This window comes from Cyprinus carpio, unplaced genomic scaffold (assembly GCF_018340385.1).
Source record: "Cyprinus carpio isolate SPL01 unplaced genomic scaffold, ASM1834038v1 S000006603, whole genome shotgun sequence".
NCBI classification, from domain to species: domain Eukaryota; kingdom Metazoa; phylum Chordata; class Actinopteri; order Cypriniformes; family Cyprinidae; genus Cyprinus; species Cyprinus carpio.
Window position 1 is genome coordinate 110,718 of NW_024879248.1, and position 139,508 is coordinate 250,225.

Below are 139,508 nucleotides of genomic sequence, written 5' to 3' on the forward strand. Positions count from 1 at the left end.
GTATGATAGTCATAGCCTGGTAGGTTAAGTTGTAATGGTGCCAGGTTTGAACAGTCCTTGTTATAAGGAAACACCTCTACTTTGGATTTTGTGGTGCGATTGGTATCCCCCAAGACTGAGAGCAAACTTTCCGCCTTAGTTTAGATATTTCTACAGATCGGATGTGTACATTAGGTTGCCAGCGGACACTGAATCACGTCCAGTCAGGCATCAACCACAGAATGCGGCGCGTCTGTCCTCCAGCAGATTCATGCTATTACAATCACATGATCCAAACAGTTCCACCCAGACCCTCTCTGTTACCTGAATCGCTGCACGCCAACAAGACCCACCTTACGGCTTCCTAAGGAATGTGCTACCCGATATTTAAGCCCTATCTCGCTCTGGAAAAACAAGTGGAGCCGTGCCCCATCCCGGATCAATGATGGGGGGGGGGATCTGGTTTTTCCCAACCATTGTGATAGCTTCATGGATAAAAGCAATTAGGAGCATTAAATGCTTTATAGGGCATCGCGTTCCCCCCATTCTAGACAGCAGGTAGTTTCCAAAATATTCCCCTGCAAGACAGAAAAGTGCTGAGATAACATTCTTCCTAGTACACTAAATACAAGAGCTAATACTTATCAAATATCATAAACTTTGCACGATTTTATAAATTATATTTTTTTTTTTTTGGAATGACACAGTTGTGCTGTTATTTTGTCTCTCACTCTTGATGTGTCTAAACCATTTAAAATTTGGAGTTAAATATGTCCATGATTGCCTTTGCCTCTTGAACCATTTCCCAAGCAGGAATTCAAACTACATCTCTCATTTCAGTACCGCATTTAACTATTCCTTCAAATGCATTGCTTGCTTCAAGCCATGCGCATTTTTTTCCCACATATCTTTTAAATGGCCATGCATTCATCAGCAAAGGTGCAATCATCAAAAATGCTGTGCCCTATTTTGTGGGAGCTTTTCGAGGAAACGTATCAAATTGTATCTTACCATATAATAATACAGCCTATTTCCCACAATGTCTTCTATAGGCCACAACAGTTTCACACTTCCTTGACCAAACAAAAAAAAAAAACATCCCAACACTACACTTATCTTGACTAGTTCCCAGTATCGGATCGTTTATTTCATTGTCCAGTTCTTGCACATCCATGTAATAGCATGCCAACAAGTTACAGAATCTAATTTGTTCTCGAGCCTGCGATGATTAAGACGTCCACACAAAGCCAGATCTATTGGCACTTTTCCTCAAAACCTGTTCTTAATCATGGGGCAAAACAAACTAGCTAGCCAAAATATTTTAAATATCCCAGTCACATTGCAGGCTATGAGTTATATATTTAACTATTAGAAACGATTTGTTATTCCTAATACTATTCTTTTCAAATCCACGTTTTTTTGTAAAGCATGGCCATAATTTTCTTAAATATGTTTGTGGACCTTAATAATTACCTGATTTAGTGTTCATTCGAGCTACCCATGTATCATCTGGTGTGATAAACATTAATGCCCACTAACCAACCAACTTTAAACAAAGCCACAGTTTCAATAACAGGTGATTGAACTGCTTACTTGTCTAATGATTATCTGTGTACACAGTTGAGGCAGACAGATTCCATACACACATCCGTCTTTAACAAACCCCCAAATGGATACGAAAGGGGCTGTATCATGTGGGAATGGGCTGCTGGAATTGCCACAGAGCAAGATGCAACAACATACAAATTATAACCAAAGATAAATCACCATGTAAGGGTAAACAAATACTGATATTTAACCAGCATATTCAGTAGCTGTAGATGGAGTGTAACCAGTTGTTATCAGTGCATCTTGCCCACCAGTAATCGTTTATACCCACATCCATGAAGGGTTTGCGAAGGTTGTGTTTCTGTAGCAGATTGGCATGATTTATGGGCGCTACTGTCACCCATTAAAGCGCCATTCTCTACAGTAATCGGCACATCATGTGGGTACTATGAGATCGCTGCACAATCCTCTGGATAAACGTCTATGCAAAAAACCCAAAAATATATTGTTTTACTACTTAGAATACATGTCCTCCAATCGTTTTGCACTATACGACAAGGCACGTTATCACAGTACTGTTGTACAATGACATCATTTACCTGTTGATATACAGTTATTTTTATAAGGTGATTTTTGTCACCAGTGTGCAAAATATATTTTGATCATAGTTTGATCTAAATCAGTCCTGTAAAGCACCACGAGTTTTGTAATAAACTGTATGTAGATAAAAATTACATCATGACATAACGTTGAAAGAACAATTCATTGGGACAATATATTGACAAAATAAAAGATTGTTCAGCGGTATTCGCACCCTTGCCCACATTCAAATAGGCTTTGGAATTTAAAGGAGTTTGGAAAAAAAGTTTAAAGGAAGGCTTATTTTCAAAATGTTTTGGCACATACTGTAACTGTCTAAGGTGAACAGCTCCCAACAACTCACCTTCTCGCGACCCAGTCTAGCCAGTGAAGAAGAGCTCTTATATGGCAGACTGCTCACGGACAGGGCACCCTTCACCCTTCACCTGTGATTGCTGTTAAGACGCTGAGGAAAGACAACCAATGAGAGAGAGTAAGAATGAGATAGTACGAATACAGAAGAACAGAAAATTAACAGTAATGCAACTGACTGTCCTTAGTGGGTGCACATTCCATGAGGCTGCAGAACGTAAAGTTGTTGTGCTGCTGTGTAACTTCACCTAAGATTCTTCTGTGTCAGACTTGGCAGATGCTTTGGAGGTTCTCAGGAGGTCAGGCTGATTAGGATCAGAGTCTATATACATAAACAAAAAAAAATATGGTTAAGTTTCAACATAGCGGTGTGTGTCTTTTTATCATATTTGTCCACTTTGTATTAAATCTCAACACCCCAAATCATAGAAAAATACACTACTTCACCACCTGTGATGATTTATTATTTTCCTATCCCATGGTGTTTCCACACTTCAACCATTTGCCTTTCTCATGGCTTGTCAAGATTACTCCTCTCCTGCTCCACGGCGCCAATATGTTCAATCCTTCTCTTTGTGTCTCTGTTCTGAACTTACGATGATTTCATCATATTATTAAGCATAAATTTAAACCTTCAGTTACATCAACGTATGAGAGCCATGCAGCGTGCAACGACATCCTAGGTGCTGTCGCTATGAGAGTAGGAATTGTGTTGCCTACAGAGCTCTACGCAGGATCGTGACCCCCCTGGAGTGGCCAATATAGGATTCGCTATTAGCTCAAACTGTGATCCAGAACATCACTGACCGGACCAATGTCCCAAACTTGCATTATTTGACCCAGAACTAGTTGCCGCATCCTAATCGATATCCACCTTCATGTTGTCTTGCATACATTAATCAACTTTCCTTTAAACTGTTTCAAAATCCAAACACCGCAACTTTTAATTTCCAAGATCTCAATCCGTGACCGCACCGCCCTGAAAATTTTTTTTTATTATTATCTCGGTGGACCAACATCACCTGAACCATAACATTTTGTGTCAATTACATTTGGTGCCCTAAACCCAGTGGGGCGTCTGAGTGTTGTTCATCAGTGTCTCCGGTTGCAACTAAACTATTCATAGTGATCGTGTCGATATTTTAGCGCGTCCACCTTTACAATATTGCTATCTTGGCACCTTTTTAGCACCGTCGGAAATGTGTCGACTCGCGCCCTGCTACCTTATATATCACTGGTATTTCCAGTCAATGAATTTCATGCCCTGTCACCCCCCTATTGTTTGTTTGTCTGTTGGCAATTTTTTGTTGCAGATCACTATTTAAAACTGCAAATCTCTTACTGCTGAAGTGTCCTCTGTATAAACTTACCAGGATTTGACCAAAGGGTCCGTGTTGCCACTACAAGTCACAGTGGTGAAGCGGCACAGCATCCAGGTCTGGGAGGCACAGAGCCAGTGTCGATGAGCATTACGCACTAAACAGCCCGGAAAACAGCAGCAGCAACCTGGCTGTGTCTGGAGATCTGCCCCCACCACCCCGAGTCTCCACTGTTTCTAGATGGGTCCCCCTCTCTGTAAGGCTCTTCCTCCAGAGCGCGGCGACAGGGCTGAGCTGTTACATGGACTCTCCCAGTGGACGGCTGGTGTCAAAGCAAGCATGGGATGATGATTGTGAATGTAGGTCTTCTGCGGACGCAGATGAAGGTTCTGCTGCGGATTTCCTGTAGCCTGCTTCCGTGTGTCATTCACTTGCTTTTTCTTATCCACTTCCCTCCTCTCCCTCTTCTAGCCCGGATCTCCACCTGCAGGGTTCCACCACAGTATCTGCTCGATGTCAGACCTCGTGACCCCATCTAAACATAAGAACACATCATTTTAATGTGCTAAAAATTTTACTGGCCTTGGTAAAGAAGTTTTTGAAATCACCTATTAGACAATCTACAAAACTGCAATGTATAAAATGACAGTGGCCAAAACGCAAATATTCTCAAAGCCCTGTTACACTGTGCTAAAGAGACGCCTGCTGGACGTGTCGCAGGCGGGGATAGCAGCTATAGCCGTGGTCTCTGTCTGTGGTGAAGCAGGGCTGGAGGGATTGTTTGTGCCGTTTCTAACTTTCAGTCAGCGGGGCTGAGCAGATATACCCCTGTTTCTGACAAACCTTTTGCTGATTTCCTCTCACATAGTCGCGACAGCTGAACCCGCTTGGGGGGGCTGGACCTGGCCTTAAAGCTTGGAAACATTAATGTAAAATTTTAGTTAGAAAACAAACAACAAGAACTGATTAGAAACACATTCCGCTCTTACCTAACGTCTACAACAAAAACTGCTAACAATGGTACATTACTGTAATGTGAAATCTTTTTTTGTTTATAAGAATAGAGTTTTGATAGAAAATAATAGACACGTTTCGTTATCCCCAGAATTTATTTGTAAGAGACATCCTTTGTAACATTTAAATGACTTTATTGTAAACTTTGGATCAATTTATCCTACATCCTTGACTAAAATAAAGCATTAATTTTTCAAAATCTTATTCAACAGTAGTGTATAGTTTACAAAATGCTTACTAAGGATATCGCGATAAAGTACTTTACAGATGGTAGCCAACCAAAATGTGTACTACCGTAAGCCGCGCGTACACCGCTGCCGCATGGCCGCGGCGTTAACTGCAAGTCAGTCGCGTGTTAAATAAGCTTCGCGAAAACTACCGCCAGGGTGGCGCAAAGGGACTGATTGCGAACTGAATGTAATTGTAAATGAAGTGATAAAGGATGGAGGTAAACAACATAACATTATGATATCACATTGTAACATCTTTAAAAAAAAACATTAAAAAATGTACATGTTGAGTTCATTTCACAAATGTAAGGATACGTCTTAGGCTACAGCTCTACTCATCAAGCAATTAAAAGCGAGACCGTTTACACAAGGCTGTATCGTATGCTTGCTATTGTTATTAAACAGACCCCAGGTTCATTAAATATTAAATATATAAGATTTAAAAAAGCTAAATGTTTTTCAATTTCGGTTCATTCACTTGGTTTAAACAAAAAACAATCCTTCAGGTTCCATTTTTTGCAGATCGAAATGAGAACGGTGGCCTAGTCCAGCATTTTTAGCAATATATTATTATTAATTCTGGTTATTATTCTTGATTTTTCAAACTGCTAAACACTTTGCATTTTTTGAATTATGCCGTTACTGTGTGACCAAAAATTGAATGATTTTCAGTGTTTCAAGCTGTTATGATCCGTTGCTGGTGCGATGGGTTTCACGCGCACATTCCATTGGAAACAGTATCGCCGTTCACATGAATCAAATTGTGCCGCGCGCAATAGCGGCAGCGGTGTCCACTTTGGCATATTTTTGCTAATTATTAATTTTTTTTTTTTTTTTTTTTTTCGTTGATTACTGAAACATGCTAGTGAACTACAAAGCCTATTTATACCTAATGAATAATAGTTAAGCTTGAAATAGGCAACATCACGAATATGGAAACGTTTTGGATTTCTCCCCGATAATGAGAGCCCAACCTTACCTGTATGGTTCGCCTTAAATTATTATTCATTTATTTTTTTGTTTGTTTTATAGCTAAGCCTATATTATTAGTATACTGCAATTTTATTTTATCCATTAGAAGTAAATATTTTTAATTCTTGTTCTGTTCTGATAAATTTGTTAATTTTAAAGGATTTGTTTGTAAAGTCACTGAAGGGAACTAAAAATCCTCCTTTGTGGCACAATTATAACATTATGTAGGCCAGCCGATTATTATTTCTGAATGTAATAAATTATACACTTACTTACATATTTTTTTTTTTTTTCCCTCTCAGAAACTTAATTTTATATTTTTGCAAGCCCTGTTACAAATAAATAAACTAAATAAAATAATGCAGCAGACAGCCAACGAAAAAATACGGGCATTAATCGCGGTTAAAATTTTGTTACTCGTGCGGGTTAACAGTAATTATAATGCTTATATATCATTAGGAACAGAGTCTGGGCCTAATCTAGGCTATCCAGGGTTTTTTTATTTTTTTATTTTCATTGCATCTGAAAATGACTTTGTGCAGCAGCACATTCACATTCGCACACGCTCAACCTGCCTCGCCGCGCGTTGCTCAGCAGCTGTGGACGATTTCAAAAAATGTTTTAATATAAAAGGTTGATGTCCCATTTTTATGCCAGGAATTGTTCATTTAAAAAAAAAAAAAAAAAAATCGAATTATATTGTTAAGTCTAAATGTGAACTTGTTATCAATATAATTAGAACTATTTAACATGCACTGTTGACATTTTTAAACCCTTTTTACTTATAGAAACTCCTTGAGGCGGCGGTACGAGCGGCGGTAGAAGCATACGTTGTTGAGTGTCCACCTACTGTATATCAAGTTTTCTTTAATTTATTCACGGGGTCTGGCTTCACCTATTATAAAAAATAACTGTAATTTCCCAAAAGGAAAACGCAGAAAGGTGCATGTTCCCAAACCACCCCGCCATCACCACAACCTTTAGCTGGGCATCTCCCACAAAGCACCCCCATGCTCGGCTACCTTCACGGGTCACTTCAAGGGTGAGAGAGCGGATTAACAGATGAGACTAAACAAAAAGACTTGTGAAGCCCAATAATGCTCTCTCTCCTTTTCCTTTCTCTTGTGCTGGGATCGCCCTCGATAACTTCTGTGCCCTGGGCCCACACCCTGTGAGTACGACACCATCAAATAGGGTCAACAAATATAAAAAAGCTACACGTACATCACTATGACAGCAATACACCTATAGACCAAAAGTGCTGACAAGTTGTGTTTTTAATGTTTACCCCAGGATTCTGCTGACCCCTTGAGGCACTGTGTTGTTTCCTCTTTGGATGAGTCCCAGGGTTGGTTTCCCCTCCTGAAGAGGTCCATCATGGGGCAGAAGGCGATATGCCCATGGAGTAACTGTCTTTCACCCTATACAATACATTTACAGAGATGAAGACAAGAGAACGGATATTAGTGTAAAAGGCTGAAATCTATACAGGTTTTATATTTAAATGTTTCTACCAGTTCAAAATGAATATCGCATCGATCCATAAAGCACTATTCATTCTAATTTGTAGAAATTGTTACAGACTGTTTGAAGTTTACCCTAGCAGGAGTGTTTTTGGGCACACTCTCCAACTCTTTTACGATGTTGATGTCCAGCAGTTCAAAAGACTAGTAAGTCCTAAATAAATACAACAAGAGAGAGTTTGGAACAGTCCTGACAGTGTCGTCAAATCTTTGTTCTATGAAACACGACAAACATGAATGGGTTTGTGTCATATGCTACTAACCTGAGCTGTGAGTACGACGTCCACAGATGGAATGTAGAATTCTTGATCAACAGTCCTGGTTTTTACAGACAAAAGTAGCTGTTCCCTTGAGGCCCGGCATTTCTCCTTGCCCTCTCAAGAGTGCGGGAAGACTTCCTCCTGAAAGTGCCAGAACAAGGGTGAAACACTGGCCACAAAGAAAAAAAAAAAAAAAAGCGAAAAACCAAAAATACAATAGTCCTAATAAAACTCTATACTGACCAAAAAACCTAGAAACATATCTATAAGTTTGGGCCCCAGACTAATGCCCCCCCCACCCCACCCCTTTATACTGTTAAATTGGTGGTATTTTCAATTAGTTTCACATCCGCATTATATATAGTTTTCTAGTTTCACGTTTTATAGGTTTTTAATGTTAGGTTTTAGTAATTCTCAGGGCCTATGAAAGTTAATGCACTAACTGGTATCATTTAAAAATGTTTACCAGCATTTTTTTCCCCATGGTTTAATGGCAGGTGGGCTGTAAACGATCTTGGCAAACAATGTTGTAAGTGTTGTTGGTATAATGTACCTGCAATCAAAAGCTAAAAAAAATAAACTACACATAAAATTGTGCATGTTGTTAGTTTTAGTTTTCTAATCATGAATGTCTTTTTATTACAGTTTTCTGTGTTTTAAAACTTTTTTTCTTCCGTCTAACTGTTTGTTTTATTATGTACACACCCCAAAGTCCGCTGGTGGGGGAACGTGGGGATGCTATGGTTTTTAAACACACTCTCCCTTAAAATACAGACAGTTTTCTGTCGAGTGTCACTTTCTCATTCACTTGAGGCTACAGTGTGTGGCATAACAGTCTACCTCTTCCATACTCTTCTGTGCACTCATGACAGCGTCTTTCACAAGTAATTTTTTCTGTCTTAATTTTTAACTTCTTTTGTTTCGCTGTAGGGATCCTGGGTTTGTCTTAACCTTTGTGGGGTGGACACAGGGTCGACACCAGTAACCCATCAGCACAGATGGCTGTCGGATGCATGTGGATCCACGACGATGCCTGTCAACCAAACACGCGGTTGTTCCAAACTGCTCTCCTCTGTGTGCTAGACTCCACTTCGCGATGTATACGTGGCCCTCTAACTTGTCGGAGCACAAAGTGCCACACTGATGTGCTCAATGTCATACCCACCTGAACGCTGGCTGTAGTGTGGGTAACTGCTGCACCCTATCCTTCAGGCTGCCGCCACATCTTTCAACGCGGAGCCCACGCTGCAAGGTCGCCCCCCACATGAACTTTACACACTGGGCCGAAATGGGACATCAATCAGAGGTTCAGATTTTTTTATTTGTGGATGTGTGTATACAGATATGTGTGTCTGTTTAGATAGTCAAAGCGTACCTTGGTCTCAGAGATCCCAGCACACTCTGCCACTGTTTTCCTTCAATGACTTACCAGTATTATCGATGAACTGGGTCCCCAGGACGCAAAACGTGATCCATCAGGCCAGGTTTTCAATCCCGGAGTAGAGCTGTCATAGCTCGGCACCAGCCAATGGGCATGGAGACGTCTTTAGTGACGTACTGTGCGCACAGGACGACTGCAACCAATGCAAACAATAAAATGTTGTTTTTAATTTTTATTTTAAATATAAATGTAAAATTTATGGTGTAAATTTATGTTGTTTGCTAGATTAAATTATTACATCGCTATATTACACTTAAAACTATGGCTCGACGCCAGTCATAATGGGGTAAATAAGGCGAAGTTAAAATACTCACATTCAGACATGAGCTGTTGAATAAATGGCTAGAAATTTTCCAATGTTGGGTGACCTATCTCCGATTAATTATGCCTACTATCCTCAGGAGGTAAGGGGTGTAAGCTCTTACTCTGGGCGTGTTTTGCACTGTGCGGCGCGTCGGCTGGCAGCAGGACGTGGTGAAGAGCTCGTACCCTTCAAATCTCCAGCAGTGGCTCCACTGTGCCCCTCCTCTTCCGCTCCATCCTCAGCTGCTTCCTGGATCTCCCTTCCACCTCGCGCCTTGAGCTTGGGCTTTCTCCGCCTTTAAGACGCTGCTTCTCGGCCTTAACGAAGCTCCGGTCACCCCTTCTGGTAGAACCTTCAGTAGACGAGAGAGAGAAGCAAAATATGTTTAAAACACATTTCTGAACCTATAACAGCACCAAGACATGCCAAAGCAGAGGACAAATGCCCACGCTGCTGTGATCTTGTGCTGGGGAGTTCCGTGCTCAGGACTGCAGACAGGGGATTTCTTGGCTCTTCACAAGGTATGTTGGCTTGGATCGATGACTGAGAAGCTGCTAGGCTCACGACAGAAGTGGCAGGAGGGTTACACACACTGTGCGAAAGAAACCAAACACAAAGAAACACAAAAAATAAAGGCACCCCTTACCAGAGCATCCTGTTCATCACATTAGATTTCTCGATACAATCATAAATATGTGTTTCCTTTATTGTGGACAATGTATCCATAGAAGCAATTATGTTTATCATACAAGATCCGGATACAGACATTCCGCCCTCATCAGAGCGTCTATCTCTAACCTGCATTGGTATCCGCGACCGCCTGCGGTCTGGCCCTGACCAGCTGCTGCAGGCTGGAGCTGGACTTGGGCCCCAGGGAGAGTGGATGAGGTGACCTCATGAAAACCTGTGGCTCTGCCCCTCCCACTGGCTTATGGATGTCAGCACTGTCCAGAGAACTCCCTACTAAATCTTTCTCTACAGCCGTCCCTAACCACCTGGTCCTTAAACTGTGCAGCAGTTATCACATGAAGAGAGAAAAATAGAGACACACATGTTTTTCTTATCAATATTAGGGTTTAGTCCTCCATTGCTAAAAATATCAGAATGAAAACTTAAAGGGGTCATCCGGATGTGACCATGCATTTTACCCAGTTTGGTTTTTCAGCCCAAAATGAAATTTCTGTCATTATTTTACTCCACCTTCATGTTGTTCCCAAACATCTATGATTTCTGGTCCCCACTGAGTTTGTCCATAGTATTTTATTTTCCATACTATGGAAGTGAGCTGAGGACCAGCAATCGGTTTTTGGTTATCCACTTCTTTAAAATATTTCTCGTTATGTTCACACAGAAGAAAAAACAACCTCATCACAGGTTTCCGGAAAACTTGAGGGTGAGTAACTGATGCAGAATTTTTATTTTTATTTGTATATTTTTTGGAACAGGACAACGATTTTTTCAGGTTCTCAAAATGTTTCAATGAAATGGAAATATCCAACATCTCTTTTTATTTACAGACAGCTTGATGTACGCATAGGCGCTGGACCTGGGGTGCTGCAGGGTGCTGTCAGCACCCCCTGTTTGTTTTCTGTGGGCAACCGTTTTAACTGTCTAAAACTGTCCTATTTTGGCAGTACCTATTTTGCCAAAAAGTTGTCAACATAGCGATGGTTATTGTTGGCAGCTTGTGAGTTATACTAGTCAACATTACAAACGACTGCCGTCAACCGTCAGATTCAGTGGGTGTAGATGGGTAAAGCATGTATCATCTTATGGCTTTTGACGCGATGCGTCGACCTGGGTTCGAATCTGCCTTTTGGTGATCGTTTTTTTTTTTTATTCCTGTGTCTTCCAAAATTTCAAATCACATCAGAAAAGCCTTAACTTTATTTTTTAATAAAATTTAAGGAAATAATAAAAAAAGTGAAAATAAAGTATTCGGGTAGGGTTAGGGTAGGTGTACGGAGGGCTTTTATGTCCCAATAAGGTGGCATCCATTTTAATCATTTGAATTCAAATTTCAAAACTCAAGAAGTTATTGCATTCTGTTTAATAATGGTATTACAATGCTGAGGTGCATATAATTACCAATATTGGCAATAAGTTTATTAGCAAAATATCCTAGCTTTTTTAACATAGCATAAATACTAATTGAGCTATTTTGCAGTGTAAATAGCCATATTACCAAAAATAACTGCTATTTTCATTTGAGTGTATTTTCACTTAGTGTAAAATAGTCTGTTTCGCGTGGCGTACAGCACCCCCAACCTAAAACATCTTCTTTCCCAACCGATGTGGGACCGGACCTGCTCTCTCTTGTGAGGCCAACACAGAATGTGTCTTAAACTGTAAATCGTCAACTGGCCACTGAGGCTGGGCTCCAAAAGGAGTCAATCTCCATAGACTCCCCATGTTAAAAGCGCCCCCAATTTTACAGCAGAAAAAAACATTTACATCCTGGTTCAAAAATGATTTCTGGTCTCTATATACTATTTTTGCCCTTCATGAGGGGGGGTGAATTTTTTTATAACTCATCCGTTTAAATTATATTAAGCCTTAAAGTTTCTGCATAATTAAGGGCGGGGCCACTGAGTGACAGGTGGATTTCCGTCCGCTGCTGTCGTCCACCGTCGAGATAGGTGGGCATGGTTTCAGCAACCAGCTCCCGCCTTTAGATGCATTTTTTTCGATTTATCCAGTAGTGACGCGCAGTTGACGACGGTTCGGCTACGCCTACTTTAGGCTTCAAAAACGCTCTTCAGAAACCTACAGGTGATGTTCACTCACGACTACGTCCCTGTTTTTTACAGTCTATGGATGTACATTTTAGAGTGAAACTTCTATCCATGGGGCTGTGTTGAATGGTATGGAGGCAGCTTTGAATACAAACTTGCAGTCAACGTAGGTTTATTGCAGAACAAAATGATTGGTGAAGTCCGGCATGTTGAAACCACACAAAACTCTGCCCATTGCCCACCGCAAGATCAAGTTGTGACTTTTTAATAAAAATTGTGATTTCAAAACAAACATATTATAAAAAAATAAATAAATCTGCACATTCCTTCAGAAACCATTCAAGTATATGCTGATTTGGGTGCTCAAACATTAATAAACAGGTGTGCGCGACAAGGATCAATAACATGCTTTTAAAAACGATAGGGTGGATTTTCATTCCATATTGATTTTTAATGTCTTGTTTCTCATACCTTTCCATGTATGATAGTAAACCAAGCAGGAGGGGGTCTTATCTTCTGCCTTCCCACCTTTGACTTCATTTACAATTACCTTTAATACAAAAGCAGGATATAAAAATTTGTCAAAAATGTGGACGTACCCCGTTCACTTTACATGGTGGAAATTGGAATAACCCCTTTTCGAATGTATATATTACATTTCATGCAAACTACAATAAAACTGTAATCCAGAATTAGGTTACATTATTTGGTTTACCCATCAGACAACATGAAGGGTTTTTATCACATTAGATTATTAATAATATTATAATGCATCATTCCAAATAAAATTGCAGCCTACAATTGATACAACGATAGTGGAACAACTGTGGCTACTCTGTGATTGTGCAAATTCATTGGGTTATTAAAATCTTACCAATCCTTCCTCTGGGACTGCAGCCTGAACTTTGCGACTCACCACTTGTGCCCAAAGTAGGGCAGTGCTGAGAAGGTCGAATCCCTTCTTGGGTTCTCCAGCAGTACTGGGTTTTTACCTGGGCCAAGCCCGACCCCCTGACCCTGGTGGTGGGCCCGGTCCCGGCGACCTGTGGCTCTACTGCCCCTCGTCTTTACATAGAGTTACACATTCATTTCCCCCCCCCCCCCCCGGAGTCTATTGTTCCCTTGTCGTGCGCAAGCAATCTACAATTACAAACAACAACACAGTGCATCAATGTAGGGCACTTTCCTTTTTGGACCATTTGATTGCGAAACAATGGGTTTAATAGAGTCACAATAATAGGCTGACTACTCCAAAAATTGGTTCTCAACCTTTTTGACTCCAAGACACCGCCTTTTGGTCCTAAACACAATATCAAAAGCCCTACTATCTTAGCTGTTTTTGTTACTCTGGGTAAAGTTCTGTTATAATCAGTATGTAGGATTTCACGAAATTATGGTTGGTTTATTGTTGTACATGTTTACATCTTTATTATTTGTATTTTGTTATTGCTTTAGGACTGTTAATTAAGTTGAGGTTTGGACATGCTCTAATCGCGCAATGTACTATGCAGTAAACATTAAGCAACATTTTTTGTTTTTTTTTTTTTACCTCAGGCCGGAGGGCTTCCGGGCTTCGTGCTCATATTCACACGAAAAAATAAACATGACTCCAATCAATGCTACAAACATTTATTTGTGTGCTGTGATGTACATAATTGCACGTTTTTACGTGTAGACACACCAATTACAGACATTTTACTTACATTGCTGTTCGTAGACGATGATACCTGTGAACGCTGGCACATTACAGCAAACATTATTCTAATTATTAATGTACTTATACCGATAATAATAATTTTTGTACCTATCGTAGGGTCTCGTGTTTTCATTGAAAAAAGCAATTTACAAAACAGTAGCCATGCAAGCAAAACGTCACAAATATTTAATTCTTCATTCCTCACCTCTTCATTTCTCCTCATCGAAATATGTCAGTTGTAAAATTGCACAGAGCCAAAAGACCGCTTCACCCGAAGACAATACTAAGGACGGTGCCCAATATCTATAGAATACATAAAAGGTCGACGTCTTGCCAAGCTACTGTTTTGGCCGACAAAACTGTTTTATGAAATCGTATTTTCTAAAATAATATCTGACCATACTAACGTTTGGAATAATGAACGCGTTACTATCAACCTGTCGGAACATCTCATCGCCACCTCCGCGGCTGCAACCGGTTTCTCCGCCTCCGCGGTCTCCACCAAGTAAGGGAATGGGAGGCAAACTTCACATCAAACGTATTCATACTTAGTAACCAGGCTTTATGTGGTACGTAGCCTTGTAATAAAGTGGATAATGTACAGTCGTTTTTTTCAAAATACACCACTATAGGGTTAGTATTTTAAGACCCCTGCCTGGCCTATGTGCTGAGCTCCAACTGCTGAATGAACGTTATTCCGAACGGACACGATTTAACCGACGATTTGAAGCAGGCCCCCCAAATGCACTTCGCTTGAAAACAGATTTGACTAGGTTAATGTGTCTCAACCTGTGCGTCTACCCGACAGTGAACGACGCACTTGGGCATACCTACGAGCCTATGCGGTGTCTGTGGTAGTAGACGACCGTGTATTTTAGGTGTTACGATACGAGAACACCCGTTGGCGCGCGTGACACGGTCGCAGTGTACTTCAAACTAGGAGCTTAGAACTGGGATTCTACAGAAAGTGACAGGTTCCTTTCTCACACCCTTCTCTCAGCAGTGGTGCCAAACCCCCGCGTTTGAAATTTCTGCTAGCAGTCGATCCTCGAGCGAATCTGTCGCCCGGCAGATAGCGATATTTACACACAAACGGGGTTTGAACTACTCTTAGATGGTCAAATATTGTGGCTCTACATCATCTAAACGTCGTGGTCGCGACGGCTTGCGGATCAAAAAATGGTCGCATTGCATCCCCTTCTTTCTAAATGAGTAAGCGCCTTTACGCATTCCAGCTCGTCGAAGCAGAACACCTGGACGTGAGGTCAACCAAATGTCGCACTTGGTAGTGAATGTCACCACACGTCTTGTAACACTAATCGCATGAGGCGGACATCGGATGACTCGGGGTGAAAGGTTTTGCGGCATCAAGGTGAGTGCTGCTTCAATGGCCGCAATAGACTCCCAGCTATTGGCTCCGAGCAGACAGCAAGAAACTCTTTTCCGCATCTCCCTCGGAAATTCACCTTCAGATTGGGGGATATAGAAGTCCATTCTCTCGAGTACACACCTACAGTGCTCTAAGCGCGCCAGGACATTCAGCCATCTAGATGTAACACCAGAAACTGATCCGCTTTGCACCTTGAGTTAACTGGGATGGCACCGCTCTGGCCGTGTCTATGATAACAGGTCGCGCGATCAGAACTGCGTCCTTATCTGTACATCCATAGCGCGACGTAAAACACACTCCTCTTGCATTAAGATGACAGGAATAATTGCCTGGCGGCTCAATCGCAAAGCGAACGACTCCACTGGGCAGGAGTTGCAGTGTGCTTCTCATCATGCCCGATTGATGCGTGAATGCGTGATACTCCACTCAAAGGAGCAACACTCTGGCCAGTCAGAGCGCTTCGCGTAAAAGCCCCCTATCAGACCTGTCTACAAGACACATTATCCTACCTGGTTTCACGCGAGGCAACCAGCATTAAGGTGCTCTAACAACAACTAGCCAATCGCCATCTGTTAGTTCCTCGCTGCCTAGAGGTTGTCTGGTCCACCTGGGCCAGACTGGCAACCGCGTCTCAAGAAGCCTCAACCTTGGCATCCGCAGTACCACTCCAGGTTCCGATACCGGATCAGAAAAAAAAGGTGGGTAGACGGTCCCCTGCCAGCTAGTCGCATGTGCCCGAGACACGCGAGTGAGTGCCTCGCTTGGGCCATTGCAGGTCGCTCGAAAATACGCCCCCTGGTCTCAGACATCACAGTTTGCCGAGACCTGGAGTAGGGTGAACCTTGGAATTATTGTGTGGTGAGGTATAAATAGCCTTTATCTATTCAACCAGCAACTGAACTGGATGCACTTTTGCTGTTCCCAGCGCGAAACGTAGTGTCTGATTGGTCAACACAGCACCGGCCGTCGATATGTAATCACAGCTATGACGTCAAGCGCTCCACAGTAGATGTTGGTTGGGGTTTTGTTTGCATAGCACCGTTTCTGTTACGTCAAAGAATAGAAATGTTCTCTTAATGAATTTGCTACTGCATGCCAGCGGTGTTTGTTTTTGTTTTGGATTTATTTAAAGATGATGGGTGCTAGGCTGAGTAGGAAGCTAGATTCTTTCGACTTTCTGTCATCAAAAGTTTGTCTTCCAAGTTATGTGCGTTTTATTTACTTTGATTGTTTTTACTCTATGCGGATGACAATTAACTCCAGGGCCGGTGTTCTGTCGATGTGTCCTAAACCCTGTAAGATTTTCCTACCTCCCAATAAAACAGTGGGTAGTTACCAATTCGCCAACGAAGGGAAAATGAACTAACCGTAAAGTTATGGTTTATTAATGGTCTAAACCTACCACAACCCTAAACCTACCCTGACAGTAATGCAAAACCGTAATTATGTGTTATATTCGCGGTTGGTAGCTAGAAGGGATACAGCACAGGAAACCAACATAATTTTTGTTTCGTACCAATTAGATTGGGTTTTTATTAAAGGTCGACACATAACCCCAACCCTAAACCTGTATCGTACAGTAATGCATAGCCATTAAAAATCATGTTTAGCATGAGCGAAAAAACGGGCCTCGATATTGCTGTCGCGCATGCGCAGTGAAACCCTGGGAGGGAAAAGGTCTCGACACGGGTAGCACAAAATGTGCAGGAACTCTCTGGCCCAAGGACTTTATGGGGCCACCTAATCATAATTTTTCATGGTTGGCCCCCATTGCCACCATTACGACAGAGTATGGTCCAATGTTGGATTATTTCACGCACTAAAAAGACTAAAGCAGGGGTATCCCCGAGGTGCCCCGAGAGAGTGAGCCCCACCTGGGCCAATAAATCTACATATTGTCAATTATTTGTTGCCGCGGTGTTGTCAGAAATTATATTTACTTTTACACTTCTACGATTTTTATGGTAACAGGAGCAATTACCCACAAATATGTGGTCCGAGGTTTATTTGCGCTTTCACATTCCAAAAGTCTTACAGTTATAATTGGGAATCTTTAATGGGGTGTACTGAAAAAGTAGCTTAAATAATCCAGCAGACCATTCATTGACGGAAAAGAAATGTTATTCTAAACAACCATAAAGTATATCAAAACACTCTAAAAAACAACAATTCTTAATCTATAGCTAATTGAGGTGTAATGATATGGGAATATAGAAAAGACCCAACGGGTTTGCGAAGGTAAATAATGTCTAAGCTGTTTAGTCACTTTAGTTTACATGAAACAGAAGCTTGTTTTTTATTACAAAAAAAATATATACCCAGAAAAGTTATTTTTGCACAGAAGACAAAACTTCAATCCTTAAATCCAGCTAAGTAAAATAGTATATATATTAAGATGTCATGGCTATGACGTATGTTTAATCAAACGTGAACTTTCCCTAACACAAGAAGTATCCACCTAAGTAGGCGATGCCTAAGGAAATTGGGCTGGCACTGAGCCAGAGGAACACACACTCAGTGCTATTCATATATCCAATGTTATTTTTGGGTTTCCGACATTTAAATAGCATTCCAATCAAGTACTTGGGAAAAAAAATAGTTTTTAAATACACACGATGTTTCTAGGGAAAGGGCAGTAATAATAATCCTTTCAATTTAAATTTGAATTTGAAACACATGTTTTATTACACATCAAATACACATAGGGAACCATGAAAAGTTTATCTCTGTTTTCTTATAAGTTTCATGGCCACTTACTTCATCTATCTTTTTGCGGGAGAAATGGGTGAATACACATGAGGTTAATCTGACAGATGTCCACACTGTGAAGCATCACATCTGTGTTCTATGTTAAGATGTCAACTTAAACATGGTCATTAAGGTTGTTTAAATGACAACAAGAAAAAAAAAAAAAATTAAGCGTCGTTAATGGACAATCATAATAGAGATGATTATTGTATAAGCCTTATTTGATTTTATAAAAGCTGATACGTTCGGGTCCTTGATGTCTGAATTGGGTTGAGTGCCAAGTTCAAAGCTGATTTGTAAATTACTCTACGAAACATAACATCTTTGTTTACATCTGTGTATTGCTCGGCAACCACTTTGTTGGAACCACAACCGTTTCTGAGGATCTAAAGGAACCATTGTGTTGTGGGGGCGGAAGTTTGAATTAATATTATTAACAATTTATTTCTCTGTTTTATTTTGTGCAAAACCTTACTACTTATATGGAATAACCGTTTATATAAAGTATGAAGCCCGTGAAGCCAATGGTTTACAGTGGGAATTTATAACTGCTAAGGGGATTGTAGGGCACTCCGCTTCGTGCCTAACAATTTAAGGCCTTAAAAAATTAATAAATTCACTGTAAACCGAACAGCTCCTGGGGCTTCTTATATTATCCATTGACATAATATGTCACAAATAAATAATAATGATAATAATGAAAGAAAAATGAAAATAAAGCTGTTCATTTCGTGGAATCTCGGAGGGACCCTTAGTCACTAGTCCTTGAGCCAACTCTGCTCAAGACTCTACCTCGCATTCCAACTGGATAATCCGACGTTAGCAGCTCGATTCTCAGCTTGTTCTAACAGACTTTCACATCAAGAAGATCAGGCCCTTGCTTTCAAAAACATGCTTCACAAATCATTGTTCAAGAGCTTGTTCGAGTCCAGGCTGGATCTATTTGCAATGCTCTCTGGGCAGGTCTCCAAGCCCGTTCTATCAAACCTTGTAACAATTCAATCCAGCAACCGTAGTCAGGCAGCAAGATTAATTGTTTAATGAGCCTAAAACGAAATGCAAGTCCACACCTCGTGTTTATCAATTTGCACTGACTAGAATAGCTGCCTCGCACTAAAATTAAAGGCATTGATGTTTGCCTACAAAACCACCACGGCTATGCACACCCTACCTTACTTAATAAACTCAGACTTATGTGCCTCTATCTTGCGTTCTGCAAGTAAAAGGTCGCGGGTGATACCCATCCCAAAGAAGCACAAATCACCACTGTTCACTGACGTTAGAAATGAAATGTTCCCTCCTGGCGGAATCGGACCTGCCCAACTCAAGTCCCAGCTTCTCAAAGAAATCTTGTGCCCTAAAAACGTCTCTTCATCTTTATTTGGACCCATCTAACTCTAGGCACTCTCTCTTACTAATTTTATTCTTTAAAAAAACACTTGCCCCGTTAAACATGTACTCTAATTCATTTACTAACTTGTTTTCTTTATAAAAAGTAAATAGCTCTCTAAATCTTTTTGTATTCTTTTGTGTTCCGTTAATCTAATGTATACAAATAACAAAAGCAAAAAACACTAGCTGCTCTATTCTTTTTGTTATCTAGATCGTTTTCGGTTTGTTATTATGTTATACATATTAAAAAAAACTGTTTGTGTTGAAACTTAACTGAGACTTGTATAGCACTTGCGTCTCTCTTGCTCTCTTGGTTGATTGTGGTGGACTCCAATTGTTATCCTTTGTAAGTCGCAGATTGGATAAGAGCTCTCTGCTTAGAAATGACTAAATGTAATGTAAATGTGTGCAAACTCTGCTCATGATTGGATGAAGTTTGCTGCTTGTATCAAGAAATGTAAAGCAATATATAACAGTCAGTGTTACATCTCAAGCCGAGTCTATACATCCCCTGCGCTGTACCTTTGTTCTAGACCAATTTTACGTAGGCAACTTGTAACTATGTTACTGCCTGAACGAAATTCTGCATTTCTTAACGAACAGTCCAGAGCAGGTTGCATGTTTTAAATATTTCCATAATGTTTAATCCAACAACACTCCCCCAAAATGCTAGTTTTTTAATTTGTGCACAAACTTCCTCGGTATTCTGCATAGGTTGAGGGGGTTTATCTTGGGCGGGGGGGGGAACACTTTACTTCATGTTAGTTCACTGCAACTCAGGTTACAATCCTCATTTGGGGAAACAACGTAACTTGTTATTTATCCTTCTTTTTAACATGTCAATTAAAAATTTTCACTGAAAATATATGTCTGTCGTTTTCTCGGCAGTGCCTAGCGATCTTGTTATATTTATTTATTGGATTTTATGTTACTAGTAAATTTTGCATTGTAAATTTTTTTATTCATAAAACCAAATTTTTTCGACAGGGTTAGGTAGATTTGTGTGTCTTATTTTGCAGAGATTTGGATAGGTGCTGTTAGGTCGAAAGGCAAATTAAACATCCTTCTAGTGAGGAAGGACATGGTCTGAGTTGTTGCACCACTCTATGCAGTTTGTCGTGTTTTTATCAAGCATCACGCAGAAAAGTTTTTGCTCTTCAATTCACTCTCGTTAGTAAAATATATTTTGCAAAAAAAGTCTTTGGGATAATGTCAGCAGTTTATCATATTCGTCTTTTAAAACATACTGCGTGCAATGTATCACTGTGATGATCCCCACTGATCAGTTGGGATGATTTATTTATCTATATATCCGAGGTCAAATAGTATGGTGTCTATATGTTGATTTTCATTTGTGTTTATTTAACGTGTACTGAGGAAAAAAAAAATCTTTTTTTTCCCAAGTCACATCCATGGCAACCAAAACATTTTGTGACCAACAGGGTGGCACACAATGGCAATAAAATTTGTTTAATAAAACACTCCCCACTCTTTTGTACATCCCCTGGGATGGGGAGGCCATTGCCAAAAAGAGTTGACACAATGAGGTATGTTTAAACATGAAAGTTAAACAACAATTGTCATGATGAATTCAGACGGCGAGACTCGAGCCAGCTCAACACAAAGACAATCTCCAGCGTAACACGCAGAAACATTCTTGCCAGTTCAAATGTGCAGCACGGACTCGGGATGTTGATTTTACCCTTCAAGTCTGCCCTGCCACAGGTGGGCAGTATTGGGGCTTCCTATAAAAAAAAAAAAAACACATTATCCTGAGACATTAGAGTAGGGAGTTTAATTGAATCTGCGAACCAAAAGACCAGATTCCATAAGAACTTTTGCATGCTGGAATTTTAATGTCACTGTTGACCACTATTCAATTAATAATACAAAAACAGATTCTATATTTCAAGTCCCTACCTTGATTAAGTGTCCCTTTTATGGTAAAACAAAATATTGTTTCCTGAATCATAATCTTTAGCTATAATTGTAAATATAAATAGTGTATAATATTAACAAACATAGCTACATTAATATCTTTGCATTATATTCAAATTTGCCAAACAATCACGTGTCTTCTTCTTTTTCCCTTTTTTTTCTTAATTACCACTTTTCTGGGTATTATTTGGAAACTGAAATAGGACAAAAAATATATATTGCTCATGGAGGAAACATTGCGAAATTGTCAGAATAGGATCATACAACTGAGTGAAGAGTTAATACAACAGAATGAAGAGTTAACAAGGGAGCATAATCTTGTTCAGTAGCTATGGTTTCATGTAAGCATGACTGTGCAATAGTGTAATTTAAGTAAATGGTCTCAGGGAACCCCTCCTGTTTGTGACTATATGATTTCTGGGCCAGTATTTTCTCTTCCCCTAATAAAATTATCTAAACATCCTTAAAACAAGATGTAGGCTACTTATATCTATTGCACTTTTTGCCATTTGCATAGCTTTTATTTAGTACAGTGTCTACTGCAATTTTGTTTTTAAATGGTATCTTCAATCAAATTATTGAGAATTCTCACAAAAAAAAATGCTCCTTTGGGTAAGATGAATATACTGCATGGAGTCCTTGCAAATAGGTATTTTTTAATATCCAATGAAAAATGGGCAACTTAAACGAGATTGGTGCGATATCTTGGGTAAATATCATAAATCCCAAAATAGGAAACAAATGCTATCAGATTTTAAAGTCTTGTTCACATTTTTTTTTTTTGTAACCTTTGTTTTAAAGAATATTGTCTCGTGTGGCAGTGGTCCTGGAACGTAAGACGAAGAGAGTATTTGTATTTGTATTGGAACCCTCAGTTAAGAGAACTTAAATTTGGAATGGTTACCCCTAATTTTTCTCTGCACTTTTTTTGTTGTTTTTTTTTGTTTTTTTTTTTTATTTTTTCTGTTTTTTTTTTCTGTTTTCCAGGGATTCAAATGTGTTTCTCTAAGAATATTATCATAAAAAAAGACTGTTGTCTGTAGTATGTCAACACTTATCAAGTAAACTCGAATTATTTTCCTGAAGCACAAATGCAGGGCATGTTTCCACAATAATACCTGAGAAAAGCTTTGAGGAACATTCCTTCCTCCCCTCCAATAGGAAATGAAACTTAGATTTGAAATGACTGAAAACGCGACGGGAAGATAAATAACTAATGTCTGAAATTCCACATGAGTGTAAAGACGAGTGTTCATTTGAACATTGCTTGTTGAGTTAACATTGCTTGGTCAAATGATGCTGCGTTCACACTTACGCTCCAAAGTACTGATTAGATAGTATATGAGGTTTAGCTAAAATTAGGTATGTTATGTATATGTATATGTAGTATATTTATATAATATACCATTAATCAGCATTTACGAGCCCATGCCCGAGTAACAGTTTAAAGGCATGTATTAATCGAATATACTAGATTCAATTAAATGCTCAAGAAAACGTTCACATAAAAAGGCTACACACCTGACATGCTTTTAAAAGTTACAAATTCAAATTAGAGTGCTGCTGAAACCTACAAATTCAAGAATCACTAAAAAAAAAAAAAATTATGCCAACATTTAGGTTTCATGCACATGAAATTAGAACTGCAGGTGTAAAATGAATAAACATGATTGCATTAAAGCACTGATGAGTCGTTGTGTGAACTTTAGGCGGAGTCATGCCATGGTTGGGTGTTGTTGGTTATAAACATGTACTACTAGCATACCTGAGGTATCGGAGACCCATTCTGCCACTCTCTAACGCTCGAGACGCGAGCGTTGCCTTCAAGCACAAGAGAGTCTTGGTCGCTACAATATATGAATTCTCTGTTAAAATACTTACTGATACTTCTGGGACTTATCTCAGTGCTCATTCAACATCGTGTTTGATGATTGCTTAAATTCAAAACAGGCTGACCAAAACTGACTGGTCCCTCAGCAGCCGCCAGGAGTACCTACAAGTTGACACACTCAGATAAAAGATCGGTTTTCGCAAGACTCTAAGCAGCAGAGGGAAGTACAACGTCGGTCCGCGACTAACAGTGGGGCCCAAAAAGGAGCTTAAAAATCTTCCCATTCGTTAACGGAAAAGTTCCTCGCGAGAAGTTTCCGTATTTGTTACATTGGACAGTCTCGCTGAACGAGGAAGGGCAGATGTTGCTGCAGCTACTTGGATTCCAGGCGGTAAGCAGCAAGCCCGCACGCGAATGCGAGGCGGTCGATTGTGTTCACTAATGGCGAGAGAGCCGCGGGGTTACCTGAAGGAGTCCCGTGGTTGTGGGACCGTTATTCTGGTCCACTGGCAATATTCGATCGATAGTGGTTTACTCAGAAGCAAGTACAATACCGCTTTCGGAGGTTACCCTTCCACAGCCCGGACGGTGACAATCGGAGAGAGATGTGCAGACTCTTCACGTTTCCTCACGGTCTCGAAGCGACTTTCACCAAACAACTTGAAAAACCTTTGAAAGTGAACGATTTTGGTTATAATCCCCAAGAAAAGGAAACTGGACTGCACGTTTGAAGGCACTGGCCGAGAGGCATCAAAAAGTCGTGACCGCAAGACCTGGATCTCTTTTTTCCGCGCTTTCCAGTGGCATTCTGTACATCCATTCTGTGGGCTTCGAGATCCTGGTCAATCACGCGAACAAGCAGCACGTCGTCGGAACCTGGACTGTTGGACAGGTGTTGTTGTTACAAACGGTCAAATTACTTTGACACCATGAGCAGTTATGGCAAGATACAAAGTAATAATTAAAAAAAAAAGATAGTCTACAAAGAAATCCCAAATCCACGCTTCCGCTGAAAGCCAAGGAAGAAGCCTTTCGGTTTAGGACCACTATTGCTGTGTGATACTACAAGGGAAAACGTTACTCAGCGTTGGAATGGAACGGCCAGCGCGATTTATCTGAGCTCTGAGACGCTTCGCCGTTGGTTTGATGAGACCCGAGCGGGAGGCGGGAAGTGCATACTAGGGGGCGAGTGTTTGATGTTGCGGTTTAAAGGAGAGAGAGGACGACGGCTGGCTGTACCGAACTACAGCCGTGCAGGAGGCGATGTCTGTCACCGGCTCACTGTTACGCACGGGGAGTTAATCCTCACGAAGATTCCTGGACTCAAGTATTGGGACTCGACTGCGCGCTTCGCTCTACGAGCTCGTGCGTGGGGTCGACTGTGCGTATCGCCGCCTAATCCTATGCTACCGTACCACCTACCGCTATACTTGACTCAACCAAACGTCACGGCCACGCGGAGAAGCTGTTTCGCGCTAGAAAGCACGATAAATCATCCCTCGTGTTTTTGAGACATGACATGGCGGACACGTGAGCCTTTGCGCAGAGCGACACGCTTCTCAGATTATAGTTTCATAATGGGTATGGTGGGATGGGCAACACAAGCGCTCTGGTGTGTCCGCACTATTACTGACGATCTACGGGAACTATTGATTAAGCATAAAAAAGTGTGGGGGACTTTATTTTCTATTCAAAGCGGTCGTGTGACAGCGAGAGGGTTTCACGCCCAGGGCGTACAGTATCCACTCCAGACATCCTTAGAGAAGAGCGGATGATGACTGGAAAATTTGCAGTACACGGCCACCAGGTTTGCGACGAGAACTGTGGTCTTGGAAATAACGCATCACAGCCCATTTTATCAGATGTGGTGTAGTAGCTCGGAACCTGGAGTGGATTTAGGGTAAAGAGCTGAGAGCTAAAATAAACCAAGACACATTTACTAAAGTTACAGCCCTAGGCCTACTTACTTTTATTTAACAGTACACTTAATTGGCATCTTTTATCGACGGTGACATAGCAGGCTATAGAGCGCTGAATCATTTTTAGCATATAAGAAATAAACTTAGATTGCTTGAGAACCATGTTGGGACATTCTGTCCAGTGCCATTAGCGGGTCACGTTCGCCTATATGGCAACCGCGTTTGTTATATATAACAAAGCATATGCGTTTTCAGCAAAATTTTAACGAAAGCACCCATTCAGAAAACCGTGAGAAATATCAACAAGGACAAAAAATATCAGTGGGGATCATTAGCTCACGCATACATGTGGCCCAAATGCCAGCACCTGTTTGCTCAGCTTGATTGCAGCACTGTGAGAAGGACAGCCAAGAAGTGTGCCAGGAACATGCCAGCCTACAAACACCTGTGACGTGTTCTGGTCTCAGCACAGCTAGTATTTCCAAAAATGCATACAGGAATGAATGAAGTAAGTATATTAGTGGTTGTTCGTATCGATCAGTGGATTGTTGAAAGTCATGGTTTGCTGGATTTATCAAGTGATACTTTACCCAAAATATAAATTTAATGATTATGAGGGCTCATTTTATGTGTGACATTATGGGAGCAAATAACTGACATATTTCATTATGATCGTTACTTGCCGCACGCATACAGATCTGGAACAATATGAGGAGTAAATGATGACAGAACTGGGGGGGTTTTATGTTTTTGTGGGGTGGAACTGATCCCCTTTGAAGAAATCTCACAAGGGTCTTTCTTTTGTTGGTCATACTGGAAATTATCTCACATAGAGCTGAACAATATAGAAATTCCAAGTTTAAATTCTGTCAATACTTGCGAAGAATAGCAAGGAGAAGTTTAAAAAAAGAATTTTTTAAAGTCACTAAAACTGGTTTTATAAAAGAATCCTCTTTCTTTTTATAAAGGTGTTGGAAGAATATATTTCAGACTAAAGACATGGTGTATAGAGGAAGTCCATTACCATGGATGCCCTCAGAGAAAGCAAAGGATACCACAACTAGTGTGGAGCAGCAAATCAAGACAGAAAAAGAAGCAGCGATTGGCTGTGGCGTTGCTCTGTCAACAACACCCCGTGTTACCTTCATTATAGCCAGTAATCAGCTAATCGGTGGGGCCCACCATCGCTCTTATAGGAATTCAGGTGGTGAGCTTTGTGAGAGATCAACGCATCCCTGAAAAGTGAGTCCACAGAGAGGTCCAATGTCGTGGGCTCGTCAGTGTTTTGAGGTCGATGCTACACACTACGGATGACAAACCTATGTATTATTATTGCTTTCGCTGACTTTCCCACTTGCTTCTTTCTTTCTTTAGGATAAAGTTGAGAGGTGCTCAACCAAGCTCAAGATGAAGAGCAGACAAGATAGCAGTCCTGTTACAGCAGACTTACATGTGGTGTGACCAGATATGTTGAACTTCCAGCAGAATAGTATTAGAAGATACTGAGATGTCCGGTCAATGGAGGTTGTGGTCGATTAATAGGACCAGCGTTAATCACAGAAATGTTTTATTCACAGATGATTTATTTAATGCAAATAATGGCTTACCCAAACTTCATTATGTCTTATAGAACGGATTTGGGTTGTCGTGGAGTGAGTACGACTGGTTTTACACAGCCCACATAGCATCGAAAAAACATCTGCCACAACACAGGTCTATAGCGGTCAATTGGTGTGTGCACCCAGGTGTCATCCTCTAAGGTCCCGCCATAGAGATCTATTGAATGAAGATCCGTCTATTCACACTTCAACCCTGATGTGCGTGATTGTCTCCAGCCACTGCGTAGGTGACTGTTGTCGACAATTAAACAGACGCGTGCAGGAAAAGGATCAAATCAAGATTCCACACCGTGGGGCCGTTTTGCACATGTAGCACGCCTTTGAACAAGCGTGTTAGACAGTTTCGAAGAGAGTGAGTGAGACTTACTGAAAGTGTGCAGATTGTATATAGATGTATGCTTTTACAGTGTTTTAAAACATTTGCGAGTAGTATATCAATCCATCCTCACCATTATAGTTATTTGAAACAGTTTCCTGTTTTGTAGCTTTTTAGTAAATCTTATAAGTTGTAGCGAAGTGCTACTAGATTGCGCTATGATGGATAGTTCAGACTATTCATAGGACAGATATTATTTCGGAGTAAATAGATCCTGCCACTTTCTTTATGTAGTGTATTTTTGTGGAAGGGCCCTCTACATTATACTGATGTAAAATCGCTAATCACAGAAGCGATGATTAGGAAAAACTGAAATAGAATATAAATTGATAAATAAAATTGATAAAACACACTCACCGCATACACTCTTAGTTTTATGTAAAAGAGGGTGCATCCCTGTAATACAAATGTTGCAGGTTGCCCACTATAGTGTGTCATTCGCTGTTGTTGCTTGTTCTTGTGCAGATAGTAACCTTTTTCAGCTTTCATTTTTTAAATGGCATAAGTGTATCCAGGGTTATAAACATGCCTGTTAAGAGATGACGTTTTTGTCTGCTATTTTAAATGCTCGAAGCTCCTTTAGAAAGTTCAGCGTGAATCTGATTGGCTGTCCATGTTTTTCCTGGTTCATTAGCCATGACAAATAATTAGTTCACTGAAAGGTGATTTCAATATGTATGATCTTTAGCACTTGTGTGATGGCTCTTAGCTCTCTATGCACCGAGAGGACTAAGGGTCCTTGTTACATGCCGAGTCAACCCCCTCAGTTCTTGTATGCGCGCTGGGATTTTGTCCAGAGACAGAATTTTATTGTGTCATCCTATTGTCTCTCACAATGTGCTGTTACGGATGCAAAGAAACATGAATCGACCTTGATCATGAATATTTTCTGTGACGGTAACGTGCCAAGTTTTACGATGGGCGATTTTATTTTGAGTAGAACATGCCAAGAAAATTCAGAACTGAAACACCTGTCTAGGACATCACAGGTTTGCCAATGGCAGTCTCTTGGCGATGTGGGCGTATCTGATAACTTCTCGAGTACTCAGTTGATTATCTTTTGTGCTGAACGAGTTTAGGTTCACTCAGATAAACCTGACATCATAAACGAATGCGTACAGATTATTTTATGGGTTTTTTTTTATTTTGTATTTTGTTATCAATATAAATCACAGTCTGGACCAGTTGCAGTATGCAGTAAGGAAAAAAAGAAATTGGATATAAAGATTCAGTGCGTGCTCAAGCATAGGAAATGGACAGTCTAAATGTTACTTATGTTTTAAACAAATTGTTTGTTGAAAAAACATCAGTTTTTTGCACCAGAACAACCTGCATAAACCAAGGTTTATGCAAATGGTCTTACTCTGTATGCTGTTATTGTTCTGTGAAAACACAAAGAAATTTAAATAACCTTCACCCAGATGTTTTTCATTCAACAGTCCCAATAAGAAAAAAACCAATAACACTGAAACTTTGTTAAATGAGTCCATATGATTCATGCACCACATTCCAAATCTTCTGAATATGATAGTTTTAAAGACAATAGACTGAAATGTTTTGTCCATATACACTCTTAAAAAATAAAGGTGCTTCTCACAATGCCATAGAAGAACCTTTTTTGTCTAAATGGATCCATAAAGAACTTCTTAACATCTCAAGAACCTTTCTGTTTCACAAAAGGTTCTTTGTTTTAAAAGAAGGTTCTTCAGATTTTAAAAGGTAAGAAAGAGATGGTTCTTTAAAGAACCTTTTGCTGAATGGTTCTTAGTGGAACCAAAATTGGTTCTTCTATGGCATCGCATTGAAGAACCCTTTGAAGCACCTTTATTTTTTAAGAGGAGTATACTAAAAATCTTTACCACGCCTCTTGCTTGCTTAAGAGCACCTTTCAAATCATCATGACAGTAGGCACATTTTTTTTTCCAGTACTTTGAGAATTTGAAACACATGACACCTTGCTATCATCATGCTCTGTCAAGATTCATCTGCAATCAATTAATAGTGCATTCTGTTTTTTTCTCTCTCTCCTTGGAGTAATTTATCTGGCCTGTTTACATTACATGTCTCTATACTTGTAGGAGTTCAGCTCTATTGAATCAAAGCCTAATAAGATTCCTTATTAGCCGACGAGGAGACGCATGCAAAAACACAGGCCTGGTTTTACAGCTGAACAGATAAGGAATTCAAACCCTATGTAAGGAGCATGACCTGTAGGAGGACTATAAATTATGAGAACTGACATTTGTGCTCTAAACTTCTTCAACGATTGATGATTGTTTGTCTCACAGCTGTCTCTCATTTCAAAGTATATAAAGACTGAGCATGTATACATATTAAACAAATTCCAACTCGTTTTCTCTCTTTCCTGTGTCTCAAACAGACGACCCTTCACCCCACACTATACAACATACATACAGCTATTCTGTACGATGTCAGCAGTCCCAATGATTCCAGATGGTCATTTTGGAGAGCACAGCATCCCAGTTAGTCCATGTTATCTAAGTTTATAATACTTTCACCTTCCTCCCATGAGGATACTGATGTAGAGGGTGGAGACCAGGGCTATAGTCACTCTCTTTTATTCTCGTTACTCTGTTTTATTTCGTTTCTTTTTGGTTTAATAGTATTGACCACAAAATGGCCTCACATTTCAGTCCAGTACTGAGCATTATAACAGCAGAAAAAATAATGAAGACGCTCACGTGCAAAATCTCAACCATTGTTGTGGAGTAAGAAATCCTGTATTAATTAAAATATGTATACATTTAAAACAAATGAAAGAGAAACTTGCCCTGAGTAGAAGGTGACAACTTGCACTGAAATGTCCAAACAGATTTGTGTAGCGTTAGCTTGGTAATAACCCAACCCATGTGTGACAGCTAGCCCCATCTGCCTTACAAGGTAAAGGAATTTATCCACTGCGCAAGCCCATACCTGTGCTTGCAATCTCTCAGATTTAAACAAGTGTCTCACATGTCATTTAAGCAGTTACAAACAATAACACAACACGTTTATATCCACAAAACAGATGAAGAAGAGAACAAAGCACAGGCTTATTTAATTAGAGTATCCTGCTGTTGTTTGTTACTTGCTGAGAGTGAGCTTAATCGTGGACTGCTCAGAGTGATGGATGACAAGGCATTGCTCGAAAAAAGGACAAGGCAGATTAACAAGTATACAGAGAGACCTGAATAAAACAAAATATTAGACATGAAGCCTCTGACTATGGGTTTTCACACATACAGTGTTTTTCAAAAAGGTAGTATTTTGTTACTTATTTATGATTTTTAGTTAAAATTAGCTGGCATTTCAAAATTAAATTTAGATAACAAAAAAAGGAAACATATTGCTGTGTTGGACTTAACATTTACAATCACCAATCGTAATGCCATCAAATACCAAACATGTGTAAAAACATTGATCAGCCAAAACCCATCAAATGTGTCCAGTCGCTGTTTGTTTTTCAGCAGTGCACTGTGAAATGGCCTTTAGTGGACTGGTACATCTTCACAGTAAATTCTCAGTCAATAAACTCTGTAGCCTCTATCCACGTCTGTTTTCAGAACTAGCAAAACAAAATGTGTTTCACCAGAGGAACCACAGAATCAATTTTGATTCAAACTCTTGCCATGTTTCCCAGGGCTGTTATAGTTTCACAGAGAGGCCGAGGAAGTAAGGTTGTGTCTCATTGTATCTGCAATGAGAAATGTTCCAAAGAAAGGCTAAATCTTCTGGCTTGTGCTTGAGAATCATTCCAGTCGAGGATTCCAAAGGTAGGTGTAACACGCTCTACAACCAGACGCATCCTTTAACTTTCTCAGCCACTCCCACTGTTTTGGATATATTTCCACTAGAATATCTCCTTTATTAGGACAGTCATAATTCCACACCGTTCAGTAGAATATGTGGGTCGAATGAGCATACAGTGTCGCTAGTTTTCAAAGCTCGTATATGCCCACAGGAACTGACCATGTTGTTTTGGTGGCCAGAGGTCTAAAAGACTTATGATAGATGGACAGCGTTACACTGAGGGCCGTGAGATTGGCAAAACCACGGTCCTTCAAAGAACTGGAGTCACTTCCTGTAGTTTTCCTGTCGATGTGAGCATATATTGGTTCGACGGAATATGAAACTACAGTACACCTACTGTAAATGCAAGATCGCCTGGTTTCACATGCAGAACTCAAAAACTACAATAAGCATGCTTAAACTGGCATGAAGACAACCAACAAATGAGCCTTCTGATCATGGTAATAGGCATGTACATACTGTATATGCTGCACATGACTAGGTGAATGGGTCTATGGTGGAGATGGCATCTGGAAACACTGTGCGCGCCTTAAACAACTGCAGGGTAGTGTTTCTTGTATTACCAGGTAGCTCTGGGACATGTTCCATCTTGTTTTTCCACATGGTTGAGTCGTTTATCCGAAGTTCTGGAAAGCCAATGGAAAATGTTGCCATCTCACAAGACCCCTCGAGCCCGAACAGGCCTCTAGAGTTTGCTGTGGCATGACAAGTCAAGCGGTTAAACAGTTGGCAGGGTGAAGGTCTCGGTCAAACTCTAAATAATGTCCTGCTAATTCTTTATTTGATGGCCACACAAACTGAACCAGGGAAGGAGCTACGGTACGCACTATGATGAGCAATACATTGTATGTAATTACCTTTTACATCAATATTTGTGTCAGTTTCTTGTCAAAGCACAGTAATTTCCCCCAAATTTCAATAATTGTAACACATTACATATTACATATATAGATTACTGCTCAGAAGTTTGGGGTCAGTTATGTTTTTTTAGAGGAAAGACATGAATACTTTATTCAGCAAGGTTGTATTAAATTGATTAAGTAAGAGTGAAAGTAAAGATATTTGCAGTATGATGTTGTCAAAAGATTTCAGATTTTCAAATAACCTGCAGTAATTTAAACTTTTAACACACATGTTTTGATTCAAAACACAATAACCGCAGTAAAAGAGGACTTATGACGGTAATAAAAATAAAACACATAAACACATCAAGTCAACACATGATTAAATACATAAAACCAAATTTTCTTATTAACAAGACAAACTTTAGAGAACACTCAAAGAGCCAATGTGTCCGTTGCACCTAACCTCATTCAACCAATGTGAGTGTCTTTATCATAAATCGAGAGCTTAAATTTAGCACCCAAAAACCTGCCAACTTCACACACATGCCCACCGCACCATGCCCGATTGTTGACCACACTTTAATGGCTTCTGCCAGACAATTTCCCCTCTATTTACTCCAGAGAGGTCCAAAGCTCAGGTGGTGCCCAGTGACCAGGCAATCTGAGTGGATGGAGATAAAAGGAAGCAGGCTGAAACTCATGCAGGTCGTCGCTGGAGATGACAATCCGGAGTCAAGATACTGAAAAACAAGATTAAGAGGCTTTTACGAATAGCAGTTTGTGCCTGCTTAGACTCCATAATGTTACCTAAAAAACTGAAAAACATGAAACGAGGATCCGTAATATGCTGTTTTAGAAGAGTAGTCATGGAAGTCTTTGTATGGTTATGGGGATCAGGCAGTACGTTATACTGCAGATGCATTATGGGACATGCCCAGAGATGGGTTTAACATTTGTGTCTACAATGGCTGACCTGCGCACAACATTTTTTATACTTTTTTCCCATTTGGTTTCATCTACAATCAGCAGGTGGGAGTAAAGCTGGTCTGGGTTGCTGTTGTGGGAGACTGGCTCAACTTAGTCCTCAAGTGGTAAGTATTGTTGCTTCTGTAAATATTCAAGAAAAAAAATCTTAAAAGAAGCATTTGGAGCCAGATTGAATGGATAAATAACAGGAATAATCACAAATCTCAATTATTGAATTTGGTCTAATGGAAATGTAATGAATTTATTCTTCACGGGTCCTAATCAGATTGATTTATTAAATCACTAAAATAGGCTTATGTTTGGCGAGCGTGCGCCTTATTGGGTGGGTTAAAAGAAAACTGGTTATTATGGGAACTTTGACTGTACACACAAATCAGAAACAGTTCCCCATGACATGCGAGGACCGGCCCTGGTGAGATCCTGTCTCCTAATGTCGTCTCGGTGGTATTTATATAGACCCAAACCAACATTACTTAATCAAAAAGCAGATTTCCAACAGCTGTTTGTGACTGCTCTTCTAGGAAGTCCTCCGGTCATGCGATGGGGCTGCAGGGCGTTTACTATGCCATGGGTCACATCACTCCTGAGTCAATTTTTGCAGGAATGTGAACCCCCTAAAAAGATGGTGAGGATTATTTCCTGTTTATATTTTTTATATAGTCTTCAAGTAAGACTTACTGTACCAGATAATACAGACTGAATGCATGGAAATGCTCCTACAATCACAAGAAATCATCCAGAACAATTGAGAGATAAAAAGGAAGGAAGGAAAACATTTGCACAAACATATCACAATCTTTCACAGCTACAGTCAGGCAAAAAACTACTCATTTACTACTAGTAAATCATTTACTTGCCATCTTTGGGTAGATGATGGGCCAGTGTCCTCATATAGATATTGAACGTCATTTGAAAAAATAACCCGATTCTTCATGTCTATGTTTTGACGACATTTAGTATATAATGATAAACAAGTTCCTTCCTTTGCATTTGTGTGCCATATTACTAGGTGCTTGCAGGTCTTCTTTGGGCCCTTTTTGCTGGGGTGTGCAGGTTTGTGTCAGTGTTTCGCGGGTCTTCATTGCAGTCATTTCCCACATCAGGTCATTGCAGGAGTTGTTTCAGGTCAGTTGCATTGCCATGTTTTTCATATTAGTCTGCTTCGAACTTCACATACGAGATGAATAAGATCTCTTCTCTTATTCGGGTTTCAACAAGTTTCTAAAGTAATTGTTCACTTTTTCACCAAAACTACACGGAATCGCTGTGGACCAAGGCTTTAATACGATCGTGTCCTGGATCTATTCAGCAAGTTTGAAAGGAGTTATGTGCCACACCCATCCTCTTGTCTTGTGTTCATTGACACTGGGGCGTTATGCATTGTTGGATGCTGCTTCATAGGGACCCTAAACTGGAGCTAATGAAGGCAAAGAAGTGGTTGCAATTCAGCCTGAATGGGTCCATCTGGACACACACACCCTTCGCTGGCCCCCCATCATACGCAAACACCGCGGGCCCTGTTCGGGGCTACCCCCGCGCGCCTGAGCCTCCCATTTGCCTATTCATGGTGACCTGCAAAAAAAACAGGAACTGTGGAAACAGCGCCATTTACAGACTGACTGGACAGCTGTACAGCAGCAACACTGCCCCCCGTCTGTCGGCCTCTTAGCTCATTCGGGACCTACCACAAAGCACTCGTGCGCTCTTCTATTGCACTTTCTTTCTGTACGCGACGCCACGGTGCCGCTAACCACAATAAGATTTTTCCCTTACTGCATAAAAGCACATTAGCAAATGTATACCACAGAATGACCAGTATAATAAACGTCGGAAAAGACACATTTCTGAGATTGTATTTAAGTCTTTTTCTTCTACTCACTTTGCCTGTTTGTTACATATTTCAATGTAAGTATTATTCTGAAAAACCAAAGATTACTTCGATATGTTTATGATTTTCATGTCTGCAGACTGAAGTACAGCACGAGCTATCATCAGGAATATCCACTATGTCTATGTGTGTGGACCGGTGTGTTTTCAGGTCCACTGTCCGTCCGTTGGTATTGTATTAAACCGTTCCTTAAGGCTGACTATTGGTTGGGTCTATATTTGTAGCGTACAAGCCAAACTACAGGTGTTTGGTATGGTTTTTTTTTCCTGTGTACAATTTTTTTTATGCCAAAAATTATTAGGACTATTTTAAGTAACTAGATCATGTCATTATGAAGATATTTTGTAACTCATGTGTTCTGAGTGAACTACATAGTAAATATATTCAAAACTACATTTATTAGATAGTAAGTATGCAACTGCTAAGAACTTCATTTGAACAACTTTAAAAGGCGATTTTTTTCAATATTTTGATTTTTTTGCTCCTCAGATTCCAGGTTTTCAATTAGGTGTATCTCCACCAGAATTCCTATCCTATCCCAACAAAACCGTACATCAATGGGAGCTTATTTATTCAGCTTTTCAGATTATGTTATAATAAATACAATTTGAAAAAAAAATGACCCTCATGACTGGTTTTGTGGGTCCAGGGGTCCACATATATAATTAAGTTGTAAAATAGTAATAATGCAATAAATAATATAAATGTGTCATGATGAAAAGAGAATCAAAGAGCTTATAACTTATATATTTTCAGTCAACATGTATTATACAGTATATTTTTAGAATATCTGCTTTCCAACTTATTGTTGATTTTTTTTGTTACCTGTTATATTTATGCTGTGAACTTAAATTGTTTGTTTTATAATTTTTTGTTTATTTGTGTTTTTATAACTGTTTTGTTTTGAATTGTTTGTGTTTATCAAGCAAATAAACTGTTCAGTGGGCAGGTTTATGTTGTGACAACACATGCCCCTCTATAGTAGGCAAACGCTGTTGAATGTGCCTACAGGACCTATGCTGAAAGACCTTATTAATCAAAACTATTTTTTATAATTGCTATTACTGAGTCCGAACAATGTATATAGCATAATAGCAGGGAAATATGTATTACTCAACTTCAGGTAATCAACACTGTGTATTTTAAATAGGTTACAGTCTAAAAAACATATTCAAGGGTTTCATCGATTATAATTTATTTTATAAAATGCACAGTGTATTTTTTTACAATCCGATTTCAGGGAGACCTTAGAAAAATTCAAACTTGATGAAACGCTTAAATAGGCTAAACTAAACATGTCTCTCATCAGCACAGTGACATTAGTGCCGGCCCATCTAGCGACAGACACTATAACCACAGGGAACATGCACAACGTTACTAATAATCTATGTTCTTTCGTGTTTTACCTGATACACATTTGTAATCAGCTTGAAAATAGGGTAACCATACCATAAATCGGTCCACGGGATGTTTAAAACCAATGGTATCTTCCTCGTCTTTTATCATCTTTCGCCGTGAGACCCGTACATTAGAATTTTGACACCGGGAAGTGGATGTGAGGTGTAAACAGACACGCGCGCAGTCATGGACCCGTGACTGTCAGTGAATGAAGCTAGTGTTTCCTGTACCACATGAATGTTTCCCCTCACTTCCACAGGGTGCATCACTAAAGCGGCCCTCGACGGGTTTCGGCGATTCTAACGCCCATCCAGAAAATCCAGCAGGAAGTCCAAACCTCGTGCAATCTGCAGCAGGGGACGCGCCGCGCGAGAAGCAGCGCGATGCCGCGGCGGAAGGTAGGACCTGCATCCTTACCAGGCCATCGCTGCGCAGAATCGCGCACCTGGCGTGTTCATGTGCTAGCCAGCCTTCACCTGCTCGCTTCACACACACACACACTGTATTGCCAAAAGTTTTAGGATAAACCCTTCTAATGAAGGTTTGGACTGCTTTAGTAATTTCCATGAGTATGTGTTTGACACAGGACCCTTTTTTATTCACCATGTACAGTTCCTCAGTGTATAAGGCAAAGATTCAAAACAAAGAAATGGTTGATTAAGTCAGTGTGGAACGAGCTCGAGTGGTCTGCCGAGAAAGCTGAACACCTTCTGGTCGTGACACAAATCATCACACCAAAACACTTCTACATGCACTATATGGACAAAATCATTGGGAACACCCCCATGAAAAAGGGCACCTTCCAAAACTGTGGCAACAAAGATGGATGCATAAGAAGTGTATGTTAAAACATAGTATTTCCATCTGTGTTGCAAAACAGGTTTGGAAGTGTTCTACAATGATGGTACTCAACAAGAAACAAGTCATTGGTGTTTGGTGATGCGTTTTTGGCTTCAAGGTCTGCATTTAAAGATAATTATTTAAACTGTAGGGCGTTAAAAAGAGCGAAACCACAAGGAAAGGCTCACCAGGTCACTGTCACAGGTCATGTGACGCGTTGAGAACTTGATTTTTGTTACCGTTAAATTACCAGGGAATTAACAGCGATATCAAGCTTAAAATGTGGAGTAAATTTTTTCATGAAAAATTATCATCACTTATCCAAAGTGTTTTTTCTCATTTGGTTCATTTTTGTTTCTTGCTATAAACAATAAAAAAACGAGAGACGGTACCAATTTTCCATGAAGATTCCATTGGTAAAAAAAAAACCCTTAGATTACACTAGTTAAGATGAAATAAAAACACAGGACTAAAAAATAAAAACACATATAAAACCACAAGAAAAAAAATAATAACACAGAAAATAAAAATACGTTCTACAAGCATTATTAATCTTTCCTGTTAATTCTTCCAGCATTTACTAATTACGTTATTAAAATCAAAAGTTGAATCTGTTAAAAATTCCGTCGGGGAGCTAAGATGAACTAACATGAACAGTTTGATTTTTAGTAACAAACATTAACAGCAGTTATGCTTATTGTTATTTAACTGCCTAAACTAATGGGACCTTGTATTGGTAAGTGTTGTGTTAAGATTTACTTTGTATTCGTGACCAAACTGGGTTTTTGATTGTTTGTTGACACTTAAGAGGAATGCGGGCAGTAGCTTCTGAAGGTACAGAGGATTCGGACTTCTCAGCTGAGCACACGGGGGGACAGCTCAGAGAGTGAAGTCCACCGGTGAGAAACACCCGCCTCACCGATCGTCTCCTCGCTGCGCCTCAGCCGCAAACTCACAAGGTAAGACACGAGAACTGGTACTGGATCAACTTACTTTAGAGTAAGGGCTGCTACGATTAGGACTAAAATCATAATTGTCGATTATTCCCTTGAAAATTGTAATTGCGAAATATAAAAATACGATATCACAGTTTACAATCGGAATGATGGTTTTATGCCCATTGTTTGATGCAAACTGCATGCCGTATGTTTCATATGAAAATAAAACAAGATTGTATACACACTCTGAACTGAAAAACTTTTAGGGCTTTTCTATAGTATCAAGCCTCAAATGTCAACTATACATAGATGGTTTCTTCTTCAAATTATAAAAAAAGTAAAATATGAATGGTATTCTAATGTTATGCTAAAAACTAAAACACAATGGAAACATCTTTAATATAACATGTAGGAAAGAAAGAAAAACGCACCTTAAGCACAGAAATAAAATAAGTGGACTTTTGAACGATTACGTAATTGTGGCCATCCATAAATTGTTAATCATGCTTAGAAATGCGATGAATTGTTGCCAGCACAAATTAGAGCTCTTCAGGTAAAGTATAGATTTTCTAATAATGATGCTAACATTGACTTCAGGCTGTGGGAATAATGAAATTATCATGTGATTTTTTTTTTACCCTTAATAAAAAAATTAAAAAAAACCTTTTAAATATTAGGCAATGGGTTGACTGGTAGGAAGCAGATGAGGATGGGAACAAAAAAAAAAACAGAAGAAAGAATGAGCGAACAAACCTGCGAGGCTTGTTTCTAGATTCCAGTACTGTGGGGAAAACCGGTCTGCCCTGGTTTCAGAGGACGTGGTGAACTCTTCCACCCGTCGCGTGACTCGCACAGTCAACAGCAGGGGGTGTCAGTCTTGCCCAAGAAACTACCCCTTGCGGCAGGAGTCGCTCTTCCGGCTCAGACACGGAGCAGCTTGGCGGAAATATCAGAGAGGTGGTAGGAGGAGAGAAAACTGCCTGCTTCTTCCCTCATTTTGAGTATCTCCATGCTTGTCTCTTGCTCACATGTGCTTCTCTTCATTCGCTTAGGTTTTTAGTTTCTTCAACGGCTCACCACAGATTTTTCCTCAGTTCATACAACATGTGACCCATTCAAAAGTTTGAGGTCAGTAAGAAATTTATTTTTTTTTCTTTTGTTTTGAAATGTTATCTATTATTCAAAGAATCCTGAAAACAGTTCCAACGAAATATTAAGCAGCACAACTGTTTTCAATGTTGACAATAGAGAGAGAGTTCTTCTTTGAGCCAACGCATCATCATATGAGAAAATGAATTTCTGAAGGATCACGTGACACTGAAGACTGGAACACTTGATGATGAACAATAATTCAGCTTTACATCCACAGGAATAAACTACATTTTAAAATATATTACAATAGAAAAACTGTTTATTTTAATCTTTTATAATCTTTCACAATATTTCCGTGTTTAACAGTACGCCCGGGGTATTTTTGATTCAAGTAAATGCAGCCTTGGTGAGGCAAAAGAGACTTCTTTAAAAAAAACATGTTAAAGACCTTACTGACCTTAAACCTTGAAATGGTAGTGTACATCATGTTTTCATAATCTTTAAGATTTAAATTTGAATTATTTGAAGAAATGCATTAGACTTTCCTATATATTCATTTCATGTTATTTTGTGGGCTTCTGCCTAATTTTTTCTGTTGTGGTTTGCCATAATTTGAATTTTCTCCACCCTGGTTTACAGAAGACCACCCGCTAAAAACCAAGTCATGTGTAACAATAAAAGGCATATTTAAAACAATAATACAAATTTATACGACATTATCAAAGACTAATTACTTCACCACCCAAATACTAATTAGGTTGTTAGTTTACATTTTTTAAATTTGCCACTATCCTGGTTTTGCCATTGGTCAGTATGATTTTTTTTTACCTCATTTAAAACCAAATAAAAAGGTAATATGGGCACTTATTCTTTTATATTTATGTAAATGTACACGGTCAGAATAAGCATGTTTGAATTTTTTTAAGGTTTTTTTTTGAAAGTGGTACACTGAATGACAGTGGAACTCATTTCAAACCAAACTTTTGACATTGTTTTTCTTCAAAAATAATTTCAACCTTAAATGTAGACACGTTACAACTTGCATTTAATGTGCTTCTATGTCATAAAATACTTTTGTAAGTTTATTTTGATGTAGACATCTTAACGTCTTTGACCATAAACACTGTAAAATAAAACACCCTAAAATAGTTAACTCTGTTTTAATCTCTGTTTTTGACAATATGTTTGGTTTAAACATGATTAAAACAACATCTTTTTCAAAGGCATCCAGTTTTTTAAAGCTGTGTTAAACTTGTGAATTAAAAAAAAGTTTTTAAAATTAGATTGAAAAATGAAAGTGTTTATCTGAAGTAAAACAAAAATATTTGTTAATATTCGTCCATGAATTACAGCAACCTAGTCAACTTTTTAATTAATAAATGCCATTTTTTAACATGGAATGATTCACATAGATACACAAAAAGTTATTACGGGGGAATACTCTCAGATTACTATCTTGATATGATGTGAATGGACATTTTAATAGCTCAACTTCTGAGACACATGGTTTGTATGGTATGTGGTTAACTACACCTACACTTTAACCTTCTCTTGTTTTTATTGTTTTATTCTTCCTTCCCTCTGTAGTTATTGCCGTTTCAATTTCTTCATGTAATGATATAGACCTTATTCCATTCTTATATTTCATTCAGTCCTGTTTTCTGTTGTGTTGGTCATCAGACATTAAACAAAGCGCAGACCATGACGAGTCCCCACCCCAGGACGCCCCACCCCGGCACGCTCGCCTCCTCTGAGTCTGACATCGACATGTCCACAGCCCAAACGTTGTCTCCTGATGGAGAGTATGGCAAAGGAGCTGTCACTGAAAGAATCGGGCCTTGACTCACCGGCCACAAAACGACGGCGCTTTCACGAGGAGCTACAACAACTTTAACATGAAGTGCACCACACCTGGTTTCATGGCACTTGGTAATTGGATTTCAGGTCCTTTATCCTAATTGTTAAGAATATTTACAACGTAGCATTCGAAAATTTGGAGAAAGATTTGTTGTTGTTTTTTGGGAAGAAAAAAAAAAAATGTCTGTTATGTTCAACCAAGGCTGCATTTATTTGATCAAAAATACAGTAAAAGTCTGCATTGTGATTATGGTTATAAAATAACTGTAGTCATTGTCATTTACTGCAATTTATTCCTGTGTTCAAAAGCTGAATTATCATCAGCCGTGCACTCCAGTCCCTTCAGTGTCACATGATCCTTCAGAAATTCATTTCTGATCGTACTGATTTGGTGCTTGCGCAAACTTTCTTATTCATCTTGTTTATTTATGAATGTTGAAAACATTCATTCTTTGATATTTAGGAAAGTTAAAAACAGCAGCGTTTATTTATATCGGGAAAACTCTTGTAGTGCTTTATAAATGGCTTTACTGTCAATTTTGATCCATTTAATGTGTTTCTTGCTGAATAAAGGTATCTGTTTCTTTAAAAATATATATATATATATTTACAGAACCCAGAATTTTGAATGGTAGTGTAGTTGTTTCATTTATGTATAATAGTGTCTTACAATTTCTTCTAGCAGGATTGTTTTGTGTTCAGGCGCGATTAAATGCTTAAACATTTAAATTCTACCTATTCGTGGGATCCTCCTTCAGGACATTGACAGGGAAACACAACGAAAGGCACCTTCTCAAAAAAATATCTGGATGTCCACTGTAACATAACCTTTCAGCAGATGAGTGTAAGGTAATGCTTATCCGTATCATTTTGGCTAAACATTTAGCGTAGATTGTATTTGCCACAAACAGCAAGGTTTTTACCAAAAAAAATCAAACCTTTTACTCAGGTGAAGGCAAGCTCTCGAAGACAAACACGTGGAGGACGATGGATGCTGTCACAGCGGCAGGATGAGAATTCGCCATTTTCCCGCTTCGGCAAACAGGTAAAAGCTGCGCACCGAGTATTTAACGTCCGCCTCTTGGACCGGTATGTGCCTTAGTAGTGACGCCCCAATGTATGACATTCTCTAGAGCTGCTTTCAGATTTTTATGTGCATTAAACATGTTGATGAGCCTCAACCTCGCACTCAAATTTCTCACCTGAGTTACCTCCCCTCCACAGCCCAAACGGAGCGACAGCTACGGTATAAAGAAAAGGTGACAGAGATGAGGAGTGGAAGAGAAATTCTGTTCCTCTTAAAGAGCAAAAAGGGACACGTATACAGTGCGTGTCCACATGCTCCATATTTGCAGAAAGAATAACAAAAACCCGCAGAGCAGATACATGTATGGCTTTCTGAGCTCTCGTTGTTTGACTCTCTCCAGGAGCACAAACAGACCCACTGCAGCAGTCATGAGCCTCTGCTGGAGAACATCACAAGTGACTACGACCTGGAGCTGTTCAGAAAAGCCCAGGCATGTGCCTCGGACGATCTTGTAAGAGAGAATCTCACCCATCGTTTTCCCATTTTCTCCCCCCCTCCCTTTTTCCTCCTTTCCTTTTACCTCTCTTTTTCATGAATCTGTAAAGATTGCGGTGGTCTGAGTCTTTTCACCACTGCATTCTGGGTTGTGCGATGGGCCCCGCCCGGACTCTCTTCCACTGTAGTCTCCAAACTGCTGGCATTTCTCTCGTCTGTTGCATATAGGTGTTACTCATAGTTTTATTTTAAGTAATTTATTTTTTCTGTCAGAAACAGCTCCAAAAATGAAAACTCTGACATTTACTAACCCTCATGGCATTTCAGTCCTGTATAGTGCTTGACTGAAAAGAAAATAACAACAAAATTGAGTAAATAATAACAGAATTATTTTCGGCTGAACTGTTCCAATAAGAGAAAATAATAATCTTGAAGTAGGCATTACATGCACCTTCTTATTTTCTCCAGCTGATTTCTATCTTAACGGTTTAATTTAACTCTTAAATTTCTACATTGCCTTCTGTTTATTAATTAGTACCGTCTCTGAAAATGTACACCTCCATTCGAAGGTTTGGGGATCAGTATTATTTTCCTTTTTAAGAAAAAAAAGTCTCTTATGTTCACCAAGGCTGCATTTAGAACTGTTTAAATAACTGTTTACTATTGCAATTTATTCCTTTGGTGGCAGAGCTGAAATTGTAGCAGTCAGAAATCATTCTGTATACTGATTTGTTGCTTAAGAAACATTTCTTATGATTATCAAAGTTGAAAACCGTTGTGCTGCTGGGAAACTGTGATACTGTTATTTTTGTTGGTTCGTTTGATAAATAGAAAGTTTAGAGAAAGTGTTTATTAGAAATATAAATATTACCAATGTATTTACAGTCAAGTTTAATGCATCCTTCCTGAATAAAAGTATTGATTGATTTCTTTCTTTCAAAAAAAAAAAAATTCTTACTGTCCCCAAACTTTTGAACTATGGAGTATCTCTCGATCTGGTCCTCAGCCTCCTCATTCATGAATCTTCTGTGGTAGGCTTCAGGGTTTTTCCTTCTATCTCTGTGTCGTCATTCCCTCCAGTCAGACCTGTGTTTCTTCCACCCTTCATTGGTCCTTGCAGGAAAAACTCCGGCTGCAGGGACAGGTCACGGAGGGCAGCAACATGATAAAGACTATTGTGTTCGGCCGCTACGAGCTGGACACCTGGTACCACTCGCCGTACCCCGAGGAGTACGCCCGCCTCGGCCGTCTCTACATGTGCGAGTTCTGCCTCAAGTACATGAAGAGTCAGACCATTCTGCGACGTCACATGGTAACTCTTTCACACGTTCAGTTAATGACGGTTTAATTTTCAAACAAAAGAGTTCTGATTCTTAAGTTTTGTCCAACCTTGAATCAAAATGTTGATAAGTGTGTGTGTGTGTGTGTGTGTGTGTGTGTGTATGTGTGTCACACATACACCTCTTTATCTCACTTTCAATCAGGCCAAATGTGTGTGGAAACATCCACCAGGTGATGAGATTTACAGAAAAGGGGCTATATCTGTTTTTGAAGTGGACGGCAAGAAGAACAAGGCATGAACAAAGACATTCCACAGCGACTCTTGATTTTGAATTGGATTGCAATCAGTACTTGATTCTACATTGACACTGTCATTTGCCTTTTGCAGATTTATTGCCAAAACCTCTGCCTGCTTGCCAAACTCTTCCTGGACCACAAAACTTTGTATTACGATGTGGAGCCGTTCCTCTTCTATGTGATGACTGAAGCTGACAATACCGGCTGCCATCTTGTAGGATATTTCTCCAAGGTACTCTGTTAGTGACTTTGTGTGTTAGTGAGCTTCAGTTACCTTGCACACTTGATTATTTTGTAGTAATCGAAATACGTATCTGGGTTTAGGAAAAGAATTCATTCCTGAACTACAATGTCTCCTGCATCCTGACCATGCCACAGTATATGAGGCAGGGTTATGGCAAGATGCTGATTGATTTCAGTGAGTGCAGTAGATCTAGACATTTGTATGCTTTTTATATGTTATGTCATTACTGTGTTAAGCTTAAACAAGATTTCAAATGGTGATGTTAAAGTTACAATTGCAGTCATAGAATACATCATTTATGCCATGTCATTTTGTCTTAAAAACTCCCTTAAGAACATGTTAGAATAGTTCTTTTATCGTATGGTCATGTGCACTTTTTGATGCTGCAGTTAATGGAAGACACAAATGTGTTAATGCGTGAATGGCTTGTTTCTGAACAGGCTACTTGCTGTCCAAAGTGGAGGAGAAGGTTGGCTCTCCTGAACGTCCTCTCTCTGACCTGGGACTCATCAGTTACAGGAGTTACTGGAAGGAAGTGCTCCTGCGCTACCTGCACAACTTCCAGGGCAAAGAGATCTCCATTAAAGGTACTTAGTGTTATGTTCAGTACTTAAAATAAAAAAAATGTGGAGAAGATCTTGTTTACATCAAAACTGAAACCAACCGTTCACACAGAACATATATTTCGTGCATTTTCTAGAGGGACATTTATCACCGTTGCACTTGCATCTCGCACAAAAGAGCCGCATGTTTAGAAAGCCATGTAAAATTAATGCAAGTTTAACATTGAAAAAAAAAACACATATGAGCCTTTATGGTGGGGTTGTTTCCCCTCATCCCACTGCATCTCATATTTTAAATGAAAAATGTACTCTGTGTGATTGGCCTTCCACCCTTTGTATTAAACTATGCATACATACATGATGCTGTTTTGTTTATAGTTGATTAAGCAACTTAATTAATTATGATCGGTTTATAAACATTATTTTAAACATTATGCACTTTTTTCACAGACAGTCATGTTATCTTATACTTTGAATGAAGGTGCATTAGTAATATTTTGCTCAGGAGAGAAGCCAAAAGCTTTTCTTCACCCTAACTGAAATTATGCATTTGAAATTTGAATATAATTTGAATTTCGATCATATTTAAGTACAAAATTCAAATTTTAGTTTTTCAGCCATTTTGACAGCCCTAGTGAGCATAAGAGACTTCTTTCAAAATCATTAAAAAGTCTTACAGACCATAAACGTTTGAACAGTAGTGTGTGCTCCTTTATCTTCCTTTTCTATTTGTGGATGAAACGCTTAATATTATGAATAATTGTTTTCATTCTTTGTCATATATTCACACTTGGGAGCAGAAATCAGCCAAGAAACGGCTGTCAATCCTGTAGACATTGTCAGCACTTTACAGTCACTGCAGATGCTGAAATACTGGAAGGGGAAGCACCTGATCTTAAAGAGACAGGTAACTGTAATTGAAATGTTATATCTGTAGTCATTTTAGCAACAGACTGTTTGCATTCATTACAGGCTTGTTATTTTGATTATTTTGTGTTTTTGGTGTTTTTTTTGAATGCATTTAAATGATTTTTAGGATCTGATTGATGATTGGAAAACCAAAGAGGCAAAACGTGGAAGCAACAAGACTATTGACCCTTCGGCCTTGAAGTGGAGCCCACCCAAAGGAACCTAAGACAATAATCTGCATGCTCCTCACTGTTTGCTGTAGCTTAGCAGGTCTTGGTCACTATGAGAATAGCTCAACACATAGGAAAGTGTTGTCTCTGTTACAGTAAGTTACAAGCAAGGCTGCGATCCTAACTGCGTCCTGTACGTGTCACATGGTTCAGTTAAAACATTTCGAGTTACCCTAACTGTTCTCTTCTAGTTTCTTGAAACATCTTTAACATTTCAACAAGCATCGTAGAACATCTGCACGGGAGAGCCCATCACCTAACTTAGTGTTTGATTCTCTATTGGCAATTGTTTTACTGTTGTTTTTTTAGTCATCTATTGCATCTCTTTATTTTATAGAAATGACTATTTGACTGTTAAATATTTGTGAAAATCTCTTTATTTTTTTTTTTTTTCTTTTTTTTTTTTTTTAATTTCCTTCGAACTACCTATTTGACATTAGCCAAAGTTAAAATGATATTTTATTAGCTCAAGTGAGACTGACCTGTATTTTGGAACAGACACATTGCAGTAAATGTGATTATATTAACCCTTCATCAAGTGTTATTTTTTCTAAAGCCTTCAACGAAAACTATTAAGTGGACGCTTCACTTAGTTTATAGCATGTCTTGCAGGAACTGTAATTTGTGAGCAGGCAGAATATCTTAAATTAGCTCGTAGGCTTGTAAACGCCAGCTAGTGGATTTAACTCAGACTGTACTATGATATGCCAGTAGCATGTGTTGCACTTGAGTTTCTCTCTCCTCTGAAATAAACTCGGTCACTGTTTAACACGATGACGTTCAGTGAGTTAATGGGGTATAAATGTTAATAAACAGTGGGGAAAGTCCTTAAAGGAAGTTGATCACTCATACAAACGATACTGTGAATGTTGGTAATTAACCAAACATTTTATGAGCGAGGTGCTTCCTGTTTACTTTGCGCTGTTTCTACAGTCAGTGAACACTAACATATGTTTAAAGATCATCACTTGAAGCGTTTTTAGTAAACTTAAACTTAAAAAGGAACGGTCTCAGACTCGTGTAACTTTAGTTACAAACATGTATGACTTGTTCTGTGTTCTTTATTTCTAACGTAAGAAAAAAAAATGACCTGAGGCTGATGGGTTACAGACAGCGTAAACAGGTAACCCGCCATTGAATATTTGGCAGCGCACACAGGACGCAGTTCGAGCGCGTAGTAAAGGAAGTATGTTACCAACATGTGTTTGCACAACACGGCCACTAGAAAAGTCATCATTATCACGGCCTGGACATTTCCTGAAAGATACAAATATCATGAGAAACCTCTTGTTTTCGGACGTTAGTTCACGGTTTATCTTGCTGACATTATATCCTCATTAGTCTGTCTTTGCGCCTGAGAGCTGAGAGGTAGGCGTTATTGTGTCATTTAATTGTGATGTGATGATAATGAAATTGTTCCTGTGACTCAGTGGTAGAGCATTGAGTTAGCAGCGCAAAAGGTTCAGGGTTCAATTCCCAGGGAACACGCATACTGGTTAAAAAAAAAAAAAAGTTCCCCTGAAATGCACTGTAAGTCACTTTGGATAAAGCGTCTGCTAAATATAAATATTGTTTTTTATTTAAAAAAAATAATAATAAAAGTAGTGTGACTACTGCAAAGAGAGAATTGGTTTTGTTAAAATGCACGTCACATTAAGCCACTGTTAACCTGTGTAAATTCTCAGAAATTAAGTTGAACACATTTAGTCATTGTATTATTATAAAATATACAAAATTATTGCTTATTCATATCTCAAAAGTTACTATAGTTGCTCAGTCCATTTGGCCTGTTTTTCCCCCACTTTTAATACAGTATGTTGGCAACTGTTTCCATCAAATTTAATTAAAATAATTATCAATATCAGTGCTGTAGCTGAAATATGATTAATGTGTATTATCACACATTTTTCTAATGAGAATACGTTATGTGGTAAATTTCTCTTTTCTTGATTAAAGTGCAGCATTCCACTGGATTCTTGTTTTCAATATTGTTTGTATTTACAGCAGTGTTCTTTTATTCATTTGTGTGGCTTTTTTTATTATTAAAACATGTACAAAAACACATACACTTCTGTTTCAACGTTCAGGGTTGGTAAGATATTTTAAAATGTTTTTGAAAGCAGTCTCTTGTTTTTACCAAGGCTGCATTTATTTGATCAAAAATACAGTAAAACAGTAATAGTGTGAAATTATAACAATTTTCTGTTTAAATATAATCTAAATGTAATTTATTCCTGTGATGGCAAAGCCGAATTTTCAGCAGCCATCACTCCAGTCTTCAGCATTACATGATCCTTCAGAAATCACTTGAGAAGCTTTTCTTATCACTGTTGAATGCAGTTAGTCACTAAAAAACTACTGACCCCAAAATTTTAAAGAGAAGCATAACCCTCTAGAGTATAGGAATACATGATTCGCTCCTCTTTGTTTTTATTTGTATGGTATATTTAAGACACTTGCATACATCTGCAAACTTTCAGCTCTTCAAATCTTTTAAAACTGACAGATGTTTCAAAGTGAATATCAGTCGAAACCAAAACATCCATCCTCTAGTTCTTGCTAAATTTTCTTCAGCTTCTCTTTTTGCTCCATTCCACACGCCACTCGTTCCAGTCCAGTAGTGTCTGGTCTGTGTGCCACTTTGCTTGATCCAGTTCTGATAAACGTAAAGAAAGGGTTATTTTTTTTAGGTCTCTAAATGCTAAATCTTATTGCAACATGCATTACACATTTACCTTTTAGGAATGTCTGGAAAATCTGATTAACCATCTTATGACTCTGTGACACCAGCTCCCATGGGTCTGGAAAATAAAACCGTGTCAGAGACCTTACGGTGGTACCATATTTAATTTTTGAAAGAAATGAAAACGAGGCTGTGAAGAACAGAAGTACGAGAGCATTCAATATATTGAAGTATAATTGAGTGTATTGTATTCAATAGATTTAACAAAATATCAACAATATGTCAGCCTTGCTTTTTGGTGTCTTACCCGACTTAAAGAAAAGAAGCGACCATCCCTTGATCAGCAAGCATAACCAGTACTATGCATCTAAAGATAAACATGAAACAAAGATCTGTCTTTCATCACAACTGAACGAGTGCTTACCCTTAGTGTTTGAGAGCTGCTTGAGCGCACCGCTCAGAGAGGAATGATCGTGCAGCACAGCACGAAGACACAAGGCCTGACATGCTGCCATGATTTCATCACGCACTGAAGCATCGCTTCCCAGACACACACACACAGTACCTGGAGAAAAAAATGCATCCCATAAATGTGTCATTGCTGCTCTGGCTGAGTCATAGCTAAGCATAAATTCCCTAATTTTATTTCAGATCATGTTATTATGTCTGACCTCTGTTTATATAGCAAAATTTGAGGGGGGTTTTTTACCATTTTTGATTCCAATGAGATACGGTTTGCTGTTGTTCTTCAGCGCCAGCTGCAGTTCTCCTGGCTGAAGTCAATACCACATCGTTTTAACAGTCAATACTGTTTTCAAAACAACATTATATTTGTAATTAGTAAGTGAATATAAAAGCAGATGAACAGACTCTTGAACAATGTCTCCAAGCCTCACACCCAACTTTATGGGAACTGTCCTTCTGAGCGCTGGGAACAGGAATAGAATTTTGTTAATCAAATGTGTAACGAATCATATTAAATATACAAAATCAGGTTTTAAGGCCATACACAAGAACACAGGCTCCTTCTGATTGGCCTCCGCTGGACTGAGCAGTTGACCATCAAGCAGGTACCGATGAAGGACTATGGACAAGCGAGCCTCGTTAAGCGTTTCCATAACAACAGAACGAACAGCTTTGTAATTGGCAAACAGGTGGAGAACAGTGAACAGGAAGAACAGGATGAACGTCAGCCTGAATAAAAGCGCACAAATCAGTATCTGCCACACACTTCATGCAGAGCGAGGCTCACATATCAGGGTGTAACTCACAATGGGTTATCTGTTACGAGCGGGATGAGTGCCAGGCTGACCAGCAGTCCTGCCAGGTTCACCAGGGTTTCCTTGTCAGGACAAAAAAGCAGAGAAATGACACACTGACACATGAAACCACTGACACATTTTGACCTCAATTTCCTACATTAAGAGGGAATTTTGCTGGGAGAATCGAGAAAGGAAAACTATTATGAAGTATATGAGAGAAAGTGAATAAAAACCTGGCTCCCATCTTTGGCGGAGATATCAGCCATGTTGTTTCTGCGAGCTTGATGGACAGTTAAGGCAGCTCTTGTTGCTCCACCAGCGACTCCTACAATGGACTGGAATGACAGAAATAATGGAATGTATCTAGGTATTTACTGTCAAACAGATTTAAGGTTTAGAGGAAGATGCAGTTAATGTTTTACCTTAAATATCCCAGCAATGCAGACGATTAGAGTGAAAAACGGAGGGAAATGAGGGGCTGCAATCTCCATGAACATCGCCACGTCATTAAGAATGTCAGCGAAGAGCCTGACAAGACAAGAAAGAGATTATTATGTCAAATATTTATGAGAAGTATTACATTAAAATGTTTAACATTAAAGTCATTGCTGTACCGTACCTCCATTTTTTGGCTTCAGAATCTAACTTGCTCCTGAAATACAAGGTCACAATTAAAACTATAAAATAGAACATCTTCAGAATGGTGGGTCAAATATTACCCTTTGAGCCAAGCAAAAAGTATCCTTCCCAGCATCCCAGTTCCATCTGGAAAAAAAAAAGAGGGAGAAAATGGTTAGAAAAGCATGCATTCAAAAATGAACATGAGTCATCTGTGCACATACCCCTAAGCAACCATGTTATTGTAGCTGCTGCAACTGTTGCTTCTTGATTTCCAACCCCAACACCCCTCAGTGAAGCCTGAGTGGCAAGTGTGCCAGACAGAGAGCTGGAAAATGCCTTGGAACACAAAACACAGTGCTATATTAGTACATATATATATATATATATGCCTGAGTGGCGAGTGATTGTATTCCAAATAAATGTTGCTCCTTTGAACTTTCTATTTGTCAAAGAATAAAAAAAAACCATATCACTGTTTCCACAAATATATATATAAAGCAGCACAACTGTTTCAACAATGATATATAATAATAAATCTTTCCTAAACACCAAATCAACATATTGACTTCTGAAAAATCATGTGACGCGTAAGATAATTAATTACATTTGAAAATATATTCAAATAGAAAACATTGTATTTCAGAATATTTTATAATTATTACTGTGTTTTTGATCAAATAAATGCAGACCTGGTGAAAGTCAGAGACATTTTTCATCTTACCAATGCCAAGTTTTTGTTATTTCAAGGTAAAAAAATCTTACCATAAATAAATAAATAAAATAAAGTACTTGTATTAAGTCTTATTGAGTAATAAATTAATTGTGGGGTATTTCTTCTGTTTCTGTCAACATTAAGGGTTAATATTATTCTTTTTGTCAAAAATCATTATGTTTGGCAAATGATTTTTGCCCCGACAACAAAATCAAAGAACCTTCAGCCCTGCCCGAGTGTCAGATCTATGGGACATGTACCTGCACAGTGTCCCAGAGCTGATACTGAAGGTAATCCTCGCTGACACTCTCAGGATAGCCCTGTGGCAGGAAGACACTCTGGGAGAGGAGAGAGCAGTTAGTGGTGTGATCTGAGAGACTTTCCTGTTTTTCTGTGTCAGTCACGCACTTGAAACACGCCAGAGACTGAATTTCTCGCCAGTCTGCCGCCCACCGCATCCCTCTGTCTCTTCATCCTCCCATCCTTCAGGAAGTATCTCCATGACTCCTGTGAGCCATAGCGCTCTGTGGCAACCACCCCTTCACCGTCCTCCATCTCTGCCATCTGCACATCAGTCAACACGTGTGCATTAAACACCAACGAGCCACCAAGCCGAGTGATAATCAATAACTTCGGGTCTTTTACTTTGAATTTTCACACTCAACTGTAACAGCAGTCTCACACATTGCACCTCATGCACATTATCTAGCAAAATATATTTTTGTTAATGCAATGGAGTTTTCTGTATGTTGTCACGCTGTGTAGATTCGTAAATTACAAATACGTGCAGGTGTTGCGCTGTAGCTTGCGGTTTCAGTAGATTTGACTGGAATCGCCCACCTCACCAGCGTCCCACGCATAGGTCCCACGTATCACGCTTCCGTGTTTAGACTGGATCGCTGCGTCATGGGCACGACGCGGCTTCTGATTGGCTCATGGGATTTTACGTAAGCGTAATCAAAACCATATGAAACGAGTGAGAAGATACTCTGCTAGTAGTTTTATTAATTCATTTACTTAACTTCCTTATTTGTGTGGTTACATCATACGCAATGATTTGTTTTATTTGGTTTGTAAATATTACATTGTGTTTAATTTTTGTTCTGTATAAATTCCTGCAGCAGCACTTTTCCTTTTTTTTTCTTTCTTTCCTTTAATTAAATGAACAAGGAGAACAAGAGGGACTCTCCAGACCTCAGTGTCTCTCTCTTTGTTAATGTATCAGCTCAGCTCAGAATAGCTGACCTTCGCAAGCCAGTGTTGTGTGCGTGTCTGTGACAAGTCAGAGCAAAGCTGAAATATGTATGGAATTTTTATTTATTTATTTATTTAAATTCTTGGTATCAATGATTTTAGCAGCTGGTGTCATGTGCTCTGAGTTATGTCTTCTTAACACAATCTCGACGGCACAAACATATTTTATCACCGCCAGTGTTGGGCTAGTTACTCAGAGAATGTAATATATTACTCATTACTAGTTACTCCTTTCAAAAGTAATATTGTTACTTTACTTATTACTTTCTGGCAACATTAATTAGTTACTTGCATTACTTTTTCTTCACAGAAGTTGTAACTGTGTATCTCACTCATAAAATTCTTCTAGAATGTTACTAACAACATATTTCTGCATTTCCAAATCAAATCGAATTATCATTTGAGTAAAATCCACACTGGATCACAGTCAGAAGTTATTACAATCACTCAGTAGTGACTGATAGTGACATTCAAGTAGAAGTGTTGTATTAATCCCAATAATTGTCATGTGTAGCTTGAAGCTAATTGTAATTTCCCCGTTACCCGATTATATTTCATTATATATTTATCAAATGGGAGTTTGTAAGAAACTGTTTAATTTTCCAAAAAGATTTTTAATTCTAGTAATATAATGTACCAGATGCTGATCAGAAGGATGTGGGTGGGATGTAATGCCAGAGTAAAGTAAAGCCACAACTTACACAACAGTGTTCAGATCATCTTTTTTCCCTGACAAAATCAATATAATGCAATATTTCTATCTGCTTGAATGTAAGCTTTTCCATATTCCAAGCTTGCCTGCTGCACTTGGGACATCACATGCATGTGCGAGTCGTGAAAATTATGAAAATAAATCTAGGAATTATTTGATTGTTGGATTTTAAATCAGTGGGGTTGAGGAATCAAAAGTAACTAAGCTGTTTTATGGATGGTAACTGTAATATTATTACTGATATCTTATTAGTAATCAGTTATACTGCAAGTTACAACAAAAAGTAATACTGTTACTAGTAACAAGTTACTGCCCAACACAGATTACCTTTACTTTTATTAGTTCAAAACAATCATGTAAAGCAATAGTTCTCAACCAGGTGATATATTTAACTTGAACCAGGGGACCTCAGCAAACTTGTCGAGATGACCCTAAAATGATTTCAAATATGACCAAATAAGCATTCCAAATACAATGACCTAAATCAACAACAAAATATGATTTTATTACTTTATTATTTAAGATTCACCCCCTCACCTAGGATTCCCATCTTGTAAATAAGTAAGGACACACATACTTATTTACATCTATTTACCTGTACACACATCTAATACAATCTATTGTCTATTTTATATATTGTATTTTCTTTCTTTAAATATTTGTGTACATTGTTATTCCATACTTATTCTATTTTTTATTCTTTTTATTATCTGTCTTGTCTTGTCGCTGTCATTCTGTTGCACCGTGGAGCTTCTGTCACTAAAACAAAATCCTCGTATGTGTAAACATACCTGGCAAAAAAAGTAGATGATCTACCATTGTAGATGATAGATTGTAGTTGTTTTTCTACAAAGTGAGTAAAATTTATTATTTATTTATTTTCTCATCAAGTAAATCACAAACAACTGGGCCACCGGATATTTCTGGGGACTGTGGGGGTCAGTAAGGATGAGAACCACTGATGTTCTAGAGAGAAAATCATACAAATGAGGTTCATTTCTCCATATTTGGACACATAGGACAAGTTGATGTATCAAGTGATTCACCTGCATGCCTGGGCTTGAAGCATCTGAAAAAAAATGCAGACAAAAATCTAACCCTTAGGTCCTGTCTACTGTTCCCCTAGCCCCCCCCCCCCCCCCCCCCCCCACCCCTATCCCATCCCATATAAAGTAATCAACATGCTTGATGTTTTATTTTGTGTGTGTGTGTGTTTTCCCAAAGGAAGAAATTCAGAAACAGTATTTAATCTGTCAAAGAACATTCATGAAACATGACAGGCTGTAAATCATGCACCTGTCCAACATTTCTGTCCAATTAAGAGATCAAACACATCCAATCTCTCTTTACAAACACCAGCCCTGCAGGGGCCTCAGCTTACATCTCAGGAACCTGATTCTTGTGAGGCTGTGATTGTGTAAACAGAAAGAGAAAGAAACAGTGAGAGAGAATGAGTAATAGCAGCATGAGGTCAAAGCTTCTGCGTTACAAAGTCTGCAGAAGCTTCTCATGCGTCACAGAAACACCAAGGTTCGGAAAACAGACCGATAAACATAAGGGCTAAAGAATGTGAGAGGAAGTACTTTGAGCTGAGTGGGAGTGAATAAGACAGTGGGAGGGAGCAAAAAGTGGAGGTGTGGTGTTTCATTCTGTCACTGCTAAGCTTCTCAAAACGTTTCCTTCACACTGCCTCCTCTAAGGTTGAAACTGGAGCTAAAGAAGCTGTACTTCATAGTTCACGTACATAACTAACAGTAAGAGGAAGTCTGGATGGGAAGTCATCTCGAATAAAGTTGTGACAATGACATGTGACATCTATGTGAAAGGACACTAGAACTTCTGTCACTACATCAACTGAAAGAGTAATTATCAGAGTGTTGATCACCAGCCACTTTCTACTCGAGCAAACGCACCAAACTTATTTGGTTATTAAATAGCTTTGGATCTCTGGTCACCCTGTGGAGTTTTGGACCCTTCTTCCCTCAAGATCAAGTCTGGGTGAGTCTGTAAGTACTGAGAGCTTTAGTTTCAATAACAGTTTTTCAACTGGCATGTTTTTCATTGCTGCTACCTTGAGAAAGATTATCTTTTTGAAGGCTGTCTTTACACAGCTGAGATTTCGATTTATCACGACAGTCTAGCCAAAACTAGCAAGTGTGATGTGTCAACACTCTCTTGTTATACTCATGCCAGTTACTATCATACCATGACTTTGTCTCTGTCCATACCTGTTTTTCAAGCCCCAGCACAATAAGAGATCATAGAAACACACTTCACCTTCACTACTTTAGAAAAACCCTTTTAAATAGTTCTAATATACATTTATTTCCCCTCTTACTTTTGGTGACCCCGATTTATATATATATATATATATATATTTAGTTACTCCTATTAAAACTGAAAACAGAAAATCACTGTCAAGAACCAGTTAAACCAGCTTGCTACAAATCACTGCTTGATGTTTAAAACTTGATTCAGACAGAACTTGAACTACACTGTAACCATTGTAGTATAAAGTGCACTACAAAATCATCAAAATACAGTAATGTGCCACTACTTCCATGCTGACTCCCTTATATTCATACTTTGTTATTTGTTACTTTGAACAGAGATGTGTGCAAACGAGCTAAAAGAAGTTAAAGTTGAGGATGCTTTACTTGAACAGCCTGAGCCGAGGGCTGACTCGCACCGCATCACCTGTCATGACATCTGTAAGGACGCAGACCATCGTAAACTTGCCATTTGCAGCATCATATGTGGCCTCTCCTGCTTTGGAATAATGTCCCTCAAGTACTCTGTCAAGGTAACTAAAGATTATTAGAGGAAGCAGTTTTATTGAAATATCAGTGCTGTTTGATTGCATTACTGCACTACTATTGTAATAAGTATCACTAAGCTCTATTTAAACTTATTTTTAAACTCAAATGGTTTAGTAACCCACCCGTGCAGTCTTCGTAAAAGATTCAAGAATGTAGACAAACACAAGATGTGAAATGAAAATAAACATTCCCGCTGGCTTCCTCAAGTAGGCCTATTTTCATGAATAATGATCTTCGGTTTGTTCTCATATACTGTACAGCTATTCAAATACACTCAGCTGAGATCTGTTGCCAGTAACAGATACTGCTGGCAAACATGAGACACAATGAAACCTAAAGGCAGTCAGTGATGAAAGAAACGTATGCATGCACTAACATAATCTAAGAATCTAATAAAAAAAAATAAAAAAGGAAATCGAACACCTTTCCACATTTTTTTTGCAGGCTCGAGAGACAAGAAAAGACTTCAAAATGAAGACTGTCCAGAAACACGAGAGATGGTTAAGAAATATTCAGAAAAGGCGTGTAAATGGGGAATCGGGTCCATTGTAGCCTGGTGGTTTTAATTCTCATCTTTCCATTATTGGTGGGATTTCTGTCCTATGTTGTAACCTTCATAGATTGACACTGAAGAAGCTTTTCTACAGTTAAATTAGCAACCAAAGCAAATGAACTGTAGGAGTACAGAAATAGACTCTTTTCAGTGCTCAGTGCATTGGACACTGCATCTAGACCATCCAAAAAGTAACTTATTGACAACAATAGCTTGGACATCAATGATCATTATTTAAATTCTGTTTTGAAAGGTGCTTGTCCTTAGTTTGGATCAAAGGTCCACAGCTTGCTACCTATATCATAAGAGGATTAAATAGTTTGCACAAAGGACTAAACACCATTTGGATGCCTTTTGGTAGTAGCAAAACATACTGGATTATATTAGTGACCTACTTAAATCACTTCAATTAAACCAATGCAGTTAAAAATACAGCAACTTTCAGGAATTTGTTACATGCATGAGATAGAGCCATGCATAAAACCATCAGCACTGTCCAGACAAAAGCAACTTTTACATTTCAGCAAGCTGATTTTATTTATACTCTTAAATTGGAAATGAAACATTGAGACACTCACAGAGAGCATGACAGTCAAATGTTGAGATGTGGATGTAGTTACATTATTAACATTCTGTTCTTGTAAATAAGTCGTACTGTTTCAATACCTTGTGCTTGTGATGTTTTGTACACTGCACATATTTCAGACTTTATAATAAAATGTGTAACAGTCAAAATGCACCTGCTTATTGTGAACTTCTTACAAACAACTGGACAAAACACCAAAATACAAAAGTTCAATTGTATTCTATTAGAAATACAGAACGCAGACTTCTATACAAGTTTACACACAAACCATTCAACGTGTTCAAACACCACAAGCAGTATTATAAATCACTACATCAAAGATGAACAAAAGCCTAAATGATGTGAATGGACTATAGTTAGAGTCCCTGAGTAAAAGCACAGAATGCACTGAAACCTTTAAATCCTTTATGCGTCTAGATGAGAAGCATCAAGCATAATCTAAAAATTAATAACGCAAACCTTTTTTCTCACTGGTAACTCGCTGGATTCAATGCTGTCACTACAAAGTCCGTTGCAGCGTCTCCTTTATAATGAAACCCACAGGCCATCCTGAGAGTGTATTAATAAGGCATTCATTTGAACCAAAGCTTAAATGTTTTAAAAGACGAATATACTGAGCGAGGAAGGCTTAATGACTCTTCAGTTGAAACACTCTCTGAGACGGAGATGTGGGGAGTACGAATTCGAGAAATCTTAAACATATGCCGCAGATTCATGTAAACAAGTGCTTTCTTTGAATGGTTATAAAAAGGACAAAAACAGAATGGAGCTGTTTCTTGTTAAATCAGACAAATCTACAAAATAAACACCATTACCTTTCAAAATATCTAAAGAATGTGATGTATTCTTTACAGTACATCAGTAATAAAACATTTTACAGCTCTGCAAGACTATTTATTGTCATTTTGTTGAATTTACAGTAAATTTTAACATAATACATACAAATCCCATTGTACAAAACAACCAAGACCTCTGCCTCAGCCCGCAACCTGCTGAAGCGCCATCCAGGTGTCTAACTCCTCAAGTTTGGAGCAAAGTAGAGACTCCAGCTGCTGCAAGGTGAGGCCATCCTCCATTTTGGAAGAGGCCCCTACACCTCGTCTGGTTCTACAGATCCCAGCGCTCCTCTGGGCTCCACCACCCGACATCACACCGACCAGAGGTTTCTTGGGCTTCCTGGCAACACCCAGTTCAGGGAATTCGACAAAGCGCTTCACCTTTTTTTGGCCCACAACAGCCTGAGAGCCATCACGCCGGTTAAGAGGCACCTCAAATATGGTTTCCAAACGTCTGAAAGTGTTTGCAAAACTTGCTTCATTAATCAGAGTTTAAAAGAGAGAAAGAATAAAACAGCCCACTAAAATCTCAAAATCTAACCACCTGCTCTCAACGTAAAGTCTTAAAGGGATAGTTCAGCTAAATATGAACATTTCATCATCATTTTCTCACCTTCATGTTGTTCCAAACCCAAAAGTCTTGAAAAACTAAATATTGTTTTTAATGAAACCTGAGAGATTTCTGTCCCTCAACTCAAAGTCCAGGTAACAAAAACAAAAACAGAGGATCCAAAAAGGTCACAAAGGTTTCATAAAATGAATCCATATGAATTGTGTGATTTAATCAAAGACTTGAAAAGAGACATGAATACTTTATAAGTTGAACAGATTTAATTAAGGCTTTTATTCACATGAACACATATTGTTTTGTTTTACTATGTCTTTTTGACCTGTTTGGATTTTCGATGTTTTGGTTAATCTGAACTTTCAATGGAGTGACAGAAACCTTTAAAAAAAATAAAAAATAAAAAGTTAAATATCTTAGTTTGCTTTTTCCAAGATTAACCAAAGTCCCATGGGTTTAGAACATCATGAGTGTGAGTAAATCATAATAGAATTTTAATATTTCTGTGAACTATCACTTTAATATACTACACAGGGCTTAAAAATGAAAAAACAATTCAATCGGTTCACTCCGAGCAGAATCGATATTTTAACATTTCTGTTCCTGCGTTCCTGATATTATTACTGTTCCGGAACCGGTTCAGGTGGAAGAAATACCGGTTAATAACATTATTTTTTAAAAACAATTTTCTTTGCCTATAATTTGCCTAATAAAAATAATAATAATAATAATAATAATAATAATAAAGTACAGCGTTTTCTTTACGCAAAAAGAAAGAAAAGAGAGATCTGGTAACATTAGCCAATAACCCGCTGCACTTAGTCACAGCCAATACAGCAACAAAGGAAACAAAAACAACGACTTTATTCAACAATCATCCGCACCTGTATTGCTGTAAAGCTGTATTTAGCTTTGACAGCACATCCTCGTGGCACAGATGATACAGAAGAGCATACACAGTATGCAGTGATATGGAGAGACACAGAGGAGACTCTTGACAAAGGAATTATTGAATAAAGTCGTTGTTTTTGTTTTCTTCGCTTACAAAAAGTGTAACCGTCGCATCATATAACCCAGATTGCACATCTGATGGCAGATGGAGTATTCTGATGATGACTTTCATAACTTTCCTGGACCTTGTCACTGTTATTTACTTGGCAGTCTATGGGACAGACACAGGTCTCCTGGTTTTCATCCAAAATATCTTCAATTGTGTTCCAAAGTCGAACTAAGCTTTTATGGATTTGGAACGACATGGGGGTAAGTGATTAATGACAAAATTTTCATTTTGGGTTGGAGTTTCCCTTTAAGTCATTGGTGATGTTTGTAACAAACTGTGATATGTGATATGAAATAAAACTATGGAATAATCCATATAGTTAAATAGAAGAAAAAAAACTAATGCACTAGCCCACATTTTTATTTTGTCAGCATAAGAACAGATTGATAGCTTTAGAGCTGCACTAAAAAGCCACTGGGCTATTGGGATGTTCTGTCTGCCCCAATGTCTGAGTACTAGAAATCCTGAAGGTCAGTTAAAATAGTGACAAATAAAGATATGATCATAAAATCATGTGCCAAGCACTTCTGTCAGTTTGATTACCAAATATATAGAGAACCAATTAAGTTGATTAATGGGTGAGTCACTCAGTTATCCAGAAAACAAATCATGTGGAAAATCACTCACCCATCAGGAGGTTTGCTGAAGTTTTTGTTTGTGTAGATTTCCTCCAAGCTGAAATCCTTCTTCTTTACTCTGTAAAACACAAAACAAGAAATGTATCTTTGCAGTGATGAAGTACAGACACACAGATAGTTATAACCAAGCCTATAACCTTCTCTTCGCATACACACCTGATGACCTTAGGAAGGCCCATAGGGGTCAGATTATTCTGAGGCTTTGGAATCTTTTTACGGATGCGAATAGAGGACACCTTCCCACGCTGACCATCCTTAATCTCCGTCTATTTATACAGAGAGCGAAGATGCAATTAAGGTTAAGAAAAAAATGATACATTTCAGACCACAAAACCAAAGTTAAGAGAAAACTCGCACCTTGATTTCAGAGTCTGATAATGCTTTCTCCTCTGAGATGGCTGCAGAGAGTTTAAGGTCAGGTTCTCTCTTCATCTATCGACCCCTCACACTCCATCTGAAGCAACCGACTGTCTCCTTCCAAAGAGCTTTGTGAAAACGCATGAGGGAAGAAAAAGTAGGATTTCAACAACTGACTTGCATCTTTATTAACGTCTTCTTATGGGAAAACGTCTGAGATCATCAACAGGATGGATTATACAATAACAGGTAATAAAAAGCAAGCATACTCAGATAGGGTGGCTGGGAATTTGTTAAATTACCTGCAGAGTGATGACACAGAGGTGGAAGGTGTCTCAGGGCTGGGAGTGACAGAGGAAGGGCCGGTTAAAGCATGACAGGACGTGAGGGTGGAAGAAAAGGGGGGACTAAAGGAGGTAAGTGATGATGATGAAGAGGCGACAAAACTGGAGGCATCTGAAACACTGCCAGTGCTGGTGTCGCTAGCATGACTACGGCCTTGGCTAGAGCCTTTAGACAAGAACGCTAAAGGACTGGACAAAAAACACGAGGCAAGGGCTGTGAGGGAGGTGGAGGGAGAATAAGGAGAAAAGGGGCACAGAGGGCCACCTCGACTAGCAGGATACACCTCCTTACGGAGGCACAAAGGGGCAATTTCGCGCTCAATCTCCACACTGCAGACAGTGTGCCGGCGAGTGCGCTTGGACGGAGAGTGAAGGTGGATGGGAAGTGGTGTGGGTGAGCTCTTTCTGCTGGGTGAGGTAGTGCTGATGTCATGCGTGTGGGACCGGGAGAAATGGCAGTCACCGAATACTAGGGATGGGATTTCAGGGCAGGAGTAGCTGCGCAGGAGGCGGCTGGGACCGCTACCTGACAACGATACTACTGGAACGGCTTCCGTCTCCTTCAGCCCCCCTTATCTTGGCTCTCCGCTTCACTGTTACCTCCAATAGTACCTCTCCTTTTCGCAACCGAACCATCTTTTCTTCTTGATCGGATTAAATTCTTTGTGGGTCTGCTTAGTTTTTCTTTCTGAATACACTGGGGCTGTCGAAACCAGGTGACTCAAGTTCCTTTATTTCTTCTCTTGCTTTCAGTCCAGAAAGACATGTCTCCTGCCCCTCAGCCAAAATAACAGATTGTTCGCTGCGCAGTAGTGTTCTTTTTGAAGGCTTACTTGGTCCAGCTGGATCAACCACTGAAGACATGCTGAATTCCTCAAACTTGTGCTTGAGTGGACGAATGTTTCTCTTCTGCAAAGCATCGCCTGTAATTTTTAAGATGCCGTCTTGTTTTTTTCGAGTTTCAATGGTCTTCTCGGACTCCTGTGACTGCTTAGGATACTGAAACTCTTCTGATGAACCATTCATGGTCTTGTCAATCAGGACATTCTGTGTACCATTTTGAGAGGATGTAGTATCAGTGACATCATCTTCATTGCTAGAGGTCAGTAAAGTCCTACATTTGAAATTTTTTCTCAACTGACTTCTACTTATCTTGCCCCGTCCCATTTTACCTGAGGCCTCAACAGAATTTATCATCTTGTCATCATTTGGCACGTTTGAGTCTTGGAGTGTTTGCATTATAGAAACCCCTTTCCTCTTTTTCCTAACCTGAACAAATGTTTCTTCCCTCTGGTATTTCCAATGCAATGTCATTGTTTTTTACTTTTTTATTCCTCGTAGGTCTCCCCCCTTTAGCATTCTGCAAATCAGATTTCCCCCTCGCCTGCAAGTCTTTCTTTGTCTGAGGAGCTTCTCTGCATCTCTTTGGCCTCGCTTCTCTGACAGAAATGGTCTTTGGAGGGTCTGATACTTGAGCCGAGTGGTGTGTCCACTCCATACTGTTTTCAGACGGCGATTCCTTCATCTCCAGATCCAGAGGCTTTGATCCGGTCACAAAAGTGGACAGTTCAGTGGAGGTGGGTCCAGTCGACCCTGACAGATATTTCTTTCTAGGGCTTTTCCTGGTGGCCATACGTGAAAAGGATTCTTCGCTGCCAACTGTTCTTGTGCCTTTTTCTATCAAATCAAAATCAGAGGAAGTGCCAAAAGAGGAGACCCCAGGATCAGGCTTGTTTACGCTACTGTTAGACACTGGTTTCAACAGGTTTGATTCCTCTTCTGAAAAGCTGGACTTCTGATTATGTCCACAGGCTGTGTCAGTGCTACGGGTCTGTCTCTCACCTGACAGACGATGCAGAACAACCAGCGCATCCGTCTCAAAACTGGCCTGGCTGGACACACTCATGGGACATGCAGAATTCAAAAGCTTGTCTGTGGACAGATTTGATTTAGTTCTGAGGAAAGGGCTCTGTGCTTTACAAGGACTGACATCACGTGTCCCATCCTGAAGGACGGCTTGTGACTGGCTTGAAGGACGGTCTATCTGATTTTCTTCATTTGATAATACCTCGTTGTGCATATGAATATGGTCCAATACTGGTTTGTGGTTGTTACAAAAATTCAGTCTCTGTGCAACTCTGTGGCGTTTTGGAGCAGTGTTGCATTGCACCTTTTCTGAAGAAGGCCTTTTTGGAAACAATCCATTTCTACATTTGTCAGTCTCGGCTTCCTCAGTCCGGGTTGAATTTTCAACATTTGACTCTATCAACTTTTCATGCTGATTTCGTGCGATCAAGGACAGAGAGTCACTGGGCTTAAAAAGCCGAACAGGGCTCATGACAATCTCAGTAAAGCTAGCCATCTTGGATTTGAATGACTGTAGAAGTGGCCCAAACTCCCATCTTTTTATTGCTGAAGGCCTCTCTGGGGAATCCCGCTCCACTGGCTTTTGGCCGTGGCTTTGCTCTTTTGGAGAGCTGCCATCTCCTAACTGTGAGCTCACACAGGGTGATACCAGTTTTGTGTTTTTCCTCTCTAAAATGGAAGAAACAAAAGACACTTCAAGCATGTTTGCAGAATAAAATTACAGATCTTAATTTTTTTGTTTGATGCAACATCACTCACTAGTCTGAATTTTTGCTCCTCCATCTCAGCTTCAACTCCAGAGCTGGTCTGAAAACAAGAAAAAAAAAAATAAATAAAGGGAGAAGTGGATGAACACACAGATTTTGCAAGTTTTTAGAATTACTTAGTAAAAGAAGATATTCCAAAAAAAAAATGCCAACCTGCAATTTATACAGTATTAAGTACTTCATAGATTTCACCTAACAGATGAAAATTATTTAAAATCCATAATCAGTTTGAACAATATAAATAGCCAAATACTCCTAGTGGCTCTAACTATCGCCAGGAAAACTATCCTCATGAACTGGAAAACAAGGAATACCGTACATATTACATCTTGGAAAAACTTACTAACAGTACATCTCCATGGAAAACCGGTCAACTTCCATTCAAATAATACATTAGAATTACACCCCTCCACCCCCCTCTAAAACCTAATCAAATACATATAAAAGTGTTTTTTTCTCTCTCTCTCTCTCTCTCTCCCTACTTTTGTTTTATTTATTTTTTTCCCTTTTTCTCTCTCTTCCTTTCTCTTTCTTTCTCTTTCTCTTATCCTGCCTGTGGGTCCCAGTTGGCTGTGGCATCTCAGTCCCTGCCCTGTGTGGTCCAGATCAGTTGTGGGTGGGGGTGATGTGGGCCCGGGGGCCTTGTACCAGCTTTGCCCTGGATTTCTTGCTTCTGGCTGGTTCAGCACTACATGTCTTGCTTTTTTAATTCTTCATAAATTAGATGATATATACATACATTTATGGAACATAAAGGGGGGGGGGGGGGGGATAGGGGAAGGAAAAAGATACTAATTATATATATACATATATACACATAAACACACACACACACATATATACATTACACACACGTAAGGGAAAGGGAAAGGGGAAAAGATAAACAACAACAACAAATAGGGTAAGCGTGGCACGTGTGTGGCAGCTGGGGGTGGGACTTTGGGACCTCTCCTTGATGGCCCGTCATAGTGTGACATGGGCGGGGTCTAACTTATGCCGTGCTCACGGAGGGCCAAGAGGGAGACTTACAATACCTTCCATTTATAGCTTTATTATAATTTTTTTTTTATTGTTGTTAGTGTTGTTTGTTTATTATTACTACTACTACCACCATTATTATTATTTGTCCTCTTCTGGATCCTCCAAACCCCCCTTGTTCCTGATGAATGAGTTTATTGTTAATATTATTATTGCTATTTGTCATCTTCCTCATCCTCCAACTTTCCCCTCATTTCTGATGAATTGAGTTAATTATTATATTATTATTGCTACTACTATTACTATTATTACTTGTCACCTTCCTCATCCTCCAATTTTTGTTAATGCTATTATTATCATCATTATTATTATTATTGTCATCATTATTACTATTACTGTTTTGTACTATTGTTATGTCTGTTGTACTTTTCTACAAGTTCCTTTGTTTATACTTATACTCCCAGCCTCCACACAGTTAAACTTACACACACACACACACAAATCATGTTGGCTGTCATGTATGTTTTGTTGACCTTGGTTATTTTGTATTTGATTTGTCACCTGTAAATAGTATATCTGTTTGCATAATAATAATAAAAATTAGTTACAAATGTAAATATTTAAAAAATATTAATTACACAAGACCTTGAAGAGACATTACAATTTGATTTTAAAGCAAAAGAATATTTGAAAATCAGAAAAAAAAGATGAAGGTAACAAGGTTCAGCCGAAAGGAGAAACTACTTATCCTGTGAAGTATTTTGAACAAAATAACTCAATGACTGTATAATATAAAACTGCTAAAATCTTGTAGTTACTGATAACTAGTCACAACCCGTGCAAAGCTTCACTGGTGTGTAGTTATTGTTGAGCAAATTAGGATTATGGCTAAGATAATTATTCACCAAGAATTTTAACTTTTTTTTTTTTAATATAAAGTCAGAAAAAAATGTAAAAGAAAATGTATACAGATTGAAGAGTTCATGGCTGATCAATATTCAAAGGGCTTATACATTAAAGGGATACTCCACCCCAAAATGAAAATTGTCATTCATCACTTACTCTCATGTCGTTCCAAACCCGTAAAAGCTCTGTTCGTCTTTGGAACAACAATTTAATATATTTTGGATGAAAACAGGAGGCCTGTGACTGTCCCATAGAGTGTCAAGTAAATAACAGTGTCAAGGTCCAGAAAAGGTATGAAAGTCGATGTCAGAATAGTCCATCTGCCATCAGACGTGCAATCTGGGTTATATGAAGCGACGGGAACACTTTTTGTAAGCAAAGAAAAAAATAATGACGTTATTCAATAATTCCTTTGTCAACGATCTCCTCTGTGTTTCTCAATATCACCGTATGCTGTTTAAGCTCTTCTGTATCAGCTGCACCACAAGGACGCGCTGTTTCTACGTGTTTAGAAACAGCGCATCCTTGTGGCACGGATGACACAAAAGAACATATGCAGCATACAGTAGTCGTTATTTTTGTTTTCTTTGCTTACAAAAAGTGTTCCCGTTGCTTCATATAACCCAGATTGCACGTCTGATGGCAGATGAAACTATTCTGATGATGACTTTCAAACCTTTTCTGGACCTTGTCACTGTTATTTATTTGGCAGTCTATGGGACAGACACAGACCTCCCGGTTTTCATCCAAAATATCTTAAATTGCGCTCCGAAGACGAACTGAGCTTTTTACGGGTTTGGAATGACATGGGGGTAAGTGATTAAATGACACAATTTTCATTTTGGGGTGGAGTATCCCTTTAATGCTAAAAATTTATTTCACTATGGAGAAAAAAAAAGGAGGTTTTTTTTTTTTTTTTTTTTACCTGACTGTTGCACTCATATGAACAAAGACAAAAGTCAGTAGCATCTAATATTAAAGTGAATTTAATTAACCGTGAAGATAGATTTCTCCCACATTTCTCATACCTGGGTTAACTTTTTTGCTTTTGTGTGTAATTCCAAATACATTTAGTTGATATTAAACAACATAAATGACTTACTAGTAAACTAGGTAAGTTTGGGGAACAAGAAATTTTCCTCCTACTGTCACCATGTAGAGATTGAGAACAAGTGTAACTGGGAGTCATGTGATCATAGAACCAGTGTGCCGACTAGTGGCAGAACTAAATGATTAGAAAACCCAAACAACACTCCTTCTGGTTTACAACGCACTGTCTACACTTTCTCCCTTTTTTGCATTTTTTTCTCTGAATGGCTCACAAAGGTGTGCCACTGTTAGTTCCACTGTGTCTGTGTTCCCTCCCTGACACCTTCATATGACTCTTATAACAGTAACACCTCATGATTATGACGAGCTTTTTTACTCAAAAATATGATGCATGGTTAGAAAAGAAATCAACAGACTGATCAATATGATGATTATTCCAATACTGGATGTCTTACAGACTGTGAGTTTTAGGTGCCCTTCACTGGGCAGTACCAGTGTTTTCCACTGGATACCAGTGAACATAAGTCAACCAATGAACTTTGGGAGACTTCCCCAATATGACAGTGACAACACAAATAAGCTTGATGTAGGGTGCACAATTAATCGCATGCATTTGTCATGCGTGTCTCATCAGTAAAGCTGGTTCCGTGATTAGCGGTAATATCCGTCACCTGTTTTCAAATGCACCGGGAGTTCATACACAGAGCCGTAGTTCCTGACAAGCTACGCAATATCGTGTTCATAATCGAAATGAGATTCATCTCAATTATGAACAGAATATTGCGTAGCTTGTCAATGAACGACGGCTCTGTGTATTACTTGCTCCCGTTTGAAAACAGGTGACAGACATTTACCCGCTAATCACGGAACCGGCTTCACTGATGATACACCATGACAATGCATGCGATTAATCGGCAGCCCTAGCTTGATGTATGTCCAAAGTGAACACCTCCAACCAAAAGGCAGCAATGTTATTTTAAAAATGGCCGATCTGACCAGATTCCACAGTTGAAAAATGAGCAAGGTGGACCATTAATTAATTGTGGCAAACTACATAAGCGAGACCAATAAAAAAAATTAATTACCAATTTTTGGTTAAAAAAAGACTGATAAGAACAAGGTATAAGTATAGGTGCCTGGACAGACGGAGACTTAGATGCGATGACTATCATCTCGGCTTTGTTGCTCTATACAATAAAGTCTTATTTTGACATCTGGAGCTTCACTGAGAAAAACATCGCTTGCTCTGAGGGTTGTGACTTGAGTCTTGATAAAGAAGTAGTCAGATAATTGTGTTGCAGTGACCAAGGAGAACAGTGAAAGAAGTGCTGAGGGATGACAAAACAATGACATTACCATGCTGTTTTCGTCTTGCTTGATGATGAGCTCAAGTGTTGAGACTGTAGTGACTGAGCCTCATCGTTGAGTCCCTTTTCTAGTCCTGAGATGCAGTCCACTCTTTCTGTTAGCCGCCCTTATTTCTAAAACATCACAACAGTGGAACAAGCAGGTCATGGTGAACCACTTCACTAGAATTTACTAAGGATGAACAAAAGGATAGGAAAAGGTTAAACAAAAGTATATAGCTTGCAATTTAAATATGAAAATGAGTTAGTAAATAACCTTTATGCAGTAGTTGTCACATTAACTGCAAACCCCTTTTAGGAACGGGTACAAAACAATATGCAATAACAGACTACACGCAGAGGGTTGAAACTGAAGTGCACAGTAAAGACAAAGCAAGCATGAGCAAAGACGTTAAGTGTCAAATTATATAAGAGTACTAATCAACATATTAACTTCAAAAAGTGAACTTAAGTTAAAAGCTATAATAAATGTCTGTTTGACAACACTTTAGCATCTGCTCTTCAATATTTCCTAGTCTACCAAAAACACAAATCTTGATAGAATAATTACGAGGCTAGTGATAAAATTAATTATTAAAGGTACTCAAAAATGCAAACTGCGTCATCGTTTTCATTCTCATTCCGTTTCAAACCCGTATGACTGTCTTTCTTCAGCGGAACATAAAATAAAGTATTTTTAATAATACTGTGGCAACCAAACAACAACGTCCGACCAAGACATTTCTCGAAAGATCTCCGTTTATGAAATAATATCAGACAGGTTTGGAATGACATAAAGGTGAAGAAATGACGACTGATTCTGAAAATAAATATTTCAAAATAACATCTTGATCATAATCATATTGATTTTTTTTTTTACGTTTGGGTGGAGTTATGAGGACTTCGTCTGCTAGTTGTTATAGTGGTCTCGGGCCGGCAAATACCGAACCCCAACTACTCCCCGTGTGCCGCAGCATAGATGGCTCCAGGTGTGTGTGTGTTCACTGCTGTGTGTGTGCACTTTGGATGGGTTAAATACAGAGCACGAATTCTGAGTATGGGTCACCATACTTAGCTGTATGTCACGTTAGTCACTCAAGTAGGTAGTGCTGTAACTGTATTGTAATAATTTGGTCATGTGCTTTTGGTGTGTGTTATCATCAAATCTTCTCGTTCACGACCACTGAATGATGCACTAACAGGTGTAAGGCTATGAGTACAGTCCATTGATTGCTTTCATTGATTTTACATGCTGACTTGCCAATCTTTCATTGAGCTAAAGGACAAATCAACACAACAAAAACGCCTAGCAAAAAAATACAATAAATTATAATAATAACGAAACCTAATCCGAAAAGAAATCGAAACCCTTTAATTAGTTCTCACACAGTGATGCTGTGTACAGTGAGATTATAATATTGCCCGTGTTTTAATAAATGCGTTTCTGTTGTCAGGGTATTTACTAATAGTAGCGAAAAGGTTGATTAAGTTACAAACTGTTCACTTATAACGCACCGTTGAGCTCACTAACCGTCAGCACCACGTTGAAAACCGGTAGCATTTGTTTTCTAATATCTTGCTAGGATATCAAACCAGGTATGGAGTTAGATGTTTTTAACACAAGTATAACAGGTTTTCTGGTCGTTTTAGTGTGTGATAGACTCGACATCCAGCACTACTGTACCGAGAAGAGATCAAACAGCGGCAGTCTCGGACCTCAGACACGCACTTGAACGGAAAAACAAACCGTGACCGCAGTCAAACAGACCCCCAGCTCAATTCTCACGACACAAGAGATGAAGCCGTGCTGATTCTTCAGGAGTTACAGTCTTTGATTATGTTTCTGTTAGATATATATAACGTTACGTGTCCAGACGCTGGTGTGGTTTTGTGTACGTCGTCGAGGTACACCGGGGCTAGCTGGGCTATGCTGCTATCTGCGCACAAATCCGACACATACACTGCATTGAAAGGGTATTTTACTATCTTATACTTCAGACACAGATGTAAATTATAGAACTAAAATACACACTGACCTAAAACCGTCTGAGGGGAAACGTGCGGTGAGGCTGTGAAAGCATCTTCTTTAGGCGTTGTTTGTGTGACATTTCCACGCCGGACTGCGCCCGAGCTTCACCATTGCACCGACTCTTCAGACCTATGATCTCATTCGGTGCGAGCGTGTTCCCGGTCTGACGAAGAGCCAATCAGAAGCCCGCAGAGTATGAGAATGTCCCGCCCCTCGGGTAAAGGCTAAGATTTCAGCCAATTAGAACTGTTCAACGCCAGCGTACTGACCAATTGTGCTTCGGGAGGGAGAAATGCAACCAATAGCGAGGCCGCGAACAGCCGTCTTTCTACCCGTGTGAACTTTTAAAGCTTTCATTGGTTTATGTACAGCCCCGCGGTTTGAATATTGAATCTTGCGTGTAGCAAAATAGCAGCACTCTTTAAAACTGTGTATCCAGTAAACGTGCATGAGTCAGAATAGTTGTAACATTAGCCAGCACACCAGGTTGGATCCAGCCATAAAGTCTTTATTTTAAAACACATCATGTATCAAACACAGGTGCACATCCTAGTGCATGTGCATATATAAGACAAAAGACAATTATTGAAAAGTAAACAATTATTCAGAGAAGCCATTTCAGATGGACGGAAGAAATCAAATAAAATCAGTAAAATCAACAGATCATGTATAAAGTTCAAAGTCTATTCTCTTTGAGTTGTAGAAGGGGGCTCCTTCCTGGTCAATCCTCCTACAATATACTCCATCCTTGAAGTAGCCTTCATCCACCCACTCCTGGAATAAGAGATACAGCCACATTTACTTAAACTTATTTACTTACATACTTAAACCTTCACCAAAATAAATAAATAAATAAAAAACTTTATCCTTAATCAAAAATACTTAAACGTCAAATAAAGGGCAAACATTTACTCAGTGGTGATGCATGTAATTATTTGCTACTATAAGCACCAAACATAAATGCAAAAATGTTTTAAACTGGTTCCCAAACTCGACCACTAGAAACTAGACCACTCCAAAAAAAAATAAATAAATAAAACAAAACAGCAATAATGAATCTATCATTGTTTACATTTTAATTTAAGAAATAATGTGTCAATTACTTCTGCAGATAAGAGTTTGATATTAAAGCACCGATAGTGTCTTACCTGCATCTGTTTGCTGCTGAAGGGCCCATAGAGCTCAGAGTTTTCCTCGTTTTCCCATTTGTACTCCCACATGACCTCATCACTGACTAGAGAGAAACACAAAACTGCTATTACTAAGGGGTCAGCCAGGAATCAAATAATCCTAAAAGACAACCAGCAATAACATTATCAGAACTCGTTCCAAAAAGCTGCTACACTACTACTAATAAAAGTTGATATTTAAACTGTATCTGATCATGCCACCTTTAAAAACACATCCCTGTCCAATCACGCACCTCTGCTGTTGTCTTTATCCTCATCCTTTTCTGCAACTTGCTTCTCATCAAACTCCTCACCGAACATGTCTAGCTCATCTTTTTCCTCTTCATCATCCGCTAGTATTTTGGCTGCCTTTCCTCGAGTCATCCCCTTCAACTTGTAGGCCAGTTTTTCGTAAGTCTGCTGATAAATTTCAAATTCTCCAATCCCCACCAGTCTATCTGCCAGTGCTGTCAGTTTGTCCAGTTTATCAGCGTCTTTGTTCGAAGTCTCTTTTTTCTCCTCCTCTCCTTCTCTCAGTCTGCCTTTCTTCTTGTGTCCTCCGAGACCGCCAAGTCTTCTCAGAGCGGCAGCCACTGTCTCTCCAGGCAGCATCAGCTCAATGACGGCTTCTGCGAGCTGATGATGGCTGTATGTAGCCAGAGGGTCTTCTGCAGGTCCTTTCTCCTCTTCTTCCTCCTCATCTTCCTCACTGTCTTTCTGCTGCTCCTCACGTTTTATTTCCTCTTCTGCCTCGTCTTCATCACCAATTCTTCTCTTCCGCTTAGCTGCAAGGCCTTTCTTCTTTTTCACGGGCTGCTCTTTTATCTTCACCTGTGTGAAGAGATACAGTGTGATCAATGATTTGTGACCCTGGACAGAAATAGCAGTCACAGGGAGCACAGATATATTTGTAGCAATAGCCAACAATACATATGCCAAAAATCATTAGGATGTTAAGTAAAGATATTATGTGAATTTCCTACCGTAAATATATCAAAACTTAATATGTGATTAGTAATATGCATTGCTTAGAACTTCATTTGGACAACTTTAAAGGCATTTTTTTTTTTTTTTTTTGGACCCTCAGATTCCAGATTTTCAAATAGTTGTATCTATTAGTAAAAATATTGTCCTATCCTAACAAACTGTAAATCAATGGAAAACTTATTTATTCAGCTTTCAGATGACGTATACATCTCAATTAAAAAAAAATGACTCTTATGAGTGGTTTTGGGGTCCAGGGTCTCTTAAAATCTCTTAAAACTTCACGCTTAAACTTAGATTATCAAACACTTCTCAAAATCCATGCAATAAAATGTACCCAGTCGATATTGTCCAGCCAGTTGTCTCTGATATCTTCCTCTTTGTTGACAAAATAGTTTCCCTCTGAATCAAAGTGTCCCTCCTGCATTTCCTCGGTGAGATTAAAAGGGGTGATGCGTATACCCTCGTCATAGTCAATGGTTGCCATTTCCTGACCTGTAAGCACAAAGAAAGTCTAAGATAAGTAATATTTAAAATAACGTAAATCATAAATAAAACACAAGCAATCTAGTGTTTCAAATGACTTTGTCACTTCTCAGCCTTTTAAATAGCAGGCACTACAAAGGTCTAGAGGAAGAGCCAAAAAAAAAAAAAAAACATTCAGCAATGTGCAGAACATTTATTTCATTATCTGCATGAGGCCAAATTATTATTCACAGACCTTCCACATCGTCACTGGCAAGGATGTTATATTTGTTGCCATTTTCTCTATCCTCTCCTTCATCTTCCTCATCACTGTCCAAAGTGTGTTTCTCCTTAAATCTGGATCCTGGGCCACTCACACCATCAACAATCTGTAAAAAAAAAAAAAAAAAAAAAAAACCGTTGGATAGAGCAGAACAGAGCTTGAGATTTCACAGAGCAGCACAATCTATTACAACAGAATAATAATATGATGCAACAGAACACTTTGACAGCATAAAGAGTTAATATGGAACCGACCTTCTTCTTCGGAACATCATCCAAAGTAATCTCCCCATCTCCATCCTCAAATGTCACTTTCCTTTTCGACATGCTAAAAGAGGCATAAGACAGTTGACTACAGTTTTGTTGTGCGTGTCTAGTGCACTCATCTAGTATACACTGTGAAAGTTGGTTACACTTTATTCTGATAGTCCACTTTAAACATTCTACTAACTGTAAGTAACTTTGCAACTTTGAGTAGACTGTTAGGTTAGGTTTAGGGTTAGTAGAATAAGTTAACATACTTGCAAAGTTTCTTATAGTCGCTATGTTGTATGTTGTGGACCCATCAAAACAAGGTGCTAGAAGATATTAAGCAGACAGTCTACTAATACTCTAATGACTGCTAGTTGACATGTAGATGAAAAGTTGCTTGCTGTTAGAAGAATGTCTAAAGTGCACTATCAAAATAAAGTGTTACCTGAAAGTTTTATACTCTTAACATAACTACATAACAGATCGAATTCATGAAATCTGTGCATATGGAGTGGTTTAAGGTTAAAGCTAATTAGCGAGACTAAGTATAAAACCAAACTAATAGCAGTGGACTAGAGGGCACATGACTGCATGCCTACACAGCATAAACTACACCTAAAATTAGATTTTAAAGAATTGGGCCCATACTTAATGCACATCTACAAAATTGTGATAATATATAATAACCTAATACAAACGAAATTTGATCAAGTATCACATTTAATCGTTCAGTATTTACACCACTGCTGTGCAATGCGCGAGCTAACGCTGCGAGCGTGCGTGCGTACGGAGCGCGTAACTTACGTCAAAGTGTGCCAGCTAGCTAACGTATACAAAAACCGTATATAAAACAAACTTTAGCTCGACCTACACAGACGCTTAACAGACTGGTCAGATGTAAAATAATCAAAATAAAAAAAATACAGATATGGAATTAGCCCATGGTAAAATCTTCTTCTTCTTCTTCTTCTTCCTGGTGTTTAATGCGGATGGCATACAACTTTTAGGTGCATTACCGCCACCCCCTGATTAGGAGTGTGGATCATGAGGACCATAACCTTCACTAAATTCTTTATATTTTATAATCCTGTGTCCTTTAAATAACGCATTAAACATTGAAAGTTTTTATCCCCTGATTTATTCCCCAAAATGTTCATCAAATTAAGTTTTTCTTTATTTTCCATGAGGCCATCAATCAGTATCTTTCTTTCCTTTCCGTATCTTGAACACTTCATTATAACATGCTCTACATTTTCCTCCATATTACAATATTCACATTTTCCAGTTTCATGTCTCCCCATTTTCTTCAAACTGCTATTAAGAGCAGTGTGACCAAATCTAAGCCTTGAGATGATATTTTGTCTATTTCTTCCTGTCACTCTGTACTTACCAACAGTTCTTTGAACGCTATAAACCATCTCCCTGCTCTTTCTTCTTCCTTATATCTATTCTTCACATGTTGCCTGATTAAACACTTCATTTCACTTTTACCATACTTTATCTGCATATCTATGTCTACTTTCTTTGTTTCTTCCTTTGCATATTGGTCTGCTAACTCATTTCCTTTCACTCCCACATGCGCTGGTACCCAACAGAGAGCTACATACAATCTCATCATCTGGATCCTAGATATTGTTTGAAGAATCTCAATCATTATATCTGCTCTGCTCTGTGAATGACATGTTTTAATTGTAATGAAGGATGAACTTGAATCAGAACATATGAGTCTCCACATTGGCCTGTTTTCCTCCACCCATTGCAATGCCAGTAAAATTGCAATCATTTTACCAGTGTACACTGACACATTATCTGTGATTCTTTTACTGACTTTGACATTCAGTTCTGGGACACTGAATGCCACACCTATACTTGTCTGCCATATTTTTCGATGCATGGGCAGATGAAGCCTTGTGAAGCTTTTGAGGCTTTTTCCTGATTGTACCAAAAAAGGTTCAAAGCCTCAAAGACAGAGTCTACCAGTGACATCTAGTGGTCAGCTGCAATTGTATCAGCCGCTTTCAAATTATTCACACATCTTGTTGATTCCAGTTTCAACGCATTACTCAGCAGTACTCTTCATTCTAAAAATCATTGTCCCCACATGAACGTGTTACTGTGAAGCAGGGAGGAAACCAAGCATTTCGCTTCTCCTCATAATGAATGAAGCTGCGCCAAAGATTCAAATCAGTCACCTCGCGTCAGGTGTTTCATTGTGACGTATGAAGCCTCAAACGTCATTAGTCAGGTGATCACAGGGATTTGATACAAGCCTGGACACAAGGGTGTCTCTTTGTGTATTCTTTCAAACAAGTCCGCTTCAATAGAGTAAAACAGGCTTCGGAGCCTCAATGTCACACGTCCCAATCTCTAGGAGATATAATGCGTCTTTTTGATACAGTCTGAGAATTACATTTGAGAAGCAGAACAACTGTTCAAAAGCCACCATTTGCAAACGCACTGTTTTGATATAATGCATCTAGTAAATATTTAATGACAGACAGAATTAGAAAGATGAATCGAAGCACTTCCAGTCATTGTGTTCTTGTTAGCAATGGTTACCTCCAAAGAAACACGTGCAACATTGTGGTGCATCAAAATGGCCTCACATGCAAGGTAATTGCTACAAAGCATCTTGCACCTGAAAGAACCATTTCCAGGATCATCAAGAAGTTCAAGGAGAGCAGTTCAGCTGCAGTGAAGAAGTCTTCAGGACGTCCCAGAGTGTCCAGCAAGTGCCAGGACGGTCTCCTCCTGAGGAGTCAACTACAGAATCGTGTCTCCAGCAGTGCAGAGCTTGCTCAGGAATGGCAGCAGGTTGGTGTGAGGGAATCTTGATAGTCAGTGAGGGCATGTGTTTTGGAAGTTGGGATGGTGTTTTTGGGGGATGGTAAGGTGCCACTTCTCTCTCCAAGAAAAACGTCAAGGAGAGACTGAAATTCTGCAGGAAGTACAAATTGGACAGCAGAAGACTGGGGCAAAGTTATTTTTTCCTCTGATGAAGCTCCCTTCAGACTGATTGGGACATCTGGAAAATCGATTGTTTGGAGAAGAAAAGGTTAACGCTACCATGAGTTCTGTGACGTGCCAACAGTGAAGCATCCTGAGACCATCCATGTGTGGGGTTGCTTTTCAACCAAGAGAGTGTGCTCTCTCATAATTCTGCCCAAAAACACTGCCAGGAATAAAGAATGGTATCAAAAGCAGAAGCCCACAAACTGTGATCAACTCTGAGAACTAACAAGGCAAGAATGTATCTCCATCAGTCAGGATTTGGCCCAGAAGCTAATATCCAGTATGCCAGAGCGAATTGCAGAGGTTATGAAGAACAAGGGTCAACACTGTAAATAGCCTAATGAGTCATTATATATATTTTGCCAATAAAAGCCTTTAAAATTTATGATATGCTTATCATTGTTTTTCAGTATACCATAGAAACATGTGGAAAAATAATCTACAAAAACTGAAGCAGCAAACTTTGCAAAACACAAAATTTATGTCACTGCCAAAATTTTTGGCCATGACTGTGGCATCTATTTTTATTTATTCATAAGCGTTTTACGTTCCTCATTTTCGTCTATAGATAAATTCATTAATAGCCTGTTTGTTGGGGCTGTGAAAGCGCACATGTCGCTGCTGTTTCATCTTGAAGTCTAAAGAGAATAGGACATCGGCTTTTGTTACCAGGAAGTGGGTCGCGTTATTTATATTTCAACACTTGCGAGACCGGCGTGAGGGCGCGCGCTGGTAATACGAAACTTATAATATCATTCTGCTCTTAATACGACTCCCCAGGATTGAGGAGCTTGGCCTGAAGTGATGTTTTGTCACTGAGGTTCTACGGATATCCACGATAGATCAACGGAAAGACACGGACAAAAGTAAGTTGCTGCACCTGACAAACACGGAGTCGGTCTGTCAATGATGCGGTGACGCGATCACAATTCCACCGTTTCCTTGTTTATCCTTTTAAAAAAGCGCATAAAGCTGCTTCAAGGACACATACTATTTACGTGGCAACATATACTGTCTAGCACACTGACAGACACCGCGTAAACCGGATAGGCAAGTTATTCACGTATGATTTCATACCTGCTTAGATTTATATGCAGGCGGTTTTTTTTTTTTTTTTTTTCTTAAAAAAACAAAACAAAACAAAACAAAAAACAATGCCGATGGTAAATTAGATGTATTTTCTGTTCATGTGAAGCTCGCCAGGACACGGCTGCACGCCAGGTGGCGTTGTGATGAAGATCCATGAGAAGATTCTAACCCACTACCTGTCCTGCACTTCACCTGTCGATAAAGAGTGATATCTTTACAAAAAGGTAAGGACCGGAATGTGCCAATTGACCAAAATATTGTCAAAGTAATCTAGAATGCTAATTTGAAAAGGCTGAATCTAAGTCTCCTTTATTAGTATACACTTTATACAGTGATTGTGTCAAAGCAGCTTTACAGTGTTAAACAGGAAGACACTGTGTCGACAACGCGGGAAGACAATAGCTATAGTAAACAGTGCAGTTTTCAATTAAAGTCAGTTCATCATTAATTCAGTGATGTCATCGTTCAGGTCAAATCAAATAGTATCTGTGCAATCAAGCCGACAATATTGGCAGAAATGAAGTGTCCCCAACAAATTAAGCTAAAGGCGACATTGGCAAGGAACCAAAACTCTATCGATGACAAAAATGGGAAAAGGCCAGGCTCAGTCGGGGGGCCAGTTCTCCTCTGACAGGTTTGCGAATGAAAGTGCCTCGGCTGTCAGATTTGTTTACCATGTAAGCCGGGTTTAGGAAAGTGAGGTAGGCCACATTATATCTGAGACATCTTATCTGATCTTCTTCATGCCGCATTGCAGACTTTACCTTCAGGATCATTGTATAGCAAAAAACCAAATAGATTTAATTTCAGATAAATGGTAAAAGTAATAATAAAAGTGGCAAGCAGGACTATATGATTTGGTAATTAAATAGTTATTTTAAACGCTCAACCTAAAAATAAACCACCCTCTCTATTCGTAATTGTACCAGGGGAGAAACAGGACTGTTACACTTATTCCAGACACATACTTAAACTTATTAAAAGCATGCCATTGGCCTATTTCCTAATTAGTGATACTAATTCAGGTTCAGATACTAATAGTCAGGTTCAAAAATCAGTCCTTTTACATTACAAAAAAAAAAAACATGTATCTCCAGCTCCAGCTGGAATAATTTTCTCTCTCTGTAAATTAATCATATTTGCGATGACTTCCTCGCCCTACCTGTGCTCGATCTATTACCATGTTTCTTTTCCACAGAGAGAGAGGAACACCACTTACCTGCGCCGCTGGTTTGTGCTGAAGGGGAATCTGCTGTTTTACCAGGAGCGTCCAGGCGATCGTAACCTGTTGGGTGTGATTGTTCTGGAGGGCTGCTTGGTGCAGGCGTGTGAGACAGATGGTCAGTTCTGTTTCTCTCTGGTGTTCACTGGACCAGGCCTCCGCACGTATAGACTAGCCGCTGATGATCATCTCAGCCAGGAGAGCTGGATCGGTTCGCTGTTCTGCGCTAGTCACATCTACCTTTCCATGATTGTCAGAGACCTGGAGAGACGCTACGAAGGTGCGTTTATCTGTATGTGTTTTTTTCTGTGTCTACTGGCTTGAAGACAATTAACATGTCTGATTGGATTTTTTTTTCATGCCCTCAACAAAACAGAAGCTAAAAAAGACAAAGGCCTTTGTGATTCCATCCAGACCTCAGCAGTAACTTCTTCATCCAATAACATAATGGCTTCCTGGAACTCAGGACAACCCTATTTCGTACATGGCACTTCAATAGTGCCCAGAGATGGGCGAAGCTACAGCACCAGTTCTGTACCCCCTCCATCTACGCAGAACAGACCCATCAGCTATAGTCTTCATGCCCCTCCTATTCAATTCAAGACTACCAATAAGCGATCTCCAAAGCTCTGGCCCAAGAGAAATGCGCATGTCATACCTAATGGTCCGGCACCATCTTACGGGGAGTGGCCCGTTGTGAACTTTGATCCTTTGGAAGAGTTTAGTAAACTGCATGAGTACTATGGAAATGAGATTAAGCAACTAAGAGCTGAATGGCTGAAGAAGAAGCGCGAGGAAGTGGGACATGTCGAGGAGGACCTCATTGATCTCGGCTAGAGCAGCATCTGATATGTATATGAATGCTTATATCACATCTATGAATTTGTTCATGTTGTCTTCTAAATAGTAAATCTTGTTCAAAAAACAATAGACTGATGAATGCATTAAGATGCAGTACTAGTAGAATCCTGCAGTCTTTTTTTTTTAATTTTATGAAGGCATGCAGATTAGCGCTGACTGACTCTGATCTTGAAGTGTTTTCTTGATAAAACATTTCTCATTTCCTCTCTGTGGTCTCTCAGCCTAGTTCCTTCTCACTTGAACTGTCATAAAACAGATCCAAACCGCGAGTAGCTTTACCCCCACTGTTAAACTAACTATGTGCAGACATTTACAATGGCAAAAGCTCATACTGGATCCAAAGTACATCAGATACTGTCAAATGAGGTTTAATTAGAGACTACACGTTAGTTGTAGAGCTATAAATGCATGTTAATAATATGTAATTTATTGTTACATCTTTTAAAATATGTAATGAGAGAGCCTTATCACTAATGTGATCTTGTGAAGAGGACTGTTTAGTTCTGCCTTATAGAACTTGTTTTGCACAGTTCAGGAGGTTTCGCAGACAAACTGAAATACACGCCCTTTATATTCTTCCTCTTTCACAACATCTCAATTCTTTGGGGATGTAGATGTGTCTTTTTTCTTTTAGTTTCTAGTGTACTCAACACATTTGGAACGGTAAAGACATTAGAAGCAGCAGGTCTTTATATTACAGTCATGTCAGTAAGCATCAAAATAAACTCAAGTTTGTATGCATCAGGCATTTCAGAGGTGCAGCTCTTTATACTGTAGGTCACCAGAGGGCACTGCACCTCACCAACAGTACTACAGTACCTTTATTCAGCCCTACTTCAGGCACAGGGGTCACTAGTTGCTTCACAACTGATATTTTATTATTTAATGTTCCATATATATATTTGGATGATATCAGTAATGTTGGACATGTTTTTATTGTATAAATATTTTATGTATTTGCAGTTTCTATGACCACCATGCTCAATGCATTGTCTTAATTTAATATAGATCAATTTTGTTATAATACATTTGATTTGATTCATTTTGAAGATAATTTGTTTAGAGATACATTTGATTGTTTTATCTAGTATTTGTCCTCTAATGTAAATTATAATCAATTTTGTAAAAATAAGTTTAATTTAATGCTAAGTTAATTTGGTAAGTTACATTTTGAGTCTGTATTTCAGCCCTGCATATTAGACAGCATCAATAAGAATATATTTTTTTTTAATCAGTAGGGCTGATTGGTTTATTCAGTGTTAGTATATATTTTATTGTACTTAATTCAACTTTTATTTTGAACTATTATATTATTGTATCAATCAAATAAGAATAAAAGTCCTAATAATTTTTCTGTTAAGATCCTGATGTTATTTATTTTAATGTTGACACATTCATCTTTAAATGTTGTGAGATGTAACACAAAAATTCAGTAAAGGTAGATATTGTGGTTAGTAAAATGATTCATGAAATCACGTTATGAAATGTTATAGGGATTTTTAGACATACATCAGTGCTCTGGCAACAAAAACTTAAAAATGTCTTATGTGTTGGATGCAACATGAAGCTCCTCACTTCAACCATGCAGACTTCAGGTATGTCAATCCCCTACAACCTTTTTCACCTCATCCGGATTCCAGACGTCTCTGCTGTGATAAACAGCTTTCATGATACATGTCAGAAGATCACGTTACACGTAACATGTACTGTACGTATAGACATGTACACTTTGACAGTCCATAAACAAAACAAAGATGACTGACACAGTAGCCTACAGGCCACCCTGTGAAGATACTAAATCAGGTGTATACACAACCTGATCAGTCATCAGTCAGACTTACTTGAAAAGGGCCTACAATGAACTTGTATTTATTCTATGATGACATGAAATATCTCATATCAAGGCCTACGCTTCCTCTGACCCAGACTTTCCCTCCCCTCCCTGTTAATCTCTCTCATACACATTGAATGCTGTTCCACCATATATAGTTATAGGAGGGGTGTATTAATATAGCATACTATATATAATTTGAGAACCCGCCTAATCATTCAGCTGCTTTTTCAAAGACTGCAAGAGTTACCAATGTAACCTTAACATTAAATCATTACTAATGGATACATTAGTACGCATACATATATTAGTTATTTACAGGAAATGCAAAGAAAATACAATGTACTGTATTCTGTATAAGCATTTTCTTTTACAGCTTATTATTACCTTTTTAAGCTTATCCATTACAACTTACTTGACTTTCTGACTTTAACAGTCTCTCCATAAAAATGCCACTCTATAAATAATTGCGGTTAAGCTATTCTAGAGGAAAAGATTGCTGAAATGAACAATGAAAGATTTGGGAAAGATCTAGAAAGGGGAACAAAACATGTAAAGGACAGACTCACAAGGTATCAAATGAGCCTAAAGGAGGAAAGGAATGCAAAACAAACTGTGGTGTTGCTAGAAGTGGACGAGAAAGAGAATGATCGATTAAACAGAAGAAAAGGAGAGCTCAAGGAGCAGACAGCTTTGTTTTGCTATTTTGGTCACTCTCAGCTGTCCATTATCCCCGCCTTTCCAAAAGAACCTGTATTAAGCTTCAGATTTCCCTTTATGTGTGTCCCCCTCACTGCATTGTGCTGCTGATCATCTCAAACTGAAAGAAAACACGATAATTTCGTGCCCATACACAGATCAGCTTCACAAACGGCACCTCACAGTGACTGCAGAGTGACAGAGCGAGGTCAAAGAGCTCCAGGGGGAGAGAGAGGGCTGAATTTGGGCATGGCCATGTGGTGGGGTGAGGTGGGGGGGACTTGGAGTTAAATCTTATGGCATCACTATACTAGGAAAGGCATTAAAACCTATTTTTGATTAGGGCTGATTTGGAAAGAGGTGACACGATGGCAAGGGGTTAAGATGTTACATCGGCCTCTTATATTTCAGACGGGGGCGTGTACGCATATATGAACAAGATAATCATTGGCTCAAAAAATCTCTGGATTTACATTAATCAGTATCTATTATTGCAACCTCCCCCATCCCCGACCCCAGGATTCAGAAGTAACACTGAAACCCAAATATTGATCCGTCACTAATCTAAACATAGGTGTGAGTCTGATTACAGCCCATTCATTTCAAATTGCTTGAGTTATGCGATTGTGCAGTTCTCAAACAGGCCCTTACGTCTCCATGTCCTTATTAGTCTACGTGAGACTTGCAGACTGCTGCCATCAGTATCAGATTCATCCCATTCCAAGACTCTAATAGCTATTTCTGAGCACTGTAAGATGATAGTGCATCCCACCCTGTGTTCCTTCATCGCTTTACCCCTACCTCATCTCTCTAGCCTTTCATAGTTTTCCCTGTCTCTATTCCTTCTCTCTGTCTTTTTCCCAAGCCACACTTAAGGTTGGATCTATAATTAGCAAGGGGCCTTCAGCAGTATATAAGCCCCCCAGGAACAAGTCACCACGCGGCTTCAGTCTTCACTTCTTGAGCTTCTTAGACTTCACACATACCGTCTCAGCATGGTGAGTAACATGAATCTTAGATGTTACCTGGCCACACCATCTAGGTGGACACATAGGAACCAAGGACATAATGCCTCAGTCTCAGCAGGGTTGAATGGAAGAGAACTTGCAATCTGAATCAGCGTCTGATTCTTGGATAATTGAACTGTGGACTTATAATGCCTTTAACAGGATATGATAAACTGGGCATTTTTTTTTTCTGAAGCCGTTCTTTCTGATCCTGTGTTGTTGGAACTAGGACCAGCAGTTAGAAACTGCTAAACTGAGTGGTTTTGCTTTCAGTTCCCATGAAATATGGGCTTTTTTTGTTATTTTCTTTAAAATGTTAAATTAAGAATATATAAAATATTGCATGTTTAACCAGAAAGCATAATGTATGAATGTAAAGCTAATGAATACAGTTTTATTAATCATTGAGGAGTGACCTTTGCAAAGATCATAATTTGGATGTATATCACATGTAAAAATGCATGTTTCATTAGAATGTGGCTGAACAGGGGTTTTATTAACAATAAATATGACAATAAATATGTTAAAATGTCTTATGAATCCGTCTTTTGTCTCTAGGCTCTGTGTGGCACTGCAGTGTCAGTGCATGATTTTCTGTCATTATGTATTATTGTCAACAACACAGAGGAAATATGCACTATTCAGCTGTGCTGACTGTTAAAAAAAATATATTTTTTCTTTCTAGGCACCCAAGAAGGCCAAGAGGAGGGCAGGAGGAGGAGAGGGTTCCTCCAACGTGTTCTCCATGTTTGAGCAGAGCCAGATTCAGGAGTACAAAGAGGTAAACATTTTTTTAGATCTTATAATTAATACAAGTAAACTCCATATTTTCAGGACATTATATACTGTAAATATATATATGTTACTTTCTTTCACTTTATTTTGTATTATAAGTCCAAAATGAGATTTCTGGGGGTAAATGTTCCCAGACATGGGTCTTATCATAGATGTTGCTTCCGAACTGGAATTCAAATTCTAATATGATCAAATTCTGTTATAAGGTTATAACATATTTGTATTAGGGCTGTTAGATGGTCAGTACAGCAAATGGACTGAGTCAACAGATTGACGTCATCTAGTCTTTTTGTGTTGTCTGCTAATATCCAAAAAAAAAAAAGAAAAAGAAAAGTAAAAAGCCTCAGCCTTCCTCTTCTCTGCCCTCCCATCTGTCAGACACTCCTGAACTCCTGATCCCAAAGGGACGGCAGCTGAAGATCATAGTGCATGCCAGAGGGACAGAAAGAGATCATGTGTAACATATGATGGACAAGATAAAAGAGAAGGAAAGGGGAAATAAAAACACAGTTAATGAGGATTATGTTTAAGGGCCCTTGAAGTAGTTTGCAGGAAGGGAACATTAAATGCATATAAGATTTCTGAATGGACCTTGAAATGACAATTAATGCACAAAAGAAATCCCAGAAAAAATCAGATTTACCAGTAGTTGACTACACTTATGGCTGTTAAACATTGTGATTAATTTCATTGTCTCAGACACTAAGTAAAAAAGTATGTATAAGCACATGCTAAATGGGTGACTTGACTGGAATTAGCGTCAGGCTGGTTTGCGAATGAGCTAAGTAAGGATGTGAAGTTTGAATGGTTTATTAATAAATTATACAGCCTTCTCAAGTGCCTCTCCAGGAATGTCTGACATTACAGTTGGGATTGACTTAACACGTCTCCCAGATGGAAAGAAGGATCAGCGAGGGTCTCTGTGGGGGGCAGGTGGGAGTTAGCAGCTGCTCTTAATCAAGCCCCTTCTTGAGTTTCATGTGACTGAGAAGGAAGTTTTACTACTGTCAGGGAAGAGAAAAGGCTACAAGTGGAAGATTTCTTGTTAAATCGACTCTTTAGTCATTGGTTTGCAGCTGTGAGCAGCCTCATTTTTCACCAACTCCTGTCACAATGTGCTTCTTTCTGTCCTGCACGCATAGGCTTTCACAATCATTGACCAGAACAGAGACGGTATCATCAGCAAAGACGACCCTTAGGGAGTGTTGGCCTCAATGGGTGAGTTGTGTCGCTTGTGTCCTTTGTAAATATATCCATGAATGTGTGCTGATCATCCTTGTGTCTCTGTAGGCCAGCTGAACGTGAAGAATGAGGAGCTGGAGGCCATGATCAAGGAAGCCAGCGGCCCAATCAACTTCACCGTTTTTCCTCACCATGTTCGGAGAGAAGCTGAAGGGTATGCAAAAGTCCCTTTTACTGGCTGTTTTCCCTTTGGTTTTCCAACCATTTTTGTAATCAGTCAGTGTAACTCGCTCTCCGTGTCTCTGAAAGGTGCTGACCCCGAAGACGTCATTGTGTCTGCCTTCAAGGTGCTGGACTCAGAGGGCACCGGCTTCATCAAGAAGCAATTGTAAGCCTATATTAACTCATAACTATTTCAATGTGCCAAAAAAAAAAAAATCAACCTTTCCTTGTCTGACTGATATTCGATCTGTCTCTTTCCAGCCTTGAGGAGCTTCTGGACCACTCAGTGCGACAGGTTCTCCGCAGAGGAGGTGAGATCACGTCTTACTCTTCATAGTTTTAAATCAGCATGAGATGGCAGTTTTCACTCAGTCTGCTTTCATAATACATTATTAATCTTTTTGTGAACGATTCTTTTTTTTTTTTTGGAGCTCGTAAAATATCATAACTCGACCTTACAGTGAAATTACAGACTTTTCCAATCATTTAATCCATTTAAACTCTGCCTCTTTCTTTTTTTTAAGTCCCGCCCTACTTTTTTGTTCTTCTTCAGTGTTCCATTTCATTTGGATGTAGGTCACAATGCATTAAAAAAAAGATCTGTCAAGATTTCCGTTTCATTGCAACTTTAATATATTTTTCCGGATTAGATCGAGTCTCTAAAATGTAGTTTTTTTTTTTATGTTTATTTAATCCTAATTCTTTGTTCTTCATCCATTAGATGAAGAATCTGTGGGCCGCCTTCCCCCCAGATGTTGCTGGCAATGTTGACTACAAGAACATCTGCTACGTCATCACACACGGAGAGGAGAAGGAGGAGTAAACGGTCGTGGAGACAAGACAGAAAATGAAGAGATGAACGTGCATCCCTCACTGCTTAACTCTCCCAGTCTGTTCTCTGTCCTCCTTCTCTTACTTTGTGCTTCTTCCTCCCTTTCTATCATCTTCGTTACTCTCAAGCACTTACTCTCTCCATCTCTCCAAAGACTTGTCTCGCTGAGGCTGAACTGGGAGGGTGGAGAGGCTCATGACCACGGTGTCTGTCAAGTGGGGATATGGGATTGTTTTCAATAAAATGAACATCATTACTGTATCTCTCACATACTCTCTCTCTTTCTCTCTGCTTCTCACTCACTACCCACGACCACCTCTCATGCATGAAAGTTGCTGCATCTTCTGCTGCTGTCTTGAGGGCTGAAGGCATCTATAGCTTTTGGCTGAAATCTCTCTCTAGATAAATGTGGAAGAGTGCTCATTCTGAGGGAAAAAGAGGCAAGATGGAGTGATCTCACTCTATAATAGAGGAACCAGTCATCATTCTTGTTCTTTCCCCTGAGAGTCGACTAAAAAGAAAGAGAAAATTAGGGTTTTGTACCGAGAGAGCTTGGCCTCCTAAAAGTGAGGCCAAGCTTATCATGGAGGGAGTGAGAGAGACAGACCATCCAAGGAAGAGAGGAGAGCAGGGACTGAAAGAAAACATATCCTCTTCACTCCCTCTCTCCCCTCCTCTTCACTATTTCTCTGTCCATGTTTTTTCTTTTTTAAATCTACCCTTTTGCTTTCTGCATCTGGGCCTGCTTTGCTCTGTCAGAAACTCTTCTGTAACCAATAAAAAGACAAAAACTGTGAATAAAACATCTTTTTGTAATGCTGTGTCTGCTGGCTGTGTGTGATAGGCGGGATGAAACTGTCTCTCCTGTAATTACAGAGCATAGAGATGGAAATATAAGTTAGATTACATAAGACTGCAGGTCTGTGATGCGGTAAATCACAAGGGTGACCAGCAGTATATGAGAACATACTGAGAGCATGCTCTCTGCTGGACAGTGACGGTACTACAACAGCAATAATAGCATATCTGCTCCGTCACAATAGCTTCCACATCAGTCCAGTAATTATTAATAGAGAAAAATGTTCAAATCTGACCGGCTTGTTTAAAACTGTGAGTTTCTGATTTAACATCCACTACAACTGTTTTTATGCATTTATTAACTAGGCTATTTAAATTAATAATTATTAGCCCAATCTAAAAATCAAGTTGGTGTAGATATTAAAGGTCTAAAACCAAAAATTGTTTGCTCTACTACGCTGTCTAGTGTATATTTATATATGTTTATATATGTTTATAATACTTAAAGCTTAAGTTGTCAGCCTTTTATTTTGCAGCTATGTCATTAACAAAAAAACCAAACATGTATGTCATTTAAAACCACCCCCACAAATATCACTGCATGAAATAAAACATGCACATAGCTGGACATATTTTACATAGATATCTATATTAAACTTGTAGCATTAAATTGCATGTGTTAATGTTGGTTAAATGCACTATGAACTAACATTAAAGAACAGAGGAAGGTAAATTATTGAAGGTAAAAGTACACCTTTACAAAACGTTCTGCACTTTGAGTTAGGCCTTCACAAATGTTTAACTGCTTGTTGAACATGCTGGTAAGTTCATTTACATTTTCACTAATTAAACTCTACACAGGCAATTATTCAAGTCACTAATTTACCTTCATGATAGTGTAATAATTTATTAACATTAACCAAAAGAAATAGAAGATGTGAAATATCGCTAATCACGATAGTTATTCTTGACAGCTAATGCAATAACTAGACTAATAAACATTAATGATTTAAACTTTTGTAACGTGCTACAGTACATTTTAAGTGTTTATCATCAAAATTGTATTTTAGTAATTTTTAATTAAAACTAAGGCCACCGGCTTGACAGTAAGGACTGCCCGATGCCAGCGTGACAGACGCTTGGGACAGATGACGGATTTGTCACGAAATATGAACATTCAAGTGGGGTTTAAAGCATTCAAGCAGACGGGGAGAGAGCTCCACTGTGTTCTGAGCGCGCACACAGAGCCGCGTCTCAAACAGCGCGAGAGCGCTGAACTGCATTTCTCTCCGGGAAAAAAAAACCTTCCAAAAGTACATTTACATTTGATTATTCAATTTCTTTAGGCTATCTGAATACCTACAAACTCAAAAACCTAACGCATTGTTACATTTTTTTTTAATCTTTGTTCTATTTATTCATTTATTTAGGCTATTTGTGCTGTTGTTTATAATTGGTTCATTTGTTCTTATTTAGTGACTGCTCACTTATCTGCAATTAAACATTTAACAGGTAGGCCTATCTATAAATTTGGTATTGAAAAAAAACAATGATAACTTTTTTTTGTTGTTGTTGTTGGGCAGGGAAAATAAAAATTTTAACCACAGTTGAGCCCCTTTGGCCAAATCGCAAGTGTGAATCTTCAGTTGCCTCACGATTTGATTCGATTGATTATGATGCATCCATTGCATCTTTTCCTCCAATTATTTAATTAATAATCATTACCATAGTAATAATCAAAATAAAGCTCGTTATTTTACCTTTGTTAGCCTATTAAAAAATAAAAAACAAAGAGGCAAATAAACAGTAGAAAAATACAATATAGGCTTATGATGAAAAAAAAAATGAAGTGCTTTACTTTTACATCTATTTTACAGAAGCAAGTAAGACTTTACAGAAATCGAGTAATCAAATTTAAGTATAATCATTGCAAATTCTTTAGTGTATTAATTACAAATAAAGCTATAAAACCTATTCAGTCATTAATATGTATGATGTTAGGCCTGTTTAATTACATTTATACAGCATCGTACACATCAGCATCGAGATGCATCATAAAAAATGATTATATTCCACAGCTCTAGTGTGTGGTGGCTATAAGTAACCCGCGAGCTCAACCATGTTAAGATGAAAAAGGAGTTTATTATTCTAGCTACTGCTAGCATGACCTACATTTGCCGTGATCTGCATCTTCTCTTATCTTAACTTTATTATTGGTAATTTTTCAGTTTTCTCTTTCATATTTGGGAGCGTTTTACTGACACTTCTCGTGCAGGACATGTAACGCCCATACATGCAAACCAAAAGCAATAAAGTGTCATTTTAAAGTAACAGAATAAAATGCGGTTACAATATTAAGCCCAGGTAAGCCCGTGCATTAATGCGGCCCCGGGTGCATCCATAAGGAATTTTAATTAACGTTTCATTTAAAACGCACCCCAAAACCCATAGCTATCCAAGGGAACAAAAAAGACTAAATTTGGTTATGTATCCAAGCACATGACGCATGTATCACGTAGGCCGCCGGACATAACCCAAAACATCACAGTTTTCTCGTAAGGTGACAAAGGTTAGTTCATTGTATAACTATAGTTCCAAGACACGTAAATAACTCTGTTAATCACATAAACCGAAAGAAACCCAGTCTTGAGAGAGATTTTAATATATTACGATTTATTATTCATTACAACTGTAATTATTAAATACACTGTGAACTTCCTCCTCTGCAGTTTTAGAACAACTGTCTCAATCTATGAATTTATTTCATCCTCAACTGTAAATGGTTTAATGTAAACATAAACAAGCATGAGACATACAAACGACAGGATGAGAAAACTAACCTAAACACATTAAAATGAAAATTAAAATGATTTAAGATAAATTTTACAACAATCCTACAACATACATTGGGTCATATTTAGCAATGCAGAAATCCATAAGACAAGTCAAACTACTTTACACCGAGTCCCAGCTGTCTCAAGTGTGTTAGTAAACCAACACTAGATGGCCTTGCATCCACTTGGTGAGCACAGCGTCCAAAGCATTTTAAGTCCACCTGTCATGCACTTGGTTGGCAATACAGACAAGATGGCGTTAGTGAAGGTGGCCCGACAGGAGCAAAATCCAGGTTTAGGCTAGTGCTTGGAACTTAGAGCAATTCTTCAGGATAATAAGACCCTTCCTTCAACAGTTCCAGTGCTGCTGTCAACAGTGAAGGTAGTTTGAGCCCCCGGTGGCCACACCATAAATGTCAACATCTACATTGTGCAGAGAGTTGGGAACATAAAATTTGCATAGACATAATTTGCTTGCTTTCCATTTGAACAGTAGTGCCTTTAGAGGAAGCAAGGCCCACTGAGGTCAGTATGGGCACCACTGACCGGTGAGGCGGTGGTTTTGACCCCCTGCAGTTGACACTGAACAAGTCCAGTAAACACAGGAGTATGTGGCCACCATATTGCAACCTAGAAACTACTTCAGGTCTCCTCAGTCTTGACAGAAAATACTATATATCGAGTAGGAGTCTAGTAAGTATGGTCCAGTCACCTGGTGAATGTATCAGAATAATTGATAATACTGAGGGGTCAGTGGATTACAATGGAGTTCAATACGCCAGTGTTTCACTTCACTTCAAGAGTAACACTGTTTGGGTGAAGGTTGTGTTAAGGATTATATTTTACATGTTTAATTAACACATAAATGCCTAGAACACATTTTATGGATCCAGTCCTTTTCTCTCACAACTCTTTGGGATCACTTCCCCCTTCGTTGGGATAAAAATAATAATAATATAAAAAAAGATTAGAATGAAATAATAATCAGTATGAAAATCACTATCTCCCATAACACAAATACTGCTGTAATATTAGATAAGCTAGTGGTTATACAATGTCTAAAATAAATAACAACTGCTTGTTTTTGTTCTCCAGGATGTTGGGAGAAAAATGTGCAAAAATAAATTTCAGCGCTTAAAAAAAAAAGACAAATAAATCCGCTGATTAAATACATCGCTCTCCTAAAACCAAACTCAATGCCATTCCAGTCTACCAGGCCCCTGCATAGAAAAATAAAAAATCTAATCCAAAAGGAGACTAATAATAGCTGTAATAGATAGTTTATGGTCTCATCCGATTAAATTAATAGATTATACATCAAAACATTACAGCCTGAAGCCAAGAGCTTCAAAGGTCAAAGGTTAATGCTATAGTGCTGCACCAAACCCTTTCCCGTTCAACAAGGCGCTCAGACTTCAGGAGTCATGTGAGCTGGATTAGAGAGGGCCCTACATTAACAAACCGATCAGGGTTAGTGGTGGAAATCAACAGGCCTCAGTGCAGAAATGTATTAAAATTCTAGTCAGAACTCTACATCCATATCAACATCAAGCCACAGATATCTTGAGTGACTGACACGCTTGGCAGAATTTAACGTTTATGTGATGCAATTTGCTCGAAAGAGAAAAAAAATCAAATAAGCTCTTAGGTGTCAAAAGGGAATTTTTGGTGAGTTTGATGTTGTTGGGGATTGAGTCTTTGAGCGGAGATAAACAGGTACACTAATCATAAACATTATGATTAATTTCCTTTAGTAACTATGTTAAATTGGATATTCAAACCTTTTTTATTTTAAATAGACAGTTAAAAGTGTCTCTCTCCACTGCTTTAAAGGAGAACGTACCTTTCCCCTCAGTTCAGTTTAGCTCCTCCACTCCCACAACACTTATCAGTTCCTCTTACGTGAGCGCGCGCCTGTAAAGACGAGCTCCTTTGAGAGACTGAGAAGAGAGAAAGAAAGACGAGACCGGTCTGCAGCACGAGACTGTGACACGATTCACTACACTGCCAAGGCACAGACATCCAGAGAACACAAACACACACTAACAATCAACATTACAATGAATAAATAGGTCCTCCAGAGCACTCACAGATAAGTTATTACTCGTCACCGCGCGCTTTCCCTCATCACAGAACAGTTTTATTCAGGTATTCTGGTTGAGACCGCCTCTCGGGTGATGGACAGAGGGGGATTGTGGGGCCGGACTGGCACAGGTGGCACTAGAGGTCTATGTACACCATGGCACCCAGTATACTAGAATTGACTACTAATTATATAGCTGATCTCATCAATCAGATATCCACCTTCAAAACAACAAAAACAAAAGGCCGAGTAATAACTGCTTCCTGTTTCGGCATTGAGTGAAAGCACATTGCAGACGAGATGATGAGAGTCGTGGGGCAGATGCAGTGATCCAGTTATCCTTGTGAAATCAGTACTTGAGATGAAATGGACATTCCAGGCGATTCGCTCTCCCTCGCTCTCTCTCTCTCTCTCTTTTCACCAGTCATTAGCCTTGTCCTCTTTTTTTCCACTATTCTCATGCTTTTATTCTTGCTAAAGGAATGACAGGGCAGGAATTAGGCCAAATCTTTTGCTGCTGCAGCTCCGTTCTTCTCCTCAGTCTCTCCTCCTCCCCCTTTGTCTTTTTTCTTTCCCCCCTTCTCCTTTTCTTCTCTTTCTCTGCTTTCTCCTTCTCCTTCTTCAGCCGTTCTTTCTCTGGCTTTTCTCCTTCTCTTTCTGTCTCCCGTGATTTTTTGCTTCTCCTCCTCTTTCTCTCGTTTCTTGTCGTCCTTTGGTTTTCTTTTCTTTTTTCCATCTTCCTCCTCCACTGCCGTTTTTGTGGTTTCCGGGCAAGGTGGTAATGGGGCGTTGTTTGCGGTGGGCGATGGGATTGTGGGGGTGGTGGTGTGTTCAGAGACGACTTTAGGCGACGGCTGGAGCATCTGCGCGCTGGACGCTGTGTGCAGTTGGAGCCGGTGGCGTGGTAGTAGATGATGTTGTAGCTAGTGGACTGGGCCCATGCGGCGCTGGGGGACGTCCACCGGCTCCAGCATTAGAGGCAGATGGCACAGGAGGTTTTGAGGCCACTGCACTGGTGCCGCCCCCAAGGGGCTGCAGTGGGACGATATCCTGACCAAAGCTGCCAGAAATGGAGCCCTTCTTATTATGTGGTGGAATCGGAGTCTTGGACTTTCTAAGGCCAGGAAGTGACAGGAGGCTTGATGACACACGTAAGGGTCCAGGGGGAGGGATGTGACTGCCCAGGAAAGACAGGCTGCCGCCAGAGCTGATCGCAGCGCCCCGGTGTTTCTGCTCAAAGATGGCCCTTGTGCCGTGCAAACGCCCGTCCCGGTTGGTGAGTCAACACTCCACGAGATTCCCGCCACTTACGCACCTGAATACCGCACTCCCTCTCGATGAGGGCCTCCGTCACAGACAGAGAGACCACCTGAAAACAGAGCAGAGAGTGTGAGAACGGATCTGGCAAACTCTGGTACTTCTCGATTGCATGTAGGGATATGCCAGTATTAAATCTCATGTTGCGATTAATTGCTAATGCTTTTATCACGGTATATGGTATTATCAGGATACTGAAATTTAGTATTACAGGTTTAACAATGTTTACAAATAACAAAAACAACTGAACATTTGAATACAATAAAGGAATACACAAAAAATTATAAAGTTACAATTTTTACACTGATAAAAGTGCAAAAGAATTATAAAGACTAAAAAAATAGGTGACACTTTACAATAAGATCTCATTAGTTAAATTTAATTTTTACACTGATAAAAGTGCAAAAGAATTATAAAGACTAAAAAAAGAGTTATTCAAATCTTTGTTAAAAAAAAAAATAGGCTCATTAAATAACACAGTTGCAACTTTTTGATTTTAAAAAACGCGTTATTAAATATTGGAATTACCAAAGATTAACAAATGTTTAGAAGAATTTTTCATTGGCAGTTTGTTAACTAATGAAGCCCTAATGTAAATTGTTTATTGTGTAATGTGTAATGTGCTTTGTGTCCAGTTGGTGGGAAAAATACTCTAAAATGCATTCAAAATTCAGAACAATTTGTAATAAATAATTATTCACTGTATTTTTAAGTGCCCACAATAATAATACTGGCACATGTCTAATTGCGTGTTCTCTCGTAAAAAGCGATTTGTGTGCGTACCTCTTGCACCAGAACTTCCTCCCTGATATTTTCAGGAGGAATGTTTCTCAGTTGCTCCATGGTCTCATACATGCCCTGCAGCTCACGGAGCTTATCCACAGACCCCCAACATCTGCTTGAGGAGCACCAGACCCACCCTGAACACAATCTTCACACTCCTGACCAAAAAAAACCCATAAAACATTAAAATTCCATTTCAATTCGGTTCTGAAATATCTTCTCTTTACTTTTTTCATAGAATCTTGAAAAAATCTTGTTTCAAAAAAATTAAGCAGCACAACTGTTTTCAAGATTGATAATAATAATAATAATAAATGTTTATTGTGCAGAAAATCAGCATATTAGAGTGATTTCTGCAGGATCATGTGACACTGAAGGCTGAAGTACTTACTCCTGAAAATTCAGCTTTGGATCACAGGAACTAATTATTTTAATAAATTAATTTCAAAACACATTCAAATATAAAAGTTATTTTAAATTGTAATAAAATTTCACAGTATTTTCATATAAAATAAACACAGCCTTGGTAAGCATAAGAGATTTCTTTCATAACCACTGATAAATCTCACCAACCCTAAACTTTAGAATAACAGTATATTAAGAAATTAAAAAGATTCCAATTTGAAGTCATGTATTGTATTTTTTCATAATGTATATGACTGACCTTCACAGAAGAACATGTCCCAGACACGCAGGACACAAGACCAAGGCAGGGTACGGGAGAAAATGCACATAAACCACTCTGTCATGTACAAGATGGGGTCGATCTTAAATTTCTTCAGGTGACGGTAAGCCATGGGACAAACTCTCCTCAGAAGAGAGAAAAAAATCTCTCCGTCCAGCTGGATAGCTTCCTGAGGGACAGAAGAAGAGAAGAAAGAGGAGTTAAAACTCTCTCCGCTCTGGTCCTGGTAATAGTCTCTTTGAGTTGGAGTACTCACCAGCCCAGCGCTGTAATAGCCAGGCAAGTATTTCTCACAGATTTGCACCAGACACCAGAAGGCTTGCTAGAAGAACGAAAATGACAGTGAAGTTGGTGATAGCTTCTTCATATCCCGGTGATATTCCTAAGTCACATTTTTTTCACCCTGTTTGCTCTTTTTTAAAGAAAAACAGCCTAGCGGAGCAACATAGACAGCTTTTTAGCTTTGTTCAACTCTGTCTTACCTCAGCAGGCATGTGCATGAGCAGCACTGCTGCCACTGGTGCCTGAGCCTGACAGTAGCCCTCATCTGGCCGATAGATTGTGTACTCGGCTCCTTCAGTATACGGTACAGGTCCTGCTGCCTGGAACACACCACCACACACACACACACACACACACACAACACACACACACACCACACACACACATTAGGTAAAAAATAACGATGGAACTAATTAATTAAGATGAAGATCGGACAATAAGAACTGCATTACAATAATAGTTATTATTATATTTTTATTAAATTTTTTAAATATACTATTTGAATTGGGTGAGACATTACCTGCTTAGATATTTGGTATAGATATAATCCCCAACATATAATAGATAAAATGAGAAGCAGAGGTGGAGTAAGGGCGAGGGGAAGTTCAAATCTGGTATCAATATGCACATTATATTGTGAATACAGTCTATAAAAACAAAGGGGGAAAAAAAAATCCCCTCCTTCAGTTTCCTAGATTGCGTAATGCTCTAAAGAAAAGCCTTACATCACCCTTCCCCTTGATAAAACCCTCATCTGTATTTACCCATGTCCTCCCCGAGCAGCAAACATCTCGTGGAATGGGAACTGCCTGTGCAAGTCCTTCTCGATGATGTCCAACCAACTTCGGATCTCCCTGCTCTTGCTCCAACTCCTGAGAGACAAGAGAAAAGTAAGAATAGTGAAAAAAAAGTGTAAAATAAGAAAAGAAGAGTGTGTTTGAGCAGATCAAACTGAGATTAACAAGACATGCTGAGAACATTTAAAAAGTAAGACAGGGCTCAAGATTGTATGCCTATTTTTCTTGACAATTTAACAAAGTGTTGTTAGCGGTCTTAACAGCAACAGCATATGAACTTGGGAGTGGTTGATTTAGCACCATGACTGTTTTTCACAGAAGACGTCAAAGCTGACCGTACATCAAACTTTCCGGGATTGGACTCGAGGAGCTCCTGGCTGTTGGAGAGCAGCTGCCAGGCTTTAGCCCTCAGTGAGGAGGGGATTCCTTTCCTGCAGCGCATTTTCACCTGCATCAGAAAGAAAACAAAACTCAGCAACTATAAACATACATAGGCACAGTATTTTCTATACCTAGTCAGGAATGCCTTCTGTGACCCTTTAAGTAAGAAACAGACCTTTTGAAAGCGTCGAGATACCCATTTGTCCCAGTTTCTGAACATGTCCAACCATTTCATCTCTCTCTGCCTCGCCACGGCCACAGCGATGTCCGCCTCACTACAAGACAGGAGAGGGATTCACAAACACATAAACCACACCCAGCAAATAAACCTATAAGCACCCACTCATGCCCTGAGATAATGATGAGCTTCTGACAAAAGGCTTTATTGAATCTGAGAGAACAGACACCTGTAAAATACAGACAATTACTGCTTTTGAATCTCTAGAAAATAATCAGAAATCCTGAAATCTTCTGTTATTGGTGAACTAATATTGAGTTTTTGTAGTCTTGTAAAGAAATTACGTCTTCCAAATGAACAAGCATATCACTGCACACACAGCTGTAATGATACCAGACTAGAAGTGACTGACACCAGAGATAGAAACTGAGGCCAAGTCTGAGGCTCGGATTGGAGTCCTACATAAAGGCAAAGTGTGCAGTTTCTGTGCCACCAAATAGAAATTGTAAAAATAATAATGTTTCATCATAACAGAAACTCTAGTCTATCATTGGTCACACAAAAAAACAAAGAGACAGTCCTGCCTCAAACTCACACCAACAATTAAGCCAATATCACAATATATATGTATATATATATAATACTATATATATATGGATATATATGTATATATATGTATATATAGATATATATATGTATATATATGTATATATATATGATAGATATATATATATATATATTATATATATATTATATATATATATATATATATAACACACACACACTATTATATATATCACTTTATTAGGCACGGCACACCTGTTCAATTGCGTGGTAACACAAATTGCTAATCAGCCAATCACATGGCAGCAACTCAATGCATTTAGGCATCTAGATGTGGCGAAGATGACTTGCTGAAGTTCAAACCGAGCATCAGAATGGGGAAGAAAAGGGGATTTAAGTGACTTTGAACGTGGAATGGTTTGTTGGTGCAGCTTTGGGATGTGGTGGAACGGGAGATGCGCATCATGGATGTGCAGCAGACAAATCTGCAGCAACTGCGTGATGCTATCATGTCAATATGCCAGGAACTCAAAACACCTGCAAAGGCCTTTAAATGGTCTCTCAGTCTAGTTCTGTAGGCTACACAATCATGGGGAAGACTGCTGACTTGACAGTTGTCCAAAAGATGACCATTGATGAATTGCACAAGGAGGGCAAGACACAAAAGGTCATTGCAAAAGAGGCTGGCTGTTCACAGAGCTCTGTTTCCAAGCACATTAATAAAGAGGCGAAGGGAAGGAAAAGATGTGGGTATAAAAAAAGTGTACAAGCAATAGGGATAACCGCACCCTGGAGAGGATTGTGAAAACAAAAAACCCATTCAAAAATGTGGGGGAGATTCACAAAGAGTGGACTTCAGCTGGAGTCAGTGCTTCAAGAACCACTACACAAAGATGTATGCAAGACATGGGTTTGAGCTGTCGCATTCCTTGTGTCAAGCCACTCTTGAACAACAGACAGCGTTAGAAGCGTTTCGCCTGGGCTAAAGACACTGGACTGTACTGCTTCTGAGTGGTCCAAAGTTATGTTTCTCTGATGAAAGTAAATTTTGCATTTCCTTTGGAAATCAGGGTCCCAGAGTCTGGAGGAAGAGAGGAGAGGCACACAATCCACGTTGCTTGAGGTCCAGTATAAAGTTTTCCACAGTCAGTGATGGTTTGGCGGTCATGTTTATCTGCTGGTGTTGGTCCACTGTGTTTTTCTGAGGTCCAAGGTCAACACAGCCGTATACCAGGAAGTTTTAGAGCACTTCATGCTTCCTGCTGCTGACCAACTTTATGGAGATGCAGATTTCATTTTCCAACAGGACTTGGCACCTGCACACAGTGCCAAAGCTACCAGTACCTGGTTTTAGTGTTGTCACGATACCAAAATTATTGTTTCGATACCGATACCAAGTCAAGAATTGCGATTTCGATACTTTTTTGATACTTTTTCTGAAAAGGGAAAATACACTCTCAAATATCATTGCTGTGCTTTATTTTTAAAACCGGGACGACATTCTAATCATATAACACACTAATAAATGAACATATTGTGACGAGTCAGCCTGCCTCCCCCCTAATTAGTATCGGCACCCTGTCCTAAATCGCAGCCCCCTTTACCAGGCTCCCGACAGGACTGGGTAGTGTGTGAGAGAGGAAGGGCGCTGGATGATCCAGGGCTGGGCGGCGTGTGATGGGGCACACCTGAAGAAATGGAGTCCTCATCACCGCCACTGTTTAAAAGCCCCAACGTGCCTCTCCATGGGAGAGACCGGTCTCTTCCCCGTGCCCGTACATGCACACTGGTGTCCTCGTGGGACCAGGAAGGGTGCGTTGAGGGACTCCCATGCCACCAGAGACATGAGCTGCCGGACTCCGCCCCTTACCTGGACCCTTCCTTCCAGAACACTGCCTGACCCACACTAACCCCGCAGCATGGCGAGGACACCAGATCCCCTGTTTTGTTTTGGACCTCTCCCCCCTTTGGACACTTTTATTCCCTCTTGTTTTTATTACTCTGTTAATAAAAGCCTCTCCGAGGCCTGACGCCACGCCCACTGTGTCTGTCGTTTGCTCCTCCCTGACAATATGAACAACAGATCTATTAAACATTTGAGTAAAATATGAAATATCAAAAATATAAAAAATAAATTAGAGCAATGACATTCAAGTAAAAAAAAAAGAATAATTTAGCAGCATTATCTCAGTTATCATAAGAAACATAATAGTAATAACTTTATCTTGATTCTGAACTTTGAAAGTACTTCCATATTTCACTCCTCGCATCATCTTTTTCTACCAGTCGTGGACCGGCTGCCACAGTATCACTTGTGCTCGCACATGCTGCCATCTCGCTGTAGTGTTTGTCACATGACAGCTGCAGCTTTTTTGCTGCGTGTGTGAGGAGAAAAAACACAGACGTCCATAGGGAGGCACTGGAAGCGTGTGTTGCACACACCAACATGAAAATGTCCCTTACAAATCTTGAACGCGGTCATTCTTTGAGTATCGATATTAATAAATTTAGGAATCGTGACGTTTTTTTATTTCCGAGAATCGCGATACTTTTGAAGTATCGGTGCACCGTGCAACCATACCTGGTTTAAGGACCATGGTATCCCTGTTCTTAATTGGCCAGCAAACTCGCCTGACCTTAACCCCACAAAAAATCTATGGGGTATTGTGAAGAGGAGATGCGATATGCCAGAACCCAACAATGCAGAAGAGCTGAAGGCCACTATCGGAGCAACCTGGGCTCTCATAACACCTGAGCAGTGCCTCAGACTGATCGACTCCGTGCCACGATGCACTGCTGCAGTAATTCAGGCAAAAGGAGCCCCAACTAAGTATTGGGTGCTGTACATGCTCATACTTTTCATGTTCATACTTTTCAGTCGGCCAAGATTTCTAAAAAAATCCTTTCTTTGTATTGGTCTTAAGTAATATTCTAACTTTCTGAGATACTGAATTTGGGATTTTCCTTAGTTGTCAGTTATAATCATCAAAATTAAAAGAAATAAACATTTGCAATATATCAGTCGGTGTGTAATGAATGAATATAATATACAAGTATACAAGTTTTACTTTTTGAATGGAATTAGTGAAATAAATCAACTTGGTCATATATATATATATATATATATATATAATGAATCTGTAATGAAACAAATTTAAAAGAAAACTAAATCTGACAGACAGCACGCTGACCATATGAGAAAGTCTAATTTAAGACTAACCCAAATTTACCATTTTTAAATAGCTGAAAAAGCATGTGGTGGTCAATGTGTTTTAAGTTAATGCTGAACAGGAATTAAAAAAAGGAAATGATCAAATGTAAACAACAGTGTTATTGCCCATTTAAGCAGAATTGGTCAGTACTAGAGATAAAGCGGAGGCAGTCGGGGGAAGAGAGAGACAAAAGTGAGACAGTCAGTGCACTCTGACTCAGACGAGGCCTCTCAGCACGATCTGAGTCACTCACCACAAACACATGAAGGACACAGAGAGGGAGCGAGAGAGATGGACACAGGAAAACTGCACCAAATGCTCATCCTGCTCTCGGTTGGAGGTGTGAATTATTAATATCCTAACAGCACCCTTCACATCAGGTGCTGCCAATTACCCTGCCATTCACATCCATTATGAATGCTTACTCTGAATTATCAAACCAAGGAATGAACCAGAGCCATACCCTAGAATGTGAATAATGAAATAATACAAAATATATCTGTTTCAATTTTAACTATACATATAAAAATTTCAGTTATATAAATAATGAACCTTAAACACAATTACAGTCAATCAAATAGTTTTTAAATTTTTATGGGGATGGGTGATTTAAACAAAATCTCTCAAACTTGTCTGACAATATTCAGCATGTTTATACACTCAAACATGGCTTACAAACACTAAAACACTAGTTTAAAACAATCAATGCTTGTTCCCCCAATGTTTTGCTCAAAATTAACAGTATTAAATTGTAATTAATAAACTATGCAATAAATATAAATATTTACCTACTTTATTTTACTAAAACATTCAATAAATATTATTTTTATTATAGTAAAAACACAGATTTCTCAGAATATTTCTAGTGATGGTGAATCATGAAAATGAAGTATAGTTTTAATTTTTACCTTTGTAACTGACAGTTTGGACTGATTCATAAAAAGTTAATTTAATTCCTAAAGCCAGTTCACAAACAAGGGAAAAACTATAAAATTTAATTAATATAATAATAATCTAACTTAATGAGAAAGAGAAGTCAAAACCATAACGAAAATGATAATGACAGAAGATTGATGTCTGCTACTTTCAGAAGTACTTTTTCCAGCTCATGAGCAATAAAAACATCGACCAATCAGAATCCAGCTGATGTTAAAGAGCACAAGCATAAATTTAGAGTGGCAGACAACATAACCGCAGCATGTACTTATAATAAACAGAACGCTGTTGTGTGCATTCATGTGCATGCTTATATAGTTATCTTTAAAGTTACTGTTCTTGAAAGAAAGGGCATTAAAACAATTTTTGATAATTAAGTTTTAAACTAGAAATGAAGTTGTAAAACAAGATCACAAAACTAGTCTGCTTTTTTAGGGCGCATAATGGTCAAATACTGTAAAACAGCATTAAAATCATTGCTACATTCAGATGAATATCCTGGATACATTTAAAAACACATCATATTATGAAAGTAAAATGGTTTATGAAGAGTGGATTCATGTTGACTTGAACTATAATTTGATAAGTAACGTTCATTTTAAGTTAAATTAGATTAATTAATCTCAGAAGTAGCATGTACGGTCGAAACGCAAATGCAGAAAAAATGTTTAATATGCTTGCAGGATAAATTTAATACTCTGGTAACACATACTGAAAATATGTCAAATACTCTTATAACCTAATGTGGGTTTCTCTTCACTCTAAGTGCTTAAAAGGAAGCAATAAAAATAGCATGTGAGAATGTTGGTTTTGTGTCATTCTGTTCACACACACAGACCCACCTGCCCTCACTATACTGCGCTCCTCCCAGGAAGACCGTATTTATCAGTACCCTCAATGGACCGTTGATCTTCCGAGTCTGACCCCACCGAGCTGCCGTCCTCACCGAGGCCTGACAGAGACTCCAGTGTGCCAGACATTAGGCTGGCCGACTCCAGATAGCTGAGCCTGACGATGTCCGGGGCTGGTCGCGAGTAAGCGGAGGGCAGAACCCAGGACCCCACTGGACTCCTGCACCAGCACGGCTGGGGGCTCAGGGGTCATCTTGGTGGTGCTGGGAGTGTTGGGTTCGAGGTTCTCTCCAGGCTCGGGGACTGTTTGTGCTTCTGTTTGCCTGGAGTCTTGTGAAGAGGGGGCGGGGTTGGAGACAGGAACAGGAGGTGTGAACTGAGGAGGAATGCCCACAGAGGGAGCAGGACTGGAAAGTCCTGGTTAACTTGAACGGTTGGGATAGAGATTAGGACTGGGATTAAGTTCAGGCGACGGCAACATCTGTTGCTCCTGTGCTTCAGTGTGCCGCTCTGTTTGGCCAACTAAATCATTTTTCCCCATTAGTCCTCTCCATCGGAAGCAGCTGGTAGCTCTACCGGTGCAACCAGCGGCGCTCTCTGCTGCTGCTGAAGACAGAAGCGGCACTGTTTTTGTTTGGTGTGCTTTCCCAAGAAGAGGGCTTTTTCCCGCCCGTCTGTAATGTTGGGTTTCCCATCACGGCTCGGTCCCCGTAGAGAGATGATTTTGGGATGGGAGTTTGGTCTAAGGGGAGAGGCTGTGTGGCTGGAGGAAGGCAGGCACTGATTGTTTCAGCCATACTGGGAGGGGAGGGAGTGGAGGGCGTTGATTTCAGCCATTGCTGCTCCTCACTGATACAGCTGATCAAAAGAGAAACAAGACCATAGTTCAGTAATTATTCCTACAAGAACAAAGAAATACTGTATTAGCATTAAAAGCACGTGCCAAAATATCATTTTGTGCATGGTCTGCAATGAAAGCAGGTGGCAAAGATGTCGAACTAATACTCTCACAGTTGGCAGGAAAAGAAAGAAAACATTGATGTGTAGGATTTTTTTGTACCAAATAAAATTCCACAAGCAGTCCTCACATAACGACTCTCTTCAAAGAATAACATTTTTCTCACTCCCGAAAATAATAGCATACCTGCCTAAAAAGGGGTCGCCAAAAACAATCTCTGAGCACTCTGACTGTCTCTTTGTCACAATTATCGCAAGTCACACTTCATACTGTCCTTTTTAATTTAAATAAATGCGGGGAGAAACTCAACTGAAATGTAAAAGAGATGCATGAGGTGAGAGGCTATTCATAAATCTAATCCCAAGCAAAACAAACAAAACAGTTTGGAGAGCAGCTATCATCCAAATCAAAGACAAAATTCATTTGTCATTTGCCAAGGTATTGGTGAAGATTGTGTGGAACACAGTAGACTCTATATTTATTTTCATCCTCATATTATTCATATTACAAGTGAGATAAAAGTTCAAGTATTCAGATTAATTTATTTTAAACTGCTATTTTTTTTTTCATTGAGTAATTGAAAAAATTGCAAAAGAAACGCACTTGCAATGTGAAGGTGTATGGGTAAACCCTGCACACACATTTCTTGTTTTGCTCACCGGCGACAAAACACCGACTCAGGAGTTTAATCAATATCTATACTGTACTAATGTCAGCACTGTGGTAACTTGTCCTAGATCGGTTTAGAGAGAGCTTCACAATGTGGTATGTGTTAAACCCAGAATACACACTGTTCCATTCCAAAAGTGTGGGTCTGCCAAAGCATTTTTCAACTGACTCTTTTTTGTGAAAGAACTCTTCCGTTGTACTCACCAAGATTATTTAACATTCATATGTTCAAAATGCAATTTTATCCATCTTTTCTCTACTAGTTTATATCTATTTTTTTTTATCTGAATAACCCCAAGACTATTGCCCCGTCTTGTGTACAGCCTACCTTTAAACAGTACTCTCTCTTGACAACTCTTGTGGAAACCATTAAAGTGGACATTTTATAGTGCTTTCTGACACTCATTATGTATCTACACAAAACATTAAGTACTCCAATCTTCCTCTGAATAAATGTACTTCTAAACCATCGGGCGTTGCTATACAAAAGTAGCAATTAACCCTAAAAAATATCAACACAGCAGAAGATAAAAGAGGAGTCAATAATGTACAGCCAATTTGTACAGAAGTTACGTACCAGATAAACAACGCTAACAAGAAGATCCATCAGTCTCTACACATACACATAATGTAATAGCGTTAAAATAAATAAACGGGGTAACAACATGTAATCAAAATGCTTGCATGGTATTTAACCATAACTCGGCTGAAGAGTATAAGAGAGCACTTCAGAACGTGGATCCCTTGCCATGTGTTCAAGTAAAGACCATGATCAGCTATTTTCACAGAGTCTCAAACAGGTTCCTTCTCAAAAATTAGGCATAATTTGTGAAAAAGTTCATTATTTTTCACATACTGTAATGATAAAAAATTAAACTTTCATATAATTTTAATTCTATTCATCGTGCCACAGCAACTGAAATATTGTTCAGGTCTTTTATTGTTTTTAATACGGATGATCTTTGGCAGATAGCACTCAGGAAACGTCCAAAATGTCCTATCTCAAAAAATTAGCATATCATGCACAGGTTCTCTAACCGAGCTATTAACCTAATCATCTGAATCAATCTAATTAACTCTAAACACCTGCAAAAGATTCCTGAGGCCTTTTAAAAACTCCCAGCCTGGTTCATTACTCAAAACCGCAATCATGGGTAAAGACTGCCGACCTGACTGCTGTCCAGAACGGCCATCATTGACACCCTCAAGCCGCGATGGGATTATGTACCAGACAGAAAGAAATTTCTGACTCGAATAGGCTGTTCCCAGCGTGCTGCGCATCAAGGCATCAGGCAGTGGGAAGTCTGTTGGGAAGGAAAAAGTGTGGTTAAAAAACGCCTGCACAAACGAGAAGAGTGACCGGACCCTGAGGAAGAATTGTGGAGAAGGACCCGATTCCAGAACCTTGGGGGAACCTTGCGGAAGCAGTTGGACCGAGTCTGGAGTAGAAACAGTCCAGAGCCACCGTTGTCACGAGGCGTGTGCAGGAAATCGGGCTTACAGACTAAGTCAGTCACTGGACTGTTTGCCTCAGTGTACTCCAAATCTACTTTTTTTCGGATGAAAGCAAATTTTGCACGTCAGTTCGGAAATCAAGGTGGCCAGAGTGTCTGAGAGAGGAAGACTGGGGAGAAGGAAATGCCAAAATGCCTGAAGTCCAGTGTCAAGTCCCCGCCACAGCTCAGTGATGGTCTGGGGTGCCATGATCTAGCTGACTGGGTTGTTGGTCCACTCTTGTTTATCAAGGGGCAGGGTCAATGCAGCTAGCTATCAGGAGATTTTTTGGAGGCACTTCATGCTTCCATCTGCTGAAAAGCTTTATGGAGATGTAAGAGTTTCGTTCTTTCAGTCACGACCACTGGCATCCTTGCTTCACAGTGCCGAAAACCACTGGTAAATGGTTTTACTGACCATGGTATTACTGTGCCTCAATTGCCTGCCAACTCCTCCTGACCTGAACACCCATAGAGAATCGGTGGGATATTGTGAAGAGAAAGTTGAGAAGACTGCAAGACCCCAACACTCTGGATGGAGCTTAAGCCACGCTATGCGAAAGCGATCCTGGGCCTCCATAACACCTCAGCAGTGCCACAGGCTGATTGCCTATCCATGCCACGCCGCATTGAATGCAGTCATTTCTGCAACAAGGATTCCCGCCCACTAGGTGCTTTTGTACGTGCACAACTGAACTACCTCATTATATTGAAGGTTGAGCTTTTTTTTGTATTACAAAACACTTATTCTTTTTATTGGTCGGATGAAATATGCCTAATTTTTTGTGAGACAGGAATTTTGGGTTTTTCATGGAGCTGTATGCCAAAATCATCAGTATTAAACAATAAAAGAACCTGATTTAATTTCAGTTGGTTGTGCCCAATGAATCTTAAAATACTATGAGTAGTTTAATTTTTATCCATATACATTATGGAACAATAATGAACTTTTTCACACATATGCCTAATTTTCTGTTGAGAAGGACCCTGTATATAGTGAATTTATAAAGTGATGCAGACCAACTACAGAGATGTTGATTACAGTGATAACGCCTGCACTATTAATACAGTACAGGTCTCAGTGTTAGTTGTACAGGAACAGGGTGACCAGTAATTCCTCCTCCTTACACTAAGAAGTCTGCCTGCCTAGACTCGTGCATGATCCTCTAGATACATTTGTCCGAGTATAGGATGCAAACAGAGAGGTGAAAAGGAGTGTTCCTGACAGAACATTGTGGCTGAACATTTTGAACATGTCTGTGAAGCCCAAATGCTGTCTTAGGCACATGCACACTAAATTTGACACACAGCCTACGTGTGATGGTCAAACTGTGGGCTGTCTCAAAAGAGGATGAAACATTTCACAGATGTCAGATGACTATTATTACTTAAAAAGTTAAAAAGCCATCATCCACACCCAGCAATTAATAAATCTCAAGCATACCATGCAGTCTATACATCATTTTCACAAATCTTTTCTTTTTTCAAACAGGTGCAAAAACGATTCAGTGATTCGTTTTTGACACATTGTGATTAGTTATGCTCATGAAGTCAGCTCAAAAAGACCACAGTTAATTGGTATCCATCTAGTTATAAATGATCATTTTACATGGAAACAGTGTAAATTTACACCCTGGCTGGAAATGCTTTGTGCATGTTTAATAAAACAGTATTTATCCCAAACCAATTTGTATGTCGTGACAAAACTGTTATATATCTGTAAAACTCATGTTATTATTTTTTCTTCCCAAAACAGGTCAAATCCTCCAAACACATACCTGGAGTCAGATCCATCACAAGTCTGTCGACTCACGAACAGCTCGGACCAATTAAAAAGCCCACATCGCTAGTGCAATCGTTTCATAAATCGGTTCATTCGATTCACTATAAAAGATTCTATTCAGAAGAACGATTCAGTCTCTGAATCGGACAGAAAGTACTACTTTGTGGGACTCCACCCATACACCAGAACGGTGCTCGTTCCAGGTGTCCCAAGCCTAGTAATATCTGAAGCGTGATAACCAAGTAGGTAGTAAAACAAAACCACACGTGTGGTTTTTAAGCGGTTTTTTTTTTTTTTTTTTTTTTACAAGCGGCAATGGTATAAACCGGTGGCCTATCCAGTTATATTTGATATTCACCACGAATTGGAGGTGCCTGGATTAAACGTTACAGCCGAATACCAGTAAACCTCCATTTAAAAAGGCCAACCTCTACACCAAAGTAGATTATGGTTTTTTAACCAGACTAACAGTCCACAAAACCCCCAAGATCATGAAGTGAGCATATGCAGCACCTGAGACGAGCTTAGGCCCGCAGGAGTCTGACAAGTTTAACCTAAAAGCTGCTTAACAGTTACTCGTGCAGCAACCGTCTCCACTAACTTTACACGGCCTTTATAATCGCTATAATCACCCTCACATCCACGGTTTTGTAGTTGACAAGTTTCTAATTGTCATGTACTCGTTGTTAGCCACGGAAACGGCCTGCTAACCTCTACGGTAACGTTATCCCGGTGGCGGTAGATCCACGCAACTTTCCCGGTTTACGGCGCTGGAAAACAGTGCAGTTAATCTAGCTCCTCTGTTCCTGACATATCTGTTCCCTCTGAAGAAAGAGATGATGGAGAACATTTTCATTATGTCAGACTCACCCGCAGCTGTCTGTCTGTCCCGTGCTGTCCCCGGGGGAATCCTGTCTGCTCCGCCGGTTACCGTGACCCCCCCGGCCACCCCCCCCCGCCGCTGGACGAGGTGTAAAGGCGCGGGAGCGGGCGGAGCCGCTGGGCCGATGGAAAAGTCCTAAAGATGAACCCGAAAGTGCTGGGGCTGGGGTGTCACATTTGTTTCCGCTGGGCGAACGGTATTAGCTAAACACTGCCTCCTTCTCCGCGCTGCGCTGCCCACTTATTCCGCGCTGAGAACAGATCCGTGGCACTGCCTGGCTTTGAGTACACTTGTAGCGTGCTGATTAAAATTCAGGAAACCTCCCCTGAAGTGTGAACCGGGCAGCAATCGCGAAGAGAATAAAACACGGCCCTGCTGACATCGCGCCGGGTCCTGCATTTCCTACACCATCTCTGAGTGACAGCGACGTGCGCGCTCCCGCCACGCAGCGTCGACTGACGCAACGACGCCCGGCCAGGTCAAAGAGTTTGAAAAATAGTTTAAAGCAGTGGTCACCAACTTGGATCTTTAACACTGTCCCAGGAGATCCCACAAATAACAGTAAAATACAGTACAAAAATGAATTACATTTCTCCATTCTTTGTGCTGTATTCTTTGTGCTTATTTTTCTGTTATTTTCGAGAGCTTCTGGGACAGTGATGAAAAATACATCGCAACAAGTACTTTAACCAGAGATAAGGACTCTGAAGACAGACGCAGAGAGGAGAAGATACTGATAGCAGGCAGAGAACCACCTCAATGGACACTGTATTATTTCATTTATCACTGAAAGGAACTGTCCTAGAGAAAAGTTTTGATGGCAATAATGGCATTTTTCTTCTCTTACCTCCGTATAAGCTCTGCTTTTGGTTTACCGCGGTAACCAAGACAATACTTATATCGCGTCTGGTTCATGAGCGGCCCACCTGCTGCGGGGGAGTGGAATTTCGTTCTCACGTTCAAGGAACTGCCTGTTTTGTTTCCCATGCAAATGTTTTTATTGCTATCCAAAGATAAGAAAAGTCTAAAGTCAGACCGTTCTGTTTTTGCTGGGGGTAAATCCTGAAAGTAATACAGTATATTTAAAATCAAAAACAACTGCCTCATGCAATGTGAGTAGCATCTTTCTTTGGATTGTGGGGATTAAATGCAAAGTGGTTGCCTCTAATTTTCAAATGCCTACAGATATTTTTGTCTATTTTGTTATTTTTGTTGTTATAAAAGCAAAGAGCCAACAAATAAATTGAAAAATTTTGGGGGAAAAAATGGCAACCAGTATCAGAAAAAAATCGATTGATTGATTCTGGAATCAGCTCATGATCTGTGCAATCACTAATTAAAATACTAAATTAAAAGGCCTCAGATTGGAAGTAACAAAAACTGTGATGTCTTTTCCTATCAATTCTTCAATATGTAGATCTTGTCTTTCATAAAGGCCGAGGTCAGGGATCCTGGGCTGACACAGGCTGAAAATGGTTGGTGACGCTCTGGTTTCTAAGGGTCCATGAAACCGCCATCTATTTTTTCGGGAGATTTTAAGCAGAGGTTGTTTGTTTTGCACAATCATAGGAGACAATGGTTAGCATTCATGAATTTGAATTGTTGGAGGGGAGAAAACTGGTTAAATTGCAAACTTATTTTTTGCGCTATTTTTCATCTTCCCGTCACCTTTGTGGCGGTTTTATTGTCACATTTTGACTTATTTTGTTCATGTGTTTAATTATTTCAAATATCCAGTAATTGAACGTTTGTATGTTTAAAAACAACAAAACATTAATTTATCCATCTAACAGCAGTGTGTAAATGCCATCCATATGTCCCCTCGGAGATACATAAAACTGTAAAATACCCCCAAAGATGCAGATTCCAGAAATGTTATTCTTATGTGGGACGGAAGGACAACTACAGATGAAGTGCTCTTCTTAGCTCTTACTGATCCCAAATTATACACAGTGGATAACAAGAGTTAAAACGGCAAAAATCTTGCTACGTCACATGCTGTGTGTCAACATTGTGTATCTATATTTAAGTATTGCTCTCATTTTCCATTGTTGCGGCATTTACATTGTACTTTATCTGTTCCTATACTCATATATGTTTAAGATGTTAAACAAAAAAACTTTTTGTACTTACAATAAATATTACACTACGTATACTAGACTTTTTATCTCAAGTAATACTATCTAAAATGGTGACTTCAAGCTTTCTACCAAAGTCATATTTCTGGGTAAGATATCTGTTACTTTACCTTGAGTGAATGGCTTTCAGGTGACATTTAATACACACACTGCTAAATAAAACCGCTTCGGTTACTGATGTACAACCTCTGGCTTCGCCTGAAGATCAAGGGAAACAAGCGTTTGTGTATGGGAAAGCTCTTGTTTTTACTCTGATACGTAAAAGCCTGATTTGTTCGGGCAGGTTGTGCTAGCTGATACGAAACCAATGGTGCCTTTAGCCCGCCGGAAAGAGCTGGAGCTGACGTGTATATAGGATCGTCTCCGCAGACGCCATTTCATCAGATCAGTTCGCTGAAGCGTCAGTCAACGATTCCTGTGCAGCTTATAGCACGGCCAAGTGACCAACGCTTGTTTCCCATTATCTCAGGGAACCGATGGTTATGTCAGTACGCCGTTTAAATCGTTCACCTTTTCGAAACGTTCACATTCCATGCTGTGTATGGGGAACACATCCCAATCACAAACCCCCTTCCCCCCCCCTGCTATAAAGGGGGCCCAGATAGCAGGACATCCTGCTCTGCGAGCCCAGTTTCGGAGCACTAATAAAGACCCCTAAGAACAAAACAAAAACCCTGAGCAATGTGCTCCAAGCTAGTAGCTGAGAAGTGGCCATTATAACCCACCTTCGCCCAAGGGGGAAAGAGTTGGAACATTAAAGCAGGGGACGATCTAAGTTATAACATATCTGGCAATGATGTGGACGGCGCACCGACGGCTGGGCCCCGGCCCCCCCCTCCGCACAGATCTCACTGATAGAAATTTCCGCTGCGACCACGCCCAGGAGGAGGCTCATTCCCTCTTTGTGAGAATGGGCCCCTCACACCTATAGGGCATTTCAAGCCTTCTGAGGCGTAAGCCCAGGCCTATCATCAACCTCGACAGATCCAGAGAGGAAATTGCTTTGTGGCCGGCAGTCCTTCTATGGCGGCCTCCAAAGTCAAACAAAGCTGCTCAGACTGCCTAAACAGGCTAGTATGAGTGCTCTAGGTACACTCTCAGAGCCCTTAACTGGACAGAGCATGTTCGGACCGCCGCTCACCATCTGTAACGGGGCAGCCGCGCCAATAGGGAGAAGCACCTGAGCTCTGTAATGGAGTTATGAGAGCACTTAAGGAACATAACCATGTCCTTGGTTTTAGAACAACCTTACAGTCCATTAGGCCCAAAACTCAAGACACGAGGCACTGATTGGACAGCACTTGTGCAAGTCACCCACTCGCAATCAACCAAACGCCAAGGCAAGGAGGAAATCTGTTTTTAAGCGAATAAGGGCTGCAAATCGGCCGAACTGAGTGGCTTTGAAGCGCGGGCCCTCTTAGGGTCCGCAGGATTATAGACAAGTTCCAAAACGAAACGGTCTGAGGGCTGAGGAGGATTAAGCCTCACGTGACACCACCAATTCAGGGAACTTAACGATCCAGGTCCGTTTCTGCAGATCGAATTGGCCAACTTCGAGAGGAAGAGAAATGGCTTCCTGCGATAGACCAGAACCCATACAATTTGAGAGTGAGGGGCGCGCCCCTTATTCAGCAGCTCTTTCAAAAAACAGGTTAGCACGTGTGACCCGTCACATGATATCTGGCTCCACAAACTTCGTGCAGAACACCGCTTAAGGAACACCGACTATTTTAGGCTGTAAAGCATCTTATAGACTGGGCGCTCTTGCCTTCAAAATGGTATTGCTTACTCTCGGCTGGAAGCTAAATTGAAATTCATACATAATTTAAAGCTGAATAAATAAGCTTTTCCATCGAACGTGTTTAGATAGGACTGTTTAGAACAGCGATGACCTGGTTCTTAACTTTTTAAATGAGATACAGTTTTATATAACCACGTATTTTAAATTAATGTGGGGTGTGTGGGAACTGAGTGAAATGAAATGGTATACCCCAGACGTGAATGACTCGGATAGTCATGTATTAGTACACCACTAGCTGTCGCAGTGGACATTACAGTTTGTATCTGTAACTTAGACTAATTTCAGTATTTCACTTCGAGGTTAAACCACAGGCAGTTATGTGTTGTTAAGCTGTAAAACTTTTTCTCATCCATTACATAAGAATAAATATTGTTGAGAATCACTATGGAAGCTCTGACAGAGGAACTCCCATGAGTCACAGTACAGCTCATTTTAATTAAGGTAATGCCCATAAATTGATGCCAGTTTTGGGAACTTGCGTGTAGTTTTTATTTTTCCCTGATCCTTCAAGGTTTTCTATTTTTATCTGACCCCTGTAAAGTTTTCTAACTAACAGTTCAAAGGGAAATAGTCCCACACGAAAATGAAAATACGGTCATCATTTTTCTCCCCTCATCAGTGTATTGGCAAACCTGCATGAGCTTGCTTCTTCTGTGGAACCACACACAGAAATAAAATCTATAGATATATTTTCCAAAACTAACAGAAGACGCAAAGATAGATCTATCTTTGTGCACTATGCATTTCAAACTTTCATCTTTAAACAGATAGAAATCCTTCCATATGTAAATGGTTGCTATGATACCTCTTAGTATATAAACAATAGAAGCTGATGTGTTGAAAATCTGGTCTCATTCTTGTCCAGGCAGCAGACATTGTTTTTTGTGAGTCACTGATATAATTCATTAAATAACTGTGGTTCAGAGAGCAAAACTGCAATTAATCGTTACATACAAGGTACTACTTAATTATAGCAATTTTAAAAATTGTTAAATACATAAAAAGCACCAATAAAATTATAGTTTTATGTACTCCTGCAAAATTTTCTTTTTAAATAAACCCAAAAGTACTAGGAGGCAAAACCTTTTGAGTGTAAAAATAGTGTAAAAATGTAGATAAATTGACACAAATTATTCCTAAATAGAACAAATAATCACTACAACAACAAATAAAATTAAATAAAAATTAGCCAAATGAGGTGTTCCTTTTGCGCGTTTCAAAACTAGTCAGAAACCATGAGATTAATCACAAATTATTTTATTCTATGGACAGCCACGTTTTTCCTTCCCCGTTTCACTGTTGTGCGTCTCCTAACAAACACAGCAAGTGGTCTGACTTGAAGCAGCACTGGACCATTCTGTGTATGACATCAAAATACCGCAAGAACGATTAGAGAGCATTTTTGAAATTTTTGTTTTTAAGTCAAATAAATCTTGCTATTTTGCTTTTGTTAAAGCGGTGTTTCTGTTGTAAGTTACAACAGCTACAGTTGTGTTGCTGAGTTTTAAAAGCAGGTTTGATTTCTTCCTTCTTTTTTTTCTTATCAGTCTGTATTTACAGCAATTTCACTGTCCATTTGGTTCAAATGTGGATAAATGACTACAGAAGATGTGTGCACACACTGCCAGAGCTGTGTGAGAGATCACTATCATGCTGCTTTTGTAGGCAGTTGTCGTTGCAACTTTGCCAATTTTGTTGCTGCGATATTGGCAACTTTTCAGACTACCCTAGCAAAGTTTTTTCAAAAAAGCACCTATAGCTAAAAATTTAGCTATCTTTAAGTTTTTTGGCAACTTTTAGCAACTTTTGTAAAGTGACTCAAATGATAAAATAGGCACATATTTTTCATCAAAATTACAACAATTTGTTGTTTTAAAAAAAAAAAAAAAACAGCACATCAACCTAGAGACAGCCGGAGAAAGATGCCTAACAGTACAAACATCAAATGTGCATTATGTTGCTAGTTCCAACTGGTCAATAATAAATGCACATTTATGATACAGCATGTTATTAGCTTGTATATATAATTGTTGTTCAGGTAGGTACACTGTAAAAAAAATATGTAGAAAAACACTAAAAAGATACTAGTCAATTTTCTGCCCAGGATGTTATCCTTTTAAGTTGTAACACTGTACCCTTAAAACCACAAAATACAATGTGGGAATTAAATTAAAACACAGGCAAAACACCTGTCGAAAAATAAATACGGACTGTTCATATCATATTAACAGTACACTGTGTCCTTATTTTTTACAGACTGTGTAGCACACTAACTAATTACCAATACACTGCTTAAAACAATAATTGTTCAGAATGTGCGGTTTTACTAGTTAATAAGAAAATACATAAAAATGTGTAACTTAATTCAATGTTGTAAAAATCAGATCATAAAGATGTTACTCATGTTACTTTCACAATTTAGAAATATGTTGTGTTTATATTATTTTTTATGAACAAATAACATTTAAAATAATCTCTTTCACTGAGATCTGAATAATCTCGTTTGTGTATTCTATGTAAAACACTGTTTTGTGTAATGGTTATGCAATGATGTCATCACACGCAATGACATCACAACGTCATTTAGCAACTTTTTAGTCGACAATCAAAATTGATCCTGCCTTTAGCAGACTTCCCCTGAAACTTTAGTTGGCAACACTGTTTTGTAGGAGTGGATAGGGCTGACATAAAATAGGAAGTACTGCTGTCCCTTTCTTATGAAAAAATCTGTCTTTACATCTTTCCCTTGTAGTATAGAGTTGTGTTCTTTGTCCACCTCTGTGGCATTAAGTAATCTAAGGGTAGGCCAGAAAGAAGATCCGAATGTACTGAAAACTAAACAGTTTCAATGCACTATAGGGTGGCATTACAGTGTCAAAAGCGTAATATTTGGTGTATATATAATTTTAATTTTTTGTTTTGCAATTATTCTTTTTAACAGAAGAATTAGCAATGTTTTCATACAAACAATTAATATTTGTAATAAACAATTAACTTAAAAGCTTGGTGCTTCATTAGCACATAATGACTATGTAAGAGTGATGTTATGAAATGTTTCTTTGAAATGATTTGACAAAGAATGTATAAATATACACCTAATATGTGGTGGATTAACTAAACTTAACTGATAAATAGTACATTCAGCTATCAGAATACAATATGCTTTGTATTACAGGATTACTATCAAAATAGCCTCACTGTGTGCATTTTCCATGAAAGTGCTTGTATGTAATGTAAAGATTATGCTCCCAGCTGTTATTACATCAATAATTAAAAGGTTTTTATTAATCTAATAGATCACTGTGATCATATCACTGTGCTTAGAATGATTAAGAGGTGCTCTGTTTTAAGTGTACTTGAGTGAAAACACATACTGAATACTGCAATAACAACATCCAAATGTTCATCATCAGGTGCAAAGTCATGACACATGCATGCTGACACACAGTCACAATTCCTCTCATCTTTCATTTTTGGACTCAGATGTGTTTATGGAAACTGTCCTCCTCACACAGAAGCAGTCTGTTAGGTGTCCTTAGTGTGAGTTTCGAAAGGGAGACGTGTTGACCCAGCTCTGTGTTGCGGGCCCAGTCACTCCTCCTCCCAGCTGTAGAGCGGTCGGTTACTGAAAGCTGACGAAAGCCTTGTCTGTTGCAGATACCAAGTGAAGGATGGTGCAAGGCCACAGCGAGGTGTGGTACTCCGTGAGCATGATTGGGGTGTAGTTGTAGAAACGTGTCGTTCAGGAGCCCAGCGGTATCAGGTCGTTCATATCCAGTGAGTGCTATGAACCCAGCACCCACACTGGCAGTGCCAATGAGCGAGAAGTTGAAGGTCGACAAGAACTGCCATGTTATGAAGTCCCTCGTAAGCTCTTATATGGGGAAGTAGGAGTCGTAGCGAAAAAAATTCCCCCACAAGCCTTATCGGGATGTTTCCTGCAGAGCCACGTGTTGCTGCTAGCAAGATGCATATCCATGCCACGTTCCCATGCATGACACAAAACACATTCAAGGTAATTCTAAAATAATTACAAGGCCTGAGTTCTTATGCAACTATAAAATTATAGCTAAGTTTTTAAAAGCCATTACAGTATAATATAACAAACAGCACAGATAAATTCATGTTTAATATACTCCTTTTTTTCCTTTAAATAAAGCCAAGAGTACAAGGCGGACCACAGAATTGAATTGAACTGAACTGAATTAAGTTATTAATCTTTATAAATGTGATACACCCATGTGTAATCATAATGGTGATGTCCGGTTTGTGATTTTTTTTTATTTTTTTTTTTATGATTTATTAGTCATTTATAAGATAGGCGATCTCAAGCAAGGAGAATGAACTTAAGAGCAATATAGTGAAGAATAGAACAGTGGCACTCCAAAACTCATGCTTCAAAGTGTACATGCCTTAACCTAGGAGTTCAAATGAAGAGATGAACAGAGCTCAAAGACCTCAGAAGAAAGCAAAATGAAAACCATTCAAGAACTAAGTGCTCAAGTTGAAGCTCAGGACAATATTATAGATGTCCTTGTAGGGTATCGCTTACTTTAACCAGTTAACCGGACCCGTAAATACACATACAATCTAATACAGTCAGTTAAAACGTTTTAAAAAAGTAATTTGTTTTTTGTGTATTTCTTTGCAGTAATTTTTCAATAAAATATTTTGAAAAGTGTGGTGCTGCGCGTGGATTAAAATTAGCTATGTGTCATTAAAAAATAGTGTCTTTTAGAGCAAAAAAAAGTTGCGGGTATAAGTCACCCATTTTATTATCTTACGTATGAGTAAATAAGCCTAATGACGAAGCGGAAAACGTGTACAAACATTATAGGTAAAATAGCTAGTGCTATTTTAGTTCGCCCTTCATCTCCAACAACAACAAATCCTTTGAATTAATTTTTTTTTTAGAAAAGAACAAAATCATTAAAACAACTACTTAATTTGCGTCAAAAAACGAAACTCTGAAACCATGTTGGGCTCTCCTCATTAGACACAAATGTGTTCAATATCAAAATGTTTCTGTAATTCGCCACTGTACGTATGATTCACAAAATATTTACTTATTATGTTACCTGTCAATAGTGTTCCAATCATCACACGGTAAGATCACAAATATATTTGACATAACACTTGTAAACTGTGAACAGTGTTTTTTTCATCATGTGCTGGACTACTGGCGTGTGTTTTTATGATGTGCTATGCACAGGCTGCATTGCTCGCACCGGGTAGCAAAGCATTAGTTATGCGGCGCCAAGCGACAATCACTATGATTTTTTCCTTCTTAACAGTGGGGAAAGCAAACACTCCTTTTAGTCATAGCGCTGATATCAGAATTGTAATGACACGTTTGGCGTTATATTTGTGTACCTTCACAATTATTAAACACGAGCGTTAGTCTGTCCACTATGTAAAACTAGGCCTGATAGAAAATCGTCTTGGTTACCTCCTGCGCCCCACAAAAAATGAACTGAGCTCCGCATAGGCGCGTGACTGTTGCACAGTTTTTTTTCTTTGTTTTCTTTATTTTTATTAAGTTAAAAAAATATTCTCGTATTAGGCCTATTTATAATTATATATAGAATACTATATATTATATAGATCTATATTATATATAGCCTAGCTTATTATGTTCATTCCTTTAGTTTTTCTCCTCCGATCATGCATAAGCCGCTGCGGAGTGCGGTGATGTGATAGGACTCGTGTTGCATCCACTCAACGTTCTGTTGTTTGCTTCATTTTTGCACAGATGTTAACTGATCACCCACGGGAAAACCGTTTTTTTTTTTGTTCTCATTTAACCAAAATAAACATCCCCAATTATGCCTGAAACAAATCCACTCGTGACGTACTGTATCGTATTGCATCACTGTTCTTGCAAGCCTGGTGGATCACAACACCACATTTGTTTCAAACACATTCCACCCATCATCGAAAAAGAGAAGACTTGTATGCATGTTCCAGATGTGTAGAGCAGGGTGACAGCATATGGCAGTCACTCCTGTTCTCATTTGTATAGAAAGGGTGCATAGAACCTTTACGATGCTGTAATAGGCCCACAAGCAAAATCTATGACGTAACAAAACAACATGTAAAAAAAGCGACATGCAGCCAAAAGCATGCGACAACCCATGGATTAAGCATAGTCAGTGGATAGCGTTGCGGCAGAGACAGGATGATATCTGTTGAACTGGGAGGGAAGCTCGTCGGCTTACCCAGCCAGAGAAGAAGCGGAATTTCGGACACAACAAGAGTTGCAGAATTATTGGGAGCAAGTGTTTAAGGAAGTGTTAACATAACTGTGCTATTCTGTGGACTGTCCCTTACGTGACACGGGGATGCATTTCAGTATTCGCGACTCACGTCAGTTGGAAGACAACATAGTTCTATCATCATTTGAATTCGACTTGCTGACGTGTGTGTATTAGGGAACCAAATCTCTTGAATGTACTGCGTTGTCAATGGCAGAAACTGCTCTGCCCTTTGATGGGTCGGGATTGAAATTGACAGTGAACTTACCTGGAAACAGCATTCCTGATTTGGCGATATCAGTTTCCATTTTTGGTGGGTCGCATGGCCCTTTGAACGACCCCCTCTGTTGGATTTAATGGATTTAATTCGAACAGTTCGTTATTACGGTACAGAAAGCGGAAGAAAACATGCGTTGAGTCTACTATACATGAATTTGCTTAGTTGGGCAAATGGAAATCAGAAAAATGAGCGAGCAAGAGACAACTGTTTCAATTTTATACAGACCCAAAAAAGCCATCTACTATATCTGTGCAAGACAAGTCATAGGTAGGATCCCAGGAGTAGTACTCTTTCGCGGTCAGGACAATGGGCACAAGTTTCAATGTAAAGTACCAAAAGATTCTCGAACGTCAGATTATGTTTTTTTCTGTTGTGATCTCAAGCTCAATAGAGCACCTGAAGTTGGAGTCAGCGTGATGTTAGGTGATGGTCTGTTCGAAGTCGCTGCAGGAAAACAAGGCCAATCTTACAAGTTCCAGCTCGGAAATTAAACCAGGGACCGGATATACTCTTGCCTCGACCAACTGATACTTTGACGTATACAGCCATCGCAAAAAATTGTAGAGATGGATCAAAAAAGTTTAAAACCAGCAAGTGTTAAGGTCAATCGTGCTGAGACCACGGAAGAGTTCTCATGACAAAGCCGCAGTGGAAAAGACCATGTTTGGAATCCCCCTGTGGACATAAGACCTTTGGACTGAGGAACACCAAAAAGAATCGCAAAGAACAATGCTTTTTGACCAGATCTCCTAGCATTTGCATGTTAATGATTAAAGATGTCGGCGCGCGTATTCCAAGTTTAAAAATAGGACAGGTCAATCTCACAGGTGATATTCTGGGTTCCAGAGATGCATACTCGTGCCATGGCATAAAGCCTTTCTAATATAGAAGTTTAAAGAATGATACAGATCTTCTGCAAGATGGTTGGTTTTCGAGTCAAAATCTCCTTATTCGGCACCCGTCATGTTTGTGTCTGAAAGAACAATGGAACCGTAAATGACATGCAGGGCAAAGCATTGCACATGGAAGGAGGACTCCTGTTTCGTAAAAACCGGGGCAAAGACATCACTTCCATTCTGCTCTAAACCAGTTTATTTTCTATAGGAACAAACTGATTCTCAAGCAAACTACATGACAAACATGGGTCCATGTTGGGCCGGTAGCAAAAAGTTCTTAGCCGGTGCTATAAGACAGGTTCTCATTGGCCGTAAATTGGGTTGTTTCATGGAAAAGAAACATTGAGACAATATGTGTAAATCGACAATGCATCCTAAGGATGCAACTCAGAAAAGCGCAGCTTTTTGTTTTTTGTAGACACACCCAGAAGCCAGATGGGCCAGCAAAAACAAGCCATTTCACCATTTGAGCTTGTCATCTATTGATTACATAGACAACCGAGAACTAGGCAAAATGTGTGGAAGGAGCGGCTTGTGAGTACATTCTTGTTATCGTTAGATAAGATTTTCTAGCAAGGATTGCTCAAGCCTGCATGCTACCCAAAAAATAAGCACGGATAAAGACAGCAGCTGATAAAGCAATTCTTTAATGACTTTATTCCTTGATTTGTGATTTACCAGCCAAAAATTTGCACTCATTGACCAAGAAAGAGTGAGCATTTCAGAAAAACAAACAATCTCTTCCAAGACTTTGCAGCAAGCTTTTTGGAGATGACTCCTTTCTAGAACGTTCCCCATACTCATCCAACCAGAGCAAACACTGTCCGATAAGGTTCAAACAGAGAACATTCATTTCAGATGCTGAGAACACTTCAAGGAATAAGCGAAAAAGAAAGTCGATGGAGGGAACACCTACCACAAATTGTTCACGGCTGTACAATCGTACGCGACATGAAAGCAACCAAGTTACTCACCCGTTCTACCTTGCACTGTATGGGAGTACATCCACCGTTTGCCGATCGACCTCTTGTTCAAGTTGACCACCTATTGATGAGGAAAATACGGATCCAAGGAGGATATGCAGAGAAATGTGTCTGAGCACGCAAGACGGATTGTGACATATCAGGATTGGCTTCTGAAAACAGTCAAAGATTTCCGTGCATGTGGAAGAGAAGTACAATGATCAGCAGCGTTTAAGGAGGAGGTGATTCTTCAGCCTGGTGAAGCGTTGTGTTGTACTTGTGCCAAAACCTGGGAGATAAGGGACGTCCTGGGAAAGATAACTACCTAGTCATGTGTGAAAGAACAAATAAGATGAACAAGTCCATGTACCAGAGCCTCTGGTTGAGCTGAAACATACAAAAATCAAAAGTTTTTACATCAGAAATGCTTCTATAATCAAGGGAATGACTTACCTGTTTGAGGTACCTGAAAATTCCTCTTGAGAAAGACAAAGACGCGTAAAGACAGCAAGATTGGCAAGACAAAAACACACAAAAAAATGGGATTTAAAGGATGATGAAGGGAGCAATGGACACACTTACTTAACTAGGTACAAGTTGTTAGATAAAAGGACGGTATGACTGCAGAACCTACCTGTGAATCACCTACATACCAGTTGGATCTTCCACAGCAATGAAGCTACAATCAACCTGAAAGAGGAAGACAAAGAACACATACAGAGATTCTGAGGACAACCTGGAAAAGATGAGATACTTGCCTGTAAATATCCTAAGATATTGTGTGATGTTACGACACTTGTGAAATGGGGTAAAAGGACAGCTGGGGGGGCCAGCTGTTGGCCTAATGGTTAGAGAGTTGGAATTGTAACCAGAAGGTCGCAGGTTTGGGTCTCAGGGCTGGCAGGAGTGGTTAGTTGGGGGAGAGTGATGAAACACGCTCTACTTCAAACCCTCAATACCCATGGCTGAAGTGCCCCTTGGCAAGGAACGAACCCCCAGTTGCTCCCGGGCGGCGGGATATATAGCTGGCCACTGCTCGGGTGTGTGGTTCACGGGTGGTTCACTTCTCACGCGGTGTGTGTGCACACTTGGATGGGTTTAAATGCAAGAGCACCAAAAAATCCGAGCATGGGTTATCAACTTGTGGCAAATGTCACAACTTTCGACATGACAGAAACACTGGACAGAATCTTAACGTGACGAAGGACCAACACAAAGCTTACTTCGACATGTTAGGTAAGCCAACATCACAGCCCAACAGTGAATCATGTAGAAACTTGCTAGCCCAATAGTAGTGGGTTATATAATGTCACCATAATACAACCTCGACCATAACAATACATCCAAATACATCTATTGAACAGCTACACCTTATAAAGCAGCCTTTGGAACACTCTTCCAAACAGAAATTATTTCATGTATAAATTAGCAGTACATTTACACACCTGACCAAACAGTGGCTATTAACAAAGCAAACCTGTAAGCACTGAATGACTTTGATATGAATGATGTAGACTGTGAGTGAGTGTTAGATACATGAAGTTGAGAGTGTTTTTATGATGTGAGTGAAGTAATGTTTCCTTGTATAATTTCTGTATTTCATGAAGTGGAGAGTGTTCTTAATGATGTGAGTGAAGTAATGCTTCCATGTATAATCCTGTATATATTTTATGAACTTTTGTAAATGTAACATATGTCTAGGGACTGCGGGTGGAAATTAGCATTTTTTGGCTATAACCTGGCACACGACATCTCTTCTTTCTTAGACTAATGTTTTTGTGCAATGTCCCTGATTAAATATAAATAAAAACTCATTCATACATTCATACGCTGTTTTCTCACCGCCGCCTACATTCACTTATTGGGCACTTATTTTTGTACACCTTACCCTGTTGTCACACCGTCGCCTACATTAGCTTATTGGTACCCTATGACTATTGGGTACTAAAAAAAGGAATGGGGGTGTTTTTTTTGTGAATTTTTTGTTGGAGTGGTGATGTCTGTTTTGTTAATATTTTTTACATTATTTATTATATTTTTATGAAACAGAAAAAAAAAAGGAAGTCAATTTTGTACACTGAGTCTTTTTTGTTTATTCATCACCGTTAAATGCTGGGATCACCGTTTGAAACAAAGCAGTTCCAGGCAATAGAGGGAGTGGATGTGCGAGGTTGTCATTAAAATAAAAAAGCCAATAAAATTGCTTTTTGTTTCTCCTGATAACTCAGGTGTGTGTGTTTACAAAAGTGAAAAAATAAGTCAATATCCATGTCAAAATGTACGCTCAAATTTCTTATGTGTTTGTAGTCTGTAGCGTATGAGGCCTGAACCAGACAAATTAAAGATTCGATCGGGAGCCTGGTTGAAACATGAGTTGAATTCCACAGAAAGGCAGGATGTTGTAAATCAACTCCTTAGCACCACAGTCTGAAGCAAGATAACTAACCAACTCTTTCAGAGAACAGCTTTCAACATTAACACCATTAGAACAATTATTGACAATTTCAATTCGAAGAAGAGATTGTCTAATTTGGGGCAAATAATCGAAGAGATGGACAGTTTGACCTTCACATGTAAAGCCATGAGAGTAAACAAGATCGTTGGGTTGACTTCCCCCCCACCTAGCAGAACCAGACTGAAATTCCTAAGGAGACCTGTTAAACCCCTCTGGTCTTCCACAGGACGCGTATCATACTCCTCCCCAGAATGGCACAGAGAATGCCTTCCAATGCATATATGCACCAAAAATGAACTAAAAAAAAGACTTCTAAATGGATATCAGTCCATTGCTTAACTCCATATCATACATGTAACCCCACATTTGATTTTAATGTTTCTAATCACTTATTGTGTATGTATTTTTAAATAACTCTTGAATAGCTTAAGGGATCATATTTCATGTTTAGTATGTGTGTGTTCGAATCATCTCTTGCTTGAAACGTTTCTGACCATCAGTTATTTGTCAAATGTATCATATTCTTGTTATAGGAATCATGTCCAAAATTATACCCTGCAAGAGCAGGGGAAAATTCGGACCACGTGCTTGATAAGATAACATATGATTTATGAATGGGTGGGACAAACAATGCAACACACGAGAAAAGACAATATCTAATTGGTCAAGACAACATTTGAGGTGTGGCCAAAATGCCAGTTTAAATACTCAGGACACCATCAAATTTTGCTTTTAGCTTTAGCTTTCGTTTAGCTTTTACTATCAGTCATGCCAGCTTTTAGCCTGCTTTTTAGCTGCTGCTTTTAGTCATGTGGTCATCACTTTTAGCGTTTCTTCGAGCGTTGCCGTTACCAGCGATGCTTCGGCCTGCACGCCTGCTGCCACTTAGGCGCGTCGCCATGATGAGAAGAAACACCACCTAGTCTCGGCCAAACTTTACTTCTGTTCTTTACTTTAGTTTCTCTTTTCTTTCTGTTGAGAGTTTCGTGTTCTGAGTTAAGTTTTGTAACGCCAGTCTCTGAGTCTGACCTCGCGTGCCCGTCGAAACTTCAACCAGCCCACAACTCCGCATCTTCAGCCTACGCCCAACCACGGGCTTCCCAAGACGTCACTTCAACGACTACTGAACTTCCAGCCAATCAGCAACCTCGGGAAACCCCCTTTTCAGTACACAACAAAGGGAACCCCGTTAAACAGGCATCACAAGTAACGTACCTCCAGACTATGATCTGTACTGGTGTTATCTAATATAATTTTAACCTAATTGAGGAACTCAATGCGGAGGTGTTAATTAAGTGACTGATGGTTGTTCATGTCTATGCAATTTCAATGTATTGCTGTAAACTTGGGATTCCACATTTTCATTCTCTTAAACTCATTCTTTCCTAACTGTCTATCTTCCTGCAACTTGTGTGAATGTGAGTGCGTGTGCATGTGTTAGATTAGTTTATATGTCTTAGATTTATCTAATAAAGCCTTATTCATATTGAAAAGAGAAGTATCTTGTGTTTTTTGTGCTCACAAGTTAATGTCTTAAACTGCCGATCTTGTTACTGTGCTAATTAATAGTGTTTTCACTATACTTTGGATATTAATATCCAGCGCAGATTTGATGTTAAACGGCTCGTTCAGTGAATCGCTGGCCGTTTCAGTGATCAGCCGTGAAACAGTGATTCTGTTCAAATTCCCTTTAAAATCTTAAATGATTCCCTTTGAGCTAAATTGACCTGTTTCCCTTACATAGTCAAACAGCTTGTATGTGATAAAAGAAATCTTAAGTTAATCAAGAGTTTTTCGAGAGTTCACTGGATAGAGCAATGGATAGTCTGTTATAATTTCGGCCAACGATCTAAATGTAAATAGAAAAGTACCTCAGAATGTGATAATCTACACAAAGAAGACTCAGAAATTGTAAATATGTATATATTTAGGGAAATGTATGTGTGAACAGGAAAATGATGATAACTTGTGTCATGCGTGACATTAACAATTTGAATGATACTATTATAGCACCTGTGTAATGATGAAGAATAAGTGACAGAGATTCAAATGGTTATATAGAAACTGTTTCCCACATGAAAGATTGTGTGTATCGTTTGTCAGCTGCATTTTACATTGTGACTGTGCTTCAGATGCAATCAGCGGAACGGGTTTACAAAAGTGTGGCCCAAATGCCCATGTAATTAACCCATTAGGTCAGTGCATCATGGACTCTCCATGGGAGAGGTCCTATCAATGCATCATGAGGTTACACTATCATTGACTCTCCATGGAGTGTTATTGTACATTGTTTGTAGCACATTTGTTACCAGGTAGTAAAGGTCTGATCTCACACACAGTACCTTGGGTTTAAGATTGTTTGAAGGATGACATGCTAACATCGCTGCTGAAGAACTGCTACACTGCTACCTTCAATAAATTATTCACCGCACAAAAACTTTGGTCAAGCTTACTTATTTTATGTATTAGAGAAATCTAGTACATTGGCAAGCCACCCAAACTACTGCTCAGCCAAACGGCTACAGCAAAATCTAACACACAGAAAACATAAGGACTTACTAAAGGGATTTTTAAAGTGTATTTTATGCTGATGATTATAAAAGGCGTTTAAGAATGAAATGCGTTTTATAACATAAGAGTAAAATACAGGAAACATTTTTGAATTTTGAAGATTTCATTGTTGTAAACAAATACAAAAGAGTACAGAACTGTGTTTTTATTCAATGAAAATGATTTGCGATGAATAATATGAGTCTATTTGAGAAGGACATTGCAGAGGGTGTTGATTTTATACTGTTAACATGACAGAGAAATGTTAATTTAAGATGCGTGATGGGCTCGCTACTGAAGGAAAGCCACTAAAAGTGTCTTGTTCCTTCTTGTTTCCTCCATAACAGAAAATACTCCAGGTTACACCACACATTCTTCTTTTTACTAATCTGTCACCATGTTCCACACACCAACGGGACCGTAACCATAAAGAGACGGACACCAATAACTATATTAATCCACAGTGCCGATTCCTGACATTGACTAGCCATGGTTTTTACATATATGTTTTATGCTTGAGGAGTTTATATAACTTTAAATATATAGTCTACTAAAAAGTAAAATATATTACTAGACATATTTTCTAGATGACTGTTTTATAATATATTTTTTTTCACAATTGCAAATGTGCTTTTTATATCAAACATAATATGTGACTACGCTTTTTTAGGGAAAGTGGGCCTTTGCATGGAGATCATTATAATAGGGCTGTGACCCCACGGCGGACTGGCCAATCTGGCATACTGGGCACTTTCCCATTGGCCCGACCACAAAAAACAAAAAAAATAAAAAAAGCAGAAGTTGCGCGAGTTAAAAAAAAACAGGTCTCTTAAAGGCGACGCTGCCAAATGTGTCAAACTGACACAAATGGTTGTTTTCAGCAGTAGCAGGACCTTCAACCTTCCCGTAAAGGGCTGATGAACATGGTAGTGTGTTGTGTGTTGGTGTCTGAGGCCAGTGGCCCATTAACCGTGTTTAGTGAGGAGGAGACTCAAAGAGGAAGGACAGAGACGAGGGAGTGACGGAAATAGACACCTGCGTTAATGAAGCTTGATAAAAATTGAGCCAAAAATAAGTGGTGGACCAAACTGGGCATGAATAACCCTACAACAATAACAAGAATTGGCAGGCTATACACTGTATGATTGTGTGCAATAAAATCTGTGCCTCCTGCAAAAGTTGCCCACTGTGCTGCTATGAATATTACTTCAGGGCGTTTTTCAACAATGTTGTCAGGTTGCATATCAGCATCTCTTGGGCTTTGCATATAGCTTCTGATTCCTTCTTAAACCCTTTTTCCCTGAGGTGGCCTGTGAAAGAACGTCTCTCAATCACGTCAAATTTCAATCAAACTCAGAACTTATGATCACTTTGTTCAGCAAACAAACTGTAAGGTACTTATGATGGATGGCCAACTGTAAAAAACAGGACATTTCGCATGGCATTACACTCATCGACATTAGTCATCGATAGGTTTGCAAGAGAAGAGTGAATTAATATAGAAAAGCTGGGACTCTTGTAGCTTCATAAAGGTAAGTGGCGCCCCCCCTTCTTCTTTTTGAAATGATTATGAAAATATTCAGTGCACTGTAGCTCTGTCTTATAGTCTTCCTTTTAAACCTGAACCCTTTCCCTCCCTCTCTCACTCACTCTGTGAAGTTACAGTAATTCAATGTTACTGTTTTATCTAGGAGGCACACCTGACCATCTGAGCGATCATTTATCATAACTACTCTCGCTCTCTCTTTCCTCGCTCAAACAGACACACCACACACAACTGCTCTATTGTTTTTTAAAAGGTTCTCCAATAGTTTCACAAGAATCCTTTTTGAGCAAGTTGACTTTAACGTTTATTCAGGGCTATACTTTGGAAAGCATTGATCATTTGATCAATCAGTTATCTGTGTGAACTAATTTTTACTTCTCTCTCCTTTCCCTCCTTTTCTGCCATCACTTTGGTCTTTATGGAGGAAGGAGTTCAACCTGATCCTTTTTTACCTTGGGTAAGTTTGCAGTTTATCCCCCTATGCCAAAGAGAATTTATCCTATGAGCAATAACTTTTTTTTTTTTTTTCATCATATTAACTTTCTCTCTCTGTCCCAGTTTTGAGTTTTTAGGGAATTCATCGAAGGCAGGGTTCACAGGGCTCCTTTTGACTTTTCCTGAGTTTTAATTTACTTCAACACCACTTTGCTTGGAAAAAAGTGATCATCGGATTAAATCCCTTTCCTCAAGTCATTTAACAAAACTGCTACTTTTATCAATCATTGGTCAATCGTTTTACCATCCTTCTCTGTCTCTCTCGTCTCGGTCACAAACACCCAGACAAGATGGTAACCAAGGAGTTTCACGCTTCACCTGCACCGTTTTGGATTGGGTAAGTTTAAACAATTTTAGTCACAACACCACTTTTTTTTTAAGTACAGTATGTAATGTGTCAAACGCTCAACTGAATTCTTGCTTTCACATTAACAGGGCGGTAGTAGTTTTACAAGAGAAAGAGTCTGGTATACATTGCAGGGAGCAGGGGAGTCGCAAGGCCGGTGAGTTATTTGGGTGATCTTATGTGGTGGTGGGCCCAGTCTGGTCCCAAAAATTCCAGAGGCCGATTTTTTGGTCCCAACAGTCCATCCCTGGTTTGGGCTGGGGCACATTTTTTTTAACCACCGTGGGGCTCAATGGTAACCAACTAGGATCAACGGTTGTTTGATTGATATAAAAAATGAATATTAAATATTAATTTAAATAAACGCTAAAATGAAAAAGATTGAATGCGCCTGCACAACGTGGCTGCTTTGTTCACTTTTTCTCTCTTGACAAGAATGTGCATTTATTCAGTGTTCCCGCACTTCAGCCGCCAGGGGGCTGCGAGTCAAACGAGCGTGAAAAAACGGTAGGCTAACTGTGCTCCGGCAAGCGCTTGCTCTTCCATTTGTGCAATGCACAAAAGGCTCCGGTGTGCTCTGTAGCCTGTATTCGTTCGTATCAAAAGGCGTGAAAGACACTACAATGACAATGGCAATGTCTGTGGTTTAGTTTACTTCCTGAATCTACGCAAACAGGCGATTACACAGCTTGACTTAAATCTGTGCATGTTCTATATTTTTATAATATAGAGTCAATCATTTAAGAACATGTCTCTGCAATATTTTTCAATCTCATCCTTGTATCACAGCCCAGCAACTGTCCTCACCAATCAATCTAAAAACACACCCGATTTTATCTCAATCACTGCCTGTGTGTGGGGGTGTGTTTATTTGAGCATCTTTCTGTCATTGGAATACGCAGCCTTGCCAAACAACTAGGAAGTATACAATATAAAAAAGAATACGATGTTAACCAATTAAAGTATCCTACAATAAAAAGGTAAATACATTCCCTGCAGGAGCGGCGAGTGGCGGCATCGCGAACAAAATACTAGTAGAAGCCCATTATACTAAAGTGAATTCTACAACTGGAATGCGGCCATTCGAACAACGACCACATCCCCTACAGTAAACTGGCCTCATGTCCTATTTATGAGGGAACTGAAACACAGAGTTTGTGTGGACACTAGAACAGACCTCTACCCTGTTGCGATGCGGTCGTTGGTCGCCTCCGGTGTGTATAAAGAAACCCGTTTTTCACTTTGTTTTTCCGCCGCCGAGGAAGCAGCGCATTGACCTCCTGGTTCTGCAACGCGCATCGTCTTTTGAACTAGGAGAGCGTTTCCCACGATTTCTTGTTAACGTGTACATCTTTCATTTATCACGTGGTCTCGTATTGTATTTGACCAGTTTGAAAAGAACAGCCTTCACCAAAAACCATTATTCCGGATGGCTTTAAGTGCGGTTCTTGGGGCTCATCAGGTAACTTTACAACAAATAGAACACTAATTATGAGTGACACAAATAGCAACACAAAGTCACGAGATTGCTCGCAGAATCGGCCGATCCATTGTCCCTTATTTTGCGGGTTTTCCCAACCAGGTGATCCAGTTGCCTTCTCCACCACACAAAATTCATCACTTATTGCTGAATGCATAAACTGTATTTTCCTGTGGCCAAACCTGCCCACCTAAAATGAACGCTGTGTTCGGCTCTTTTCTGGTGTGTTGATGGTATTTGCGTGCTGATTACCATAGTCTGACCAGACAGCACACTCTTCTTGTGCTAGATAAAAACATTAGCAACTATTACTGTATATCTACCCTACTTGTATACAACCTTACTTATTTATGGCTTGTTATAAGAGTGCCTTGAACAACGTCACGTTTCACTTCAATGCCTTGCCGGCGGGCTGAGACAACCGGCAACAGCCCTACATTTATATATTAGAGAAAAAATTAGTGGATTAAAGGGTGATTTGGATTTTTCCAATCCCAATCCTCGTTCTAAGCATATAATGAATATGTAATCATAGTAAAGTATTGCAAGTAATAGACTAATCATAGTGATTAAAACTAATGGTTATGTAATTCTGGTATTTTTATATTACAAGCAATGACATGCCAGTCTGAATTCAATTAATATAATCAAACATGCTTTTTATAGTTTTGTTATTACAATGTGTGAAAACTCTTGTTTTCTTATGTTTCACGTTTACTGTGTTGACTGCTCTGTGGTGGTATGGCAGAGGTTAAAGAACAGGGAAGTTGGGTGGGTAGTGATGAAGGGGTGGTTATATGGGGGTCACAACGGGGTTTGTTGTGTGAGGGGGGGGCGGGGGGGTATCCAACCTCAACCTGCTCCCTTGCTTTACAGTTCCATTTCTCGCGGTTAGCCAGTATTGTATATGTGACACGTGTCCAGTCTAGTCGCGATAGCTCAGCGATTTGATCTAGAGAATTCTTGGACCTCAGATCAGTTTTTCTCTGCATGAATGTATTGTGTCTGTTCCATTAATGTGCTGGAGCTCCACCCTTAGGAAGGAAGAGACAAGTGGTCCTAGTGTGCTGGTTTTGATCTAGAATTGTTTTGGCTTAGTGTATTGAGAGGCATGTGACCATGCCCAAAGGAATTAGTCTCCACAGACTTATTCAACTGCCTGAGGAAGTAAGTCCGCCTTCTAGGAATTTCTACTCAACTATGACCCCTTATCAAAGTTTGCATGTACTTATATAGAACAATGGTAATGCCAAAGATAAATGTCTTTAACTAACTTGCATATGGGAAACAGAATACCATTTTAATTGGCTAGAGTTTGTCCTGTACTGTTTAACCTATCCAAACCTAGTAAAGGTTTACGTCAGCCTGATCAGCCAGATGGAACCCATAAGTACTAGTGTTTTCTGATATTTCTAGGTTAGATTCGAGAAGCTGGCTTCTCTTGATTCATGTTTTCTATGGCCCCTTGGAATTGGTTGGAGGGAGGTTCTGGCTTCGGTAAAAACTCTGTCAACCGATGAATTTTCAATTGCTGAGACCTCTCTGGTCTTCAGTGAGCATATTAATTATCTTCTAACAGGGATTTAACTCTGTTAATTCCCCTTTCATGATAAACTGACATCAAAATCAATTTAAAAATTCATTTAAAAAACGAAAGCCATTCTCTGAGTTTTCACACTGTTGCCATGGTTCACTGTGGTCTGTTGTCCACCATGCAGTCGAATGGTTACCTGCGTAGTCACTGCTTCCCTGTGCTCTGTTGTTTTTCTCTGTGGTAATTTCGTCGTTTTCTTCATGATCACCCGAACCTCCTGTCCCGCACCCCTATTCCAGATAGAAGTTCTCTTCATCAGAGCTGCTGCTGTAGTTCCCCATAGATAACCGGGCGTTGGCCGTATGGAGGTCAGGTGTCGAGAGTTTGGTTCCCTCCCTTTTACCTTATCAGGTAGAGTGGCACAAAGGAAAGAAATAAATCAATAAGGCATCATCAGAAAAGCAAAGAGATTGTCTTTTTAACAGTTCACTCCAGATGCAGAAGATACATCAACAGCGTTACGAAGATATTATAGTAATTTACTGGGACATGCCTAAAATGCATTGCGTGCTGAAACAAAAGGCGTAACTATAACGCATAAACAATCATTTAAGGCTTCCAACTTGAGTGCTATGTTCCTTCCTTCCCCTTGGGTTTGGGTTTTTGGGGTGTCAGTATTGTGCAAAGTTGGAAAATCGCAATGAACATGAGAAAGCAGGAGCTCCAGTTTCATCAGAATGTCAGTAGATTTGATGTAAAGTGTTAACTTTCTAGACTGGCAAAAATTGCAAACATGTAGTATGCAATCTCCTGCCTTGTATTCTTAAAAAACAAATGTTGAAGTTTAGAAGAACCAGTATTTAATCATCTACACTTCAATTAATAGCTTTATTTTATGGCGAAAAAAAATGAATAGCTGCTTCTATTCAATTAGCACACGCTGTGGGTTTGTAAATGCCGACTGTACGTTTTCTATATAATTAAACATGCTAAAAAGGGAACAATTCCAGGCTTCCATTCAAAATCAATGCATGATTGGTGTTACACTCCACTGGATTTGTGGTGGTGTACCTTTTGTGCCATTGGCTCCCAGCAACCATTTTCCTCAGCTGCAGCTTTGGTCTTAGGGTAGGGCATCTCAATGGAATATATTATATGGAGTAAATCCTCATTCCTTCTGTGGTCAAGGAAGAACAACCCCAGAAGTTTAAAATCTTGGCTAAAATCTGGGCCAAATGAAAAGGTGTTAAGTAATAGGTAGGCAGATCTACGTTGAATAACCCAGACGGCATTACGTTGAAGCCTAAACCAAGAGGTCCCTTAACTAAAATCAATGGTGGCCTGACCGACCATGCTGTCAATTATACCCAAACTCAGAACCATGAGCGAACACTCTTTGTTTTATCCCCTACCCTCTAAATGAGTAGACACAGATCCATTCCTTACAGCTTTGCACAGAAGAAATATTAAATGCATGCACACGAATGACACTATCGATGCCAAACAATGGCCCCGCCACACTTGACGGACGTCAAACAAATGTTTGATGCCTATACATCCCTGTCTATCCTTTCAGAGTGAGTGTTCAAATCCAAAGCGTTAGGTACAATACTAGATTTGAGTATGTCTGATTATTAGTTATTCAAATATAACGTTGGGGATTTCGGTTGGGTTGTGGTTATTAATCGCCAATTATTTTATAGAAATATTTTATTTCATTTTACTCTGTAGCATGTTATATCATGTAAAAGCAGCAGACCATTAGAACACATTTCAAAAAAAAAAACAACGAGTTGTTAAGTCTTTTTTTGTTTGTTCTTTTTTTTATAGTTGGCTATGGCACGCACGCACCTTTCCCACCAAAAACAGTTTTTATTATCATGACCTTAGAAAGCCATTACCAACGGCAAGCAACCAATGATTAGCAACATATATTAAATATCCAAAAAAACAACTCCACAAGGACTTGATAAAATGTGCAGAAAAGGAGAAAGAAAGGGGGAGAAGAGAGATGAAATGTAATACTGAATGCTTTTTAAATAATTGCATTTATCATGTGGATGTGTGCATATTTATTGTGTGTTTCCAAAAATGCAGGAAAATATTTCCATATGCTTATATTACTCCCCTATCGTACAAAGGAATTAAAATCTGTGTGGTGTTAGTCACTCCTCCAAGGAAAATGTTAATGTTTTAAGCATGTGGCAGTAATGAAAACCTTGTCAAGCCAAGGCTTATGCTCTGTGGTCCCACTTTTAATAAAATTTCTTGTCTAAGACTACTTCAGGTTTAAAAGCCTTTGTGGGCACCATCAGATGAAAACTACTTAAACGTCATCCTACAGTTGTCTTCTTGATCACAGATAAGAGCCGAGTGACATTTTTTCTTTGGTTGATTTCCAGGCCCATGATCTGCCCCTGGCAGGTTTGTTTTATTACATTATTTTGGGGCTAATGGATTGTCCCTTTCATCAACCATAACAGGGCAGGGGTGTCCCTTTTAAACCCAGATTTTAACATCAGAACATGGAAATACATCGGCTATCCTTCAAAATCAGCACAAAAAAAGTGTGAGAGAAAAAACACTAGATTCCATCTATTCTGACTAGTTTTACAGAGCTGGTAACTGCCTACTTCAGAAATCGCAACATTAGAACATGTGACAAATCATCACAGACGTGCTTTGAGACATACAAGTGTCACTTATCAGGGACATTATAGGAAACGCATAAACATAGACTCTCTCTCTATATGAAAGTTTTGTAATAACACTCCCCAGGGCATATTCTATCTTGACTGTGGGCCTGTAATTCTTCAGCGTGAAAGATATTTCAGGAATGGAATGTATTGTGTCTTTGTTGAAATTTCTGTCATTCCAGAATGCGTTCAGCGTGTTCAAACCCTTCCCCTTCTACTTCTCTCAGACATTCCCTCCACAATACCCAAATTTTTAGTGACATATTTTTGAATTTTAAAACAGTGTCCACTTTGTAAGGAGTTCTTACATAATATCAAACAGCTAATTAAAATAAAGACACCTTACCTGATGAATACCGGTATCTCCTTTCACATTTGGACCACCACCTCCATGGAGCTTGTATAGATCAAATACTGAATACCAATTTCCAACACATGCGTTTATTACATTCCCTCGCGTCCCTGATGGAGAAATCAACATCCAAAAACAATGACATATTAAAAACACATGGCAAACAGCGACAGGGTGAAAAAACAGGAACTCTACTAAAACGAAAGAAAGACTTAAAGCAAGCCCCTTTGGTTTTTTTTTAAACTGACATTTTTAATGAGAATCATTACGCTTGAAACTGAAGTATCAAAATAAGTGATAAGTGGCAAAAACAAAGGTAAACCAGAATTGTGCAGTGGCTTTTTTTACTATGTGCATGATCATTTCAGTGGTCTTTAAAGAGAAGATTTCTAGAGGAGTAACGTGAGTGCAAATGTGAGAGCAAAGGAAAGAATGATATGATAGGAAGGATCCAAAATAGAGGGAAAATTCCAGTCACTCAAACAAATATCATCATTCTCTTGCTCTAGTTTTCATCTGTAACCATACTAATGCTATCAATGACACAGGCCTCAAGACATGTTAAGAACCCTTGAAGGGTTCTCTCCCAACCCAAAATGAAAATTTCTGTCCTTATCACTTAACACCCCATGTGTCGTTCCACAACCCGTAAAAGCTTTTGTTCGTCTTCGGAACACAATTTACGATATTTTGGATGAAAACCAGGAGGCTTGTTGACTGTCCCATAGACCTTTGCACAAGTACTAATCAGTGCGACAAGGTCCAGAAAAGTATGAAAAGCATCGTCAGAATAGTTCATCTGTCCATCATTTGGTTTCAACCGTCCATGTTTATGAAGTGACAAGAATAACTTTTGTCTGTCGAAAAAAAACAAAATGACAACTTTAGATTCACAATAAAAAATTGTTCTCCACTGTGTCCTCCCAAATCAGTGTAGCACCATTTTGGAGAACAAAAGGCTGAATGCATGCTCTTCTGTGTCCAGCTGCGGCACTTTGAATAAGTCATTCCCTTTTGTTTTTCATCCACGTACAAAAAGTATTGTGTCGTCGCTTCATAACGTTACGGTTGAACCAAGGAAGGGCAGATGAACTATTCTGACGATTCTTTTCATACTTTTCCTGGACCTTGGCACTGTTATTTTACTTGGCAGTCTAGGGGAACAGTCCACAAAGACTCCTGGTTTTTTATTCCAAAATATCTTAAATTATGTTTTCCGAGATGAACTAACCTTTATGGGTTTGGAACGACATGGGGCGTCAGTGGATTAATAACAAAATGTTAATTTTTGGGGTGGGAGTAATCCCTTTAACCAGTAAGGTCTACCACAAACAGTCAGAATTGAAAAACATGCCGGATGAATAAGTGGTAAAACAAGAAAGAGGTGATCTGAACACATAAATAAATAATCATAATCTGGGTAATACACAGTAGCGTTTTTACGAATGCAGGTGTGATGCGTTGACCCTTTTTGATGAAACTAGCATGTGCTCTATTCTTCTCATCCAAGCCACATGATCTGTCTAGGCCTGCAGGAGGTTTGTATTGTACAATAGCTGTGGACTATGGTTTACCAACGAACATTTTTGATATTATTATTCTCACTTCATACACATGCAGGAAGAGTATGGATGAGAATTCGCGTGCCTTCTTTGTGAGACTAAATGATGCATTTTCCGGACCAAACAGACCGTAAAGGTTACTGGAAATGTCCACCAAAGGAAAACTGTGGGGATAACCAAAACATACAAAACACTAACTTATATTTACTCTAACAATAAAAAACTCACTACCGTTTGAGGTCAGTAAGATTTGTTTTTAAAAGAATTCATACTTTTTTTTTTTTCTCCAAAAATGCAGTACTTTTGTTTGTCAAAGAATTCTTGAAAAATTAAAATATATAACAATGTCATTAACATTGATAATAATAATAAATTTACTGAGCAGCAAATCAAATTCAGAAATGATTTCTGAAGTCTACGTGTGACACTGAAAACTGAAGTAATGACTGCTGGAAAATTCCAGCTTTGCCATCCACTGGGGGGAATAAACCGTTTTTTTTTTTTTTTTTTTTTTTTTTTTATTTTAAGTACATATTTTCCACGAATATTACAGTCGGTGGCCAAAAGGTTTGGCAGTTGACAAATTTTGATGTTTTGAAAAGTTTTGCTGCTTACAGTTTTTGTAGATTATTTTTCCACATGTTTCTATGGTATACTGAAAACAATGATAAGTATATCATAAGTTTTAAAGGCTTTTATTGGAAAAAATATATTTGTGAGTCAATATTTACCAGTGTTGACCCTCTGTGTCTTCATACCCTCTGCAAGTCGCTCTGCAATGCTGGCATAGTAGCTTCTGGGCCAAATCCTGACTTGATGGAGATACATTCTTTGCCTTAGTAGTTCTTGGCGTTTTAGCACAATTTGTGGGCTTCTGCTTGTCTAACCTCGCCTTTTGAGAACTGAACCACGGTTCTCTGTGGGATTGATCATCGTGAGCTGCCTGGCCACAGATCCAAACATTCCTTTAATCACTCTTGCTTGTGTGACATCATGCTTGGGGGAAAAACTGCTCGGAATCACACCAAATTGCTCATGGATCGTTGGAAGAAGAAGTTCGCTCTTGCAGGAATTTTTTGATAACATTCTTGTATTTCTTTGGCAGTGTTTTTGGTCAGAATTATGAGAGAGCACACTCCCTTGTTGAAAGCAACCCCACACATGGATTGTCTCAGATTCTTCACTGTTGGCACTTCACAGTACTCATACCGTTCACCTTTCTTCTCTAACGATCGATTTTCCAGTGTCCAGTCGGAAGGGGATCTTCATCAGAGGAAATAACTTTGCCCAGTCTTCTGGCTGGCCCAATCCTTGTACTTCCTGCAGATTTCATTCTTTCCTTGACGTTTTTTTCTTGGAGAGAGAAGTGCTTCTTTGCAGCCCCCCTTCTTGAACATGCCATTGTCCAAAAGCTTGTCCTCACTGTGTGTGCAGATGCCTCTCACGCCAACCTGCTGCCATTCCTGAGCAAGCTTCTGCCCTGCTGGAGACGACTATTCTGTATCTGTAGAAACAACCTTGTGAGACTAGCATATCTTCCAGAGGCGCGCGCAATACATACGTGCTGAATCATCCCAGCTTAAACGGCTTCAGTGTAATGACAGTCAGCGGAAGTGGATGAGAAAAGTCGTTATTATGTTTGAACTATGGATATTTTTCTTACAAAAACGCATGGATTCACGACAGAAGGCCTTTAGTCACCCCTGGAGCCACGTGCGGCACGTTTATGTATGAATGCCGCGCATTCTGAATGACTGCGGCACCCGCTGACCCTGCAATAGATAGAGCTTGGAACAGCCAGGACAATTTTGTAATATAACTCAGACTAGAGAATAGTCTGAAAGAAGAAAGTCATATATACACCTAGGATGACTCAAGAGATTATGAGTAAAACACAATCTTCATTTTAATTTTTTAGATGAACTAACCTTTTTAAAACTGTACACTTTTAAAACTGTAATTTTTGATCAAATAAATACAGCCACGGTGATCAAGAAGCGACTTCCCCAAACTGTTGAACGGTAGTGTATTTTTAATCTTATAGTAATCACTCAGTCTATCTACTCATTTCAAAGTTTATTTCCCTAAACCATATCTCTGAAGCAACTCCTAAACCCTTTCAAAGTGCAAAACACTGACATCACTTCTACAAAGTCAATGCTATCTTTATTCTTCACTCACCTTGTACATTAGTGACAGCATAGATGGCCTTTCTCAGGAACCTTATACCACACATCAACTAAACTAGCTGCGTGTAAAAACCAGTCTGCTCGCCTTGAAGGCATCACGCACGTTCCCTAGTCTGTTATATCTCCCGGCACCACCACCACCTTCACAATGCTCTGCGCATAAAAAGAGAAAGATACAGTACATTGTTTAAAAGCATATTGTTAGAGTTCTGATATGTAGTGTGTATCTATATAAAGGGGTTTGTGTTTTAATGAGGTTAGCTGTCATGCAAGAGCACACACGCAGCTGATAACTGACTTGACTACCAGTACATATAAATAAAAGCTATTGTTATATAATGAAAGATTTCCAAAAAAATAAATGGCGAAAAAAATAGCATCGAAGGTCTACAGACAAGAAACATCTACATCCTTGTAGCACAACAACGTATTCCAGTGTATAAGGGGTGTAACCAAAATGTCACTTTTGGACAGCATCCTGTTATCTCCCATGATTCACCGTTGGAAGCTTCCTGATAAAATTTCCAAGGCTCGTAAGTGATATTCTGGATTGCAATGACACAATTGATCTAAAACAGGAAACAAACAATAAACTCCATCATACGCAGTGGAAGCACCACCCTCGTCTAAACAAAATGCATTGTTTCTCATTCTCACATCCATATATTTTTCGCAAATGACACGGTCATTCATGACTGCTCTCCAAAGAACTGCTTCTTCGTCTCTGAAGTTTCCAGTTGCTTGGACATATGCATTTAACAGGCTCCACAGTATTAACAGGTTTTTAATACCACTACACAAGACAAACCGATTAATGTGAGCCGACTATTCAACTGCTGTGCATTCCAGAGTTGCAAATAACACACGTCTCCAGGTTCTTCTCACATCTGGTTGATGGTGAATTAACTTAGCTTTATAACCATAACCACATGACAAAGTCTGGCTAAGAACAAAAGCTTTCCAAAGTAGTAACAAAATCAGTCACATACAAAAATCACTTACTGGCTTACTATTCAAGTAAGTCAATGTTTCAATGCTTCTGATAAAAAAAAAATCAAAAAAAAAAAACAAAAGGTTATCTAACTTCTTTCTGTAGCCATTTGGACTTTGACCACATGCTAAGCTGTTGTCTTTTTCACGTATCTTTGTGGAAGTAAAAGTGAAAATTTCCCCGATTAGACCCTGGGATAAAAAACTAGCAATATTATGTGAGGACTAGAATACATTAGGGCAGAACAATGGATAACACAGGTATGAGACCCACTAGATAAAAGATTAAAAGAACACTTTGGCTAATAGATCAACATTTTGGCACACAAATTTTAGAAACCAGATAACCGAAGTTCAAAGTTCTAACTTCCCTCGTGCATTCTATTCCTCGGGCTGACGTTTGCAATAATGATATAGTGCAAAAGCACATTGTGCTTCAGCTTAGAAGCACTACATAATTGCTGAAAATGAGAGATCAAGTTTCCTCCATAAAACAGGTTATCAATGGGGTTGGTGAATAAAGAATCTTAAAATCCCATATGTACGGGGTAGGACATAAACCTTATGGAGCATCCTGGTGGTGCAAAGTGAGAGTAGGAGACTGGATGGGTGAAAAGGACTGATGTTGGCCTGACCTTACCAACTGAACCAAGCCTGAATATACACAAATAAAGCAAAGGTTTATGAATGAACGTTTCCATTTCCTCTGTCATTTCAACGCCATTTCCCGGGTTTTGGAGGTCACAGAAAACAAACAAGATGTTTCCCGTAGGGACTACTTACAGAAGGCTGACCCTATACTGAGACCATCACGAATCCAGACACATTCTCAGGAACTAGTTAATAAATCAAAAGGGTGTTTAATGATGGGCCCATTTTGTGTCTACGCCCAACTTGGAAGATTTCCCCCATGCCTCCAGTGAAAAAAACTGGGATAAGGCTAAAGAAAGAATACCAAACAATATCTTTATTTCGGCATAGAAATGACGAGATTTCTCAGCGTTTAAACATTCCTCATCCAATACTTCGGCTTTTGGGCGACCACCAAGGCGTCAACAGTGTCGTTCTGAGAAATGAAAGAGCATCTCGACTTAAAATATGATTGCATGATTTAGAAAATAAAGAATGATTCAATGTAATCCTTGTGAATATATACTATTTTAAGGCCTATGTGTTCATTTCCAGTTCAAAATGTCAAAAACACAATTACAGCACACCACAATTTACGATGTAAGGGAAATTTTACCAGCATTAAAAACACGACAAAATAGGCATCCTCTGTGATTTATATGTACTTTGGAGATTAAATAAATGAGTCCAGTTGTTGAAGACTTATTGAAGAAACATATGGTCGTGACATCAAAGCATTTTACCAAAACACGCCACTTAGCGTCGTTAACCACGCATCGTAATGTTCAACAAGAAATCGAATTTGAAGCACTGTGGACACTGACAAGCTCGTACTCATTACAATGCACCAGTTTGTTTCAAGTGTTTCTTACCTGTACTGTGACTTTGTAGACTTGGGTTAACGTTTTTTATCGAAACAGCCTTATCTCGGCTTGATATTTTCTTCCTTCTCCACACAAAACTCGCAACAGGTGCTGCCCGAGAAAACCACGATCCTCCAGTTATCACGATAAGTTACCTTCGAATTTCTCTTAGACATTGTTATTACGCCGTTGAATCCTCTTTCCTGGTATTGATTGAAGTGTTTATCGGTCAGTGTTTACACGAGACGGTCATCTTGGTTCTCTCTGC

At 39.2% G+C, this 139,508-nt stretch overlaps 5 protein-coding genes, 2 long non-coding RNA genes and 3 pseudogenes across 16 annotated transcripts; 5 read left to right on the forward strand and 5 right to left on the reverse strand.

Moving 5' to 3' along the window:
• The first annotated feature begins 32,706 nt into the window (after positions 1-32,706).
• On the forward strand, positions 32,707-34,228 carry LOC122144143 (annotated as a pseudogene).
• Positions 34,229-36,496: 2,268 nt separating this feature from the next.
• Positions 36,497-46,257, forward strand: LOC122144147 (annotated as a pseudogene).
• A 1,635-nt stretch (positions 46,258-47,892) lies between these two features.
• Positions 47,893-52,079, reverse strand: LOC109062610 (RUS family member 1-like). Of its 6 annotated transcripts, none has more exons than XM_042754852.1 (15): positions 52,005-52,079; positions 51,573-51,728; positions 51,425-51,502; positions 50,674-50,788; positions 50,551-50,596; positions 50,451-50,483; positions 50,254-50,359; positions 50,065-50,166; positions 49,841-49,911; positions 49,579-49,763; positions 49,441-49,497; positions 49,279-49,344; positions 48,994-49,134; positions 48,622-48,687; positions 47,893-48,542 (listed from the first exon to the last, which is right to left on the reverse strand). In XM_042754852.1, exons 2-15 carry the CDS (start codon positions 51,726-51,728, stop codon positions 48,457-48,459), a joined length of 1,308 nt encoding a protein of 435 aa, XP_042610786.1. In that variant the 5' UTR covers positions 52,005-52,079; the 3' UTR covers positions 47,893-48,456. The 6 variants fall into 6 exon arrangements, with proteins under 6 accessions (XP_042610786.1, XP_042610782.1, XP_042610783.1 ...); XM_042754848.1 differs by having other exon boundaries at positions 51,953-52,060; XM_042754849.1 differs by having other exon boundaries at positions 49,279-49,341; positions 49,438-49,497; positions 51,953-52,060.
• A 2,674-nt stretch (positions 52,080-54,753) lies between these two features.
• On the forward strand, positions 54,754-56,500 carry LOC122144140. 2 transcript variants are annotated; one of them, XR_006159555.1, is made up of 3 exons: positions 54,754-55,136; positions 55,740-55,933; positions 56,210-56,368. It is a non-coding gene; the product is annotated as an uncharacterized LOC122144140 (long non-coding RNA). The 2 variants fall into 2 exon arrangements; XR_006159554.1 differs by lacking the exon at positions 56,210-56,368 and adding an exon at positions 56,394-56,500 and having other exon boundaries at positions 54,756-55,136.
• Positions 56,501-57,960: 1,460 nt separating this feature from the next.
• On the reverse strand, positions 57,961-60,603 carry LOC122144139 (proline-rich protein 14-like). Its single transcript, XM_042754839.1, has 4 exons — positions 60,545-60,603; positions 60,344-60,453; positions 60,177-60,245; positions 57,961-58,378 (listed from the first exon to the last, which is right to left on the reverse strand). The coding sequence occupies exons 2-4, from the start codon at positions 60,364-60,366 to the stop codon at positions 58,066-58,068; spliced, it is 405 nt and encodes a 134-aa protein (XP_042610773.1). The 5' UTR covers positions 60,367-60,453; positions 60,545-60,603; the 3' UTR covers positions 57,961-58,065.
• A 2,906-nt stretch (positions 60,604-63,509) lies between these two features.
• LOC122144142 lies at positions 63,510-69,661 on the reverse strand. Its single transcript, XR_006159560.1, has 3 exons — positions 69,486-69,661; positions 67,812-67,936; positions 63,510-63,561 (listed from the first exon to the last, which is right to left on the reverse strand). It is a non-coding gene; the product is annotated as an uncharacterized LOC122144142 (long non-coding RNA).
• Positions 69,662-69,837: 176 nt separating this feature from the next.
• Positions 69,838-73,996, reverse strand: LOC109062245 (CD2 antigen cytoplasmic tail-binding protein 2-like). 4 transcript variants are annotated; one of them, XM_019079342.2, is made up of 7 exons: positions 73,854-73,996; positions 72,986-73,058; positions 72,705-72,837; positions 72,321-72,478; positions 71,254-71,830; positions 70,979-71,064; positions 69,838-70,604 (listed from the first exon to the last, which is right to left on the reverse strand). In XM_019079342.2, the coding sequence occupies exons 2-7, from the start codon at positions 73,055-73,057 to the stop codon at positions 70,494-70,496; spliced, it is 1,137 nt and encodes a 378-aa protein (XP_018934887.1). In that variant the 5' UTR covers position 73,058; positions 73,854-73,996; the 3' UTR covers positions 69,838-70,493. The 4 variants fall into 4 exon arrangements, with proteins under 4 accessions (XP_018934887.1, XP_042610776.1, XP_018934880.1 ...); XM_042754842.1 differs by having other exon boundaries at positions 70,979-71,060; positions 73,787-73,970; XM_019079335.2 differs by having other exon boundaries at positions 73,787-73,970.
• A 3,196-nt stretch (positions 73,997-77,192) lies between these two features.
• Positions 77,193-80,516, forward strand: LOC109062441 (sesquipedalian-1-like). Its single transcript, XM_042754854.1, is given in 3 exon segments — positions 77,193-77,307; positions 78,282-78,585; positions 78,682-80,516. Coding segments are annotated over 3 exon segments (846 nt in total). The 5' UTR covers positions 77,193-77,226; the 3' UTR covers positions 79,143-80,516.
• Positions 80,517-82,538: 2,022 nt separating this feature from the next.
• mylpfa (myosin light chain, phosphorylatable, fast skeletal muscle a) lies at positions 82,539-85,995 on the forward strand. The gene is given in 9 exon segments (XM_042754843.1): positions 82,539-82,694; positions 83,389-83,484; positions 84,641-84,716; positions 84,789-84,862; positions 84,864-84,894; positions 84,990-85,068; positions 85,164-85,179; positions 85,181-85,213; positions 85,624-85,995. Coding segments are annotated over 9 exon segments (510 nt in total). The 5' UTR covers positions 82,539-82,691; the 3' UTR covers positions 85,726-85,995.
• Positions 85,996-91,535: 5,540 nt separating this feature from the next.
• LOC109054784 lies at positions 91,536-102,232 on the reverse strand (annotated as a pseudogene).
• Between the last annotated feature and the right edge of the window lie 37,276 nt (positions 102,233-139,508).

Coding starts and splice junctions, on each gene's coding strand:
- LOC109062610 (XM_042754848.1), bottom strand. CDS start 52,024: ATGCGTGGGACGCTGGTGAGGTGGGCGATTCCAGTCAAATCTACTGAA. Junction 50,360..50,450: donor TCTGAAGCCAAAAAATGGAG/GTACGGTACAGC, acceptor TTGTCTTGTCAG/GCTCTTCGCTGACATTCTTA. Junction 48,688..48,993: donor GCAGCTCTCAAACACTAAGG/GTAAGCACTCGT, acceptor TTTATTTTCCAG/ACCCATGGGAGCTGGTGTCA.
- LOC122144139 (XM_042754839.1), bottom strand. CDS start 60,366: ATGGGCCTTCCTAAGGTCATCAG. Junction 60,246..60,343: donor GGCCTTCCTAAGGTCATCAG/GTGTGTATGCGA, acceptor TGTGTTTTACAG/AGTAAAGAAGAAGGATTTCA. Junction 58,379..60,176: donor TTCAGCAAACCTCCTGATGG/GTGAGTGATTTT, acceptor AAACACTTTCAG/ACGTTTGGAAACCATATTTG.
- LOC109062245 (XM_019079342.2), bottom strand. CDS start 73,057: ATGTCGAAAAGGAAAGTGACATTTGAGGATGGAGATGGGGAGATTACT. Junction 71,831..72,320: donor GGCTGGACAATATCGACTGG/GTACATTTTATT, acceptor CTCTTCACACAG/GTGAAGATAAAAGAGCAGCC. Junction 70,605..70,978: donor TCAGCAGCAAACAGATGCAG/GTAAGACACTAT, acceptor CTCTTATTCCAG/GAGTGGGTGGATGAAGGCTA.